General features: G+C 46.7%; 1 protein-coding gene across 1 annotated transcript; it reads right to left on the reverse strand.

The window, feature by feature from the left end:
* Positions 1-22,781: 22,781 nt before the first annotated feature.
* Positions 22,782-100,161, reverse strand: LOC145358995 (parathyroid hormone/parathyroid hormone-related peptide receptor-like). Its single transcript, XM_080213353.1, has 15 exons — positions 100,090-100,161; positions 86,237-86,242; positions 74,169-74,274; positions 70,886-70,996; positions 67,057-67,178; positions 66,358-66,360; positions 64,619-64,713; positions 62,773-62,956; positions 58,011-58,164; positions 52,225-52,285; positions 50,009-50,075; positions 43,219-43,313; positions 35,993-36,134; positions 27,536-27,577; positions 22,782-23,129 (listed from the first exon to the last, which is right to left on the reverse strand). The coding sequence occupies exons 1-15, from the start codon at positions 100,159-100,161 to the stop codon at positions 22,782-22,784; spliced, it is 1,608 nt and encodes a 535-aa protein (XP_080069479.1).
* Positions 100,162-101,670: the final 1,509 nt, after the last annotated feature.

Below are 101,670 nucleotides of genomic sequence, written 5' to 3' on the forward strand. Positions count from 1 at the left end.
GAACAGACCTCATACCTAACCCCTTACAATACCAGGCTTTAGGTCACTTTAGTACCTCGATCCTGTCAGAAGAATGCAGTCTATACAGGACACCAGATATTTCACTCTGGTTTCTGGTCAAGTGTTTGTTTGCACAGGTGAATTATCCAGGACTATTTCCACTCAACTCCCGTGTTATCGCAAAGGTGAGCTGAACCAATTCACCTTCACTCCGTTGTACACGTTCTCACAGCGTGACAGACAATCTGTAGTCGTAGTGCCGATGAAAGTTGGCGATCTCATTATTTCCGGTGTTTTACTCAGTCACTCTGTGCTTCAATTATCAGAGAAACAGTGGATGGAATCTTATCCGCAGGAGGTGTGAGCCGTTTTAACTCAGTCGTGGATGTTGCTGCCTCCACATTTGAAAGCTAATCTCCCGATATGTACAGATTTCTATCAAATCCACAGGTCGATGACGTTGCCATTGGTCGCACTCCCTTCACAATCTAAACCTGTTCAGATTTCTTGCCCACCTTCACTCCTGGGTGGGTCAGTGGGTTAGTAAGTGCTCTGTGCTCATTCATACGCTGAAACTGATCGTGTAACTTCCTGCCTCACATTTACTGTAATGTCCTAACTCTGTTGGGGGGTCGCGGGTTTTACACAAAAAGAAAAGTTGTGGTTTGCACACGTGGATTCAAAGTTACACACGACAGGTTTATTGAGAGAGAGTTCCTGCACAGAAAGAAACTGAAACTAAACACAACCCAATCTCTCCTCACCACACTCCCCTACCTCCCCCTCTCCCCCCAATCTAACTCCTCACCACACTCCCCTACCTCCCCCTCTCCCTCCAATCTAACTCCTCACCACACTCCCCTACCTCCCCCTCTCCCCCCAATCTAACTCCTCACCACACTCCCCTACCTCCCCCTCTCCCCCCAATCTAACTCCTCACCACACTCCCCTACCTCCCCCTCTCCCCCCAATCTAACTCCTCACCACACTCCCCTACCTCCCCCTCTCCCCCCAATCTAACTCCTCACCACACTCCCCTACCTCCCCCTCTCCCCCCAATCTAACTCCTCACCACACTCCCCTACCTCCCTCTCTCCCTCCAATCTAACTCCTCACCACACCCCCCTACCTCCCTCTCTCCCTCCAATCTAACTCCTCACCACACCCCCCTACCTCCCTCTCTCCCTCCAATCTAACTCCTCACCACACTCCCCTACCTCCCTCTCTCCCCCCAATCTAACTCCTCACCACACTCCCCTACCTCCCTCTCTCCCCCCAATCTAACTCCTCACCACACTCCCCTACCAGGATCATTCTCACGAACCTCCTCTGGACTCTGCCCAAGGCGGGCACTTCCTTCCTTAGATACAGACCTAAAATTGCTCCCAATATCCCAAATGTGGCCATATGGATGGACAAGAGATGTTGGCCTTGTGAACGATGCTCATATCCCAGGAGTGAATAAAAAAAGGGAACTAGTCCATTGCAATGATGACTTTCACTTGTCTCTAAGTGTAAGGGAAGGTTAGCCAGTAAGACAAAAAAATGTCAGTGCTGTTCCTTGTTGTAAACAAACAGCTCACTAGTAAAACTCAGGATCGATTTGAGAACGGCACAGATTGTGCATGTGTTTCCAATGCCTGAATTTAGTTCACTGGCTTGTTCTTTCCTCCGTTCACTCCTCCTCCTCTCTCTGTACTTACTTCAACCTGGTACATTTGGAACAAAAGGTTATTAAGCAGAATTCCGTTCGATCCTTCTCTTTGCAGGCTGAATATTTGCAACATCCGCAGTCTTTCGTTTCTGTGTCGATGGAGAGCTGCTGATCCTGTTATTGTTCCGTTTCCACTTGGGGAAAGTGTTTGATTGAGGTGACGGACTGCTGCACCAGGCCTCAGAGCTCATCCAGGCCGGTTTATGACTTTGTTACACAATTTACAGAGTAATCATTCATCTCCCGACTGCATTCGCCATCCTCCTGTCCCCATGTGGAGTGAAAGCCCAGCTCCCCCCACCCCACGCTTTGTGTTATAAACGTATTTAACATTTCTGATAGTCCATTTCACTAGTTCTCGACCCCTGAGTCACTCTAAATGCATCGCTGTAAGGAGTCACTGAACTATCTCCTGTGTTACTTGGCGGGGGGTGGGGGGGTGGTAGTGGGAGCAGTAAATAAATAGAGGTGTCATTAACTATCGGCAGGATCTGAAGGTTGGCATGGCAACGTGTTACACTGCAATTCTAATCGCTGGTTTCATTAAATGAAATATAGAGTTCCAGATTGAGGTCTTTGACTCACTAATCTATCAGCTTACCACTGTCTCTGTGCATCGTCTCGACGTTGCTAACAAGAGTTCTTATCTCTTGGGAAATATTCTGCCGAGATGACGTGTCAGTGATTGGCATTTATATTCCTCTCCTTATTAAAGATTCTGTAAAATCAGACTGAACTCAGGAGTAGGAGATCTCCCCCAGCCCTCTGCAGATTGTTGCCACAGAATAGAACAAAGAACAAAGAACAAAATCAGCCCGGGAAACAGGCCCTTCGGCCCAACGAGCCCGCGCCGCCATCTCAACACCACCAGTCCCCATCTCCACCCATGACCCCTATCTATTGTTTTATGGCCATCCTGATTGAGGGAAACTGATTTAGAGACAATTTATTCCTGCCAATCAGCCTAACAGCACATCTTTGGGGTGTGGGAGGAAACCAGAGCACCCGGAGAAAACCCACGCAAGCACGGGGAGAATGCGCAAACTCCCACAGACACCAGCCCAAATCCATGTGTCTGCACAGCAATCAGCGATAGTCACTGAGCTGTCGTCTTGCCCAGTATCTGGTCCAGTTTAGGCACACACTAACGACATGAAGCACTAGGCCAATCTCGAACAACCAAGAGCAGCCCCAGTACAACCCATCGTGTGTATGCCCCTCATTGGATTGTAGAGAGTTTATAGCACAGAATGAGGCCAGTGTCTGTGCTGGTTAGAGAACAAGCCACCCAGCCTAATCCCACTTTCCAAATCCCTGCAGGTTGAAGGGGGGGTGGTGGGGGGTGGTGGTGGTGGTGGGGAGGGGGAGTGGGGGTGGTGGTGGTGGGGAGGGGGAGTGGGGGTGGTGGTGGTGGGGAGGGGGAGGGGGGTGGTGGTGGTGGGGAGGGGGAGTGGGGGTGGTGGTGGTGGTGGGGGGGGAGTGGGGGTGGTGGTGGGGGGGGGAGTGGGGGTGGTGGTGGGGGGGGGAGTGGGGGTGGTGGTGGGGGGGGAGTGGGGGTGGTGGGGAGGGGGAGTGGGGGTGGTGGTGGGGGGGGCAGTGGGGGTGGTGGTGGTGGGAGGGGGAGTGGGGGTGGTGGTGGGGGGGTGGAGTGGGGGTGGTGGTGGGGAGGGGGAGTAGGGGTGGTGGTGGGGGGGGGAGTGGGGGTGGTGGTGGTGGGGAGGGGGAGTGGGGGTGGTGGTGGGGGGGGGAGTGGGGGTGGTGGTGGGGAGGGGGAGTGGGGGTGGTGGTGGTGGGGAGGGGGAGTGGGGGGTGGTGGTGGGGGGGGAGTGGGGGTGGTGGTGGTGGGGAGGGGGAGGGGGGTGGTGGTGGGGGGGGAGTGGGGGTGGTGGTGGGGAGGGGGAGTGGGGGTGGTGGTGGTGGGGAGGGAGAGGGGGGTGGTGGTGGTGGGGGAGTTTGGTGGGGGGGTGGGGTTCAGGTACAAATCCAGACACCTTTGAAATGAGTTGAGGGTTTCTGCCTCTGTGACCCTCTCAGGCAGTGAACCCCAGACCCCCCACGACCCCTCTGGAGTTCCCTCATCTTCTCTCGAAGCTATCTACCAATCAGTCTAAATCCCTACTCCCCCGTCACTGCTAAAATAAACAGGTCCTTTCCATCCACTCTATCCAGGATCCCCCCCAACAACTCTCACTCAGATCTCCCCTCATCCTCCTGGAGAAACGGACTCCCCCCTCACCCCACCAGCCTATCCCGGTTTCCTCACTGCTGTAATTTCCCAGTTCCAGCAACATCCTGGGAATCTCCTCTTTACCCTCCCTAATGTACTTACCTCCTTTCTGTAATGTGGTGACCAGAGCTGCACACAGTTGTGGCCCAGTGAATGTTTTATACAATTCCAGCACAATCTCCCTGCTCTGACACTCAGCACAAGGGAACTTATGACTGAGGACAAGATTCAGGCTGATGTATGTGGTGCATTAACGGGTTAATGGTCCATCTCTGATATCACATTCCACCAGCTGTAGGGGTGGGATTTGACAGTCTCTGCCACCCCCAATCCTGAGGGTTTCCTAATGGAATACCACTCTCTTCCCCAACAAACTCGTGAATTCATTAATTATAAATTCCACATTGTCCAGGGTAGGAATTGAACCCATATCTCCAGGGCATGAGCTTGGCATTCTGGATTACTGATTATACCAGCAACCCCCAGCTGGCACAGTCTATTCTGATCAGAGGCTCGGACTGGGTGTGACAGGGTATCGAACTTTATCAGAGAGTTTGTATCATCTCCCTAGAGATGAGTGTGTGAAATAGAGAGGTGGGAGCAGAGTGAACCCACACCAACAGGTTAAAATTCATCAAGACAGTATGTTCTCACAAAATCATTTCACAGATTAACATCGGCATGGTTTTAATATCGGTGATACATATTCACTGGGTACAGTTCCACACACACTGACTCTCACTGGGGTATGGGTCCCACACACACTGACTCTCACTGGGGTACGGGTTCCACACACACTGACTCTCACTGGGGTACGGGTCCCACACACACTGACTCTCACTGGGGTACGGGTCCCACACACACTGACTCTCACTGGGGTATGGGTCCCACACACACTGACTCTCACTGGGGTACGGGTCCCACACACACTGACTCTCACTGGGGTACGGGTCCCACACACACTGACTCTCACTGGGGTACGGGTCCCACACACACTGACTCTCACGTGGGTACGGGTCCCACACACACTGACTCTCACTGGGGTACGGGTCCCACACACACTGACTCTCACTGGGGTACGGGTCCCACACACACTGACTCTCACTGGGGTACAGGTCCCACACACACTGACTCTCACTGGGGTACGAGTCCCACACACACTGACTCTCACTGGGGTACGGGTCCCACACACACTGACTCTCACTGGGGTACGAGTCCCACACACACTGACTCTCACTGGGTTACGGGTCCCACACATACTGGATCTCACTGGGGTATGGGCCCCACACACACTGACTCTCACTGGGGTACGGGTCCCACACACACTGACTCTCACTGGGGTACGGGTCACACACACACTGACTCTCACTGGGGTTCGGGTCCCACACACTGACTCTCACTGGGGTATGGGTCCCACACACACACTGACTCTCACTGGGGCACGGGTCCCACACACACACTGACTCTCACTGGGATACGGGTCCCACACACACACTGACTCTCACTGGGGTACGGGTCCCACACACACTGACTCTCACTGGGGTACGGGTCCCACACACACTGACTCTCACTGGGATACAGGTCCCACACACACACTGACTCTCACTGGGGTCCCACACACACTGACTCTCACTGGGGTACGGGTCCCACACACACTGACTCTCACTGGGATACGGGTCCCACGCACACTGACTCCCACTGGGGTACGGGTCCCACACACACTGACTCTCACTGGGGTACAGGATCCACGCACACTGACTCTCACTGGGGTACGGGTCCCACACACACTGACTCTCACTGGGATACGGGTCCCACACACACACTGACTCTCACTGGGGTACGGGTCCCACACACACTGACTCTCACTGGGATACGGGTCCCACACACACACTGACTCTCACTGGGGTACGGGTCCCACAAACACACTGACTCTCACTGGGGTCCCACACACACACTGACTCTCACTGGGGTCCCACACACACTGACTCTCACTGGGGTACGGGTCCCACACGCACTGACTCTCACTGGGGTACGGGTCCCACACACACTGACTCTCACTGGGATACGGGTCCCACACACACACTGACTCTCACTGGGGTCCCACACACACACTGACTCTCACTGGGGTACGGGTCCCACACGCACTGACTCTCACTGGGGTACGGGTCCCACACACACTGACTCTCACTGGGGTACGGGTCCCACACACACTGACTCTCACTGGGGTACGGGTCCCACACACACTGACTCTCACTGGGGTACGGGTCCCACACACACACTGACTCTCACTGGGGCACGGGTCCCACACACACAACTGACTCTCACTGGGATACGGGTCCCACACACACACTGACTCTCACTGGGATACGGGTCCCACACACACACTGACTCTCACTGGGGTCCCACACACACTGACTCTCACTGGGGTACGGGTCCCACACACACTGACTCTCACTGGGGTACGGGTCCCACACACACTGACTCTCACTGGGGTCCCACACACGCTGACTCTCACTGGGGTACGGGTCCCACACACACTGACTCTCACTGGGGTACGGGCCCCACACACACTGACTCTCACTGGGGTACGGGTCCCACACACACACTGACTCTCACTGGGGTACGGCTCCCACACACACTGACTCTCACTGGGGTACGGGTTCCACACACACTGACTCTCACTGGGGTACGGGTCCCACACACACTGACTCTCACTGGGGTACGGGTCCCACACACACACTGACTCTCACTGGGGTACGGGTCCCACACACACTGACTCTCACTGGGGTACGGGTCCCACACACACTGACTCTCACTGGGGTACGGGTCCCACACACACTGACTCTCACTGGGGTACGGGTCCCACACACACTGACTCTCACTGGGGTACGGGTCCCACACACACTGACTCTCACTGGGGTACGGGTCCCACACACACTGACTCTCACTGGGGTACGGGTCCCACACACACTGACTCTCACTGGGGTACGGGTCCCACACACACTGACTCTCACTGGGGTACGGGTCCCACACACACTGACTCTCACTGGGGTACGGGTCCCACACACACTGACTCTCACTGGGGTACGGGTCCCACACACACTGACTCTCACTGGGGTACGGGTCCCACACACACTGACTCTCACTGGGATACGGGTCCCACACACACACTGACTCTCACTGGGGTACGGGTCCCACACACACTGACTCTCACTGGGGTACGGGTCCCACACACACTGACTCTCACTGGGGTACGGGTCCCACACACACTGACTCTCACTGGGGTACGGGTCCCACACACACTGACTCTCACTGGGGTACGGGTCCCACACACACTGACTCTCACTGGGGTACGGGTCCCACACACACTGACTCTCACTGGGGTACGGGTCCCACACACACTGACTCTCACTGGGGTACGGGTCCCACACACACTGACTCTCACTGGGGTACGGGTCCCACACACACTGACTCTCACTGGGGTACGGGTCCCACACACACTGACTCTCACTGGGGTACGGGTCCCACACACACTGACTCTCACTGGGGTACGGGTCCCACACACACTGACTCTCACTGGGGTACGGGTCCCACACACACTGACTCTCACTGGGGTACGGGTCCCACACACACACTGACTCTCACTGGGGTACGGGTCCCGCACACACTGACTCTCACTGGGGTACGGGTCCCACACACACTGACTCTCACTGGGGTACGGGTCCCACACACACTGACTCTCACTGGGGTACGGGTCCCACACACACTGACTCTCACTGGGGTACGGGTCCCACACACACTGACTCTCACTGGGGTACGGGTCCCACACACACTGACTCTCACTGGGGTACGGGTCCCACACACACTGACTCTCACTGGGGTACGGGTCCCACACACACTGACTCTCACTGGGGTACGGGTCCCAGACACACTGACTCTCACTGGGGTACGGGTCCCACACACACTGACTCTCACTGGGGTACGGGTCCCACACACACTGACTCTCACTGGGGTACGGGTCCCACACACACACTGACTCTCACTGGGGTACGGGTCCCACACACACTGACTCTCACTGGAGTACGGGTCTCACACACACTGACTCTCACTGGGGTACGGGTCCCACACACACTGACTCTCACTGGGGTACGGGTCCCACACACACTGACTCTCACTGGGGTACGGGTCCCACACACACTGACTCTCACTCGGGTACGGGTCCCACACACACTGACTCTCACTCGGGTACGGGTCCCACACACACTGACTCTCACTGGGGTACTGGTCCCACACACACTGACTCTTAGTACAATTTGAAGCTGTGTCCCTGATACCCTGAATCCATGCTGAGGCAACTTTGGAAATGCCTGTGCTTTTCAGGCGGTTCCAATGTGGTTTTTTAGCCTGTTTCCACAGAAAAACATTACTGTAGGTGTCTGGACAAATGTGAATTTAAATGGGATTAATGATGCTGAGTGAGACTGGCACAGGGCACAGAGGAGAATGAAAAGCTGGCACCTTGTGCCACTCTGCTCTTTGACATTCCTCACTATCATCTCCTTTGATTTGCCGAGGATTGAATTTGTGAGAGAATTTCTCTGCCCTGCCGTGGGTGGAACTTATTACGAGTTGATGAAGCTTTACCTGCCCATTATCGTCACTCACTCATCCTGCACGGAAAACCTCCTGACTGCTCTGAGCATTTTCCTGTTGATGTAACCGAGAATCTGGAATTGTCAAAATGTTTAAGTGTAGGATTGGAGTGTGGTTACTGGCTGGGGACTGTTATATTCGATGGTGTTCCCAGCCTGGTTTTGAACTCGCCTCTTGTCTCTTGCTGGAATCCTGTAAATTGATCTGATAATGAACTCTGATCCCAGTTGCCCTGAAGGAAATCACTCGGGCACTGACTGCTTTTTGATACCTTCACAAAGTGACTGTTCCTCTGTCAGAGATTTGCTCAACAGCAGCAAGACTCTCAAAAGGCCTGAGTGATGGGATCTGCCTAGCAACAAAGAACAAAGAACAGCACAGGACAGGAAACAGGCCATTCCGCCCAACAAGCCCGTGCTGCCCATTTTAACACTCAGTGAGTGCCTTATTCGTCGATCATCGATGTTTTGTCTACCTCCAGTAGACTCCACAATAAAGGAGGTGGAACTTTAGGGGATTATATGTGCGCCAGATTAAGGGAGATCCAATTCAGAGACAATTTATTGACACCAATCAGCCTAAAAAGCACGTTTTTGGGATGTGGGAGGAAACCGGAGCACCTGGAGAAAACCCACGCAAGCACGGGGAGAATGTGCAAACTCCCACAGACATTGATCCAAGTCGGAGATCCGACCTGGGTCCCTGTAACTGCGCAGCAGACAGTGATAGTCACTGAGCTGTCGTGTTGCCCGTCAGTTGGTCCAGTTTAAGCGTACACTAACGACGTGAAGCACTAGGCTACTCTCAAAGCAACATCCAAGGGCAGCCCTCACACGACCCACCACGTGTACGCCCCTTGTTGGACAACAAGGTGGACCGAATCACCTACGAATGTAAAAAACCAGCCAGCATTTCCCGGACAGGCAAAGGTGTGAAATCTGAGCATCTAAAGACCATCAGTTGCGAATTGCTCTTGCAAAATAGAAACAGATTACCGAGATGACTGGGTGATTCTGCATTATGGAATTGCTCAACTCTCCACAAGAGGAAATCATTTGAGATATGTTGATGCCTAACTCTCAAGTTTGAACCAACAAAATGTGAAACAGTACAACTGCTTCCTGTCTCAGAAACAGATAGACAGTCCAGACTTCACAGCCAGCAGCCTGTCCATAGCTCACAGCCAGGAGGCCGGGACCCATTTCACAGCCGGGGGTCCTGTAAAATCAGTCACTTCTCAGAGATATGAAAATGTTGTACCTAAGCCTTAGAGCCAAGATATTGCAGGAAATCTTCAGAATGAATCAGACTATACCATTAGCCTTGTATTGTGTGGTAACTATAAGCTGGAGTTGACTTAGAGTTATTTAATTTGAATTTTGTTTAGAAAGGAAAGTCTTAATGAACATAGAACATAGTACAAATAGGCCCTTCGGCCCACAAGTTACACCAATGATATCCCTACCTATAACCCTCAATTCTATTAAGTCCCATGTACTCATCCAGAAGTCTCTTGAAAGACCCTGTCGAATTTGCCTCCACCACCACTGATGGCAGCCGATTCCACTCACTCACCACCCTCTGAGTGAAAAACTTACCCCTGACATCTCCTCTGTACCTGCTCCCCAGCACCTTAAACCTGTGTCCTCTCGTAGCAACCATTTCAGCCCTGGGAAATAGCCTCTGAGAATCCACCCTATCTATTCCTCTCAACATTTTATAAACCTCTATCAGGTCGCCTCTCAACCTTCGTCTCTCCAGGGAGAAGAGACCCAGCTCCCTCAACATAGTTATATATGTATATATAATGAGTTCAGGGATTGTGGATATATTTTGGAACAAGTGCTAATTTCTACATAATTTTTGTGCGTTTAGTTATTCATGTACTTTACTGTCTTAGAGTATTGTAATCCTTTTTGTTGTGAATTTTTCTTTTTATTCTCTAAGAATTGTTAAGATGACTGGATTGGCTCCTCACTGGGTTTTGTGTGATTCCTCACAATATCCCAGAAAAACTGTACACTATCCTGAACCAGTGTTTCAAGTTGGGACACCCTTCCAGGTAATATCAACGTGGTTCATGACACTTTAAACCTTAGACCTGTTCATCAATGTTACCAAACAGTTAAAAAATGATTGATATTCCAACTGTGTCTTCACTGAGAGCCAATGTTAGCAGAGTGTCATTGTCAGAAGGCATCTGCTATTTTACTGTCCATTATCAGTATGTTTTGAATAGAAAAATAGTGTCTTTTTGTACCATTGGATTGCATTGTAAACATACAAAAGCTTGCTGTTGTATTATTTATAGAACATAGAACCCTACAGTGCAGAAACAGACCCATCGAGTCCACACCAACCACAGTCCCACCCAAGCCCTACCCCCACATATCCCTACACATTTACCTGCTAATCCTTCTAACCTACACAACCCAGGACACTAGGGGGCAATTTTAGCACGGCCAATCAACCTAACCCGCACATCTTTGGACTGTGGGAGGAAACCGGAGCACCCGGAGGAAACCCACACAGACACGAGGAGAATGTGCAAACTCCACACAGACAGTGACCCGAGCCAGGAATTGAACCCAGGTCCCTGGAGCTGTGAAGCAGCAGTGCTAACCACTGTGCTACCGTGCCACCCACATATTTCATTGGAATATAAAGGAAGTTATTTATTCTTACACACCTCAAATTAATGCAACAACACACACACACACACACACATACACACACTCACACATACACACACTCACACTAACAGACAGTTGGACAGTTACGCACACACACAATTTGGATGCAGGTTAAGATAGAGCACTTTTACAGATTACAGTTAATTCTGATTTCTGCTGTCCCACATGATAAGTTTCCTGAAATGATCTGATGATTTAAAGTGGGGTCAGGGTTTTGTGAAGTGCAGAAGCTTCTTATTATGGAATATCTAAGAGGTTGGTTCCTAGATGAACTTTGATAGCAAAACGGCTTAAGCATTTGTCTGCTTGATGACCAGTTTCAGAGTTTGCTACTCAGGCTATCTGATGATTGATTGTCCTTAAGCCCAACCTGACACTATCTTTCCTGTAGTTACTGTAGTTCTGCAGGCTGCCCAGGTTTTCTCTGGGTTTTTGGAACAAAACTGATCTCCAGCTGGTTTCAGTCATAGAATCAACATGGAAACAGGCCCTTCAGCCCAACTTGTCCATGATGCGCAGTTTTTAACCATTAAGCTAAACCCAATTGTCCATATTTGGCACATATCCCTCTATACCCATCTGACCCATGTAACTGAACATAGAACATAGAACATTACAGCACAGTACAGGCCCTTTGGCCCTCAATGTTGTGCTGAGCTATGTCCGAACCCAAGATCAAGCCATCCCACTCCCTATCATTCTGGTGTGCTCCATGTGCCTATCCAATAACTGCTTGAAAGTTCCTAAAGTGTCCGACTCCACTATCACAGCAGGCTGTGTATTCCACACCCCAACCACTCTCTGGGTGAAGAATCTACCTTGGACATCCCTCCTATATGCCTTTTAAAAGACAAAATTGTACCCACCTCTACTACTGCCTCTGGCAGCCCATTCTAGATACTCACCACCCTCTGTGTGAAAATATTGCCCCTCTAGATTGTTTTGTATCTCTCCCCTCTCATCTTAAACCTATGCCTTTTAGTTTTAGACTCCCCTACCTTGTGAAAAGATGCTGACTATCTGCTTGATCTATGCTCCTCATTATTTTATAGACCTCTATAACATCACCGCTAAACCCCCTATGCCCCAGGGAAAAAAAAATCCCAGTCTATCCAGCCTCTCCTTATAACTCAAACTATCAAGTCCCGGTAGCATCCTAATAAATCTTTACTGCACTCTTTCTAGTTTAGTAATATCCTTTCTATAATAGGGTGACCAGAGCTGTACACAGTTTTCCAAGTGTGGCCTTACCAATGTCTTGTACAGCCTCAACAAGACGCCCCAACTCCTATAGCCATTGTTCTGACGAATGAAACCAAGCATGCCGAATGCCTTCTTCACCTCTCTGTCCATCTGTGACTTCATTTTCAAGGAGCTATGAACCTGTACCCCTAGACCTCTTTGTTCTGTAACTCTCCCCAGTGCTCTACCATTAACTGAATAAGTCCTGCCATGGTTCGATCTACCAAAATTCATCACCTCGCATTTGTCTAAATTAAACTCCATCTGCCATTCATCAGCCCACTGGCCCAATTGATCAAGATGCCTTTGCAATCCGAGATAACCTTCTTCACTGTCCACTGTGCCACCAATCTTGGTGTCATCTGCAAACGTACTAACCATGCCCCCTATATTCTCATCCAAATCATTAATATAAATGACAAATAACAGTGGACCCAGCACTGATCCCTGAGGCACACCGCTGGTCACAGGCCTCCAGTTTGAGAAACAATCCTCTACAACCACCTGTCTTCTGTCACCAAGACAATTTTGCATCCGTTTTGCAGTCTACAGCTGCATCAACCACTTGCCATGAGAAAGCTTCTGTTTGCCTTATGAGCAAGCTTATTTACATTACCTTGTACTTCCAGAGAATGCAGCTAAATTCCGAGGCTTGGATCTGGAATTCCAGGCTGAAGTGGTCAAATTAGCTTAAGTTAGCTTAAAGCACGGCACAATTAGTTATATTGGGCTGACGGGCCTGTTTCCATGCTGTAAACTCCTATAGCTCTATGACTGAAACCAGCTGGAGATAAGTTTTGATCTAAAAACCCAGAGAAGATCTGGGCAGTCTGCAGAAAAACACAGGAGCAACAGCAACTGCAGAAAAGACAGTGTCAGGTTGGGCTTAAGGACAATTAATCATCAAATGCCTCGAAATGAAGCTTTTTAACTGGGCAAACCACACAGAAGATCCCACAATCCCTCCTTGATTCAGAGGCTGCTGTAGCCTCCACACCTGTATTAGTGTTACTAAACTACGGTAAGCCCTTTAACCCTTTATGTCCATGAATAAAATGGGTTCTCCCAGGCTGTACCCACCCAATCTCAAAGGGGGGGATCCTACTATAGCACCCCTAACCTGGCTTACCCACATTATAAATCGGACTATCGAGTATAAAAGTTGGAATGTTATGGTGAGGTTGTGTATGACATTGGTGAGGCCAAATTTAGAGTATTGTGTACAGTTTTGGTCACCTAGTTACAGGAAGGATGTAAATAAGGTTGAAAGAGTGCAGAGAAGGTTCACAAGGATGTTGCCGGGACTTGAGAAGCTGAGTTACAGAGAGAGATTGAATAGGTTAGGACTTTATTCCCTGGAGAATGAGGGGAGATTTGATAGAGGTATATAAGGTGAGATGGGTATAGATAGAGTGAATGCAAGCAGGCTTTTTCCACTGAGGCTAGGGGAGGAAAAAACCAGAGGGCATGGGTTAAGGGGGAAAAGTTTAAAGGGAATATTAGGGGGGGCTTTTTCATGCAGAGAGTGGTGGGAGTGTGGAATGAGCTGCCGGATAAATGCGGGGTCACTTTTAACATTTAAGAAAAGCTTGGACGGGTTCATGGATGAGAGGGGTGTGGAGGGATATGGTCCAAGTGCAGGTCAGTGGGACTAGGCAAAAAATGGTTCGGCACAGACAAGAAGGGCCAAAAGGCCTGTTTCTGAGCTGTAATTTTCTATGGTTCTATGGTTACATGAGCTTACCCATGCGGGCAAAGGGGGGAGCCATAGGTCGAAGAGGGCGCTCACAATATTAAAATGGCGGCGTGGGCTTGTTGGGCTGAAGGGCCTGTTTCCCGTGCTGTGTTGTTCTTTGTTCTCTGTCCTTTGATATTACAGCAGTCATGGTTCGTACCAGGATTTTCCACATGGCAGGAAAAGTTGCTGCTCAATGCCCACTCTGCCAATGCCATAATCCTGGAAAGATGCCACCGGTGGCTGCAGCAGTAGATCCACAACTACGGGGTCCTTTTGTGCAGCTACAAATGAACTTTGTACAAATACCCAGATGTTTAGGATATGACTATGTGTTTGTTATTGTGTGTTTATTGTCACGATGAGTAGAAGCATGCCCAATTAGAAAGAATGATGCTGTTACTGCCGTTGTTTAAGAAGGGTGCCAGGCAAAAGGCGGGGAATTACAGGCCGGTTAGTTTAACGTCTGTGGTAGGTAAAATGTTAGAATCCGTCATTAAGGAGGAAATTGCGAGGCATCTTGAAGGGAATTGCTTGATAGGGCGGACGCAACACGGTTTCATTAAAGGGAAGTCGTGTCTGACAAATTTACTGGAGTTCTATGAGGATGTGTCTAGGGCAGTGGATAGAGGAGAGCCGGTGGATGTGGTCTTTCTGGATTTTCAGAAGGCGTTTGACAAAGTACCTCACAAGAGGTTATTGCAGAAGGTCAGAGGACATGGAGTTGGGGGTAGGGTGTTAGCGTGGATAGAGGATTGGTTGTCAAATAGGAGGCAGAGAGTGGGGGTCAATGGGTGCTATTCGGATTGGCGGTTGGTGACTAGTGGGGTGCCCCAGGGGTCGGTGCTGGGGCCTCAGCTTTTTACCATTTATATAGATGATCTGGAGGAGGGAACCGAGTGTAGGGTGTCGAAATTTGCTGATGACACCAAGATTGGGGGAAAGGCAAATTGTGCGGAGGGTGTGGAGAGTCTGCAGAAGGATCTAGATAGGCTGGGCGAATGGGCCAGGAAATGGCAAATGGAATTTAATGTTGGCAAGTGTGAGGTGGTCCACTTTGGTAGGAAGAATGGTAGGAAGGACTATTACTTACGTGGCGAAAAACTGCAGCAGGCGACGGTGCAGAGGGACCTCGGGGTCCTTGTGCATGAGTCGCAAAAACCCAGCCTGCAGGTGCAGCAGGTGGTCAGGAAGGCGAATGGGATGCTGGCCTTCATAGCGAGGGGGATTGAATATAAAAGTAGGGAGGTCTTGCTGCAGCTGTATAGGGCATTGGTGAGGCCGCAGCTGGAGTACTGTGTGCAGTTTTGGGCGCCGCACCTGCGCAAGGATATTTTGGCCTTGGAGGGAGTGCAGAGGAGGTTCACTAGGCTGATACCGGAGTTGAGGGGGTTGAGCTATGAGGAGAGGCTGAATAAACTAGGCTTGTACTCGTTAGAGTTTAGAAGAATGAGGGGAGATCTCATTGAGATGTATAAGATGATGAATGGGATGGATAGGATAGAGGTGGAAAGACTCTTCCCGCTCAAAAAAGACAGTAGGACTAGGGGGCACAGCCTCAAGATAAAGGGGGGGCAGTTCAGAACGGAGTTGAGGAGGAACTTCTTCACTCAAAGGGTGGTGAATCTCTGGAATTCTCTGCCCGTTGAAGTGGTGGAGGCTGCCTCGCTAAATATTTTTAAGAAGCGGGTTGATGGGTTTTTGATAAGAGAGGGGATTAAGGGTTATGGGGAGAGGGCGGGAAAGTGGAACTGAGCCACGACAGATCAGCCATGATCTTATTGAATGGCGGGGCAGGCTCGAAGGGCCAGATGGCCTACTCCTGCTCCTATTTCTTATGTTCTTATGTTCTTATGTACTGTAGCTAAGTGACTGCTATGTGAATATGTCCCTGCAGCAATATGGTTGACTCTCAACTGCCCTTGGGCAACTAAGGATGGGCAATAAATGCTGGCCAGCCAGCGATGCCCATGTCCCATGAATGAATAAAAAAAAATTCTGTTTTCCTGAGACATTATCTACTGAAAATGGCCCTCACTTTATAGGGAAAGTGATACAGGGATTATTGAGAACATTACAATGCAGACTTTCCTGCCCCTACTAGCCCCAATGTACGGGGTTGAGAGGCAGAATGGGATATTAAAGAATAAACTGGTCAAACAGTGTGAGGAAACTGGCTTGAAATGGTCTGAAGCCCTACTCCTGGCCCTCATGATCATACCATCTCTTTGACACCTTGTGAGACTGTAATGGGACATCCCACATGCTTACCTATCTCCCCACCCCTCACTATTAAACAGATGAACATCCTCTACATGAACGAAGGCATGACGGATTATTGCATAGTTCTAACCAACTCTCTTAAAAGTTTGCATTCCCAGGTCATCGAAGCTTAGAAGCATGTCACCACTGAGAGCTGCCATCCCGACCAACCAGGAGACTTAGTCTTCATTGAGACCTTCTGAAGAAATCATTGCCTGGAACCTCGGTGGGAGGGACCTTACTGCTGACAACTCACACAGCCATGATAGTGGAAGGGAAACCTTTGTGGATACACTGTGACCCACGTCCAGCAGGCACCCTCAAAGAAACTTAAACAAGGACTTGATTCTGTTTGAAAGTGAATTTTTTATTGTCATTGGTTGTACTGCCCTGTGCAGAGGCGTGGGTTAGCAAGGTCTGCGATTCGAGGAATGCAGGCTGTCTTTTCACAGGGCAACCAGACCCAATGCTGGATCTGTACTCACCTCGCCGCCACTCCCCTTCAAACCTTGAGTGGTCCGCGGAAGCCATGGTGATCCTCATCCAACTGTAACCTGTTTGCTGTGCGGATACATGGACTTGGATCGGATCTCCGACTTGGGCTGGTGTCTGTGGGAGTTTGCACATTCTCCCCGTGCTTGCGTGGGTTTTCTCCGGGTGCTCCGGTTTCCTCCCACACCCCAAAAATGTGCTTTTTAGGCTAATTGGTGTAACAAATTGTCCCTAAATTAGACCTCCCTCAATCTGGTGCACATATAATTCTCTAAATTTGCGCCCCTTTATTGTGGGGTCCAAGAGGTGTAGACAAAAGTTGTAGGTAGAGGAAGGATTGGAATGAGGCACTCACTGAGTGTTAAAATGGGCGGCGCGGGCTTGTTGGGCCAAAGGGCCTGTTTCCTGTGCTGTGTTGTTCTTTGTTCTTAACCTACCTGGCGGCAACAGCCTGGGAAGCAGTCAGGTCTAAACTTGCTAGTCACCCGTAACACCAGCTTTCACCAGTTTGTCCAGACCCCCCTCCCAGGTCTGTTATTAATATTTCTACTACCATGGGAATAATTGAAAACTGCACCGTGGACACCATTCAGGGCCTAGACTCAGGAAATTTCTAAGATGGTGCTATGGAACCGCATGGCCCTCACTCTCCTATTAGCAGCGCAGGGGGGGAGAGTGCCCATCCGTCAATGAGACATGTTTTTATGTTAATAAGGCTGATAGATCAAGGTACAAACCGTTCAGGAGCAGGTGTGTCTTTTGCACCCAGTTGCTCTGGCAAAACCCCTTGACGGGTGGGGCTGGCTCCCTAACCTGGGCGGGTGGTTTGGGGACTTTTTTAAGGCCCTTCTTATGGAATGAAATATTATGGGTCTGGATTGCTCATCTTTCTGTATGTAGTTATTCAGCTTGCCTCTTGCTGTATCCGTTCTATCTGCCACCCCTCGTTCTTTAGTCCAGTGCCCAGCACCCCCCATCTCCTTCCTCCCAGCTGACAAACCGACTGAGCAAGAATTTAGAAAGCTGATGCACATAGGTATAGAAATCATGGACTACCCATAAGGTTGTCCTTCATAGAACATAGAACATTACAGTGCAGAACAGGCCCTTTGGCCCACGATGTTGCGCCGACCAATTAAGAGAAAAGCAATGACCCTCTAACCTAAACCAATCCCTCTCCATCCATAAACCTGTCCACGGATCTCTTAAACGCCCCCAAACTAGGCGCATCTACAACTGCAGCAGGCAGGGCATTCCAATCCCCCACCACCCTCTGGGTAAAGAACCTACCCCTGACATCCGTCCTATAACTACCACAAGGACAAAAAGGGGGAAAGTGTTAAAATGCTCGTATTAGAAAACAAAATCATGCCTTCTCTGTAACAACTTGTGAGAATGTTATCAGTTGCGGATCTTTCAGGTGTCAAAGAACAACAAAGAACAACCCGGCGTGGGAAACAGGCTCTTCGGCCCCACGAGCCCGCGCCGCCATTTTAAAGCATTTTCCTACACCTAGGCCTATCTGTGTCGGACTAGGCCGCATAACATTCCGCCTTTCGACCTTCACCAGAGGGTGAACAAGACCAGATATTTTCCAAACAAATGTCAAAGGCGAGATATGGGGATATGCTATACAAATGACGGATTAGCAGAAGTCAATTTTTCATCGAATGAGAAAGGGCGGAAAGGCAGGATTGGCAAATATGTGTGTCACTGAAAGGTGTGAAAAACCTCTTGTTGCTGATTGACTGTAACTGCTGAGCTATTTCTCTGTAATGGCAGAACTACCTCCAGCCATTTCGATGGAGAGAGGGGAGTTCTCCTTGTGCATAACTAATTAAAGATCTTGTACTGGATGTATGGTGTCTAGCGCTGTCTATGTTGAGTAGACTAGGTGTGCCTAAGGTTGCGGGTACCCAAGAATGTTTGACATGACCTTGTTAATCTTTAAGAAGTCATATTCTCTCCCTGAGTTACTCTTTTGCCCTTTATGTATTTGTAGAAGCTCTTTGGATTCTCCTTTGCCTTATCTGCCAAAGCAATCTCATGTTCCCTTTTAGCCCTCCTGATTTCTCTCTTTACTCCTACACCTCTTATACTCTTCAAGAGATTCACTGGACCCCAGCTGTCTATGCATGTCAAGTCTTTCTTCTTGACCAGGGCTTCAATATCCTGAGTCATCCAGGGTTCCCTACTTCTGCCAGCCTTGCCCTTCACTCTAAAAGGAATGTGTTTACCCTGAGCCCTGGTTAACGTACTTTAAAAAGCCTCTCACTTACCAGATGTCCGTTTGCCTACCAACAGACTCCTCCAATCAACTTTTGAAAATTCCTGTTCAATATCATCAAAATTAGCCCTGCCCAATTTAGAATTTTAACTCTTGGGCCAGATCTATCATTCTCCATAGCCATCTTAAAATGAATGGAATTATGGTCACTGATCCCAAAGTGATCCCTCACTAACACTTCTGTCACCTGCCCTTCCTTATTTCCCAAGAGGATTGACCCCTTTTGCCCCCTTTCTAGTCGGGCCATCCACATACTGAATGAGAATCCTAGAACACCTACAGTGCAGAAGGAGGCCATTTGGCCCATCGAGTCTGCACCCACAACAAACCATCCAAGCCCAATTCCCATAACCCCACACATTTACCCTGCTAATCCTCCTGACACTGAGGACAACTTACCATGGCCGATCAAACTAACCTGTACATCTTTGGACTGTGGAAGGAACCCGGTGGAAACTCACGCAGACACGGGGAGAACATGCAAGCTCCACACGGTGACCCGAGACCGGAATTGAACCCGGATCCCTGGCGCTGTGAGGCACCGGTGCTAACAACCGTGCTACGCAAAAAATAATTCTGTTTCTTTGGTTTACTGAGGAGCGCTGATTTATTAGTTAGGCTATATTGTTCCAAGTTTCAGTTATACCAATTAAACGATTGATCAGAAATTGTGGAAAGGATCGGAGACTTTCAGCTGGATCTCGATTTAATCTTTTAAAAAAAATCACTCATGGGAGTCACTGGCAGGGTCAGCATTTATTGCCCATCTCTACTTGCCTGACAGCAGTTGAGAGTCAACCACATTGCTGTGGCTCTGGAGTCACATGTAGGCCAGACCAGGTGAATACGGCAGATTTCCTTCCCTAAAGGATGTTTGTAAACCAGATGGGTCTTTCCCCAACAATCAACAATGGTTTCAAGGTCATCAGCAGATTCTTAATCCTAGATATTTTTTTATCTGAATTTAATTTCCACCATCTGCCATGATGGGATTCGAACCCAGGTCCCCAGAACATTAGCTGAGTTTCTGGATTAATAGTCTAGTGATAATACCACTAAGTCATTGCCTCCTCTATTCCCCCTGGATACACTCAAATCTCTCCATTCAAGGCCCTAATACGATGGCTGCCCCAGTCAATATTGGGAAAGTTAAAATTCCCGACTATTACCACTCTATTTTTCTTGCAGCTATCTATGATCTCTTTACATATTTACTCCACAATTTCCCACTGACTATTTTGGGGGGGGGGACATCAAAGTGATCTCCCCCTCGTTATTTCTCAGTTGTACCCATAGAGACTCAGTGGGCGAACCCTCGGGTATATCCCCTCTCAGTACTGCCATGATGTTCTCCCAAATCAAAAACGCAACTCCCCTTCCTCTCCATCTTCCCGATAACATCTGTACTCTGGAACATTGAGATGCCAGTCTTGTCCCTCCCTTAGCCATGTTTCAGTAATAGCTATAATATCCCAGTCCCACTCACCCATCCATGCCCTGAGTTCATCTGCCTTGCCCGTCTCTTGTATTGGAATAAGCGCAGTTTAATCTGGTTTTCCCTTGCTCTCTGTCTTTCATTTGCCTGCTCTGTCTGGTACTAGGATTACTGACACTCCCTTTACTATTTAATGTGCTCTCTTTAACTTCCATGCTGTCCTCAACCTTCTCTTCTGTCTCCCCACTGCTTTGAGTTCCATCTCCCCCGTTAAACTAGTTTAAACCCTCCCGTGTGGATCTGGTAAATCTCACCGCCAGGATGTTACTCCCCCTCTGGTTCAGGTGTAACCCATCCCTCTTCAACAGGAAACCCCAGAAGAGATCCCAATGATCCAAAAATCTAAATCCCTGCCCCCTGCACCAGCTCTCAAGTCACGCATTCATCTGCCTCATCTTCCTATTCCTACTCTCGTTAGCATGTGGCACAGGCAGTAGCCCAGAAATGACCATCCTCGAGATCCTGCACTTTAGCCTTCTGCCTCACTCTCCAGATTCACGTCACTGATGGAGCCTGTTTCATGACCAATACAAGTACTGTTTAACCAGGATGGTTTGAACATAGGAACATAAGAAATAGGAGCAGGAGTAGGCCATCTAGCCCTTCGAGCCTGCCCCGCCATTCAATAAGATCATGGCTGATCTGAAGTGGATCAGTTCCACTTTCCCGCTTTCTCCCCATAACCCTTAATTCCCCTGTCTATCAGAAACCTATCTACCCGTGACTTAAATATATTCAACGAGGTAGCCTCCACCACTTCAACGGGCAGAGAATTTCAGAGATTCACCACCCTTTGAGTGAAGAAGTTCCTCCTCAACTCCGTTCTAAAGTGCCCCCCTACCTTATTTTAAGACTGTGCCCTTCAGATTTATTTTCCTTTCTAAGTGGGAAGAATCTCTCTACCTCTACCCTATCCATCCCCTTCATTATCTTATATGTCTCTATAAGATCCCCCCTCAGCCTTCTAAACTCTAACGAGTACAGACCCAGTCTATTCAATCTCTCTTCATAAGCTAACCCCCTCATCTCTGGTATTAGCCTGGTGAACCTCCTCTGCACTCCCTCCAAGGCCAAAATATCCTTGCGTAAGTGCGGCGACCAAAACAGCACACAGTACTCCAGCTGCGGCCTCACCAGTGCCCTGTACAGTTACAGGGCACTAAAGCCTAAAGACAGAATGACACAACTGCCGGCCATCTGTAGCGTGGCTATTTTAAAACGTAAAGACAGTTTCCAGAAGCTTCTTCAGGAGCAGGGTTTAAAGTTATGAACATGACGTGACTTTACTGGGCAGCAGTGGGTGGGCGTTTGTCAGTCATAGCAATGCGGAGTTAGCGCTATATCTCTACTTATTATCAGCGTGACGAATGTGTTTATTAGGCAGCAGAATTATTACTTTCTCACAAAATACAGGTCACTGGTGTTTATTGAATGGGGTCATTTCATTGTATTAGTCTCCGTGGAGGTGATACACATTTTAATAGCAGCCTCTGACTGGTATCTGGCTGTGAAATCAGACTGGCAATGTTGGCATTCCCAATGTTGAACAAGTCTACAATGAAGGAGACGGAATATTATCTGAGCGTAGGGTTGTATTTAAGGACGACCGCTTCTGTCTTTCCCACAATCGCTCAGTAAATATGTGCGGAATGTCCAAACGCAGACGACCTTCCTGACCCCGGGGGTTAGCAGAAAGTCAGCCGGGGGTATTTCTTAAAATCGACGCGATATTTACCCTTTCCCCAAAATGTAATCCTGTCTCTCGGTGAATTGTTACCCATGCCTCTGATATACCCAATCTGCACTGAGCAAAAACCGGCTCAGCGGAGCTTCGGAGATGCATAATGCCAGGATGGGGATCCTCGTGAACCCTCTTCAAATCTAATTTGACCCTTAAACATCACTCGCCACCACTATTCAGCTCAACATGCAATGTTGCTGTTTATTCAGTAAAGTTTCAAGCAGTAATACAGTTGGTATTTTATAGCACAGTTTCCCACTGGTTTTGCACAGATTTGTCTTTCTGCTGTTCCCGACCCTCTCTCTTCCTCCTGATGTTCTCCAGATGGGGGGAGGGTGCAGAGTTTTCTGACTGGGAAGTGCTGGTGATGTAGATTGGCAGGTTGGAGAAGGAGGGCAGTGGCAGTGCCGAGTGCCTGGTGCTGGTATGCAGCGCAGACACTCCTCTAGTGGCTACACTGGTGCTGATACTATTGGTGACGTGAGAGGTCGCTGCCCCGTAAGGGCAGTTGCTGCTAGCTTGCACCTTCTGATTAAAGTTCAGGCTTAGGTTCCTCCGGAACCAGGTTTTCTTTATCTCTGCCTGGACCTAGTGAGCACAGAATAAAAGACATGGTTATAGAGGGTGATGTGACACTTCTGCAATGGGGAAATGGGGAATAAGACCTTGTGGAGTTGATGTTGACACAAAATGATAACTTTGCACTGTTTGTAACAATACTCTTGACTCAAAGCTCATGGGATTGAACCCAGCCCCAGACACTGTCGCAGACGCACCGTCCCAGACACTATCGCAGACGCACCGTCCCAGACACTATCGCAGACGCGCCACTCCAGACACTGTCACAGACGTGACATCACACTGTCACAGACGCGCACCCCCAGACACTGTTGCAGACGTACCGCCCCAGACACTGTCGCAGACGCACCGCCCCAGACACTGTCGCAGACGCACCGCCCCAGACACTGTTGCAGACGCACCGCCCCAGACACTGTCGCAGACGCACCGCCCCAGACACTGTCGCAGACGCACCGCCCCAGACACTGTCACAGACGCACCACCCCAGACACTGTCACAGACGCACCACCCCAGGCACTGTCACAGACGCACCGCCCCAGACACTGTCACAGACGCACCACCCCAGACACTGTCACAGACACACCACCCCAGACACTGTCACAGACACACCACCCCAGACACTGTCACAGACGCACCACCCCAGACACTGTCACAGACGCACCGCCCCAGACACTGTCACAGACGCACCACCCCAGACACTGTCACAGACGCACCGCCCCAGACACTGTCACAGACGCACCACCCCAGACACTGTCACAGACGCACCGCCCCAGACACTGTCACAGACGCACCGCCCCAGACACTGTCACAAACGCACCGCCCCAGACACTGTCACAGACGCACCACCCCAGACACTGTCGCAGACGCACCACCCCAGACACTGTCACAGACGCACCACCCCAGACACTGTCACAGACGCACCACCCCAGACACTGTCACAGACGCACCATCCCAGACACTGTCACAGACGCACCACCCCAGACACTGTCACAGACGCACCACCCCAGACACTGTCACAGACGCGCACCCCCAGACACTGTCACAGACGCACCGCCCCAGACACTGTCACAGACGCACCACCCCAGACACTGTCACAGACGCACCACCCCAGACACTGTCACAGACGCACCACCCCAGACACTGTCACAGACGCACCACCCCAGACACTGTCGCAGACGCACCACCCCAGACACTGTCACAGACGCACCGCCCCAGACACTGTCACAGACGCACCACCCCAGACACTGTCACAGACGCACCACCCCAGACACTGTCACAGACGCACCGCCCCAGACACTGTCACAGACGCACCACCCCAGACACTGTCACAGACGCACCACCCCAGACACTGTCACAGACGCACCGCCCCAGACACTGTCACAGACGCACCGCCCCAGACACTGTCACAGACGCACCACCCCAGACACTGTCACAGACGCACCACCCCAGACACTGTCGCAGACGCACCGCCCCAGACACTGTTACAGACGCACCACCCCAGACACTGTCGCAGACGCACCGCCCCAGACACTGTCACAGACGCACCACCCCAGACACTGTCACAGACGCACCACCCCAGACACTGTCGCAGACGCACCGCCCCAGACACTGTCACAGACGCACCACCCCAGACACTGTCACAGACGCACCGCCCCAGACACTGTCACAGACGCACCACCCCAGACACTGTCACAGACACACCACCCCAGACACTGTCACAGATGCACCACCCCAGACACTGTCACAGACGCACCACCCCAGACACTGTCACAGACACACCACCCCAGACACTGTCACAGACGCACCACCCCAGACACTGTCACAGACGCACCACCCCAGACACTGTCACAGACGCACCACCCCAGACACTGTCACAGACGCACCGCCCCAGACACTGTCACAGACGCACCGCCCCAGACACTGTCACAAACGCACCGCCCCAGACACTGTCACAGACGCACCACCCCAGACACTGTCGCAGACGCACCACCCCAGACACTGTCACAGACGCACCACCCCAGACACTGTCACAGACGCACCACCCCAGACACTGTCACAGACGCGCACCCCCAGACACTGTCACAGACGCACCGCCCCAGACACTGTCACAGACGCACCACCCCAGACACTGTCACAGACGCACCACCCCAGACACTGTCACAGACGCACCACCCCAGACACTGTCACAGACGCACCACCCCAGACATTGTCACAGACGCACCACCCCAGACACTGTCGCAGACGCACCGCCCCAGATACTGTCACAGACGCACCACCCCAGACACTGTCACAGACGCACCACCCCAGACATTGTCACAGACGCACCACCCCAGACACTGTCGCAGACGCACCGCCCCAGATACTGTCACAGACGCACCACCCCAGACACTGTCACAGGTGCACCGCCCCAGACATTGTCACAGACGCACCACCCCAGACACTGTCACAGACGCACCACCCCAGACACTGTCACAGACGCACCACCCCAGACACTGTCACAGACGCACCGCCCCAGACACTGTCACAGACGCACCGCCCCAGATACTGTCACAGACGCACCGCCCCAGATACTGTCACAGACGCACCGCCCCAGACACTGTCACAGATGCACCACCCCAGACACTGTCACAGATGCACCACCCCAGACACTGTCACAGACGCACCACCCCAGACACTGTCACAGATGCACCACCCCAGACACTGTCACAGATGCACCACCCCAGACACTGTCACAGACGCACCGCCCCAGACACTGTCACAGACGCACCACCCCAGACACTGTCACAGACGCACCGCCCCAGACACTGTCACAGATGCACCACCCCAGACGCATCAGAAATTTCAGTGTGCTGAACCTCAGCAGCAGAATTTGGAGGTTTCTCAGTAAGTTCTCACTGACGTGTACCCACTATATATACAGACAGAACAAACTGATGATATTAATAGGGGACTTTAACTTAGGGCATAAGTTTAAGGTGAGAGGGCAGAGATACAAAAGGGTCCAGAGGGGTGATTATTTCACACAGAGTGTGGTGAGTGGAGAGAGCTGCCAGAGGTAGTAGTAGAGACGGGTACAATTATGTCTTTTGAAAAGCATTTAAACTGTTACATGGGTAAGATGGGTATCGAGGGATATGGGCCAAATGTGGGCAATTGAGACTAACTTAGTGGCAAAAACTGGGCAGCATGGACAATTTGGGCTGAAGGGCCTGTTTCCATGCTGTAAACCTCTGTGATTCTAATCAGAACCTGTTGTTATCAATTATTGCTGTCACAAAACAATAGGTAGTTACGACACAGTGTTTGATTTGCCACTGCTGCAGAAAATGCTGGAAAAACACTAAGATTTGTAGAGGGGACAAAATGAATGTTTCAGGAATGGACCAACCAATGGGGTTGACTGTGAAACATTAACCTGCAAAGATTTGTATTTCTGCAAAGAGAGCGTAAGGAGGATACAGAGAGACACGGTTGGTTTAAGTGTGTGGGCAAAGATCTGGCAAATGGAGCATAACGTGGGCAAATGAATGAATGAATGAAAATGAAACATTATCTAAAATGGTGAGAGACTGTAGAGCTCTGCCGTGCAGAGGGGTCTGAGTACATGAATCACAAAAGGTGAATGTGCAGGAACCAAAAGTAATTGGGAAAGCTAATAGAATGTTATTTTAGTGTGAGGGGAGTTGGTTACGGGAGGTTGTGCTTTAGTTGTACAGAGCATTGGTGATACCACATCCGGAGTACTGTAACGATCTTATTTACAGAAATATGTAAGTGCATTAAAGCAGATCAGAGAAGATCCACTGGACTGATAACTGGAATAGGTGGATTGTCTTATGAGGAAAGGTTGGACAGGCTAAGCCTGTATCTACTGGAGTTCAGAAGAATAAGAGGTGACTCGATCGAAACCTTTAAGATCCTGAGAGGTCTTGACAGGATGGATTTGGAGAGGATGTTTCCTCGTGTGGAAAATGTAGAAAAAGGTCAGTATTTAAAAATAAGGACTTGCCCATGTTAAACGCAGAGGAGGAGAGTGTTTTGAACTCAGGTCTCTCTGGAACTCTCTTCCTCAGAGAGTCTGAATATTTACAAGGTAGAGGTGGTAGATTCTTGATAAACAAAGGGGGTGATTGGTTACCGGGGATAGACAGGAAATTCCAGTCAGAGCAGTCATCACCTCATTGAATGGTGGAGCAGGTTTGAAATGGGCTGAGTGGCCCACTCTTGCCCATAACGTATGCGTCCTAACTCAGGAAAGTGTCCCCAGGCACTTTGCAGAAATACAGTATTTGATTCCACCTACATGAGGAGTTAGTCTGAAATGGGAGGGTTTAAAGAAAGTCTTAAAAAGTTTAGGCATTGCAATGCTCTCCAGTATTCTCTGCTTTCCGGTTGGTTGAGGTTTTGTGACTCACCTCCCCATTGCAGAAACAGTAAATCAGAGCAACGAAAAAGCCCTGTTTGGAGAAGGGAAAAATAATTAGATTCAGTACCAGAGAACAGCAGACAAGGCCACTCAGCCCATTGAATCTGTGCTAGCCCTTTTGAAGAGCAGTCAATCCCACCCTCTCCAATCTCACCCTCTTCTTTTCCCAAATTCCTGCCATTTACCTCCTTTCCCTCCTTCAAGGTTGAACGCTCCTATTGAGTTTGTATCCAACACCCTATCACACAATGTATTCCAAATCTTAAACACTCACTGTATAAAACTACTCTTCGTCCAGTCCATAAGAATACAAGAGGATGTTGGCTTCGCTTCTTTTGCCAATCAGCTTAATCTGTGCTTTGTGAGACCCCGTCAGCCTTTAAAAAACAATTTCTCTCTATTTACTCCACCTAAAGCACTCAGGAGTTTGAACACCTGAATCAAAGGGAGGCACGGTAGCACAGTGGTTGGCACTGCTGCTTCATGGGTCCTGGGTTCGATTGCTGGCTCGGGTCACTGTCTGTGTGGAGTTTGCACATTCTCCTCGTGTCTGTGTGGGTTTACTCTGGTTTCCTCCCACAGTCCAAAGACGTGTGGGTTAGGTTAATTGGCCACGCTAAGTAATTGCCCCTTAGTGTTCAGGGATGGGTAGATTAGTGGGTATAATATATGGGGGTAGGGCCTGGGTGGGATTGTGTTTGGTGCAGACTTGAAGGGCCTCTTTCTGCACTGTAGGGTTCTATGATTCAAAGCTTTTTCTTGCCCTCTCCATTATAAGGAGACCTCATCAGCAATCCCTTCAGAATCTTCACAGCCCAGTGAGAGTGGTGGCCAGTTTCGGACACAATACTCCAATTGGAGCTGAACCAATGTTTCAGCTTCCTGCTGTTTATAAAGCTCAGGATCCTGTAAGGTTTATTTACAGTGTTGTTAACCACTCCTGTCACAGGTCTCTCTGTTTCTTCTCCATTTAGCTTGCATTGTCTTTGTTCATTCATTCCTCCAACCAAAATGCATCACCTCACAACTCCCTGTGTTGAGTTTTATTCAGCATGTTTCCATTCACTGCATCAACTGTCCGTATCCTCTTAAAGTCCAGCTTGGCCACTGTTTACCTTATTTCCAAGTTGCTTCTCAGCTGCAAGTTCAAAAATGTTGCCCTTATGGTGTTCTTCCATTTGTTTCTCTGTGACTATCGCTCGATTGCCCCGTGCCGTCTCTTGGTGTTGCTGGGTTGCTCTGGCTGAAGATCGTAAGGTTCCCCCGAGACCTGCACAGATTGACTCTGGAAGTGACGGACTCGGTGTAGTGGTTTAAGCTTTGTGCTGCAGTTAGGGCTCCCATCGTTATGATGTGATATAGAAAATCGCAATGCACCCACTCCTCCACCTATCTCCCCCTAGTTAGAGCCTCCTTTGTTTCATCCCAAATCTGGACAACTACCCTGGGTCTGCCCTTGGCCTGTGACATTACTAAATACAAAAAACAGCGTCCTGTGGTCGCAACGAGATAATGAAGGGGATGGATAGGGTAGAGGTAGAGAGATTCTTCCTGCTTAGAAAGGATAGCAGGACTAGAGGGCACAGCCTCAAAATAAGGGGGGGGAGGGCAGTTTAGATCAGAGTTGAGGAGGAACTTCTTCGCTCAAAGGGTGGTGAATCTCTGGAATTCTCTGCCCGTTGAAGTGGTGGAGGCTGCCTCGCTAAATATATTTAAGTCACGGGTAGATAGGTTTCTGATAGACAGGGGAATTAAGGGTTATGGGGAGAAAGCGGGAAAGTGGAACTGATCCATTTCAGATCAGCCATGATCTTATTGAATGGCGGGGCAGGCTCGAAGGACTGGATGGCCTACTCCTGCTCCTATTTCTTAAGTTCTTAACCAATTAGCCAGCACCCTAGTCAAATCCCAACAATGCCACCTGGAACTTGGCACCTTTCCCACCATCAGATAGGTGGCAAAGTGATGACATAACTGGGTGGTTAATCCAGAGACTGGCACTCATCATCTGGAGACTTGACTCACTGTTTGAGTGACTGGGCCTGGCGCGCCCAAACTGGAGGCGATATTTCGATCAGCAGATGTGGGCAGGAGTGTGCCCACCCGAACAACCAAAAAACTGATTTTAATTAGTTAAGCAGCAATTGCCTGGGATTTTCCATGGTGTTCCTGCCTGACAATATCCTGGGTATTGACTTGTGTTTCAGAACCAGCCAAGTAACCTGTTCCAACACAGAGGGTAGCGACAACACTGGCATCCAGCCAAAGAACTGAGGAATTGCCCAGGTATGTCCTGGATAAACCCAATCTGACCAATGACAGACCCATCCATTGGGACTGTTCTTTTCATTGGTTTGAACGAGGATCTCAGACCAAATTGAGATCAATGGGAATCAGGGTGGGGAGAAACTCTCCATTGATTGGAGTCATACTTGGCACAAAGGAAGGTGGTAGTGGTTGTTGGAGGTCAATCTTCTTAGTTGACCTCGGGGTGTTAATTACAAGGGGAATGAAGTTGGGAAGAACATAAGAACATAAGAAATAGGAGCAGGAGTAGGCCATCTAGCCCTTCGAGCCTGTCCCGCCATTCAACAAGATCATGGCTGATCTGAAGTGGATCAGTTCCACTTTCCCGCCTTCTTCCCATAACCCTTAATTCCCCTGTCTATCAGAAACCTATCTACCCGTGGTTTAAATATATTCAGCAAGGTAGCCTCCACCACTTCAACGGGCAGAGAATTCCAGAGATTCACCACCCTTTGAGTGAAGAAGTTCCTCCTCAACTCTGATCTAAACTGACCCCCCCTTATCTCGAGGCTGTGCCCTCTAGTCCTGCTGTCCTTTCTAAGCGGGAAGAATCTCTCTACTTCTACCCTATCCATCCCCTTCATTACCTTATACGTCTCCATAAGATCCCCCCCTCATCCTTCTAAACTCCAACAAGTACAGACCCAGTCTATTTAGTCTTTCTTCATAGGCCAACCCCCTCATCTCTGGTATCAGCCTAGTGAACCTCCTCTGCACTCCCTCCAAGGCCAAAATATCCTTCCGCAAGTGCGGCGACCAAAACTGCACACAGTACTCCAGCTGCGGCCTCACCAGTGCCCTGTACAGTTGCAGCAAGACCTCCCTGCTTTTATATTCAATCCCCCTCGCTATAAAGGCCAGCATCCCATTTGCCTTCCTGATCACCTGCTGCACCTGCAGACTGGGTTTTTGCGACTCATGCACAAGGACCCCCAGGTCCCTCTGCACCATAGCATGTTGTGTGCTAGTGTTGCTAGTGCTGTACAGAGCATTAGTTAGACCACATCTCGAATACCGTACACAGTTTTATTCTCCTTACTTAGGAAAGGATATTATTGTATTTAAAACAGTTCATAGAGAAGGTTCAACACCTTCCTGGGATGAAGGCGTTATTTTTGGAGGAAAGGTTGGGCCTATTTCCCTTGGAGTTTAGAAGAATGAGAGGCGATGTTATTGGTGACAGGAAACATTACTGAAAGGACAGACAGTGGACAGGCAATGATAGGCATTTAAATAATGAATAGGTGAACTCCAGAAGTTGTTTATTCCTGTTTGGCGCAGGAGTGGTAAGGAAATTGTGGCCAAACCATGGCTTACAAGAGAAATTAGAGATAGTATCAGATTCAAGGAAGAAGCATACAAATTGGCAAGAAAAAGCAATAGAGCTGAGGATTGGGAGCAGTTTAAAATTCAGCAAAGGAGGGCCAAGGGATTGATTAAGAAGGGAAAAATAGAATTTTAAAGTAAGCTAGCAGGGAACATAACTGTAAAAGTTTCTACAGGTATGTAAAGAGAAAAAGATTGACAAAAACAAATGTAAGACCCTTACAGTCAGAAACAGGAGAATTCATAACGGGGAATAAAGAAATGGCTGAGGGATTAAATTTGTACTTTGATTCAGTCTTCACAAAGGAAGACATGAATAATGAATATGACATGAATAAGCACTTGGAGTATTGCGTACAGTTCTGGTCGCCGCATTATAAGATAGATGTGGAGGCATTGGAAAGGGTGCAGAGGAGGTTTACCAGCATGTTGCCTGGTATGGTGGGAAGGTCTTATGAGGAAAGGCTGAGGGACTTGAGGTTATTTTCATTAGAGAGAAGAAGGTTAAGAGGTGACCTAATTGAGGCATACAAGATGATCAGAGGGTTAGATAGGGTGGATAGTGAGAGCCTTTTTCCTCGGATGGTGATGGCTAACACAAGGGGACATAGCTTTAAATTTAGGGGTAATAATTATAGGACGGATGTCAGAGGTAGGTTCTTTATTCAGAGGGTAGTAAGGGCGTGGAATGCCCTGCCTGCAGCAGTTGTGGACTCGCCAACTTTAAGAGCGTTCAAATGGTCAGTGGATAGGCATATGGATAACATTGGAATAGTTTAGGTTAGAGGGTCATTAGATTGGTTCCACTGGTCGGCGCAACATCGAGGGCCGAAGGGCCTGTACTGCGCTGTAATGTTCTATGTTCTAATGTACCAGAGGTGCTGAGAGAAATGTGTTTCAGTAAGGAGCTGTAGGAAATCAGTATTAGTTTTGGGGAAGTTGATGGGATTGAAGGTGGATAAATCTCCAGGTCCTGATGATCTTCAACCCAGAGTACTTAAGGAAGTGGCCCTGGAAATAGTCGATCCATTGGTGGTTATTTTCCAAAATTCTTTGGATTCTGGAATAGTTCCTACAGATTGGAGGGTAGTTAATGTAAGCCTGCTATTCCAAAAGGGAGGTAGAGAGAAAACAGGGAGCTATAGACCAGTGAGCTTAAGTGGGGAAGTTGCTGGGAGTCCATTATCAAGGATTTCATAGATCGGCATTTGGAAGGCGGTGGGATAATCAGACAAAGTCAGCATGGATTTACAAAAGGGAAATCATGCTTTTTCAGACTTGTCAGGAATCAGGCTGGTTCCTGGTCTGTGTATAAGTCGGTTAGGATTGTATTCACTGGAGTTTAGAAGTGTGAGAGAGGATCTCATAGAAACTTATACAATTCTAACAGGATTTGACAGGGTAGATTCAGAAAGAACGTTCCCGATGGTGGGAGGAGTCCAGAACTAGGGGTTCATAGTTTGAGGCTACGGGGTAAATCTTTTAGAACTGAGGTGAGGAGAAATTTCTTCACCCAGAGGGTGGGGAATGTGTGGAATTCACTCCCACAGAAAGAAACTGAGGCCAAAACTTTGTCTGATTTTAAGAAGAAATTAAATATAACACTTGGGCCTAAAGGATAATGGGGGTGTGGGGGCGGAAGAGAACAGGATATTAAATTCGACGATCAGCCATGATCAAAATGATTGGCAGAGCAGGCTCGAAGGGCCAAATGGCCTCCTCCTGCTTCTAGTTTCTATGTAAAACATACAAGATCCTGAGAAGGCTTGATCAGGTGGATGTTGAGAGGATGCTCCCCCATCTGGGAATGACTAGAACTAGAGTTTAACAATATGGAGTCTCTCATTTAAGACAGAGGGTTGCTAAACAGGGAACCACTTCCGCCAAGAGAGCAGTGAATCTAAACGGAGTTAGATTTTTACTCAACAAGACCAGATACTGGGCAACACGACAGCTCAGTGACTATCACTGTTTGCTGTGCAGATACATGGATTTGGGCTGGTGTCTGTGGGAGTTTGCGCATTTTCCCCGTGCTTGTGTGGGTTTTCTCCAGGTGCTCCGGTTTCCTCCCACACCCCAGAGATGTGCTCTTAGGCTGATTGGTGTAACAGATTGCCCCTAAATTAGTCTCCCCGCGATCTGGTTTCCAATGTGGAGTGCCAGAAGCGTAGACAAGGGTCATGGGTGGAAGAGGGGACTGACAATGTTAAGATGGCGGCGCGGGCTCGTTGGGCCAAAGGGCCTGTTTCCCGTGCTGTGTTGTTCTTTGTTCTTTGTAAGAGGCTAAGGATTACGGGAGAGAAAGGAAAGTTAGCGTGAAGGCACAGTTAGATCAGCCATGATCACATTGAGTGGCTGGAGGGCCAGAATGGCCTATTCCTGCTCCTAATTCTTGTGTGGGCCCAACCCAATGATCTTTATCTGCTTTATCAATGACTTCCTCTCTACCGTAAAGTCAGAAGCAGGGACGTCCACTGATGATTGCAAAATGTTCAGCACCATTCTCAATTTGTTGAATACAGGAGTATCATATGCAGAAAGAATTGGACAATGTTCGAACTTGGATCGAGAAGTAGCGAGTAACATCCGTGCCACAAATGTACCAGGCAATTATCATCTCACTAAAAGGGAGTTTGACAATCTCCTTTGACGTTGCAAGGTAAATTCATTGAATCCCCCACCATCAACATCCTGGGGGTTACCATTGACCAGAAGCCTCACTAGACCAGCCACTGTGGCTACAACAGCAGCAGAAGTGAACAACCTCACTTCATGGACCCACATATCCCCCACTCTACCAAGCCAGGGGTCAACCCTGGTTCAATGCAGAGAGCAGGAGGACATGCCAGGAACAACATAACTAAAACTGAGGTGTCAACCTGCTGAAGCTACAAATATTTCTGTGCCAAACAGCAAGTGATAGACAGAGCTCAGTAATTCTACAACCAACGGATCAGATCTAAGCTCTGCAGTCCTTTCATTTAGTCGTGAATGGTGGTGGATAATTAAACAACTTACTGGAAGAGGAGGCTCCACAATTATCCCCATCCTCAATAATGGAGGAGCCCAGCACATTATAGCAACAGATAGGGCTGAAACATTCGCAGCAATCTTCAACCAGAAATGTTAAGTGGATGATTCATCTTGGCCTCTTCCGAAGATCCCCAGCATCTCAGATGTCAGCCTCTAGCCAATTCGACTCACTTTATATGATATCGAGAAACAGCTAAAGGTACTGGATATTGCAGAGGGCCCTGACAATATTCTGGCAATAGACTTGTATTCCAGAACTTGCCTCTCCCATAGTCAAGCTCTTCCAGTACAGTTACAACACTGGCATCTACCCAACAATGTGGAAAATTGCCCAGGTCCTGTACACAAAAAGCAGGACAAATCCAACCCAGCCAATTATCGGCAAGACTATCCTCGATCATCAGTAAAGTGATGGAAGAGGTCATTAACAGTGCGATCCAGCAGCACCTGCTCAGCAATAAGCTGCTCAGTGACGCCCAGTTTGGGTTTCGCCAGGGGGTCACTCAGCTCCTGACCTCATTACAGCCTTGGTTCAAAAGAGCTGAATTCCAGAGGTGAGGTGAGAGGGACAGCCCCTGACATCAAGGCCGCATTCGACTGGGTGTGGCATCAAGGAGTGAAACTGGAATCGATGGGTACCAGGGGAGAGACTCTCTGCTTGTTGGAGTCACACCTGGTACGTAGGAAGATGGTGGTTGTAGCGACTGGAGGTTAATCATCTCAGCTCCAGGACATCACTGCAGGGGCTCCTCAGAGAAATGTCTAAGATCTCAATCAGCTGCTTCACCGTGACATCCTCGAGGGTAATTAGGGATCATGCTGGTCTGAATGAATAATTTTTAAGAATACAGACATCCATAGGGGCTGTATCTCATCGGAGGAAATTAAATGTGTTTGGGTAAGTTACAGTATAGAATTGCAGAATGGTTCCAGGTAGCGGGGCATTCGGCCCTCGTATTGGTGCTAGCCCACTGCCACAGCAATTCCCCTCTTGTCTTTTTCCTGGGAGCGCTGAGCATTTTCCCACAATGGGCAAATTCCATCTGAAAGGCATGGTTGAAGCTGCCTCGCCCACACTCACAGGCAACACATTCCAGATCCTAACCACACACTACCTGAGAACCTCTCGCCTCATCTCTCCATTGCTTCTTTTGCCAGTTATCCTAAATCCGTGCCCACTCTGCATAGAATCCCACCAGCGCAGAAGGAGGCCATTCAGCCCATCGAGTCTGCACTGACCACAATCCCACCTAGCCCCTACTCCCGTAACCCCACACATTTACCCTGCTAAGCCCCCTGCCACTAAAGGGCAGCTTAGCATGGCCAATCAACCTTAACCATGGATCTTTGGGTTGTGGGAGGAAACTGGAGCATCCAGAGGAAACCCACCCAGACACGGGGAGAATGTGCAAACTCCACACAGACAGTGACCCGAGGCCAGAATTGAACCTGGATCCCTGGCGCTGTGAGGCAGCAGTGCCAACCACTGTGCCACCGCGCCATCCCATCAAGTAACTTTGTCCAGACCCCTCATGATTTAGAATTGGAAATTGATCTGGGGGCCAGAATCAGGATAAGAACAGGAGTTTGGAGCCTGAGCCCAGAACTGAGAAAGTCCAGAGCGTACACTCCTGAGCTTAAAGCACAGAATCCAGTGCCCCCAGCCCACAGTCCAGTGCCCAGTACACATACCCACGAGCACAGAACCTGAAGCTCAGAGTTTGGATCGCAAATCTTGAGCCAACAACAAGTGCCATAAATCCAAAATTCGGACTCCTACCTGGGAAGAGTTGAAGAGCATCTCATAATGCATCTGGATTTGCCAAAGGATCCCCGACACAGCAGAGTATGGCATTGCCATGAAAAGCACGTAATGGACCCCGAAGAGTGGCATGAGGACAAGTGTGGATTTCAGCAGCTTCCTTCATGAGAAACAAATCAGATTGAAATTCAGGAACGTACAGCAATGGCAGAGTGAGTCACACTCTGAGTGAGCACTGCAGCTTTTATCATCACAGCCAGAGCACACTGTCCTATGGCACAGGGCCCAGAGCGCGCTGTCCCAGAGCACAGGGCCCAGAGCGCGCTGTCCCAGAGCACAGGGCCCAGAGCGCGCTGTCCCAGAGCACAGGGCCCAGAGTGTGCTGTCCCAGAGCACAGGGCCCAGAGTGTGCTGTCCCAGAGCACAGGGCCCAGAGCGCGCTGTCCCAGAGCACAGGGCCCAGAGCGCGCTGTCCCAGAGCACAGGGCCCAGAGCGTGCTGTCCCAGAGCACAGGGCCCAGAGCGCGCTGTCCCAGAGCACAGGGCCCAGAGCGCGCTGTCCCAGAGCACAGGGCCCAGAGCGCGCTGTCCCAGAGCACAGGGCCCAGAGCGCGCTGTCCCAGAGCACAGGGCCCAGAGCGCGCTGTCCCAGAGCACAGGGCCCAGAGCGCGCTGTCCCAGAGCACATGACCCAACAACCAGACTTCAGAATCCAGAGCCAAACACTCACGTCCACACCTGGAGTTCAGAATCTGGAATCTAGAACACAAAACCGCAGTATCTTGAACTTAGAGCATTCTAATGAATTTGTGTGTATGTGTGTGTGTGTGTGTGTGTGTGTGTATGTGTTCTGTGCGTGTGTGTGTGCACCTGTGTGCGTGTGTGTGTATGTGTGTGCATGTGTCTGTTTTGTGTATGTGTGTGTGTATGTGTGTCTGTGTGTAGGGGTGTGTGTGTGCGTGTAGGGGGGTGTGTGTGTGCGCGTGCGCGCGCGTGTGTGTGCGTGTAGGGGGGTGTGTGTGTGCGCGTGCGCGCGCGTGTGTGTGTGTGTAGGGGTGTGGGTGTGTGCGTGTGCGCGCGTGTGTGTGTATGTGTGTGCGTGTGCGTGCACGCGTGTGTGTGTGTGCGTGTGTGTGTGTGTAGGGGTGTGTACGTGTGTACACGGGGTAGGTTTGTATGTGTGAGTGGATCACAGTTTGTGTAATGGGTTGAATTCTGCTCAAATTTTACTCCTGACAAACAGCTGGAACGCTGCCAAGGATGGTCACCCTGACCTGTCATTGGACAATCAATCCCTGCTCCGCATCCTGGTTCGATTTTAAACTCCTCATCCCGCTTTTCCAATATCTCTACCCCATCTCTCTAACCTTGTACAAATATCCTAACCATGCTCTAACCCTCTGACCCCCCCCACCCCATCCCTTGCTACATTGTAACTTGTATCCCCTTACCTGGACATGCCCTCCCTGTGTCCCCTCTCTCCGTTCCGACTGTGACACTGTGTCGGTCCCCACTCTGAACCCCTGGCTCCCGTCCCAGTACCGCTGGACCATGGAGATCGCTCTCCGTACTCCTACCCATGCTTCCTCTCTTCCTTTCAAACATTTCCACAACGTGGATCCCACACAACCCTGCCGCCCCTCACTGTCCCCTGTGAGACCCTTCAGATAATGTAAGGTGATTATACCTGAATGTCGGATATTTGACTCTCCTTTGGGGCAACTGCAGCACCATTGTCCAATCACAGCCTGAGGACTACGTCAATGGTCTTAAAGAATAAAGAACAGTTCAGCGCAGGAACAGGCCCTTCGGCCCACCAAGCCTGTACTGATCATGATGCCAGCCTAAACTAAAACCATATGCACTTACGGAGTCCGGATCCTTCCATTCCCATCCTATTCATGTATTCAGCTCGTTGTCCTTTAAATGCTGCTATCGTACCCGCTCCCATCACCTCCCCGGGCAGTGTGTTCTAGACAGTCACCACCCTCCCTGTAAAAAAACTTGCCTCGCACATCTCATCTAAACTTTTCCCCACGCACCTTAAACCCATGTCCCCTTTTCTACCCTAGGAAAATGCATCTGACTATCCACTCTGTCCATACCACTCATAATCTTCTATTAGATCATGTTCCATTGTGTGTGCATGTGTGTGTGTGTTTGTGTGTGTGTTGTGTGTGTTTTGTGTGTGTGTGTGTTGTGTGTTGTGTGTTTGTGTGTGTGTGTTGTGTGTTGTGTGTTTGTGTGTGTTGTGTGTGTGTTTGTGTGTGTGTGTGTTTGTGTGTGTTGTGTGTGTGTGCGTGTTTGTGTGTGTGCGTGCGTGTGTGTGTTTGTGTGTGTTGTGTGTGTGTGCGTGTTTGTGTGTGTGCGTGCGTGTGTGTGTTTGTGTGTGTGCGTGTGTGTGTGTTTGTGTGTGTTGCGTGTGTGTGCGTGTTTGTGCGTGTGTGTGTGTGCTTGTGTGTCGTGTGTGCGTGTGTGTGTGTGCGTGTGTGTGTGTGCTTGTGTGTGTGCGTGTGTGTGCGTGTGTGTGTGTTTGCGTGCGTGTGTGTGTGTGTGAGTGTGTGCGTGTGTGTGTGTGTGTGCGTGTGTGTGTGTGTGTGCGTGTGTGTGTGCTTGTGTGTGTTTGTGTGTGGGTGCGTGTGTGTGTTTGTGTGTATGTGTTTGTGTATGCATGTGTGTGTGTGTTTGTGTGTGCGTGTGTGTGTGTGCATGTGTGCGTGTGTGTGTGTGCATGTGTGCGTGTGTGTGTGTGTGTGCGTGTGTGTGTGCGTGTGCGTGTTTGTGTGTGCGTGTGTGCGTGTGTGTGTCCATCGTTCCAGTGAGAAGAAATCAAGTTTATCTGACCTCTCCTCATAGCTAATACCCTCCAGACCAGGCAACATCCTGGTAAACCTCTTCTGTACCCTCTGCATAGCATCTATATCCTTCTGGTAGTGTGGCAAACAGAATTATACACAATATTCTAAATGAGGCCTAACTAAGGTTCTGTACAGCTGCCGATCTTTATACGTAATGCCCCGACCGATGAAGGCAAGCGTGCTGTATGCCTTCTTGACTACCTTATCCACCTGTGTTGCCACTTTCAGTGATCGGTGGACATGTACACCCCGATCTCTCTGTCTGTCAATACTCCTAAGGGTTCTACCATTTACTGTACAATTCCTACATATTTTGGACCTTCCAAAATTCATTACCTCACATTTGTCTGTATTAAACTCCATCTGCCATTTCTCTGCCCAAGTCTCTAACCAGTCTATATCTGGCTATATTCTGACAATCCTCTTCAGTATCCGCAACTCCATCAATTTTTGTGTCATTTGCGAACTTATTAATCAGACCAGCTACATTTTCCTCCAAATCATTTATATATGCTACGAATAACAAAGGTCCTAAAACTGATCCCTGTGGAACACCACTAGTCACAGCCTTCCATTCAGAAAAGCAACATCCTACTGCTATCCTCTGTCTTCTATGGCCGAGCCAGTTCTGTATCCATCTTGCCAGCTCTCCTCTGATCCTGTGTGACTTCACCTTTTGTACCAGTCTATCATGAGGTACCTTGTTAAAGGCTTTACTGAAGTCCATGTATACAGCATCCACTGCCTTTCCCTCGTCTATCATCTTCGTCACTTCCTCAAAAAACTCGATCAAGTTAGTGAGGCACGACCTCCCCTTCACAAAACCATGCTATGACTAATAATCCATTCGTTTCCAAATGTGAGTAAATCCTGTCCCTCAGAACCTTTTCCAATAATTTCCCCACCACTGATGTAAAGTTCACTGGCCTATAATTTCCTGGATTATCCCTGCTGCACTTCTTAAACAAAGGAATAACATCAACTATTCTCCAGTCCTCTGGAACTTCACCTGTAGCCAATGAGGAGACAAAGATTTCTGTCAAGATCCCAGAAATTTCCTCCTTTGCCTCCCTCAGTATTCAGGGGTAGATCCCATCAGGCCCTGGGGACTTATTTTCTTTAATGCTTTTTAAGACACCTAACACCTCTTCCTTCTTGATATCAACATGACCCAGAATATCTACACACCCTATCCTAGGCTCCTCATCTATCAAGTTCCGCTCTTTGGTGAATACTGAGGCAAAGTATTCATTAAGTATCTCGCCCATTTCCTCTGGTTCCATGCATAAATTCCCTCCGCTATTCTCGAGTGGACCAATCCTTTCCCGGGCTACCCTCTTGCCAATGGTTTCCACTGCCGACTGTGTGTTGACGTTAGCACAGATGAAACAGATGCAGGAGCAGGTTAGATAGAACATAGAAAAACTACAGCACAAAAAGGCCCTTCGGCCCACAAGTTGCGCCGATCATATCCCTACCTAAATAGATATCTTGTCTCAACTCCACATTCCTGCCTGTTCCCCAAGATCCCTCAATTCCATGAAGAGCAAAGATCTGTCTATCCCAAACGTAAATGTTTTCGACATAGGAGCACCCCACATCCTCCGGGGCAGAGAATTCCAAAGATTCACAACCTCAAGTGAAGTAATTTCTCCTCATCTCAGTGCTAAATGATCTGCCCTTATCCTTGCACTCTACTCAGCGAGGGTTACATCTCTCTATCCACCCGATCTAGGCCCCTTCAGAGTCCTGTAAGTTTCAATGAGGTCACCTCTCATTCTTCTAAACTCCAGAAAATACAAACCCAATTTACTCTGTCTCTACACAGGAATCAATCCAATGTACCTTCAAAGTATTGCCTCTAACTAAGCTTGTCTTTCTTTAAACACAGAGACAGAAGCTGCCCACAGTACTCCAGGCTATCATTATGTACAGTTGTCTTTATGGGTGGTGGACAGAAACTGAGCATTGCCTTGAAGTCCATAAATAGAGACAAGACTGTAGCTGTTGGACTGGGAGGTATAGGCTTGTAATGTGTGACTCAATTAATAAATGGTCTGAGAAATGTGTGTAAAGATGGGCTCCAGTTCTGTCTGCTTTCTAGAATAGAACATGAGATTGAATAGAGATTGCATGTCGAAAGATAAAGGTTAGAAAAGGATACAGAGATCAGAGAAAAAACTACAATCCTAGCAGGACATGGAAAATGACAGAATGTAATTATAAACTATCAGGGTATAATTACCCACTGATATTCCCAGATTCATAGAACATAGAACACTACAGCACAAACAGGCCCTTCGGCCCACAAGTTGCGCCGATCGCATCCATACCTACCAAGCCATAGACCTATCTGTAACTCCCAATCCCATTAAATCCCATGTACTCATTCAGAAGTCTTTTAAAAGACCCCAACGAGTTTGCCTCCACCACCACCGACGGCAGCCAATTCCACTCACTCACCACCCTCTGAGTGAAAAACTTACCCCTACTATCTCCTCTGTACCTGCTCCCCAGCACCTTAAACCTGTGTCCTCTCGTAGTGACCATTTCAGCCCTGGGAAATAGCCTCCGAGAATCCACCCTATCTATTCCTCTCAACATCTTATAAACCTCTATCAGGTCACCTCTCAACCTTCGTCTCTCCAGGGAGAAGAGACCGAGCTCCCTCAATCTATCGTCATAAGGCATGTCTCCCAATCCAGGCAACATCCTTGTAAATCTCCTCTGCACCCTCTCAATAGCTTCCACATCCTTCCTGTAGTGAGGCGACCAGAACTGTGCGCAGTACTCCAAGTGGGGTCTGACAAGGGTCTTATAAAGTTGCAGCATTACCTCCCGACTCCTAAACTCAATCCCTCGATTAATGAAGGCCAGTACACCATACGCCTTCTTGACCACATCGTCCACCTGCGAGGCCGATTTAAGAGTCCTATGGACCTGGACCCCAAGATCCTTCTGCTCCTCAACACTGCTAGGACTCCTACCCTTGATATTGTACTCAGTTTGATAGGCATGGCAAATCCAGCTCTTTATTAGAATTCTTAGATAAAAATTTTTAATAGGATGGTCTATTAAATGTCTATCAGGCACGATCAAGTTTTGGAAAACAGATGGTCATCTTGTGGGGTTTAACACAACTTTAGCAATGTTTGAGTTACTAGATTGTGTTAAGGTGTCACAAAGGAACAGGTTCCTGGCTTTAACTGTTCAAAGTTTATTTATTAGTCACAAGTAAGGCTATTTTCCAATCTGATGGGACCTTTCTGGAATCTCTGGAATTTTGGAAAATTAAGTCATGCCAAAGCTCTATACAATCGTGTCACGTCTTTCTGAGTTAATCCTTGTAGACCATGTGGTCATGTGATGGGAGTGCAGGCATTCACCGTGTGATGTGGGCAGAGTACAAGTATGGAGTCATGGCACAGGTAGTAAAGTGTTACAAATACTTGGTAGTCAGTGTTTGCCATTCCAGCACTTCTACAGAAGGCCAGTATGCCATTTCTCTGCTATATTTGCATGCAAAAGTTTTGAGTTCCTTGTACAAGTACACTCATGTCTCTCTGAACATTGACATTTAAAAGTTTAATGTCTTCAGCAAGTATTTTGTTTTTTTAAATTCCTTCTCCAAAGTGTATAAGCTCACACTTCCTAACATTATATTCCAATCTATTACCTTGTTGTCCGCTCACATAGACTTTCTATATTTCTTTACAACCTTTGTGCCTTCCCCACAGCTTTCATTCCCGTCTAGTTTTCTATTGCCAGAAACCTTAAATACATTACTCACTATCTCTTCATTTCCATCATTAATCTAGATTGAAAATAGTCGCAATTCCAGCACTGATTCTTATTGCTTTCCACTAGTCACAGCTGCTAACTTGAAAATGCCCCATTTATCTTTAGCCTCTGCTTCCTGTCCATTAATTAAACCTCCAGTCATATTACACCCAACTCCATGAATCTTTACCTTGTGCACAAAACTGCATGGCACCTTATCACAAGCTTTTCAGAAATCTATGTATGCTACATTTATTGGTTCCCAGTTATAGCCTCAAAATGTTTTCAAAAAATAGTCAAATACTGTTTCTCTTTTGTAAAACCCAGATGAATTTATCTGATCATACTATGATTCCTTTAACTGAATTATTAAGCCTCCCTTAATAATTAGATTCCAATATCTTCCTGATAATTGATATCAGGCTAACTGGCCTATAACTGTCTCTTTCCCTCTCCCTTCTTCCCTGAATAAAGGTGTTAAATTTGCTAATGTTCTTGAACCTAAGGAATTTTGGAGCATCAACCCATTCCATCCACTACTCGTTCAACTCTCTCTTTTCCAGCCCTGTGATGTGTTGATCAGGGTCTCGGTCGATATGGTCTCACCTGTACTGTTGCCGCGGATCCAGCTTTCCTGTGTTTGTCTCCCACAGTTTTGATGCTAAAACCCGGACAATGTTTATGAAGAGGAAAAAATTCAGCTGAAAAGGAAAGAATAAAATGAGCCATTCCGGATCGGAGTTTCGTTGCTTGCCCTGGTTGTAGACAAGTCCTGGAACCTTTCTCGTATTAATGGGGTGATTTACCTTCTTCACAAAGTGTGGGTGTCTCTTATAGTGGATCCCTGTTCCACCAGGAATCAGGGACCTGTCTATCCCTATCCCACCGGATTCAAAACCTATGGAACGCAGGAACTGGAATAGGCCATTCAGCCTCTTGAGTCTGTTCCATTATTCAATGAGATCATAGAACCCTACAGTGCAGAAAGAGGCCCTTCGGCCCATCGAGTCTGCACCGAACACAATCCCACCCAGGCCCTACCCCTATATATTATACCCATTAATCCCTCTAACCTACACATCCCTGGACACTAAGGGGCAATTTCTTAGCACGGCCAATCAACCTAACCCGCACATCTTTGGACTGTGGGAGGAAACCGGAGCACCCGGAGGAAACCCACACAGACACGGGGAGAATGTGCAAACTCCACACAAAAAGTGACCCGAGCCGGGAATTGAACCCAGGACCCTGGAGCTCTGAAGCCGCAGTGCTAACCCACCGTGCTACCGTGCCTGAAACCATTTTCCCCCCACTACGCCCACGTCCCTTGGAAATCTATCGATTTCTGTCAAATCAGTGATTGAGCTTCCACAGGCCTCTGGGGGGGGGTCGAGAAATCCAAAGAATCACAACCTCTTCACAACAAGCAGTCCCGCTAAGTTTAACGTCATCAGAAAATTTGGAAACAGCTCACTTTATCCCCACATCCAAATCATTGATACGGATTGGGAATAGCTGTGACCCAAACACTGAGCTTTTTGGTACTGCACTAGTCTCAGCCTGAGAATTACTGATTTATTCCCAGTCTCTGTTTTCTATCAGTGAACCAATTCTCAGTCCAGACTAGTATATTCTCCCAATCCCCACGTGCTCTAATTTTATTTACTAACCTCTTCTGTGAGACCTTATAGAAACTCTTCTAAAAATCCATAAGATGCCATTTCCACCAGTTCTCCCTTATTCATTCTACTGGTTACATCCCCAAAAACACTCCAACAGGCATGGGGGTGGCACAGTGGTTATCACTGCTGACTCACAGTGCCAGGGACCCGGGTTCAATTCCAGCCTCAGGTCACTGTCTGTGTGGAGTTTGCACATTCTCCTCGTGTCTGCGTGGGTTTCCTCCGGGTGCTCCGGTTTCCTCTTACAGTCCAAAGATGTGTAGGTTAGATTGATTGGCCATGCTAAATTGACCCTTAGTGTCAGGAGGATTAGCAGGGCAAATATGTGGGGTTATGGGGATAGGTCCTGGATGGGATTGTTGCAGGCTCGATGGGACAAATGGCCTCCTTCTGCATTGTAGGGATTCTATGATCACCTTTTCATAAATTCATCTTGAGTCTGCCCAATCAATCATTATGTTCAAAGTGTTCAGTTATTACATCCTTTGCTTTAAAGTTTTATTAATTCATTTGTGGGACATGGGCATCGCTGGCTGGGTAGCATTTATTGCCCATCCCTAGATGCCCTACGAGGGCAATTGCGAGTCAACCACATTTCTGTGACTCTGGAGTCACATGTAGGCCAGACCAGGTGAGGACAGAAGGGAGGGGGGGGGGGCGAGGTATAATTCGGATATTAGAGGGAGGTTTCTCACACAGAGGGTTGTGGGGGTATGGAATGCTCTGCCAAGTAAGGTGGTGGAGGCAGGAGTTGTTTAAGGGGTACTTAGGTAGGTACATGAGTGGAATAGAGATGGAGGGATATAGGAGACTGTTTTAAATAAGGATCTTGGGATGTCCCTGGGAATCTATTGATTCCTATGGACCTTCCAACATATTTTCTGGCTCACTTGTTTTACTTTTGAGCTTCTGGGGATTCCCTTGAATGTTTGCATAAGATGTGCATGTTATTGGTGTTTTTCTCTTTTAATCCGCAGGTGCTGGTTTCCAATGTGGAGTGCCATAAGCGTAGACAAGGGTCATGGGTGGAAGAGGGGACTCACAATGTTAAAATGGCGGCGTGGGCTCGTTGGGCCTGTTTCCCACGCTGTGTTGTTCTTTTTTCATTTTTCAAAGGATATTAGTGAACCAAATGGGTTTTCCTGACAATTGACAATGGTTTCATACTCATCAGTAGATTCTTAATTCCAGATTTTATTTTTATATTGAATTCAAATTCCACCATCTGCTGTGGTGGGATTCGAACCCAGGTCCCCAGAACATTGGCTGAGTTTCTGGATTAATAATCTAGTGATAATGCCACCATACCATCGCTTTCCCTAAGGGAGTGGGAGCAGCTAGGGGGTAAATTTCAAAAGAGAATCACAAAGATGATATTCTCTGGAATCGTGAGCAAATTGGAGTACGATAAGTAAGACCAGAGAGGCTGAAAGATTGGCGTGGGGGGAATGGTTTCAGTTCATTAGGTACAGGTCCCAGCACCAGGGAACAAGGGAGCTTTACAATTGGGATGGGTTCCACTTAAACTTCACTGGGCCCTTTGTCCTGTGGGGAAGGGTTAGCATGAGGGGATATTTAGTAAGTTAAAGATAAAAGGACGAGACAATAGCAGAAGGTTATGATGTGAGTAATGGTAACCAGAGTGTGACAGGAAAGGGGAGTGAACTCAATGGGTTTTCCCGACAATCAACAACAACAATGTCACAATCATCAGTACCACAAATTTTTTATTGAATTCAAATTCCACCAGCTGCCATGGGAGGATTCGAACCCCGGTCCCCAGAACATCAGCTGAGTTATCTGGATTCTCTAGTCCAGTGATATACACCACTAAGCCATCAAATCCCCAATCAAATATCTTTTTCCCCACTACTGATGTCAGGCGAACAGATTTGTGGTTTTCTGTTTCCACCTGGGTCCCCAGAACACTGGCTAAGTTTCTGGATTAATAATCTAGTGATAATGCCACCATACCATCGCTTTCCCTAAGGGAGTGGGAGCAGCTAGGGGGTAAATTACAAAAGAGAATCATAAAGATGATATTCTCTGGAAGTGTGAGCAAATTGGAGTATAAGTTGATAGGTTGAGGGAGCTCAGTCTTTTCTCCCAGGAGAGACGAAGTTTGAGAGGCGACCTGATAGAGGTTTATAAGATGTTGAGAGGAATAGATAGGGTGGATTCTCGGAGGCTATTTCCCAGGGCTGGAATGGTCGCTACGAGAGGACACAGGTTTAAGGTGCTGGGGAGCAGGTACAGAGGAGATGTCAGGGGTAAGTTTTTCACTCAGAGGGTGGTGAGTGAGTGGAATCGGCTGCCGTCAGTGGTGGTGGAGGCGAACTCGTTGGGGCCTTTTAAGAGATTTCTGGATGAGTACATGGTATTGAGGGTTATAGATAGGCCTGGTAGGTAGGCATATGATCAGCACAACTTGTGGGCCGAAGGGCCTGTTTGTGCTATAATGTTCTATGTTCTCTCCCTCCTCTCTGAAATAGTGAGGTGACATTTGCTACCTTCCAATCTGATGTTGCTGTTCCTGTATATCTAAGAAGTTTCTTCAAATCTTCCTCCATGAAGACAGACAAAATATTTTACTTTTTCTGCCATTTTGTTATTCCCCATTATAAATGTTCCTGACTCCTTCTGTAATAGACCCACATTTGTCTTTGCTAACCTTTTCCTTTTTACATAACTACAGAAGCTTTTCCTCTCTGTTTTGATGTTTCTCACTAAATTTCCTCTCATATTCTATTTTCTCTGGGGCAGTTTCTTGGTTTTCCTTTGTTGAATTTTAAAAAGCTCCCAATCCTCAGGCTTAATACTTTCTTTGGCAATTTTATTAGTCTCTTTCTCTAATCTAATACAACCTTTAACTTCCTTTGTTAACCTGGATTTGAATCCTGTCACGGCAGGGGGTGAAATTTGATTAAATAATTTGTATTAAGAATTCACCAATTACCGTGACATCATTGTTCGATTGTCGGGAAAACCCAAACAGTTCACTCGGTTCTTTTCTGTTGAGCTTTTGAGCCTTAAAGGGACATATATTTTGTTGTAAACCATGTGCTATTTAATTAACTTCTCACCATTGCCTGTTTGGCATCTTACAGTACAGAAAGAGGCCATTCGGCCCATCGAGTCTGCACTAACCACAATCCCAGCCGGACCCTACCCCCACATCCCTACGTATTTACCCTCTAATCCCTCTAACCCACGTATCTCAGGACACTAAGGGGCAATTTTAGCACGGCCAGTGAATGTAACCCGCACATCTTTGGACTGTGGGAGGAAACCAGAGCACCCCGAGGGAACCCACACAGACACAATGAGAATGTGCAAACTCCACACAGACAGTGACCCGAGCTGGGAATCGAACCCAGGATCCTGGAGCTAGGAAGCAGCAGTGCTAACCACTGTGCCACTGTGCCACCCTAACCTTTCAACATATTTTTCCAATCCACCACAGTCAACTTGTCCCTGTTCAAATTTTTCTGGATTGGGTGACATTGTTTTAAACTTGATAGAAAATTCTAATATACGCTGGTCACTCTTCCCCAAAGATTATTTTACAAGATTATTGACTGGTACTCTCTCATTGCACAATACTAGGTCTAAACTAGTCTGTTGGTTCCTCAATCCAGGGAATAATCTCTTGCACATTCCAGGAGTTCATCCTCCACTCCATTAGCACTCTCCAGTTCATCTGTAGATTGAAGTCCACCAGGTTTACTGTAATATCCTTATTACGTGCACCCCTGATTTATAGCACACCCGATATCCTCACTGACGTTTGGTGGCCTGTAAAAACGCCCATGACGGTTTGCCATTCGAGATTTTCTGACCAAAGGAATGTACTAACCTTTACAAATATTACTGACCTCATCCTCTAATTAACAGCGCTATCTCGTCTCATTTTCTTTTCTGTCCATCCTTCCTAAATGTTGGATACCTGTGAATATACTCTTCATCAGCCTGTGGCCATGCCTCTGCAATGACAAGTTCCCCATACCCCATTCTTTGTGCTATGTGAATGTTATGTTCGTTAAGATAGTGTCTTGAATTCTACCTCTTTAACATGATTTTGTATTCTGAATCTACTTGATGTTGGAGTTTGCTCCTGCTCCATTTTCAGTTACCAGCTCACTACTTCCTACAACAGCTTTATTTCTCTGGTATCTGAATTTCCTTTCAGTTTACGATCACCCCGACAAGTCTGTTTAAACACACCCCAACAGCATGAGTGAATCTTCCCACGTGGATATTAGCCCTGGTCATGTTGAGGTGTAATCTGTTCCTTGTACAGGTCCCACTAGCCCCAGAATCAGCCCCAATGCTCCAGAAATATCCCTCCCTCCTGCAACATCTCTTCCACCGCTCATTCATTTGATCAATCCTCCTATTTCTATACTCATTACCACATTGGCAATGGGAATAATCCTGAGACTACAACTTTAGAGATCCAACTTTACAATCCTTTTTCTATCCCACCAGGAATCTGCATTTTTAGAGCCCTATCCTATGGGGAATCAGTCCCTGTGGATCCCTATTCCCATCAGGAATTGATCCCGTGGATCCCTATCCCATCGGGAATCAGTCCCTGTGAAGCTCTATCCCATTGGGAATTGGTCCGTGTAGATCTCTATCTCATTGGGAATGGGTCCCTGTGGGATCCCTATCTCATCAGGAATTGGTGATTAAAAGGCGAAAAGCTGCAGCATGCTACGGTGCAGAGGGACCTGGGTGTCCTTGTGCACGAGTTTCAAAAACCCAGTCTGCAGGTGTAGCAGGTGATCAAGAAGGCGAATGGAATGTTGGTCTTTATAGCGAGGGGGATAGAATATAAAAGCAGGGAGGTCTTGCTGCGACTGTACAGGGCACTGGTGAGGCCGCAGCTGGAGTACTGTGTGCAGTTTTGGTCGCCGCACTTGCGGAAGGATATATTGGCCTTGGAGGGAGTGAAGAGGAGGTTCATGAGGCTGATACCGGAGATGAGGGGGTTGGCTTATGAAGAGAGACTAAACAGACTAGGTCTGCACTCATTGGAGTTTAGAAGGTTGAGGGGGGATCTTATAGAGACGTATAAGATAATGAAGGGGATGGATAGGGTAGAGGTAGAGAGATTCTTCCCGCTTAGAAAGGACAGCAGGACTAGAGGGCACAGCCTCAAGATAAGGGGGGGGCAGTTTAGATCAGAGTTGAGGAGGAACTTCTTCACTCAAAGGGTGGTGAATCTCTGGAATTCTCTGCCCGTTGAAGTGGTGGAGGCTACCTCACTAAATATATTTAAGTCACGGATAGATAGGTTTCTGATAGACAGGGGATTAAGGGTTATGGGGAGAAAGCGGGAAAGTGGAACTGATCCACTTCAGTTCAGCCATGATCTTATTGAATGGCGGGGCAGGCTCGAAAGGCCAGATGGCCTACTCCTGATCCTATTTCTTATGTTCTTATGTTCTTATGGTCTCTGTGGATCCTCATCTGTCCCTGTGGATCCCTATCCCATTGGGAATCAGCACTGTTGGGGTTGAGGGAATATAGGTGGAAAAGCAGGAGCCTGATAGGGAAGCAGTTTTCGAAAGAGAAGGAAGTCTGTGTGCTTTGTTGGTGTGTTTGAGGTGAGCAGTGAGTGGTTTGGTGTGTTTGTGTCAGTGAGGGGTTGTCAGCTACTGCCTCCCTTCCTGAACCCGAATCCCTTTGCAGAGCAGGCCCTCACTTACCACAATGGCAGTGAGAATGGGCACCTGGTATATCCACTTCAAATTTCCAGCACTTAGATCCCAACAGCTGCAAGAGAGAAACAACAGAGAGGTTCCTGATTTAGACGCGGAGTAAACTCTCAAACCAGACTGAGCTCCCGGAACTAGAACTGCCTGGGACTCTGACCTATGGACAATCTAACCCATCAGGTACAGCAACCAGAACAAAAGGGAAATATATTTTTGGCCAGGTTACCTGCTCTGGGATAGAATTCTCATCTAACTCCATCATCATGGATTGTGTTTCCAGATATCTGACACATCTGCACTGACGGAAAACATTTGGAGTTTGTTTGTTATTTAGTGGCAGGTTCCTGAACTTCCTGTCACCCCCTTGTTTCAGAGTCCAAACTGACCAGAAAAGGAGGCAGTGCTGTTCTGAGTGCCTTCTTCTCCCAATAGCCAGCTGGGTACGCAGGGGAGGAAAGGAAGACTTATGCTTGTGTCACAACCTTCACAGGCAAAGTACTTTACAGCCAATACAGTGGATTAGAATCACTGTCAATATATGCCCTGTTTGTGAACCCAATTCTCCACTTGCCTGAGGAAGGAGCAGCACTCCGAAAGCTCATGAAATAAACCTGTTGGACTTTAACCTGGTGTTGTGAGATTGCTTACTGTGCCCACCCCTGTCCAACGCCAGCATCTCCACGTCATGTATGAAATGTGGTGCCAGAGATCCCACAAGCAGGAATGTGATGGTCTTCAGATAACCTGATTCAGTAACAAAACTCTAGGGAGAAACATTGTTCAGGACACGAAGGAGATCTGTCTCAGAAAAGACTGCTGCCCCCGGCTTTGTTCCACACCCAATCCCCAGCACACACGGGGTGTGTGAAACGGTAAGAAGCCCATTCCTCAACATGATTTCCCGTCCGTTAATGAGAACAGAACTAATAAAAGGGGGAGACAGAAACGGTGATCCTGACGGTGGATTTTTTACAATATCATCAGGAGGCATCTTCAACAGGTCCAGAATTCCTCAGGAGCTGTCTTAAGGGAAAGCCACTGTCAGTAAGATAGCGAGAAAACTGTATTCCAGATTGAATGGACCAGGAAGGTGGAATGAATAACAATGGAATACTGGGATTAAATGCAGAAAGACAAACTGAGTGCATTAACTGGATATTTGTGTGTTCTTGAGACAGTGATCACATCTCTAGTTCTGATATATTTTCGGGGTAATTAAAATTGGACAGAGGCTAGAGGCATATTGCAGCCTTTTGCCTTCAGATATTTCTTTTTATTCATCACAAAGAAAAGACTTTGAACGAGCCTTTCAAAACCTCAGCATGTTCCAAAGTGAGGTACAACCAATTAAATACTTCTGAAGTATTTTGTACAACATGGTTGTTGGGATGTAGGAAACACAGTAGCCAATTTGCACATAGCAATTTTCCACAAATAGCGATGTGATAACCGACCAGATAAATTAGATTGAAATTGACTAAGGGATAAATAATGGCAAAGTCATCGGGGAGAAATCCCTTGGTCATCTTTGGCTAGTGCGATAGAAGCTTTTATCTTCTCCTGACATATAACACAGTATTTAAAAACAATTAGCAAAAGAAGTAAAAGTGATGCATGGATAAATCTTTTCATGATGTGGAGATGCTGGCGTTGCACTGGGGTAAACACAGTAAAAAGTCTCACGACACCAAGTTAGAGTCCAACCAGTTTATTTGATGACTATCAAATAAACTGGTTGGATTCTAATCTGGTGTTGTGAGACTTCTTACTAAATCTGTTCACCCAGAGGGGTTATTTGCGTTGTGGAATAAGCTTCCTCAGGGTGGTGGAGGCAGGTTCGATCGATGTATTCAAAAGGAAATTGGATTGCTATCTGAAAATAAAGAATGTGCAAGGTTCCGGGATAAGGAAGGGGAGTGGAACTGGGTAGAATGCACTTTTGAGACTTAGTGCAGACCTGATGGGCAGAATGGCCTCCTTCTGCACAGCAAAGGTTTTGTTAAAACATCACATCCAGCAGTGCAGCACTCCCTCAGTACTGCCCTGAAGATTACATGCTGTGGTCTCGAGATGCCCCACCCCATCCAACTTTCTGGACCAGAGTTGGCCAGCCAGCTTTCAAAGATTTTAAACGATGTTTAAGCAGTCCCAGGTGCTCGGCGAGCCTACACAAACATCCCTGCTGTTGGAATCAAGAGAGTACATACTGTGTATCAGCTAGTGACGCTCTGGCACTTCCCCACACAGCCACTACCACAGCTGGAACACCTGGAGAAAGTTCAGAAACGGCTGTCAGAGATCTCAAATCCAGCAGTCAGTACAGACAGCAGCTAACAGCAACAAAAATGTACCTATATCAACCTTTAACGCGACAAACAGCATTAATAAACATAATCTGGCGCATAAGGAAGCAACACTGTTTTAACAAATGTTTTAAAGGAAATTGGGGGGATTTAAGGAATATTGGCGAGACCAATTGTGCATTCAATACTCAAACTGAATACTTAAGGGAAGTTGACATAAGTTCATCGTTACCTCTTGAATTTTATACCTCTTGTGACCACATCCTTGCATACTTGTCCCCCAATCTCGCTGCTCTCCTACAACCCTCCGTCTGCTCTCATTCACAGTCTGACTATTGCTGCAGCTTCTTAACCAACACGTAACATTCTATGTTAAATCCCACGCTTCTGCATGTTATCCTTATTAACATCCCTTTACAATCTCCTTTGGTCTGCTGAAACATTAACTTTGCTTTCAAAGCTGGCATCACCTAGTATCTCCAACACAGTTCCTCCTAGCCCTTTATCCAAATCATTAACATACACAGTGAATGGAAGTGGTTCCAGAACTGAACCCTTTGAGACAGACATCATTATTTCCTTCCATTCACACTTAATAACTATCCTCCCCCTCGACTGATTAGTTCCCAGAGCTCTCCAACTGTGTGCTTTTCCTTACTCCACATCAGCGTCTATTGTGGTACAATTGACAAAGATAGATTGCTGTAAAGTATTTATCATCAATTTTATTGTACTAGTGGGGGGAGGCCGACAGACTTCAGTCTTCTTTTAGTTAACTATCTCTGGGAAAGAACATGGGAAGGAACTGGGCTGGAGCTGTAGAAATTTAACTTATTTATTGAATTAAATATTTTAAATCTTACCAACATCAATGTCAGTGAGATCTCTGTTAATCTGACCATCCCTTCTCTGTACATCACGGTATCTAGTGTAATCTGTAATACTGAATCTAACAGGTTTATCACCCAGTCAAAATCCTCCAAAGAACTATGTTATCTCCTGCCCCCATTCTCTGGTTCTCTGCCCTCCCTCCACTCTGCATGCTGGTAATCTTGGTCTGTGCCCATCCTTGGGTAAGGGCACTCTCGCCACATTTTCCCTCCCTGCCCTCAACAATAGCCATCGCCGGTGAGACTGGAAAATCTGAGCCAGTGGCTGACTTTCCCTCCAGCGGATGTTTTTCCCTCATTGGGAAAACCTCTGCCTTTTTTAAAATTCATTCATGGGAAATGGGCATCACTGGTTGGCCAGCATTTATTGCCCTCCCTAATTGCCCTTGGAGGGCAGTTGAGAATCAATACATGTGCATAGATCCCTGAAAGTTGGCACCCAGGTTGATAAGGTTGTTAAGAAGGCGTACGGTGTGTTAGCTTTTATTGGTAGAGGGATTGAATTTTGGAGCCGTGAGATCATGTTACAACTGTACAAAACTCTGGTGCGGCCGCACTTGGAGTATTGCGTACAGTTCTGGTCGCCGCATTATAAGAAAGATGTGGAAGCATTGGAAAGGGTGCAGAGGAGGTTTACCAGGATGTTGCCTGGTATGGTGGGAAGGTCTTATGAGGAAAGGCTGAGGGACTTGAGGTTATTTTTGTTAGAGAGAAAAAGGTTAAGAGGTGACCTAATTGAGGCATACAAGATGATCAGAGGGTTAGATAGGGTGGACAGTGAGAGTCTTTTTCCTCGCATGGTGATGGCTAACACGAGGGGACATAGCTTTAAATTAGTGATAATTATAGGACGGATGTCAGAGGTAGGTTCTTTACTCAGAGGGTAGTAAGGGCGTGGAATGCCCTGCCTGCAGCAGTTGTGGACTCACCAACTTTAAGGGCATTCAAATGGTCAGTGGATAGGCATATGGATAACATTGGAATAGTTTCGGTTAGAGGGTCATTAGATTGGTTCCACTGGTCGGCGCAACATCGAGAGCCAAAGGGCCTGTACTGCACTGTAACGTTCTATGTTCTAACCACATTGCTGTGGCTCTGGAGTCACATGTAGGCCAGACCAGGTAAGGACGGCAGATTTCCTTCCCAAAGGGACATCAGTGAATCAGATGGGTTTTTCTGACAATCGACAATGGTTTCATGGTCATCAGTAGATTCTTAATTTCAGATATTTTTTATTGAATTCAAATTCCACCATCTGCTGTGATGGGATTCGAACCTGGGTCCCCAGAACATTGGCTGAGTTTCTGGATTAATAATCTAGTGATAATGCCATCATACCATCGCTTCCCCTAAGGGAGTGGGAGCAGCTAGGGGGTAAATTACAAAACAGAATCACAAAGATAATATTCTCTGGAATTGTGAGCAAATTGGAGTACGATAAGTAAGATTAGAGAGTAGAATGCGTGGCTGAAAGATTGGCGTGACAGAAATGGTTTCAGTTCATTAGGTACAAGTCCTAGCACCAGGGAACAAGGGAGCTTTACAATTGGGATGGGTTCCACTTAAACTTCACTGGGCCCTTTGTCCTTTGGGGGAGGGTTAACAATGAGCAGATATTTAGAAAATTAAGGATAAAAGGACAAGATAATAGTGGAGGGTTGCGATGTGAGTAATAATAACCAGTGACAGGAAATGACAGAGTGAACAGAGATAAGACAGAGGGCAACAGCAAATAAGATCAGGGGAGAGAAAAATTGAAACAAAGGTTTTTTTAAAATTTGAATGCATGAAGCACTCAGTATAAAATAGATGGATTGCTAGCACAAAGAGAAATAAACAGGAATATTGCAGATATTTAACTATTCAGGACAACAGGAAGAAACAAAGATGGTGGAGTAGCTCTGTTTGTGACAATACTGTGCCTTTAAGAAATATATTTGAGTATTTGTATGTATTCATATATATAGATTCATGTTTCTGTGCAGGATTTATTTTAACAGCCTGTTCTAACACCGGTGCTCCTTGGTCTCCAATCAGCAGCCTGTGTTGTCGCTAGCTGGTCCTCATTGCACCAATGTTTATTTTAAATTGGGCCTAATGCTGTTCTGTTGTTGTAGTTTTCCCCTTGGGGTTTTGCAGAGCAGGGTTTGACTAACAGTAAAAATCATGTGACTGGGTGGAGCTAGGCTTACACAGAGAAATTAAGCTTTGCTTGCTGCTTGGGATCTTTATAGAGTGGTTGCTTTCTCTAGCTGTCTTTTTCTCTCTGAACTTTGAGACTGGGATCTGGGTCACTTTGAGATTTTGTTATTTGGGCGGCTGCTGTATGAGAGTCAGAAGACAGGTGTTATTCTGTATCTGTCCAGGGGGATTAAACAGCTGGAAACATAGCATCCATGTGAGCACATCTTGTTTTATGCTGATTCTGAAGAGTAATTTATTCTATGAAGACACTGCTCACATTAGAAATATAGAGATGGTGAGCTGTTAAGAATTACACCTTATGTTTAAGTATTTCTAATTGATAAAAGTTATGCTGATTCTTGTTGTTATAACGTGTTGTTATGAATAAAGTTTGTTATGTTTTAATAAAGGCTTCTTGGCATGTCAATCAAATGATACTTGGAGTAAAACTTCTTACGACTGCCTGGTCTAGGCTAGCTTTCATAATATACCTTGGAGTTTCTGATCTGGTCTCTAATGATCAAAAAAGTATGAAGTCAGCATAGTCATTGAGAAATGATTCACAGGATTAAGTTGTAAAATCATTTTGGTGGAGTTAAGAAATAGCAAGTGAAATAAGTCACTGGTGGAAGTAATTTATAGGGCTTTTAACAGTAACTACATTATAGGACACAGCATAAATCAAGGAACCATGGGGCTTGCAAGAAAGGTACTGTAATAATCACAGGAGATTTTAATCTTCATATAGATTACACAAATCAAATTGCTAAAGGTAGCCTTAAGGATGAGTTCACTGAGTATATTTGGGACAGTACTGAAAACAATTATGTTCTGGAATTAACCAAGCAATAGGCAATATATAATGATACAGGATTAATTAATGGTAAGGATCCTCTAGGCAAGAGTGATCATAACATGCAATAATTTCACATTTCATTTGAGAGTAAGGAATTTGATCTGAAATTAGAGTCTTAAAACAAAATAAATTCAATTTCAAGGACATGATGACAGAGCTGTCTATAGTAGACTGGGAAAAGTGTTAAAAGTGGCAGATATTTAGAAAGTATTTCATAACTCTCAGAAGATAGAATCCAGTGAAAAAGTCTCAATGTCACGGAAATACCATCGGTGGGTGATTAAGGAAATTAAGAATTGTATCAACACAAAGGAAAATGCATACACCACTTCTAAGACTAGTGGGAGACCAGATGTTGGTAACATTTCAGAAACCAGCACTAGAAAAAAAATGGAGAAATTAGAACAAGAGACTGAGCGAACAGATATATGAAAAGGAAGAAAATAACTAAAGTAAACATTGCTTTGTTAGAGGATGAAACTGGGGAATTAATAATGAGAAATGAGGAAATGATGAGGACTTTGAACAAGCTTATCAGGATAGAAGACACTAAAGTATTCCAAGAATAGTGGGAAACCAAGAGGCAAAAATGAAGGGCTAAAAACCATCACAACTACTAGAGAAACATTCTGAGATAGACTAATGGGATTAAAAGTTGAGAAGTCCCTTAACTTGATGGCTTGCATTCCAGGGACTTAACAGTGGCTGCAGAGTTAGTAGAGGCATTGGTTGTCATCGTCCAATATTCCCTATATTCAGAAAAATTCCCAGCAGATTGGAAAATCGCAAATATAACACCTCTATTTATCAAAGGAGGGAGACAGAAAGCAGGAAACCCTACCAGTCATTTAACATCTGCCATTAATGCTGGAATCCATTATTAAACAAGCAGTAGCAGCTTATTCATAAAATCATAAAATACAATCAGGCAGAGTCAACATGGTTTTGTGAAAGGGGAAATTGTGTTTGACAATTTCTTTCGAGGATGTATCGAACAAGCAGGATAAATGGGAACCGGAGCGCATTTGGATTTCAAAAAGGCATTTGATAAGGTGCCATATAAAAGTTTGCTAGACAAGAGCAGCTCAATGGCGTAGGGGGTGATATATTATCATGGATAAATTAACAGGAAACTGGATAAATGGGACATTGGAGTGCCACATGGATCAGGGCTGGGGTCTCAACTAAAAACAATCTATATTCTTGACTTGGATGAAGAGATCAAATATACTGTGGCCAATTTGACACAAAGATAGGGAAGCAGTCTGCAATGAGGACACAAACTGGTTAAGCACGTTGACAAAAAAATTGGCAGATGGAGTAGAATGTGGGAAAATGTGGACATTTCCACATTCACGGCAAGATTAGAAAAGGGGAACATTATTTAAATGGAGAGAGACAGCAGAAAGCTGGAGTATAGAGGGACCTGGTGACCTTGCACATATTAATTAATATCTAAATCTCAAAGTTATCAAGGGATATGGGGATATTGGCGATAGATGATCAGGCATGATCTAATTGAGTAGTGGAGCATGCTCGAGGGGCTGAATGGCCTAACTCCTATTCCTTATGCATTTGAACGGCCCAATCAAGGAATCCAATGATTTAGGGTTGAGCCAATGGGTGGTGCTCAGATTGTTTGTTGGCGTTACTTAGCTGAGGGGTGGGAACACCAATCAGAGAGAGATGCCAATCCAGGAGAAACACACACACCAATCAGAACAAGACTCACAACCAGGCAACAAGTACATCATTCTTACCCCAGCCAATCAGAGTTAATGCCCAGAGATATTTCTTGTCTGAGAGGAAAGCCATGAAGATCAGACTGTGCAGGTAAAGGCCCTCCACCAGGATCCAGTAGTGATTAGTAGCCAGAAAGTACAGGAATATCGTCACTGCCACTTTACAACCAGCCTGTAAATATACAGCTCAATTAGCACAGTGCAGGGGTCATGGGTACAATAGAGAGAGAGAGAGAGAGAGAGAGAGTGAGAGAGAAAGAGAGAGAGTGAGAATGAGAAAGAGAGAGAGAGAAAGAGAGAGTGAGAACGAGAAAGAGAGAGAGAGAAAGAGAGAGTGAGAACAAGAAAGAGAGAGAGAGTGAGAGAGAGAGAGAAAGTGAGAGAGAGAGAGAAAGTGAGAAAGAGAGAGAGAAAGAGAGAGAGAGAAAAAGAGAGTGAGAACAAGAAAGAGAGAGAAAAAGAGAAAGAGAGAGAGTGAGAACAGAAAGAGAGAAAGAGAGAGTGAGAACAGAAAGAGAGAGAGAGTGAGAGAGTGAGAACAAGAAAGAGAGAGAGAGTGAGAGAGAGAGAGAAAGTGAGAGAGAGAAAGTGAGAAAGAGAGAGAGAGAAAGAGAGAGAGAGAGAAAAAGAGAGTGAGAACAAGAAAGAGAAAAAGAGAAAGAGAGAAAGAGTGAGAACAGAAAGAGAGAGAGAGTGAGAACGAGAAAGAGAGAGAGAAAGAGAGAGTGAGAACAAGAAAGCGAGAAAGAGAGAGTGAGAACGAGAAAGAGAGAGAGAAAGAGAGAGTGAGAACAAGAAAGAGAAAAAGAGAAAGAGAGTGAGAACAGAAAGAGAGAGTGAGAACGAGAAAGAGAGCGAGAAAGAGAGAGTGAGAACAAGAAAGAGAGAGAGAGCGAGAGAGAGAGAGAAATTAAGAGAGGGAGAGAGAGAAAGTGAGAAAGAGAGAGAAAGAGAGAGTGAGAACGAGAAAGAGAGAGAGAGAGAAAGAGATAGAGAGAAAAAGAGAGAGAAAAAGAGAAAGAGAGTGAGAACGAGAAAGAGAGGGAGAAAGAGAGAGAGAGATAGAGACATTGGCTGATTTTCAGCTACTCTGTGCAACACTTTGCAGCCACTAACTGGCCATCCAAGCTCTCAGTCCGGCAGGCAGGAAACGTGTGCACATTCTCAGGAAAAATTAAATCACCCAAACCCCCGCAACAGTCCCTCCGCCCTGACCCAACCTCCCCACTGACCTGACCCCCCTAACCCCAACCACACCCTCTGCACTGAGTGGACATGACTACCAGCCACTAAACCAATCAAATCCCACCCGCTCACCCCCTCCCTGGACTGTCCGGTTCACTGGGTCCTTTAAATTGTCCTGCTTTACAGGGATAGTAAGGGATGGGTGGTCCAGCCAGTGACACCTACATTCAATCGATAATAAAGAATATGTAGAACTCCTGGTCTACTTCATAGATGTTGAGAAATCTTTAAATAGAATAGAAAGGGTGTGTGGCCTGTCTGAGCTCACAGAGCTGCATGGTGCTGGATCCTGCAGAGACCCTCCAGCTGAAGGTTCCACTCAGTGGAGATTTGAACAATATTATTCATGGGACCTCAGTGCATTTTAAACTCCCGTAATCCCAGCAGGCCGGGACTTCCTGCCCATAAAGCTGGAGGACTGGAGCATTGTGAGGTTATCTGTGGGCTTGCAGTACAGTGAGGTGCTGGGGTGACTGTCCTTGCTGGAGATGTGTGTGTCCAAAAATGCAACCGATTCCGGAGAGTAGTCCATGGTGAGTCTGATGGTGGGATGGAACTTGTTGATGTCATCATAAAGTTGTTTCAGTGACCATGAGTCCAAAGGAAGAAAATGTCATTGGTGTATCTATCGTTGAAGGTTCTGTGCGGTGAAGAAGTCTTGTTCGACTCTGTGCATGAAGATGTTGGCATATTGAGGTGCAAATTTGGTTCCCATGGCTGTTCCGAGTGTCTGCATGAAGAACTGGTTGTTGAAAGTGAAGACCTTGGGTCCATGTCACACTATCTGTAACCCCCACGACTTGCCTGGGCTTGCAAAATCTCACTAACTCTCCTGAATTGAGTCAACACACACCTTTAACCTGTGCTTAACCCCTCTCTCCACTCACATTGTCTACACTTGTAAAGACTTGATTACCTGTGAAGTCTCGCATTCCAACCATTATCTTGTAATTGAGTTTGTGTTTATATATGCCCTGTTTGTGAAACAAATCCTGCACTCACCTGATGAAGGATCAGTGCTCCGAAAGCGCATGCTACCAAATAAACCTGTTGGACTTTAACCCAGTGTTGTGGGGCTTCTTACTGTGTAGTGGAACAAGACTTTGCCCTCGTGGTAAAGGTTAATATTCAGCTTGCCTGCATGCCAATGTTTAGTTTTTAATCTACGCGGACACCCAGACATATTTTATTGCAATGTTCTGTTGTCTCTCTCTATTAAACAATATTCTGTTCTTTATTATTTTCAGCCCAAGCGAACAAGCTCACATCTTCTCACTTTATACTCCTTCTGCCAATTTTTTACCCACTCACTTAACCTATCGATATCTGTTTGCAGACACTATGCATCCTCCTCACAACTTGCATCCCTATTTAGACCATAAGATATAGCAGCAGAATTAGGCCATTCAGCCCATCATGTCTGCTCCTCCATTCAATCATGGCTGATATTTTTCTCATCCCCATTCTCCTGCCTTCTTCCCATCCCTGATCCCCTTATTAATCAAGAACCTATCTATCTGAATATAAAAGTAGGGAGGTCTTGCTGCAGCTGTATAGGGCATTGGTGAGGCCGCAGCTGGAGTACTGTGTGCAGTTTTGGTCGCCACACTTACACAAGGATATTTTGGCCCTGGAGGGAGTGCAGAGGAGGTTTACTAGGCTGATGCCGGAGTTGAGGGGGTTGAGCAATGAGGAGAGGCTGAATAAACTAGGCTTGTACTCGTTAGAGTTTAGAAGAATGAGGGGAGATCTCATTGAGACGTATAAGATGATGAATGGGATGGATAGGATAGAGGTGGAGAGGCTCTTCCCGCTCAGAAAGGACAGTAGGACTAGGGGGCACAGCCTCAAGATAAAGGGGGGGTGGTTTAGAACGGAGTTGAGGAGGAACTTCTTCACTCAAAGGGTGGTGAATCTCTGGAATTCTCTGCCCGTTGAAGTGGTGGAGGCTGCCTCGCTAAATATTTTTAAGACGTGGGTTGATGGGTTTTTGATAAGCGAGGGGATTAAGGGTTATGGGGAGAGGGCGGGAATGTGGAACTGAGCAGCGACAGATCAGCCATGATCTTATTGAATGGCGGGGCAGGCTCGAAGGGCTAGATGGCCTACTCCTGCTCCTATTTCTTATGTTCTTATCTCCGTCTTAAAGACACTCAATGACCTGGCCTCCACAGCCCTCTGTAGTAATGAGTTCCACAGATTCACCATCCTCTGGCTGAAGAAATTCCTCCTCATCTCAGTTTTAAAGGATCGTCCCTTCACTCTGAGGTTGTGCCCTCGAGTTCTAGTCTCTCCCACTAGTGGAAACATCCTCTCCGTGTTCACTCTATCCAGGCCACTCAGTATCCTGTACGTTTAAATAAGATTCCCTCCTTATCTTTCTAAACTCCATCAAGTATAGTCTCAAACTCCTCATCTGTTCCTCATATGATAACCCTTCCATCCTGGGATCACTCTTGTGAACCTCCTCTGGACCCTTTCCAAGGCCAGCACATCCTTCCTGCTCACAATACTCCAAATGGGGTCTGACCAGAGCCTTATACAGCCTCAGAAGTCCATCCCTGCTCTTGTATTCTAGCCCTCTCGACACGAATGCTAACATTGTATTTGCCTTTCAAACTGCTGACAGAACTTGCACATTAACCTTGAGAGAGTCTTATCAAATCATAGAGCCCTACAGTGCAGAAAGAGGCCATTCAGCCCATCGAGTCTGCACAGACCACAATCCCACCCAGGCCCTACCCCCATATCCCTACATATTTTACCGGCTAATCCCTCTAACCCACACATCTCAGGACACTAAGGGAAAATTTTACCATGGCCAATTAACCTAACCCGCACACCTTTGGACTGTGGGAGGAAACCGGAGCACCCGGAGGAAACCCACGCAGACACGAGGAGAATGTGCAAACTCCACACAGACAGTGACCCGAGCCGGGAATCGAACCCAGGTCCCTGGAGCTGTGAAGCAGCAGTGCTAACCACTGTGCTACCGTGCCGCCCGATTACCTTTGTATCATCAGCGTGTAGCCAGTGTTCCCTTAATCAGCACCCAGGGCTGAAATAACACAACTAATGCACGATACTGAAGTGCAGTCTGTTTGGGATGGGCTGTGTGAATATGATGGCTGGTCAGATTTTGCACATGGGGACAGCTCAGGTCAGAGATTTAGGTCTCAGCTGCTCATGGGTTTCTGATCATTTTAATTACGGATCGTGCGCCCAAGTTGCCAACGTGAGTTGGATTTTCGTGCCGGCAATATCGGCCCATGGAAAACCCACCCATATCAAAGATAATTTACTTGTTCTTATAATCCCATGCCATTTTACTCAGAATATTAGTTTGAATTGATACCCAGTATGAATTGATCCACAATTCAATCTCTTATTCGCCCTTAGTAACCTATTGGAATGAGGATGCTATTGTTCTGTCTTGATGGAACAAGATTTTATATATTGAGGCACTAATTTCGACAATGAAGATGTTTATTTATGAACTAATGTGAAGAATCAGTGTGTGTCTGGCTGTACTTACAAATTGGTGCTTGTCCCTGGGGAGAGTTGTTACATCACCGATTAAATCTTCAACTCTGAATTCCAGTCCGTCCATCGCAGAGTCTGAATAAACGACAGCATCTTTAACAAAGATACTGACAGCCCGACACACAAACGACGTGAAGAGATGCACGTGAATGTAATTCCTGGTGCAGTGCAGGCGCCTGTGTGGAGGATAGAAGCAGCATCTGATCAAACTCAACCCAATCTTTGTGACTGAATATTAAAGTGTTAACACGATACAAACATACACCTCCTAACCCAACAAGCACAACTTCAGTCTCTCTCCGTTTAGAGGGGGTTGCTAGTCCATCGCTCGTGTACAACTAAACATGATTAACGTCCAGGAAGAAAATACAACTGCAACTTCCCAGGATAAATACCTGAAAACTACAACTCTTGGGCCTCGATATTAACTCTGCCGTCTGCAGACCGATATTGTCACGCCTCTGATCTATCGAGATTCTCGGTAATACGCTGGCTGAAATTCTCAGGCTGTTTCCCCCGGCAGGATCTTCTGGGCCAGCTGATGGTGATCTCTCCCGCTGGGAATCCCTGATGCCAGAGGGTGCAAACAACGGGAAACCAATTGGTCCCACCATTGGTCAATGGCGGGCAATCTACTCTGCCTCAAAGCATGCCCCGAGGGAAGGAGGGAAATCCCACCCTTTGGGAGTGAGTAGACTGGTACTCAAGGGACGCTGGCACTCCTGCTCTGGGTGATAGGGGTGCAGTGGCTGGATGGGTGGGTTGTGGTGATAGTGATGAGGTTTTCCAGTGGAGATCATGATGGGCTCAGAGGTGGTTGGCAGATACCAATGGTTTTAATACGAAGCTCAGGATTTGACAGATTAATAACTTCTACAGATTCCCCTTTTTGGTATTGGCCTCTTGATTGGTTGCCGAAGAATGCAAATCTGCAAGGAGCTGTCAATCACTGACACCTTATCCAGACCCGACAGACAGTCACTGGACAGATTATCCAGACCTGACAGACAGTCACTGACACTTTATCCAGACCTGTCAGGCAGTCACTGACACCTTATCCAGACCCGACAGACAGTCACTGGACAGATTATCCAGACCTGACAGACAGTCACTGACACTTTATCCAGACCTGTCAGGCAGTCACTGACACCTTATCCAGACCCGACAGACAGTCACCGACACTTTATCCAGACCCGTCAGACAGTCACTCGACAGCTTATCCAGACCCATCAGACAGTCACTGGTACCTTATCCAGACCCGCCAGACAGTCACTGATACCCTATCCTGACCCGTCAGACAGTTGCTGACACTTTATCCAGACCCGTCAGACAGTCACTCGACAGCTTATCCAGACCCGACAGGCAGTTACTTTACAGCTTATCCAGACCCGACAGACAGTCACTGACACTTTATCCAGACCTAACAGACAGTCACCGACACCTTATCCAGGCCCGACAGACAGTCACTGATAACTTATCCAGACCTGTCAGGCAGTCACTCGACACTTTATCCAGACCATCAGACAGTCATTGAAACCTTATCCAGACCCGACAGACAGTCGCTCGACATCTTATCCAGACCTATCAGTCATTAGGCACCTTATTTACACCTGTATAGGGCCTAAAGTCAGTTTTAGAGGTATCAATACCTCTTTGCCTCTGCTAATATAGCCGGCAGCGTACCAGGTCTCATAGTGAGCATGGCTTGCCCCAGCCCCGACCCCCACAACACCTCCAGCCAGTCGCCCATTTATTAGACAAGCTCCCATCAAACTTCTACACCTAACAATTACTTCTGAAGTGCAGTCGCTGGAATTAGAGAGTGAGAATATTCTTACTTGAAGTAGCTGAGTATAGAGACAGCGCCTAAGAGAGAGATCAGCGAGATGGAATACCCCACGGTGTAAATCAGGTGGAGACGGTCAAACACTTCCTGTGCGGAAATAATAGGGAAACAGTCAGTGTCCTCAGTCTGACTGTGCTCCTTTTCAACTCAGGCTTAATCACTAATTCTGTGCCAAACATATCCACTTCCATGAATTAAAACAAAATCTCAAATTGGTTAGTTATTCCTGGATTGGTTAATAAATCCAGTTTAGCGACTATTTCTTGGTTATGTTGGTAAACCATTCTTTAGTTTGTAAAATTTGTTTGATTCATTCACAGGATGTGGGCATTGCTGGCCAGTGTTTATTACCCATCCCTAATTGCCCCTGAGAAGTGAGCTGCCTTCTTGAATCGCTGCAATCTCTGTGGTGTAGGTACACCCAGAGTGCTGTTAGTGAGGCAGTTCCAAGATTTTGACCCAGCGACAGTGAAAGAATGGGCAGTACGTTTCCAAGGATGGTAAGTAGCTTGGAGGGGAACCTCCAGGTGTTGGTGTGACTGTTCTTGTCCTTTACTTTTGCAGATGCACCACAGAAAGCATCCTTTCTGGTTGTATCACAGCTCGGTATGGGCTCCTGCTCTGTCCAAGACCACAAGAAACTACAAAGGGTCATGAATGCAGCCCAATCCATCACCCAAACCAGCCTTGTATCCATTGACTCTGTCTACACTTCCCGCTGCCTTGACAAAGCAGCCAGTAAAATTGAGGGCCCCACACATCCTGGACATTCTCTCTTCCACCTTCTTCCATTGGCAAAAACATACAAAAGTCTGAGGCCACGACTTGAGAACAGTTCCTTCCCTGCTGCTGTCAGACTTTTGAATAGACTTACCTTGCATTGAATTGATCTTTCTCTACATCCTAGTTATGACTGTAACACTACTTTCTTTCCTTCTTTATGAACGGTATGCTCTGTCTGTAGAGTGTGCAAGAAACAATATTTTTTCACTGTATACCAACACATGTGATAATAATAAACCAAATCAAAATCTAGATAGTAGTGGTTGTGGATTGGAAAGTGCTATCTAGAAGCCTTGGTGAGTTAGAACAAAGAGCAACACAGCACGGGAAACAGGCCCTTCGGCCCAACGAGCCCGTGCCGCCATTTTAACATTGTGAGTCCCCTCTTCTACCCATGACCTTTGTCTACACCTATTGGATTCCACAATAAAGGAACCATAACCAGATTGAGGGATGCCTAATTTAGGGACAATTTGTTACACCAATCAGCCTAACAGCAGGTTTTTGGGGTGTGGGAGGAAACCGGAGCACCCGGAGAAAACCCACGCGAGCACGGGGAGAATGTGCAAACTCCCACAGACACCGGCCCAAATCCCTGTGTCTGCACAGCAAACAGTGATAGTCACTGAGCTGTCGTGTTGCCCGTCAGTTGGTCCAGTTTAAGCGTACACTAACGATGTGAAGCACTAGGCAACTCTCGAAGCAACATCCAAAAGCAGCCCACGCACGACCCACCGCGAGTTCCTGCCGTGTACCTTGTAGATGGTACACACTGCTGTTACTGCACATTGGTGATGGAGGGAGTCGATGTTTGTGGACGGGTTGCTTTGTCCTGGATAGTGTCATGTTTCCTGGGTTGTCGGAGCTGCACTCATCCAGAGAAGTGGAGAGTATTCCGTCCCAGTCCTGACGTGTGTCTTGCTATATCGTGGACAAGAGGTGAGTTACTCGCTGCAGGATTCCTAGCCTTTGACTATTATTTGATGAATTGTAAATGCAATTGAACATTTGTCCGATTGTCAGTGGACTGAAGCAGCTGAAGATGGTTGGACATTACCCTGAGGAACTGCTGCAGAGATGTCCTGGGGCTGAACTGGTTGATTTCCAAACACCATACGCATCTTGCTTTGTGTCAAGCTTCAGCAATATGGAGATCCCATTTTACTGGGATCCTCAATGCCATTCTTGATGTCAAGGACAGTTGCTCTCACCTCACCTCTGGGGTTGAGCTCTTTCCGTTATGTCGGGATCAAGGCTGTAACGGGGTCAGCAACAGAATGACTCTAGTCAAACCCAAACTGAGGTTATGAGTGTGCAAGTGCCGATGACAGTGATATTGATGGCTTCCTCCATCACTTTGCTGATCAGCAGAATAGAGAAATGAGGTAGTAATTAGCTAGAAGATATTTGCCCTGATTTTAGTGGGCAGGAGATGCACAGACAATTTTTCACATTGTCAGTGTCGTAGCTGTATTGGAAGTGTTTGGTTAAGAGTACTCCCACAGCTCTGGAATGTTGTCAGGGCCCATAATCGTTGCTGTACCCAGGGCCCGTCTCCATGTTTTAGTTTCTAGTTCAGACACTAACTCTTTGGTTGGTTGGTAAACCCTGGATTAATGAGGAACTTGGTCATTTCCCGCTGCCTACCTTTTGATGTCGGTGGTCAGGCATCAGGAACTTGGTGCATTCGCTGTAGTTGGCCCACGTTCTGTTAATGCTGGGGACCAGTTCCCAGTCTCCGTGTATATTGCATTTCCGATAGGCATGTCCTGACAGAAGGAAGGGACCATTTTAATTTGATTGCACACTGGAAAACTTGCAGCAGCTCCCACTGGTATCTATTCCTCAACCAGATCCTGCATCCAACATCTCCCCACAACTGACTCCGATGCTTTGTAGATGATCCAAGCCAACCATCCCAGAACATCAGACTTTAACAATGGACCATTAGCTCCTCTTAGATTTACCCCACCTTCCTGCTTCTGCTACCTAAATTCTTGCCTGGTGCATTTATCTGATTGTTGGCTGTCATTCTGAATCCAAGCCCATTAATTCTTTCCCTCTTTTTCATCATCTTCTGCTCAGACCATTGAATCTTCTCCTTCCTAGCACCCAATCAGGTCTCCTTTTATTTCTCCCTCTCTGCCTCCCAAGTCCCCAATCAGTTTTCTATCCCTCTGCCAGCTCTCTTGCTGCCATTGAAGAGAGCGTGAGGAACACAGAGGTAGAAGGAGCAGCAAGAGTGAGCAAAACACTACTGTCTGGGTCTCAGCAACCGTCTGGGTCTCAGAAACCGTCTGGGTCTCAGCAACCGTCCGGGTCTCAGAACCGTCTGGGTCTCAGCAACCGTCCGGGTCTCAGCAACCGTCTGGGTCTCAGCAACTGTCTGGGTCTCAGCAACCGTCTGGGTCTCAGCAACCGTCTGAGTCTCAGCAACCGTCTGGGTCTCAGCAACCGTCTGGGTCTCAGCAACCATCCTGGTCTCAGCAACCATCCTGGTCTCAGCAACCATCCGGGTCTCAGCAACTGTCTGAGTCTCAGCAACTGTCTGAGTCTCAGCAACTGTCTGGGTCTCAGCAACCGCCCGGGTCTCAGTAACCGTCCGGGTCTCAGAACTGTCTGGGTCTCAGCAACCGTCCGGGTCTCGGCAACTGTCTGAGTCTCAGCAACTGTCCGGGTCTCAGTAACCATCCGGGTCTCAGAACCCACTGAACATGTTTAAAGAAAGTCTTAGATGTCAGCGAGACGTAGGTAAGTGATTGGTCTGTGAGTATTTTTCCTCTTTTCTCTCTAACTCTACCCTGAGAAATTTAAAAGCTCCATCAAGTGAATGTGACAGGAAGAGTGGATCTAGAGGCTACACTACTGGGGCTGTATGTTAATGAGGTATGGGGAGATATAAATATTATATTACATTTAAATTTTAAACTAGTTAAACTAATATGTTCTACAAATAATTGCAGTTATATTTCTAAACTTAGAACCTCAATAATTAAACAAGGTGACCCATGATGGTTGCAATTGCTGTAGTTTTAGCTATCCAGAGAGAGATTTTTGTTTTGGGAGTTTGAGCTGTACCTCTGAAGTGTTCTAAAATCTATTTCTTTCTTCAGATCAAAGGAGCAATTTTAAGTGGGGATATTTAACCTCAAGGTCCTAGGGTATGTCACATAGTCTTGGAGATGAGTGAATTTAAGGGAGATTCTTTGGTTTCAGTTTAACTGGCTGTTTCCTGAGAGAGCTTTTTAGTGGCACCTGAACCTGTGGGTATGCAATTTACAGCTCAGAGAAGATAACCAAAGGAAATGACAAATTATTAGACCTGCACTTTAAGCAGAGAAAAAGCTCATTTCAACATTCAGCCTGTGAGGCTTAATTTCAGCTTGAATTTTGAGGGAACAAAGCTGACAGATTTGTATTATTTGAAACTAATGGTAAAATCTATAATGGTTCTCATAGAATCCTATTGCAGTGTTTAGCTTGGGAGAATTGAGAAGGGAACCAAGAGACTGAAACATTTATTGTCAAAAAATGGCAAATTGAAGTCATCCCTGAGATTCTCAGGACGGCACAGTGGTTAGCACTGCTACCTCACAGTGCCAGGGCCCCGGGTACAATTCCGACCTGGGGTCGCTGTCTGTGTGGAGTTTGCACATTCTTCCCGTGTCTACATGGGTTTCCTCTGGGTGCTCCAGTTTCTTCCCACACTCCAAGGATGTGCGGCTTAGGTTGATTGGCAGTGTTAAATTGACCCAAGTGTTAAGGGATTAGCAGGGTAAATGTGGGGTTGCGGGTGTGGGGCGTGGGTGGGATTGTGGTGGGTGCAGACTCGATGGGCCAAATGGCCTCACTCTATGATTCTATGAACAGTTGGAACTGAGGTTAAGTAATGATCGTTTGCACAGCAATGTGGCGTACTGATAAGTCATCGCTATTTACAGGATGTGTGTATCGCTGGCGAGGTCAGTATTCACCGCCCGTCCCTAATTACTCTTCAGAAGGTGGTGGTGAGCTGCCTTCTTGAAATGCTGCAGATTACATGGTGTCGGTACATCCACATGAGTTTAAGGAGGAAATTCCAAGGTTTTGACCCAGAGACTGTGAAGGAAAAGTGGTATATTTCCAAATCAGGATGTTGTGTGCCTTGGAGGGGAACCTGCAGGTAGTGGTGTTTCCAGGTATCTGACACCCTTTTCATTCTGTTGTCGTGGGTTTGGAAAATGATGTCTAAAGAGCCTTGGTGAGTTCTTGTAGCTAGCACAAGATAATTCAGGGTGCATTGCATCTTGTAGACAGTACAAGATAATTCAGGGTGCAGTGCATCTTGTAGACAGTACAAGATAATTCAGGGTGCAGTGCATCTTGTAGATAGTACAAGATAATTCAGGGTGCAGTGCATCTTGTAGACAGTACAAGATAATTCAGGGTGCAGTGCATCTTGTAGATAGTACAAGATAATTCACTTTGCATCAGCGATGGAGGGAGTGAATATTTGTGGAAGGGGTAACAAGCAACTGGGCTGCTTTGCCCTGGATGGTGTCAAGCTTCTTGAGTGTTTTTGGAGCTGCACCCATCCAGGCAAATGGAGACTATTCCATCACACTCTTGACTTGTGCCTTGTAGATAGTGGGCAGGCTTTGGGGAATCAGAAGGGGACTCACTTGCTGCAGGATTCCTAGCCTTTGACCTGATCTAGTAGCCACAGTATTTATTTAGTCAGTCCAACTCAGTTTCTGGTCAATGGTAACCCCTAGATGTTAATAGTGGGGGGGGGGTGGGGAGCGGATTCAGTGATAGTAGTACTATTGAATGTCAATGGTTAGCTCCTCTCTTGCTGGAGAAGGTCATTGTCTGGCATTTGTGTGGCATGAATGTTAGTTGCCACTTGTCAGGCCAAGCCTGGTTATTGTCCAAGTTTTGGTGCATTGGACTGTTTCAGCATTTGAGAAGTTGTGAAAGATGCCGAACACAGTGCAAACAGCGAATATCCCCAATCCTGACCTTGTAATGGATGAAAGGTCATTGATGAAGCAGTTGAAGATGGTTGGGACTTGGACACTAACCCTGGGGAACTGTCTTGCAGCTGAGACCTCCAACCATGACAACCATCTTCCTTTGTGCCAAGTATGACCCCAAACAGCGGAGAGTTTCCCCCTGATTCCCACTGACTCCAGTCTTGCTTGGGCTCATTGATGCTATACTCAGAAAGTTCGTCTAAATATCTCATGTCCCAGTTCCCATCCTTCAGAAACCTCAGCTTATCCAAAACATTGTTTTCATATCTTACCCTGAACCTGTTCATCCATCCCTCCTGCATCCACTGCCCAGCTTTGACTCAATGCATCAATATTTAGCATCATGTTTAAATCCTCTGAGTTTCTCTAACTCCTCCAGCCCCTACAAAGCTCAATTCTTCAACTGTGCCCCTCCATTCAGTGTGACAGAGAGTGTGAGTGAGAGAAGTGTGAGCGGTTACCTCTGTGGTTAAAATCATACACGTATTCTGGACAGGAGATGGAGACGCTTTGGTTGGGGTTTCCCGCTGGCCAACACACAATCCCGTCCCACTCTGACCTGCAATGGACACCTGCACAAACACAGCAAGGGCAAACATCTCAGCAAGTCTGACACTAATAAATGATCAAAGTGCGGGGGACAGGAAGTCTCAGTTAAAGCTCAACCAGATGTGGAAGCAGTGAACAGCACCTGGAACCTACAACAAATAGAAATCTTGAAGCTGTCTCTCAGGAGATCATTTCCCAGATTACCAATCTTAAAGCACAAGTTCTTAAACACAGGTTCTGTGCGGCAACTGCCGTCCAGCACACATTCCTGTACATTGTGTCTTATTGCCTACACTCCCAACACCCCAACTCCCAGACTCTCCCAGACGGACCACCTCCAAGACTCTCCCACACAGACCACCTCTCAGACTGTCCCACATGAACTACCTCCCAAACTCTCCCACACAGATCACCTCCCAGACTCTCCCACACGGACCACCTCCCAAATTCTCCCAAATGGATCCTCTCCCAAACTTTCCCATATGGACCACCTCCCAGACTCTCCCACATGGACCACCTCCCAAACTTTCCCCCACAGACCACCTCCCAAACTCTCCCCCACAGACCACTTCCCAAACTCTCCCCCACAGACCATCTCCCAACTCTCCCTCCTGTAATATCTCTACATGTTCAACACGGTTCTGGAAAAAGTGATCAGAAGCAAAAGCCGAACAGTCTATCCACTGATTTAAACATCTATCCTCTCCAGCTCAGGCAGTGCACAATAGCAGCAATGTGCACCATCTACAAGATACACTGCAATATTCACTAATGCTACTATTCACAAACCCAATACTCCCAACATCTGGAAGGACAAGGCTGGCAACCAATGATAGTTGGAACACTCAGCTCCAAATCCGCTCCAAGTCACTCACCATCCTGACTAGGAAATATATTGCCATTCGTTAATGTCGCTGGGTCAAAATCCTGGAACTCACTCTCTAATAATCCATCACGCAAACCAGCCTCCCATCCATTGATTCTGTCTACACTTCCTGCTACCTTGGCAAAGCAGCCAGCATAATCAAAGACCCCACGCACCACAGACATCCTCTCTTCCATCTTCTTCTATTGGGAAAAAGATACAAAAGTGCGAGAACGTGAACCATTCAACTCAAGAACAGCTTCTTCCCTGCTGCCATCAGACTTTTGAATGGACCTATCTTTCATTAAGTTGGTCTTTCTCTACACCCTAGCTATGACTGTAACCCTACATTCTGCACTTTTTTTCTCTATGTACAGTATGCTTTGTCTGTATAGTGTGCAAGAAACAATACTTCTCACTGTTATACCAATATATGTGACAATAATAAATCAAATCAAATCAAAGCACTGTGGGTGTACCTGCACCACACGGACTACAGCGGTCCAAGAGGGCAGCTCACCGCCACATTTTCCAGGGCAGTAAATACTGGCCATGAGTACAACAACATTTACAAAGAAGGCACTTCCTGGAACCATCACTCTCAATTCACAAATGGATTCCCTCTTTAATCAATGCTACTTTTAATGCAGTGTTTTTTAAACATATCTGCAAGCCTCCAGTGCAGCACCTTATCATGTACCTTCCACTTATACAAAACATCCAACAGATCTCCTTTAACAATAACCTTCCTTCAGTCCTCTAAACAGCTGGATTAATTTTTCAGATCCCATTTGCCATTTACTTTACCCCTTGTTCAGATACAAGATCAGTAACCCCAGGGTATTTGAGAGATCAGACTAGACCCCAGCAATTCACTATTTTGACATTATGTGAGGCTATGCTGTTTTACTCCAGTGCAAATCTGGGAAGCTGTTAACAAAATAAACTTTATTTAACAACACCGTTTAACTATAAAAAATGAATTAGCTTCGCATTTAACAATTGAACAACAGTTAAGCATGACAAGATACAATTCTTAACTGCTAACCTATTCCTATGAGTTCCAATTCGAGCAATATTCCTTTTACAGACTTAAAACCCCTCTTCAAAATCAGTTAGCAGAACACCGGTTTACGTTTTGTACTTAAGGTTGCCAGACCTAGAGCTCTCAGTGCACTTCTGGGGAGCGAGACAGAGTGACACATTTTGTTTTGTTTAGAAACAGACAGAAAACTGCTTGTTCTTAGAAATGAAAGGTAAACTGGGTATCTTCCCTGTAAACTTAGTTTCTTCCATTAGCACACATCTTGGTCCCTGTCAATCAACTTAATCCATAAGACAATAACATATAGGAGAAAATAGGCCATTCAGCCCATCAGGTCTGCTCTGGCATTCAATCATGGCTGATAAGTTTCTCAACCTCATTCTCCCGCTTTTTCCCCATTACCTTTGATCCTTTTACCAATCAAGAACCTATCTCTGTCTTAAATGCACTCAATGACCTGGACTCCATAACGTTCTGTGGCAATGAATTCCCCAGATTCACCCCCTCTGACTGAAGAAATTCCTCCTCACCTCAGTTCTAAATGGCCTTCTGTTTACCCTGAAGCTGCTCCCTCAAATCCTAGTCTCTCCTCCTAATGGAAACATCTTCCCCATGTCCACTCTATCCAGGCCTCTCAATGAGATTCCCTCCCCATCCTTCAAAATGCCAAGTACAGACCCAGAGTCCTCAGACACTCCTCATTCGTCAAGCTTTTCATTCCAGGGATCATTCTTGTGAGCCTCCTCTGGACCCTCTCCAAGGCCAGCACATCTTTCCTTAAGGCCCAGAATTGTTCACAATATTCCAAATGTGGTCTCACCAGAGATCAAAACTATACTCCAAAACCCCAGCAAGATCTCCTCATTCAAGCTGTGATATCCTCACTCTCTTTCCCATCATTCTTGTTTTTATAATTTTGCATTATCCATTTGCTTTGTGATTTCTGCCTTCTTACTTTTTGAGTTTACAAAATCTCTATTTTCTTTTCAGAGTCCCTCAGAGTATTCAACCAGCTTCTTCTCCCATTCTACATTCTGCTGCTCTCTCTCTCTCATTAATGGGAGATTTGTGAAGAATCCTCTGGTTGATTCCCATTTTAACTTCTCTAACTTTTACTCTCATTTTCTTTTTGGAATGGATAGAGTCTCAATCATATTTTCCATCCTCTGTCCATGCTTTTGTTCATTGATTTTTTTTTCTTTCTGGTGAACCTGGTTCTCTTTATTTCCTATTTTCTTCCGGTCTAAATACAGTTAAAGATGAGGTTTTAAAATAGGTATTTTACCTGAGTTCTGAGCTGGTCTTGTTTTCAGGTTCTTTTCACAATTTCGCTTTGCCTCAAACAACAAATAAATCTGCTCCTCTTTCGTGATGACATCATCAGCGTCAACCTATCAGTAACAAGAAACAAGAAACAGCATCAGCCAAACAAATTTCACACAGTCCCATTGACCTTTGCCCTTTAACCCTGGGCTATGACATTTTAGCTCTGGCCTTTCCCCTCATTCCCTCACATTGACTCAACCCACCAATCACTGGCCCTGACCTCTTTCCCCTCCCTCCTTCCTGACCCCTGAAATGCTGCTTTGTTCCCATTCTCTCACCATTTACCCCAGTGCTATTTGGAATGGGAAGAAGTACCAGGCTTGTCAGTGGCACCCAAATCTCGTAGGAAGATTGTCTTAAAATCTTTGGCTCCTTTGCCTCTTCCCTGTTCTTACTCTTTTCCCTTGATCTCCCTGTGACAACTCCTAGGAGATCCATGAGGAAATCACTGATTGATCTCCCTATGGGGTCTATTGAATACGAGTTCCCCTGGAAAGAGGCAGTGGTCCACCCAGCTGAAACTCAGAGTTTTTAATAAGGCAGGCCCAGGACTGGGCCTGCTGAATGGTAATGCCAGGCAGGACCTGGTGTGTGTACATCATTGTAGTAGTTTTACTTTGCATTCTGTAATTAACTATGCTCCTATCCAATCGGGCTTCCTGAGTCTTTATACCCACCCTTCACCCCGATCTCATCCTTTGGCCCTTGTTTAATTAATACATTTAACATGCTCAAATGTAGGCAGCAATTATTGCATAACTTTATTTACGCCTCCCCAACAGAGAAGGCAGTATAGGGAGCAGTACACTGAGATCTTACAATACACTACACCCCCTCCCCACTTCAAAAATCAAATAACATGTAAAATGATGTATGGACCTAATTTCCCAGAACACTCCTTGACTAACCAATATCAACAATAGCTGAAATTTAACATGGGTTGCCTATTTATTTTTTATCGTAATCACAAGTGATATATGTACACATAATGTTACGAGGGTAGTTTGTACTTAAATATATTTAGGGCAGGATTTACCAAGCAACACTGTGCGGTGGGAGGAAGCGGACCCCCCATTGGTGGCTGCAGGATCTTCTGGTCCTGCTATTATCAGAGAGGTTTCACATTGGATACACCCCTCACCACGGTGAAATCCATGGCAAGGGTGCACTCTCGGAGGAACCGGAGGATCCCACTGCTGTGGACGGCCAGGAAATCTCTCCCTTTGTTTTTCCTGAACATCAGTAAGTCTTCATCAAAAGTATTATTGACTCTGAAAGGTTTACTCCTGGCTGTTTTCCATTAACCTATCTGGCTATCTTCTTCCATTTCCAGCAGCTTTACTCGGAGCTCCCAACGTCGACCAACTCCACCTCATGGCTGGGATTGTGCCTCATGGCGGGAATTTTACCAGCACGCTCACCCCGATTCCGGGGGCGACGAGGCTCGGAGAACGGCACTCTCCATTGGCCTCGGGCAGAATCGTGCATAAACCCAGGTGGACGTACCAGTAAAATTCCACCCAACTGACTATGAGTGGATTCTGTGACACTGGCAAACATTCAGTTTCTTTCTTACTCTCACTGTGGATGGTCAGGTTTATCAGACTCTCCCTTTGTCAGATTTCCTCTTTCAAATGAACTATATGATACTGATGGTGTCTTTTGGGATCTTCACTAACTATGTTCTTTTTTTCATAACTCCACAATCATGTGTTTCTCCCCATGATGTTTTTGTACCACAACCTCCTGGCCAGCACCAACCTCTCTCTGTTTCATGATCCACCTTCACTTTATTGTGCTTTCCTCTTACTTTGCTACTCGTGTAAACTAAACCGTATTCTCAGAGCCTGTTTAAACATTAACTCAAAAGACAATCAATCTGCAAATAGTACATCAATCAAGGGATTGGGTTTAGGAGTCGGGAGGTAATGCTGCAACTTTATAAGACCCTTGTCAGACCCCACTTGGAGCACTGTGCTCAGTTCTGGTGGCCTCACTAGAGGAAGGATGTGGAAGCTATTGAGAGGGTGCAGAGGAGATTTACAAGGATGTTGCCTGGATTGGGAGGCATGCCTTATGAGGATAGGTTGAGGGAGCTGGGTCTCTTCTCCCTGGAGAGACGAAGGTTGAGAGGCGACCTGATAGGGGTTTATAAAATGTTGAGAGGAATAGATAGGGTAGATTCTCGGAGGCTATTTCCCAGGGCTGAAATGGTCGCTACGAGAGGACACAGGTTTAAGGTGCCGGGGAGCAGGTACAGAGGAGATGTCAGGGGTAAGTCTTTCACTCAGAGGGTGGTGAGTGAGTGGAATCGGCTGCCGTCGGTGGTGGTGGAGGCGAACTCGCTGGGATCTTTTAAGAGACTTCTGGATGAGTACATGGGATTTACTGGGATTGAGGGTTAGAGATAGGCCTGGTAGGTAGGGATATGATCGGCGCAACCTGTGGGCCAAAGGGCCTGTTTGTGCTGTAGTGTTCTATGTTCTAGTACAGAGTCTGCCCAGCTTGTGTGTCAACGAGAAGCAGAAATTGCTGCTTAGCCTGTCGCCTGGCAAATACTTCTGCAAAGGGCCATCCACAATTTGTGCACTGCACAGGCCAATCCACAGAGAAGGAAGCAAGCCACAATGCCACCCTACGCCAACAGCCAGCCAGTACCCAGATATCTCAGACTTCCTGCCCACCTCCCTCCCAGCATCATTTTATCTGAACTGTCTTTAGTGAATTATTCAATGTTGACAGTAATTGTTTCTTAAAATTAAAACCATTGTTAAAATAAAGCTGTCCAGGGTGTGAAATATTCTTAATGCATTGTTTCATGGTATATTTTCCTCAATGCAGTTGCTCTTTCTGTTCCCAGGGTGGCACAGTGGTTAGCACTGCTGCCTCACAGCTCCAGGGACCTGGGTTCAATTCCACTGTCTGTGCAGAGCCTGCATGTTCTCTCTGTGTCTGCGCGGGTTTCCTCGGAGTGCTCCGATTTCCTCCCACAGTCTGAAAGATGTTGCTAGTTAGATGCATTGGCCATGCTAAATTTTCCCTCAGTGAATCCAAACAGGCACCAGAGTGTGGCGACTAGGGGATTTTCACAGTAACTTCATTGCAGTGTGAATGTAAACCTACTTGTGACTAATAAATAAATCTAAATAAACCTAAACCATATTGCATTATCATCAACATATTTACAAATCCATCCCTCGCTGTATGATGTACTAATAGACAGCTTTGTATTTATATAGCACCTTTCACAACCTCAGGACATTCCAAAGAGCTTTACATCCGAGGAAATACTTTTGAAGTGTAGTCATTTTTGTCGGGCGCATGATAGGCAGTTTGAGCTTAGCAAGCTCCCACAGACAATAATGAGATATTGATTAGATCATTAGTTGATTGAGGATCAGCCAGGATACCAGGAAACTCCCCTGCTATTCTTCCAAAGGTGCTGTGTGGGCTTTTACATCTACCCGAGGGGACAGCAGAGTCCCAGCACTCAATATTGCATTACAATCCTGTTAGGGACCACTAACATTTAAGAAATCCAAACACCCAGTAATTAACTGATAGAATTACATTTGTAAATAGCAACAAACTTTAGCAAATACCAGAAGAACATACAAGTTGGAGCAGGAATGGGCTACCTGGCCCTTCAAACCTGCTCCATTATTCATCACCGATGCACAGTGGCAGCTGAGATCCGCCATCTATAAGGTGCACTGCAGGAACTCACCAATGATCTTTAGACAGCACCTTCCAAACACACACTCACCACCATCTAGAAGGACAAGAGCAGCAGATACCAGGGGACACCATCAGCTAGAGGTTCCCATCCAAGTCACTCAGCATCCTGACTTGGAAACATATCAGCGTTCTTTCACTGCCACTGGGTCAAATACTGGAACTAAATCTCTAACAGCATTGTAGGTGTATCTACACATCAGGGATTGCAACAGTTCAAGAAGGCAACTCACCTCCACTTTCTGAAGGGAAGTTAGAGATATGCAATAAATACTGGCCTAGTCAGTGTTAACCACACCCTGGAAATGCATTTAAAAAAAATCATCCCTGATCTGCCTGCCTGCTCCTGGTAACCTTTCACCCCGTCGTTTATCAAGAATCTATCTAGCTTTGCTGGAGAACATTCAAAGACCCTGTCTCCATTGCTTTTTGATAGAAGGAATTTCAAAAACTCATGAACCTGTGAGAGGAAGAAATTCTCCTCATCTCTGTCTTAAATGGGTGATGTTATATATTCCAGTTTGTACATTGGATGGTCCCGGGTTTGGTCACACGGTCAGTCTGTGATCTCATTGGCTGCTTTGTAGGCTTTATACAGTCTAGTTCACATCACTGTGGAGTAAAGAGCTACCAAATAAACCAGTTTTGTTGCTACATCCAAAACCCACATGCTATCACTTTCCACTCTTTTCTCCTACACCAAGCGTGTTCTCCTACACCTGTTCTATTCTACAAATAGAACAGATGGCCATTTATTTTTATATCGTGAACCCTAGTTCTGGATTCTCCCACAAGACGAAGCGTTATCTCCACATTGACCCTGCTAAGACCCCTCAGGATTTTGTATGTTTTGTTACAAGTCAGGTCAGATACTTCAAGGTGTTTTATGAAGCTCCCCTGATCTGCACCGTTTTACATTGAATTTGGCTTGAACGAGCATGAGGGGTTTCACTCCAGCTGTGATTCAACTGATCCACAAGGAGCTTTTATCAAAAAGAAAGTTTAATAAAAAATATTGTTTACATAAGACAATTAGCAAGAACGTTTAACAATTACAAACAAGAAGTGATAATGTATAATTCTTAAGGAAATAGAAATCATAGAAACCCTACAGTAAACAAAGAGGCCATTCAGCCCATCGAGCCTGCACCGTCCACAATCCCACCCAGGCCCTACCCCCATATCCCTACATCTTTACCTGCTAACCCCTCTAACCTACACATCTCAGGACACTAAGGGGCAATTTTATCTTGGCGAATCAACCTAACCCACCCATCTTTGGACTGCTAATGTGTTCCAACATCCAAAACACAAAACCCTTCAAAATAGCACAATACACCATGGGTTATTACAATACAGCCTATTTGTTATAGGAATCCAGCCTCCTGGGTTAAATAGTGAAAATTCCTTGTGAGGAAACTCAGAAGAGGTTGTAGTCGAATCTTTTTCCCAAAACACAGCTTCTTTAAGGCAGGATGGCAATAAGCCTTTCCTTCAGCAAACTGATAATAGTTTCAGAAGCAAACAAAAAGAGCAGAGAGAGAGAGAGATTGCTTCTTAGCTTGTTAAAATGTTTCCAACACACTCCCCAAAACAGAGCTGAAAGCCTCAAGGAAAAACGCCTATTACCTGACTACCACAAACAAAACTGAAAGCCCCATCACCTGACTGCTTAGCTCCACCCCCAATGACATCGCTGAAGCTGTAAATTGCATGATTTTTTTAAAAAAAGACCTTTCTTAAAGGTACATTCACACAACAGTTTCAATCAAGTTGCCTCTTTGCTAAACTTCAGCAGATATAATCGAAATCTGTCCAATATCTCCTCAGAAGACAACCCATCCATTCCAGGTATTAGTCTAATAACCTTTCTCTGAACTGCCTCTAATGCATTCACATCCATCAAGTAAACCAATACTGTACACAGTACCCGGGATGTGGTCTCACCAATGTCCTATCCAACTGAAGCATAACTTCCTTACTTCTCCAATCAATTTCCCCCACAATAAACAACAATGTTCTATTAGCTTTCTTAATTATTTGCTACAACTGTATATTTGCCTTCTGTGATTCATGCACAAGGACACCCAGATCCCTCTACATCTCAGAACTCTGTATTCTCTTATGCTTTTAGATAACATGCTTTTTATTATTTCCGCCAAAGGGGGCAATTTCACATTTGCCCACATTGTCAGATTTTTGCCCACTCACTTAACCTGTGTCCCTTTGTAGCCTCTCTATGTCCTTGTCATAAAACTTACTTTTCTACCTAGCTTTCTGTCATCAGAAATTTAGCGACCATACCTTTGGTTCCTTCATGCAAATCATTTATATAAAAATTGAGGCCCCAGCACTGATCCGTGTGGATGCTACTTGTCACATCCTATCACCCAGAAAAAGACCCATTTATGCCAACTCTCAGTTTCGTACAGCACAAAAGCACGCCCTTCGTCCCACCATGTCTATCCCGACCAACAAATATCAATCTATACTAATCCCATTTACCAGCACTTGCCCCATAGCTAACTATGCTATGGTGATTTAAGTGCTCGTTCAGATGCTTTTTAAATGTTGGGAGAGTTCCTGCCTCCACCACGCTCTCAATCTGCACATCCCATATTTCCACCACCCTCTGGGTGAAAACATTTTTTCCTCAGATCCCCTCTAAACCTCACCTTAAACTTTCTGGTTTTAGATACCTCTGCCATGGAGAAAAGATTTTTACAGTCAGCGCCTCTCACAATTTTGTGTCCTGTGTCAGATCCCACCTCCTCTGTTCCAGTCTCACCTCATAGTTGAAACTTGCCATCCAGGTGAATCTTGTCTACACCCTCTCCTGTGCAATCACATCTTTCTGATTGTGTAGCGACCAGCACAGCACACACTATGACAAAAGATTGTTCTAAATAAGGATCAAGAGCCTCAGGAGATTCTTGGGAATCAACATATTTTTATGGCTCACCTGTCTTATGTTTGAGCTTCTGGGGATTCTGTGAATGTCTGTATAAGTTGTGTATGTTGATTGATGTCTCTTTTTTCACATCCACAGGTGATTCAGTCCACCTTGTTGTCCAATAAGGAGCATACACGCAGAGGGTCGTGCGAGGGCTGCTCTTGGATGTTGCCTCGAGAGTTGCCTCGTGCTTCACGTCATTAGTGTACGCTTAAACTGGACAAGCTGATGGGCAACACGACAGCTCAGTGACTATCACTGTTTGCTGTGCAGACACATGGATTTGGGCCGGTGTCTGTGGGAGTTTGTACATTCTCCCCGTGCTTGCGTGGGTTTTCTCCGGGTGCTCCGGTTTCCTCCCACACCCCAAAGATGTGCTATTAGGCTGATTGGTGTAACAAATTGTCCCTAAATTAGTCTTCCCTCAATCTGGCTATGGTTCCTTTATTGTGGAGTCCAATAGGTGTAGATAAAGGTCATAGGGAGAAGCGGGCACTCACAATGTTAAAATGGCGGCGCGGGCTCGTTGGGCCAAAGGGCCTGTTTCCTGTGCTGGGTTCTTCTTTGTCCTTTGTATCTACGGCCTAACCAATGTTTTATAAAGTTGTATCAAGACTTCCCTGCTCCTATATTCTGTGCCCCTGCCAATGAAGGGAAGCATTCTGTATGCCATCTTCACCATTCCATCTACCTGTGCTGCCACCTTCAGGGATTTATGGACAAGACTCTTTATTCCCCATTACTCCCTGGGGACCTACCGGTCGCGGTGTACATCCTACCTTTAGGCTTCCCAAACCTCATACTTAACAGGATTAAGTTCCATTTGCCATTGCTCTGTCCAATTTATCAACTGATCACTATCAGTCTGCAGCCTCAGACTATCTTCCTCGCTATCAACACCACCAATTTTCATGTCATTTGCAAACTTACTAATTGTACCTTTTACATTCACGTCCAAGGTGTTAATGTATGTAGCAAGGGTCCCAGCACTGACCCCGTGTAGACTGTCCCAATGGTACAGATCCCCATTTCCCCAGTACTGATGCTAGTATCCCTCGCCAGTCTGAGCCATACCTTCATTTTCCTAATCCTATTTGTCCTCTGCCAATTTGCATGTGGTTCAGGTAATAATCCAGGAATTATTTATTACCTTTGAGGTTCTGCATCTTAATTTGTTGCCTAATTCCTCACACTGACACTGCAGAACCCTCTTCCTTCCCCTCCCTATGTCGTTGGTACCTACTTTGACCATGACCACTGGATGCCCTCCCTTTGGCAAAGCAGCCAGCACAATCAAGGATCCCACGCACCCTGGACATTCTCTCTTCCACCTTCTTCTGTTGGGAAATAACGTTTTTTTTTCTCTTTTTCATTCACAGGTTTTAAGTCGGTCTGCCTTGTGCCCAACGAGGGGCATACACACGATGGGTCGTACTTAGGCTGCTCTTGGTTGTTTGAGATTGGCCTAGTGCTTCATTGTCGTTAGTGTGTGCCTAAACTGGACCAGATACTGGGCAAGACGACAGCTCAGTGACTATCGCTGATTGCTGTGCAGACACATGGATTTGGGTCGGTGTCTGTGGGAGTTTGCACATTCTCCCCGTGCTTGCGTGGGTTTTCTCCGGGTGCTCCGGTTTCCTCCCACACCCCAAAGATGTGCTGTTAGGCTGATTGGCAGGAATAAATTGTCCCTAAATCAGTTTCCCTCAATCTGGATGGCCATAAAACATTAGACAAGGGTCGTGGGTGGAGAGGGGGACTGGTGGTGTTAAGATGGCGGCGCGGGCTCGTTGGGCCGAAGGGCCTGTTTCCCGGGCTGATTTTGTTCTTTGTTCTTTGAAAAAGATACAAAAGTCTGAGGTCACGTACCAACCGACAAGAACAGCTTCTTCCCTGCTGCTATCAGACTTTTCAACGGACTTACCTCGCATTAAGTTGATCTTTCTCTACACCCTCGCTATGACTGTATCACTACATTCTGCACTCTCTCCTTTCCTTCTCTATGAATGGTATGCTTTATCTGTATAGCGCGCAAGAAACAATACTTTTCACTGTATGTTAATACACGTGACAATATCAAATCAACTCAAATAAGGTTCCACTCCAGCCTGGAGCAGATGACCTGAACCCTGACATCAGGCCAGCAGCCCAGCCATCTGGACTCTTGTACCTACTATAGGGAACATTGTCAATCTCCCTCACTAACTGTCCCCTACTACAACTACTGTCCTTTTTAATCATATAATCTTACAGAGCAGAAGGAGGCCATTTGGCCCATAGAGTCTGCACCAACCACATTTCTGCACCCCCCACTTAAATGGCTTCCTGTAGAACAGTGCCAAGGTCAGTCAGCTCATCCAGCCTGCAGACCCACTTCATCCAAACAAACTGGAATACCCTCAAACCCCTGTTGAACGAGTGCAGACGTTGACACTCCTGCACTCTTACCCTCTGGGTCTCCTTACCTGCCTCACTTTCCTGCCCCTGATGACTTCCCAAATCAGAGGGCCCTATCTAACAGGTATGACTGCCTCCTGGGATGAAACATCCAGTAACTTTCACCCTCCTTGACATGTCTGCACCTCAGCCTCCAGCTCAATTACTCTGCTCCGGGGTCCTTGAGACACAAACGCTTACTGTGGACATGTTTACTCTGGATCACAGTGTTACCCAAGAGTGCCCACTTACCACAGCATTGGCACATCACCTGGAGGGAGAGAATATTTCGCAATGGGATCTTATACTCCCACTGCTGGATTTCCCACTGAATCCATCAGGAAATCTACGGCAGGAGTTCATTGTTGGTGGGACCAGAAGATCTCGCTGACGGGAATGGCGGGAAAATCCTGGCTACCATCTCTATGTGCACGAATTGCAAAAACCCAGTCTGCAGGTGTAGCAGGTGGTCAAGAAGGCGAATGGGATGCTGGCCTTTATAGCGAGGGGGATAGAATATAAAAGCAGGGAGGTCTTGCTGCAACTGTACAGGGCACTGGTGAGGCCGCAGCTGGAGTACTGTGTGCAGTTTTGGTCGCCGCACTTGCGGAAGGATATATTGGCCTTGGAGGGAGTGCAGAGGAGGTTCACTAGGCTGATACCGGAGATGAGGGGGTTGGACTATGAAGAGAGACTAAACAGACTGGGTCTGTACTCGTTGGAGTTTAGAAGGATGAGGGGGGATCTTATAGAGACGTATAAGATAATGAAGGGGATGGATAGGGTAGAGGTAGAGAGATTCTTCCCGCTCAGAAAGGACAGCAGGACTAGAGGGCACAGCCTCAGGATAAGGGGGGGGTGCAATTTAGATTGGAGTTGAGGAGGAACTTCTTCACTCAAAGGGTGGTGAATCTCTGGAATTCTCTGCCCGTTGAAGTGGTGGAGGCTACCTCGCTGAATATATTTAAGTCACAGGTAGATAGGTTTCTGATAGACATGGGAATTAAGGGTTATGGGGAGAAAGCGGGAAAGTGGAACTGATCCACTTCAGATTAGCCATGATCTTATTGAATGGTGGGGCAGGCTCGAAGGGCTGGATGGCCTACTCCTGCTCCTATTTCTTATGTTTTTATGACTTGTCTACCTTAATGCAATTTAGGATACTCAACACTTCCTCCTTCACTGTACTGACATTCTCTAGAGTGTTCACACACTTATCCTTAACCTCGACATCCATACTATCCTTCCTCTTGGTGAATAAAAAGCTTTGGGATTCTCCTTTACCCAGTTTGCTGAGGACACTTCAGGGCTCGCTCCATCCTTTTATTGCAAATACGCACGCAGTTCAGTAAAGTAACATTAATAAAAACTTCTTTGTAACTTCAATGAGACTGCTTCACAGCATCACATCACAGGAGGTCACTCAGAGGGTTTGAGGCAGTCAATGCTGAGAGGATGTTCCCCTCGTGGGGAATCTAGGACCAGGGGACAGAATAAAAGGGGCATCCATTTGAGATGGAGATGAGGAGAAATTTCTTCTCTGAATCTCGAATCTTTGGAACTCTCTCTCCCAATGAGGTTAGGCCATTGAATATATTCAAGGTTGAGATTCTTCAACTATAGGAGAGTCAAGGGTTAAATGAAACAGATAGGACAAGTGGAACTGGCACTAACTTCATTGCAGTGTTAATGTAAGCCTACTTGTGACACTAATAAATAAATTAGTATACAAACATTCACACATCAAAATTCACACACATGCAAACATTGAAGCACACACTTTGATTTTAATACACGCAGCAGATACTGCTAGACAGACCGATATACACAGATACTGACATACATACACACTGAAACCGCTCATACTAATACACATACTGACATACATTTTCCATGGTCTCTCATACACATTCATTGATACAGACATTATCACGCACACTTACTGATACACATATGTAATCAGGTCTTATGCCATATGGCATATTTTTGTAACACATTCACACTTCCAAGAGTGCCATCTACTGCAGTTGGCAGCCCCGGCATACCTGCATTGGGTCACAAACACACTCACAGCCCGTCACACCCCTGCCCTCCCTTCTCCATTCCCGCGGATCCCCCAGAATTACAGACTCTGACAATAAGGCGACAGCTGCCTCAGCCTCACACACAGCCTGCGGTCGATTAAAATATCCAACATTTCACATTGGGGCACTGAACCGTCTTTCAGGATTTCCCACACTAGCTGCATAGAGAATTCTAAAAGTAACATGGGTGAGAGAAATCCACAAGCAGAACCGAACATCAGCAGGCTGCAGAACCGTGCCGCAATACAGAAGGCTAACCAATTAGCATTGCTGCTATTCCTGACTTTCCTGTCTGCAATGTTAACTTTATGGCCAGATAAGGAGGCAGCTCCAAACAAGACTTAATTGTGAGCTGCGAAGGCATTTCGACTATTTCACAGTATATTTAAACGCCTCCTCTGTATTAGGTGTGAAGTATGAGTGTTTGGGTTAGAACGAAGGCAATTTTGCTCCACTTCATCTCCTCACAGAGTCCAGGCACACTCTATCCTATCACCCAATTAAGATGCTGTAACAGTCACCGTACCCTGTCACACACTCTGGCTCAGACAGCTCAACCTAGTCTGAACGCTTGTCTGGGGATTGGAAAATAATTGGACGAGCTAGAGGAACCAAAGGAATAATTGTATTTTGATTGTGCCTCTTAATCACAGGCAGTCCCAAAGTGCTTTAAAAACCCACACAGTACTTCTGAGGTGTAATCACTGCGGCAATGTGGAAAACACTACCGCCAATTTGTACAAAGCAAGATCCCACGTACGGGTACTGATTAGATGCCGATTGCGATTAATATTAGCAAAGGCACGGGGAAGAACTCACCAGCTGCTGAACAAAGGAACAGAGAACAGTAGAGCACATGAAAAGACCCTTCAGCCCTCCAAGCCTGTGCCAGCACATGGTGCCTTTCTAAACTAAAGACCTATGGCCCCTACACAGCATACGTTTGACACAGAATGTCTTACATAGAGACACGTAGGACAAGGGGCCATGGACTTAAGGTGAGGGGGGAGAGGTACAACACAGGTATTAGAGGGAGGTTTTTCACACAGAGGGTAGTGGGGGTATGGAATGCTCTGCCAAGTAAGGTGGTGGAGGCAAACACGCTAGAGTCATTTAAGAGTAACTTAGACAGGCACATGAGTGGGTTGGAGATGGGTGGATATAGGAGAACCTTTTAAATAAGGGTCATTAGCATTGGGGAGTCCCTGGTAATGTAAATGGGTATGGTACAATAATAATGTTTTTTTTCCTTTTCATTCACAGGTTTTAAGTCGGTCCACCTCGTGTCCAACGAGGGGCATACACGCGATGGGTCGTACTGGGGCTGCTCTTGGTTGTTTGAGATTGGCCTAGTGCTTCATGTCGTTAGTGTGTGCCTAAACTGGACCAGATACTGGGCAAGACGACAGCTCAGTGACTATCGCTGATTGCTGTGCAGACACATGGATTTGGGCCGGTGTCTGTGGGAGTTTGCGCATTCTCCCCGTGCTTGCGTGGGTTTTCTCCAGGTGCTCCGGTTTCCTCCCACACCCCAAAGATGTGCTCTTAGGCTGATTGGAGGTAATAAATTGTCCCTAAATCAGTTTCCCTCAACCTGATGGCCATAAAGCATTAGATAGGGGTCATGGGGGGAGAGGGGGACTGGTGGTGTTGAGATGGCGGCGCGGGCTCGTTGGGCCGAAGGGCCTGTTTCCCGGGCTGTTTTTATTCTTTGTTCTTTGTTCTTTACATCTGCCCGAAAGGCCAAATGGTGTCTTAGTTTAATATCTGAGTCGGGTCTGTTCATTTCTTAGAATAGACGGAGGCAGCAGCTGGACTGAAGTTGATCTTTTTTTCATTGGGCGTCATTTAAAATGAGCACATCAGAGAGTGAAAAAAGATTACTCGAGAGAGAGAGAGACAGAGACAGAGAGACAGACAGAGGGGGAGAGAACTAACCAAACAGATAACTATTACCACAATATATGAATTCTTATCTGTGCTATTGAAATTGCAGGTACAAACTGTCTCCCTAATTTGACAGTTGTGGGCGTGAAAAATTTCTGTTTGGGTTTATGAGAAAGCCTTGCTTGCAAGATTACTTTTAAAAAATGCAACTTTCCAAGCTAATCCCAGAATGCCTGCTGTGTTTAAAATGTGGCCAAGTTAACTTTAAAGCTTAGCATAGTTAGTTACATGAGCAGAAATATGAAGTCTTTTAATTGAAGCAAACTATATATGGGCGGCACGGTGACAAAATGGTTAGCGCTGCTGCCTCACAGCCCCAAGGTCCTGGGTTCGATTCCCGTCTTGGGTCACTGTCTGTGTGGAGTTTGCACATTCTCCCCTTGTCTGTGTGGGTCTCCTCCCACAGTCTAAAGATATGCTGGTTAGGTTGATTGGCCATGCTAAATTGACCCTAGTTTCGGGGGGATTAGCAGGGTAAATATGCGGGGTTACGGGGATAGGGTGGGATTGTTGTCGTTGCAGACTCAATGGGCTGGATGGTCTCCTTCTGTACTGTAGGGATTCTATGATTCTATACAAAGGATACTTGATGCTCAAGGCTCAGGTGTGAGATTTCCACCTACATCCTTCATACTCAATGGCAAGGTACCAGCACTGAGGGAGGGCAAGGGCCTGTCTATATGGAGGTGTGCAAGGTGTTATCTATCCAGGCAGATAAAGGGATGTGAATATAAACCAATATACCAAATATACAACTGACAGCTTGTTATGAAGATATAATCGCCTGATTCAGTCTCACCGTTGTCCAGTCCAAGTAAAATCTACAATTCAGTTCAGATATCACGCGGAGTCAGAATAGCAGCAGAGAGTGAGGGGGATGTACACCAGGAACTGGTTATAAGTGCCATTTTATTGCATTCCCTCAACATCCATCTCTACCTTACCACCACCCCCTCTTCATCCCGGCACTGCCTAGGATTTGGCTCACTTCTTCTCTAGCATCCAATTTTGGCATGACCAAACCCATTAGGCAAACCCAGGACCAAAGTGGTTAGCATTGCTGCCTCACAGGGACCTGGGTTCAATTCCGGCCTCAGGTCACTGTCTGTCTGGAGTCTCCCCATGTCTCCGTGCGTTTCTTCCCACAGTTCAATCAAGTGCAGGTTAGGTCATTTGGCCATATTAAATTGACCATTAGTATGAGGGGGATTAGCAGGGTAAATACATGAGGTTATGGGGATAGGGGCCTGGGTGGGATTGTGGTGGGTGCAAGCTCGATGGGCCGAATGGCCTCCTTCTGCACTGTCGTGACTCCACAATTGTCTTCCCTCTATAAACTCGAGCTAAATCGAAGCTCTGTTCCCCACGTCAGAGGTCACATCCTCCCGGAACCTATGCTTACTGACCTACATCAGCTCCTGATCCAGCAAGGCCTCAGATTTCATTCTTGTGATCAAATCAGTCCTTGATCTTACCTTTCCCTATCTCCAACTTCCTCCAGTCCCAGAACCTTTTGGATCTCTGCATTTCTCAGGTTTGACTCCGTATTCTCAAAGACTTTGTACCATCATTGATTAGTAATGAAGCCAAAAACCACTCCTGAAACATTTGCACCTCTCGACCTCTTCCCTTCGTTCAAACATTCATTAAATCTTTGATCAAACTATTAACCACCTGCGGTTGTAAAATTGAATGAGGAAGGAGTGTAAAGTTTGTCCAATAACATACACGTGAAACTACCCTCGTACATTTGCCACATTAATGGAAGTTGTTGTTTGGGCTCCGTTGTTACAATTCCAGCATCACTGTTACCTAGCCTCACTCTGTACACAAAAGCAAGGAGAAGGAGTAGGCCATTCGGCCCCTCAAGCCTGCTCCACCATTCAATAAGGCTGATCTGACTGTGACCCCAACCCCCATTTCCTATTTGTCCCCCATAACCCTGGAATTCCCCATTGATAAGAACCCTGTCTCACCCCGTTTTGAGTACATGCAGTCTCCACTGCTCTCTGGGGAAGAGAGCTCCAGAGACTAACGAATCTCAGAGAAAAGAAAATTCTCCGTCTTAAGCAGAAGACTCCTTATTTTTAAACTGTGTCCCCTAGTTCTTGTCTCTTCCACACGGGGAAAACAAGATCTCAGTCTCCTCTCGATCTCCATTGGTATAGATCCAGCCTTTCCCCACTAACCCTTCATCCCAGGAATCAGTCGAGTGAACCTTCTCTGAACTCTTTCTGTTATATCCTAAGCAAGGAGACCAAATCCGTACACAGTATCCCAGAAGTGCTCTCACCAAGGCCCTGTACGGCTGCAATGTAACTTCCCAACTTCCATGTTCCATTCCTCTTGCAATAAAGGCAGACATTTCACTTACCTTCCTCATCACTTCCTAGAGCTGCAGACCAACTTTACGATGCGTGCACCAAAATGCCCAGATCCCTTCGTGTCTCGAGTTCTGCAATCTCTCTCTGTTTAACGTATTGATCTCTGATCGATATTCTGATAGACAAGGGAATTAAGGGTTATGGGGAGAAAGCGGGAAAGTGGAACTGATCCACTATCAGATCAGCCATGATCTTACTGAATGGTGGGGCAGGCTTGAGGGGCTAGATGGCCTACTCCTGCTCCTATTTCTTATGTTCTTATACTGCTTTTCTATTCTGTGTAGTCAAACTGGACAGCTTCACGTTTTCCCACATTATGCTTCATCTGCCCAACTTTTGCTCACCCACTTAACCTGTCGATATCCTTTGTAAACTCTCCAGCTCCTCAACAATTTACTTTCCTACTTATCTTAATAACCAAACATTCGATTCCTTCATCCAGTCGTCGCTATAAATTGCAAATGACTCAGTGTCAATTCCAGTGTGTTTCACTGGTGGATTGTTGTCTGCCGCTGTGCGGCCAAGATAAAGTGGGGTGCGTGAAAAACCGAGAGTTGTTTCTCCAGGAGCCGTGCCAGGGAGGCGTCAGGATGTGTACCCTGGGAGGATTTGCCGACTGCTGTAAAGCCAATGGGGTTGGCGTGACAATGATCATTCCAAGAACATGTTAACTTGACACATGGAGCTCCTGGTGCTGGCAGGTTAAGGTGCTGACAGAGCCAAGATAAAGACACACAAACACACACACAGACTGCTTCTGTCTGCCCACCATCTGTCTGACTCATCTTACAAGTGGTTGATCTGTGGCCGGCACACTGCACACATACACACACACACAGCTTCCCATGTGTTATAAGCAGCTTGGCTGAGCCATTGAAATACCTTCACACACAACTGACAATCTAAACATATCGTGCAACTACTGTCACACACAACAGTGAACAAAAATAGCACAAAAAACTAGCAAAACCAAAGAGAGAGTAGAGGATACTGAAGTCTCCTGCTGTACACTCCTTGTTCAGGGGATTCAGCAGCGGGAATCTCAGAATGCCAGCAGTGTTAGTGGGAACGCCGTGCATTCCGGTGAGTTATATTCCTGCTTCAAAGCTGCTCTTGTGCAGAGCTTTGAGCTGACCCCATCTGGAGTCACTGGATTCAAATCTGGAGACCACACCCCAGAGACTAAGTCGACCTCCAGGCCTGAAAGGGTTAAACTTGTAAAGCAAATTACATTAATCTAGGGGCGGATTAATTGGTACTTGGGGGGTAGGTCACTGCTTGGGGGGGTGGGTGGGGTGCGTGGAGGTAGTGGGATAAAGTTGGAGGTTGTTCAGAGGTGAGCGAAGAAACAGGCAAGTCGAAGGCTCACCTTTGTTCTCTACAACTTCAGCCCAGCTGTATTAGAGACAGGTAGGCTCTAACCCCTACAACCCTCACCCTCCATGATGCCTCATAACACTCCCACACCTCCTCAGACACAAGCATCCTCAGATTCCCCCCTCCAGCCCCTCATATCCCCCCATGCTCCCTCCATACTCCCTCATGCCACCTCTGCAGCCTCCCCTATCATATCTCCATAGCCACTTACCTAGAATTCACGATGGGCAGGGCTCAGCAGCCGTGAGGAGATAAAAAAAATTACTTGTAACAACCTAGAGCTTTTACTCCAGTAAAGCTGAAAAATTTCTCATTCAGGAAACCCACTCAAAAATGTAAATCCTCTCAAATGCATTTGATGTAAAAACAAACTAACATCTTATCTAGGCTCACTCCCCTGCCCTATCCCCATAACCCCACGCAGTTACCACTGCCAGTCCACCTAACCTGCACATCTTCACACTGTGGGAAGAAACTGGAGCACCCGGAGAAAACCCACACAGACATGGGGAGAACATGCAGACTCCATACAGACAGGGGCTCGAGGCTGGAATTGAACCCAGTTCCCTGGTCTGTGAGGCAGAGCTGTGTCACTATGTCGCCCACATTCCTTAAAAGCTTGAAGGGGGAGCTGGCTGAAGTGACAAAAGGATTTCTATTAGAAATTACTTCCTCTGGTGGGCAGTTCCATAACAATGAAACATGACCTTCAAATTTAGGGGAAAATCAGGAAATAGATTTTTTTCCACGGGATAGTGGAAATCTGAAACTTTCCTTCAACAAAAGACATTGCTTGCTGAAGGTTCAAAGGAAATTTCAACACTGAGACTCGTCAATTTCTACCAGGTAAGAATATCAAAGGAAATGGATCAAAGGCAGGGAAATTAAGAGATATGGCTGAACCACAATCCAATGACCCTGACTACAAGTTCTGCAAAGCTCCTCCTTCCACACACACTGAACAACTCTTGAAGCATAATGATTCCGACATTCCAACAGTGACTGGAATTCACTGGCTGCAGCATTGAGGTCATGAAAGGCGCTATACGAATGCAAAACTATTTTTTTTTCTCCTGGCATGGCTCCAAAATTTCTATCCAATCCCCATGAAGGAGTAAACTATGGTCAGATTTCCTAGTGGACCGTCTCCATGAAGTGAGATATAAGAGGTTAATAGAAACATAGGACATAGGTTCAGGAGAAGGCCATTCAGCCCTTTGAGACTGCACCATCATTCAGTATGATCATGGCTGATTGTGCATTTTTGGTATCCCATTCCCTTTCTCTCCCTACCCCTTGATCCCTTTAGCCACAAGGTTTTGTCAGCTCCCTCTTGAACACATCTAACGAAATGGCCCCACAGCTTTCTGTGGTATAGAATTCCACAGGTTCACAACTCTCTGGGTGATGAAGTTCTTCCCCATCTCAATCCTGAATGGTTTACCTCTTATTCTTAGACTGTGACCCCTTGTTCTGGACTTCCCCAAGTTGGGGAACATTCTTCCCTCATCTAGCCTGTCTAGTCCCATCAGGATTTTATATATTGCTATAAAATCCCCCCTCATTCTTCTAAATTCCAGTGAGTACAAGCCCAGTCAATCCAGTCTCTCTTCATATTGTCAGTCCTGCCATTCCAGGAATCAGTCTGGTGAATCTTCACTGGATTCCCTCAATAGTAAGAATGTCCTTTCTCAAACTAGGAGATCAAAACTGCGCACAATACTCAAAGTGTGGCCTCACCAATGCCCTGTGTAACAGCAGCAAGACATCCTTACTCCTACACTCAAATCCTCTTGCTATGACGCCCTCTTGCTTACTCCTACACCCAAATCTCCTTGCTATGACGCCCAGCATGGCATCAGCTTTCCTCACCGCCTGCTGTACCTGTAGCGACTGTTCCAGCATGACACCCAGGTCACATTGCACTTCCCCTTTTCCAAAATTGCCACCATTCAGATAGGGGTGGCACGCTAGCACAGTGGTTAGCACTGCTGCCTCACAGCTCCAGGGTCCTGGGTTCAATTCCCAGCTGTCTGTGTGGAGTTTGCACATTCTCCCTGTGTCTGCGTGGGGTTCCTCCAGGTGCTCTGGTTTCCTCCTACAGTCCAAAGATGTGCAGATTAGGTGCATTGGCCGTGCTAAGTTGCCCCTTAATGTCCTGGGATGTGTATGATAGAGGGATTAGCTGGGTTAAAATGTGGGGCTTCAGGGATAGGCCCTGGGTGGGATTGTTGTTGGGCAGACTTGATGGTTCGAATGGCCTCCTTCTGCACTGTAGGGATTCTATGACATATGAGTAACCTTCCTTCCTGTTTTTGTTACCAAGGTGGATAACCTCATATTTATCCACTTTATATTGCATTTCTCAAGTATTTGCCCACTCAGTCAGCCTGTCCAAGTCACCCTGAAGTCTCTTAGCATCCTCCTCACAGCACACACCGCCATACAGTTTAGTGTCATCTGCAAATTTGGAGATATTACATTAATGTATGTCGTGAATAGCTGGGATCCCAGCACTGCACTCTGTGGTACCCCAATAGTCACTGTCTGCCATTGTAAAAAGGACCTGTTTATTCCCACACTCTACTTCCAGTCTGCCAACCAGTTTTTTATCCGTGTTAATACGTTACCCCCAGTACCACGAGCTTTAATTTTACTAATCTCTTGAGTGGGACCTTATCAAATGCCTTTTGAAAGTCCAGATACACAACATCCACTGGTTCACCCTTGTCCAGTCTACTGGTCACATCCCCAAAAAATTCCAGATTTGTTAAGCATGATTTCCCTTTAGTGAATCCACGCTGACTTGGACCAATCCTGTCACTTTCCAAATCACTTTCCAGTTATTACATCCCTAATACTTGACCCCAACATTTTCCCCACCGCAGATGTCAGGCTAACCGGTCTATAATTCCTCACTTTCTCTCTCACTCCTTTTTTCAAAAGTGGGGTTACATTAACTATTGAAATAAACCTCCAATTTCTGGAAGATTATTTGTGTCTTCCTCAGTACCAGGAAGAGACTGTGTGGCCCATTGAATCTATCTCAATAAGATCAATGCACATCCCAATCCTATCTCTATATTTCTTCATTCCTCTAATATCTAGAAATCTCTCCACACTGTTCATCGATTAAAGAGCATTGACAGCCCTGAGAGTAAGGATCTGGGCAGCATGGTGGCACAATGGTTAGCACTGTTGCCCCACAGCGCCAGGGAGCCGGGTTCAATTCCTGGCTTGGGTCACTGTCTGTGTGGGGTTTGCATGTTCTCCCTGTGTCTGCATGGGTTTCCTCCGGGTGCTCCGGTTTCCTCCCACAGTCCAACGATGTGCGGGTTAGGTGGATTGGCCATGCTAAACTCCCCCTCAGGGCTAGCTAGGGCAACTGCATAGGGATAGGGCCTGGGTGGGATTGTGGTCGGTGCGGGCTGAATGGCCTCCTTCCATACTATGGTTCTAAAAAAAAGGTGAGGCCCTGTGGAGAAGATCGAGCGGCACATTTTCTTTCTTACAGCCTGCGAACTGAATGGTCTCAAAGTCAGTCTGAGCCCACAAAAGTGGGCAAAATTGCACCACCATCTTGAAATGTCACTGGTGTGGCAAAAACAAACTGCCACTCAATAACACTGATAACCTGTAAAAAACAGGAGAAAAATTGAAATAAAAGCCACGTACAAGGTGTGGTGGAGCCACAGAGGAAGGAAGTTCCTCATGGATGTAAAAGATACCAAAGAATCCCTACAGTGCAGAAGGAGGCCATTCAGTCCATCAGATCTGCACTGACCCTCCAGAGGAACATCCCACCCAGCTTAACCCCTGCCACAACTCCACGCATTTACCATGACCAATCCACCGAACCAACACATCTTTGATGTTATAGGGCAATTTAGTTTGGCCAATCCTCCTAGGGGTGGCACGGTAGCACAGCGGTTAGCATTGCTGCTTCATAACTCCAGGGACCTGGGTTCGATTCCCAGCTCGGGTGACCGTCTGTGTGGAGTTTGCACATTCTCCTCGTGTCTGTATGGGTTTCCTCCGGGTGCTCCAGTTTCCTCCCACAGTCCAAAGATATGCGGGTTAGGTTGATTGCCCCTTAGCGTCCTGAGGTGCATGGGTTAGAGGGATTAGTGGGTAAATATGTAGCGATATGGGGGTAGGGCCTGGGTGGGATTGTGGTTGGTGCAGACTCGATGGGCCGAATGGCCTCTTTCTGCACTGTAGGGTTTCTATGGCTTTACTCTGCAAACAAACGCTGGAAGACACTCCATGAAGTTTAAAAATTACTTACAGGCCTAGGTAAGCTAAAAACCCAACACCATGTCACCCTACAAACTAAACTACCCCTTCGTTCTGAGAAGGTCACTCAACAACTTTGGATAAAATCAAGGATGAAATTGAAAAGAAATGGCAGTAAGATGTTACCTCAATGGTTACCATGACACACTTACCCATTAATCCTCCTAGCCTATGCATCTCAGGACACTAAGGGGCAATTTTTAGCATGGCCAATCCGCACATTCTCCTTGTGTCTGCATGGGTTTCCTCCGGGTGCTCCGGTTTCCTCCCAGAGTCCAAAGATATGCGGATTAGGTTGATTGGCCATGCTAAAATTGCCTGCACATCTTTGGAAGGAAACCCACACAGACACGAGGAGAATGTGCAAACTCCACACAGACAGTGGCCCAAGCCGGGAATTGAACCCAGGTCCCTGGAGCTGTGAAGCTGAAGTGCTAACCACTGTGCTATGGTGCCAGGTTGAAGAGGATGGTCACAGAGTCAGGGCAATACTGTGGAGCTGACAGGAAGCAGATCCAACATTGGGTGCAGCATGAGAGTTCAGCGAACCTACAGTCAAGTTTCTAAATCACAAGAATGCAAGACACTGGGATGACAGTCAATCCACAAAAATCAAAATTAATCAGAGAATTTCCACATTCCAGGAACAAAACTGAACTTTGGAGACTCCTTGGGGTGGGTAGCCAAATCAGCAATCTCGAACCAAATTTAACACAAGTCAATGAGCCTTCGAGACAGGGTTAGCAATGATGAAAAACTTTTGAAAAGAGTATTGTGTACAGTTTTGGTCTCCTTACTTGAGAAAGAATATCCTGGCACTGGACGGGGTACAGAGGAGATTCACTAGATTGATTCCAGAATTGAGAGGGTCGGCTTATGAGGAGAGATTGAGTAGACTGGGGCTGTACTCATTGGAATTTAGAAGAATGAGGGGAGATTTTATAGAAACAGATAAGATTATGAAGGGGATAGATAAGATAAAAGCAGGGAAGTTGTTTCCACTGGCAGGTGAAATTAAAACTAGGAGCCTCAAAGTAAGGGGTGCAGATTTAGGACTGGATTCAGGAGAAACTTCTTCACCCAAAAGGTTGTGAATCTGTGGACCTCCCTGCCCAGTGAAGCAATTGGGGCTACCTCATTGAATGTTTTTAAAGCAAAGATAGATAGGTTTTTGGACAGAAAAAGAACTAAGAGTTATGGTGTGCAGGCAGGTAAATCATGTGAAGATTTTATCCAGAATCCAGATACTCACATTAAAATTAATGAGATATGACTCCATAACAGAGTATGTTCAATGGAAATAGCAAATGATGGTACCTATGACTGTATGTCTGCTATCAGACTGAACCCAACAAGAGGATTTATATCTTATCGAGGAGGCGGCAGGAAATGCATCCCTAATTACTCAGCATTTGTGAGCTGTAAGCAGAGCAGCATTATGACAAATTGTTTAAATATCTAGAAGGATGGTCAGACTAAATTTCTAGTAATCCAGCATTATACCAAATTTTGAATAGTGCAAGCACTGTTTTACTAGTCTTCAATAAAAGAATGGTTATACCAAGAGCATGTGGGAGGCAAAAGCCTAGTGGTATTATCGCTAGACTATTAATCCAGAAACTCAGCTAGTAGTCTGGGGACCTGGGTTCAAATCCCACCACGGCAGATGGTGGAATTTGAATTCAATAAAAGATATCTGGAATTAAGAATCTACTGATGACCATGAAACCATTGTCAATTGTTGAAAAATCCCATCTGATTCATTAGGGAAGGAAATCTGCCGTCCTTACTTGGTCTGGCCTACATGTGACTTCAGAGCCACAGCAATGCAGTTGACTCATCTGCTCTCCAAGGGCAACTAGAGGTGGTCAATAAATGCTGGCCCAGCCAGCGACACCAATGTCCTACAGATGAATAATATGAGGTTGGAACTTCTCCTCCACCAGATCTCTGTTAATCATGTAATGTTACATCAGCATCACACATTCCTACTGTTAACTCTTTACATTTCCTCCCAAATCTTTATCCCAATGAATATTTACTTCCTCCTCTGCCTTCCCCAAAGTCTCAGGCTTTAGAGGGTTAATGTTGACCAAACGTCATGGTCTTAGAATTATAGAACCCTACAGTGCAGAAAGAGGCCCTTCGGCCCATCAAGTCTGCACCGAACACAATCCCACCCAGGACCTACCCCCATATCCCTACATATTATACCCACTAATCCCTCTAATTTACGCATCTCTGGACACTAAGGGGCAATCTCTTAGCATAGCCAATCAATCTAACCCACACATCTTTGGACTGTGGGAGGAGACTGGAGCACCCGGAGAAAACCCACGCAGACATGAGGAGAATGTGCAAACTCCACACAGACAGTGACCTGAACCAGGAATTGAACTCAGGACCCTGGAGCTGTGAAGCAGCAGTGCTAACCACTGTGCTACCGTGCCGCCCAGCTCTCTTTCTGAAGTTGAGGATTTTCTGTACTCTACACTTTGTTGGTGTGCATGTTGTTCTCTTGGGTGACAGTAGAGCTTTGTCTGGCTTCTTTCTCTTCAGGATCTGAGGAGTAAGCCCAAGCTTCTCTTTCCGAGGGGTCATAAGGTGCTGCAGTATCTGTGTCTTACACACTGCTCCATCTCAACACTGCTCAATCTTGACTATGGAGTTTCTTTGCTGGTTGTGCCTGGTCTCTGTTGGTTTCATGCCCATAACCTCTGCCCAGGTTTCAGCACTGGAAACTCACATGCTCTGTGTCTGCTGCCGCAACAGGTTCACAGCAGACGCCATCTCCCTGGCCCTGCACTCAACCCTGGAACACCTAGATAACAAGGACACCTATGTCAGACTGCTATTTATTGGCTACAGCTCAGCTTTCAACACCATAATTCCTATAAAACTCATCTCCAAATTCTGTAGTTTGGGCTTCAGATCCTCCCTCTGTGACTGGATCCTGAACTTCCTAACCCACAGAACACAATAAGTAAGGACAGGCAACAACACCTCCTCCACAATCATCCTCAACACCAGTGCCCCACAAGGCTGTGTTCTCAGCCCCCGGCGATACAGGTGTATAACACCTGTGACTGTGAGGTCAAATTCCCCTCCAACTCGGTTTTCAAGTTTGCTGATGGCACCACTGTAGTGGGTCGGATCTCAAACAATGATGAGACAGAGCACAGGAATGAGATGGAGAATCTGGTGAACTGGTGCAGCAACAATAATCTCTCCCTCAATGTCAACAAAATGAAGGAGATTGTTATTGACTTCAGGAAGCGTAAAGGAGAACATACCCCTGTATACATCAATGGGGAAAAAGTAGAAATGGTCAAAAGCTTCAAGTTTTTAGGTGTCCAGATCACCAACAACCTGTCCTGGTCCCCCCGTGCTGACACTATATTTAAGAAAGCCCACCAACGCCTCTACTTTCTCAGAAGACTAAGGAAATTTAGCATATCACCTACAACTGTCGCCAACTTTTACAGATGCACCTTAGAAAGCATTCTTTCTGACTGTATCACAGCTTGGTATGGGCTCCTGCTCTGGCCAAGACCACAAGTACAAAAGCCCAATATAGCCCAATCCATCAGGCAAACCAGTCTCCCATCCATTAACTCTGTCTACACTTCCCGCTGCCTCAGAAAAGCAGCCAGCATAATTACACACACCCCGGACATTCTCTCTTCCACCTTCTTCCATTGGAAAAGGATACAAAAGTCTAAGGTCATGCACCAACTGACAAGAACGGCTTTTTCCCTGCTGCCATCAGGATTTTGAATGGACCTATCTTGCATCAAGTTGTTCTTTCTCTACACCCTAGCTACGACTATAACATACATTCCACACCCTCTCCTTTCCTTCTCTATGAATGGTATGCTTTGTCTGTGCAGCGCAAGAAACAATCCTTTTCCCAGTATACTAACAATAATAAGTCAAATCAAATTTATGGTTAAAGTTACAATCCTACTCATTTCTCAGTTTGTTCTCAGTTAATGTGTTGAGCCTAGTAATACTTACTTTTCTGAAGAAGTTAAATTGAACCTGAAACATTTAACTTTTTCTCTCTCCACAGACACCACCAAACCTGCGGAGTTTTTCCAGCACATTCTATTTTCAGCATTTTGCTTTGATTAAAGCAAGCTAGGGTAAATTTCCACAAACAGTATTGATAAGCAAAGTGGCCGTTAAATGCATATTGAATCTCGATCTGGACCGCATCTTAGAATAATGTGCATTGTTCTATATTACAGATGGGATAGAGATGCAATGGAGAAGATGCATGTGTGCGCACTCCATGCAGGTACATTTCCAGTTGAACTGGGCACAGTGCCCAAAAGATACCCTCTACAGGATGGCACCCATTTTCCCAACATTTAATGAAGACTATGGAATCCCAATCCCTGGGAGTGGGCTCACAAGAGGCTGGTCTCAGCTTGGGGTCAGTACAGAGGCTTGTTTTCTGGGTGTTTGGTACTCGCAGTAAGAAGTCTGCCAACACCAGGTTTAAGTCCAACCAGTTTAGTGCCCTTCCTCAGGTGAGTGGAAGGGCAAACCCTGAAAGCTTGTATCAAATAAATTGGTTGGACTTAATCCTGGTGTTGTCGGACTTCTTACTGTGTGTTTACCCCAGTCCAACCCCGGCATCTCCACATCATGTTTGGTACTCACCAGGGCGCTGGCGGAGCCCAGGACAGAAGAGCAGACCAGGAGCCCGAACCAGCGGCTGCCCAGCTCCCGCATCCCCGCTGCAGCGATCCGAACGCAGGCAGGAGCACTCAGCCTGTCCGGTCCCTCCGGCAGCTTCTCCGGTCTCTCCGGAGGATTCCCTCACTGGCTGGAGGAGGCAGAGGGTTAGAAAGTTGTTGCTGTAAAAATCAAAACGAAGAGAAACACCCCCCCCGCCCCCACTTTACGCATTTTAAATGATTTATTAAAGGCGATGAATGAATTAACCCGAATAGAATGTGTATTAATTACACCGGGTAAACGACATTGAACAAGAAAGTGAATTAAACTAAAATCAATAAAGAAAATTAAAATTTAAAAAGAACATTTAAACTGAAACAAGATCAATTAGGCAAATTAAGATTTAATATCATTCCAACTGAAATATTAATGAAACAAAATAAAGCAAATTGAAACATTTAAAACTAGAATCAAGGCAACCCATCCCAGAGATAATCCAACCCAGAGTTAACCCATCCCAGAGATAATCCATCCCAGAGTTAACCCATCCCAGAGATAATCCATCCCAGAGTTAACCCATTCCAGAGATAATCCATCCCAGAGTTAACCCATCCCAGAGATAATCCATCCCAGAGTTAACCCATCCCAGAGATAATCCATCCCAGAGTTAACCCATCCCAGAGATAATCCATCCCAGAGGTAACCCAACCCAGAGGTAACCCATCCCAGAGATAACCCATCCCAGAGTTAACCCATCCCAGAGTTAACCCATCCCGGAGATAACCCATCCCAGAGATAACAAATCTCAGAGATAATCCATCCCAGAGTTAACCCATCTCAGAAATAACCCATCCCAGAGGTAACCCATCCCAGAGTTAACCCATCCCAGAGATAACCCATCCCAGAGTTAACCCATCCCAGAGTTAACCCATCCCAGAGTTAACCCATCCCAGAGGTAACCCATCCCAGAGTTAACCCATCCCAGAGATAACCCATCCCAGAGTTAACCCATTCGTGAGTTAACCCATCCCAGAGATAACCCATCCCGGAGTTAACCCATCCCAGAGATAACAAATCCCAGAGATAATCCATCCCAGAGATAACCCATCCCAGAGTTAACCCATCCCAGAGGTAACCCATCCCAGAGGTAACCCATCCCAGAGTTAACCCATCCCAGAGATAACCCATCGCAGAGTTAACCCATTTGTGAGTTAACCCATCCCAGAGATAACCCACCCCAGAATTAACCCATCCCAGAGATAACAAATCCCAGAGATAATCCATCCCAGAGATAACCCATCCCAGAGATAACCCATCCCAGAGATAACCCATCCCAGAGTTAACCCATTCGTGAGTTAACCCATCCCAGGGTTAACCCATTCGTGAGTTAACCCATCCCAGAAATAACCCATCCCAGAAATAACCCATCCCAGAGTTAACCCATTCCAGAGAGAACCCATCCCAGAGATAACAAATCCCAGAGATAACCCATCCCAGAGATAATCCATCCCAGAGGAAATCCATCCCAGAGGAAATCCATCCCAGAGTTAACCCATCCCAGAG

This window comes from Carcharhinus amblyrhynchos, chromosome 27, assembly GCF_965287045.1.
Source record: "Carcharhinus amblyrhynchos chromosome 27, sCarAmb.v2.hapA, whole genome shotgun sequence".
Classification (NCBI taxonomy): Eukaryota; Metazoa; Chordata; class Chondrichthyes; order Carcharhiniformes; family Carcharhinidae; genus Carcharhinus; species Carcharhinus amblyrhynchos.

Excerpts from the sequence above, each read along its gene's own strand:
- LOC145358995 (XM_080213353.1), bottom strand. The coding sequence starts at position 100,161 with ATGCGGGAGCTGGGCAGCCGCTGGTTCGGGCTCCTGGTCTGCTCTTCT. Across the intron at positions 43,314-50,008 it reads CCATTCTCACTGCCATTGTG|CTGAATTTTTTCCTCTTCAT; the intron begins GTAAGTGAGGGC and ends TTTCCTTTTCAG. Across the intron at positions 23,130-27,535 it reads ACTGTTTCTGCAATGGGGAG|GTCCAGGCAGAGATAAAGAA; the intron begins GTGAGTCACAAA and ends TGTGCTCACTAG.